This window comes from Xylocopa sonorina, chromosome 2 (assembly GCF_050948175.1).
Source record: "Xylocopa sonorina isolate GNS202 chromosome 2, iyXylSono1_principal, whole genome shotgun sequence".
Taxonomy (NCBI): domain Eukaryota; kingdom Metazoa; phylum Arthropoda; class Insecta; order Hymenoptera; family Apidae; genus Xylocopa; species Xylocopa sonorina.
This window is the reverse complement of record NC_135194.1, coordinates 6,279,187-6,416,001: the sequence shown is the minus strand read 5'-3', so window position 1 is coordinate 6,416,001 and position 136,815 is coordinate 6,279,187. Positions and strand designations below refer to the sequence as shown.

The 136,815-nt window shown below is 31.3% G+C and overlaps 4 protein-coding genes, 1 long non-coding RNA gene and 1 pseudogene across 6 annotated transcripts; 2 read left to right on the top strand and 4 right to left on the bottom strand.

Annotated features, from left to right (window-relative positions):
• Nucleotides 1-25,252: 25,252 nt before the first annotated feature.
• Nucleotides 25,253-26,962, bottom strand: Rfc4 (replication factor C subunit RfC4). The gene is made up of 6 exons (XM_076909700.1): nt 26,715-26,962; nt 26,296-26,563; nt 25,967-26,215; nt 25,655-25,864; nt 25,460-25,573; nt 25,253-25,354 (listed from the first exon to the last, which is right to left on the bottom strand). The coding sequence occupies exons 1-6, from the start codon at nt 26,825-26,827 to the stop codon at nt 25,253-25,255; spliced, it is 1,056 nt and encodes a 351-aa protein (XP_076765815.1). The 5' UTR covers nt 26,828-26,962.
• Nucleotides 26,963-27,314: 352 nt separating this feature from the next.
• Nucleotides 27,315-28,581, top strand: LOC143432804 (uncharacterized). Its single transcript, XR_013103062.1, has 3 exons — nt 27,315-27,329; nt 27,818-27,914; nt 28,439-28,581. It is a non-coding gene; the product is annotated as an uncharacterized LOC143432804 (long non-coding RNA).
• Nucleotides 28,582-42,446: 13,865 nt separating this feature from the next.
• LOC143433257 (uncharacterized) lies at nt 42,447-43,945 on the bottom strand (annotated as a pseudogene).
• A 957-nt stretch (nt 43,946-44,902) lies between these two features.
• On the top strand, nt 44,903-60,608 carry LOC143432735 (GPI alpha-1,4-mannosyltransferase I, stabilizing subunit). 2 transcript variants are annotated; one of them, XM_076909601.1, is made up of 4 exons: nt 44,903-45,080; nt 53,734-53,860; nt 59,912-60,208; nt 60,333-60,608. In XM_076909601.1, exons 1-4 carry the CDS (start codon nt 44,941-44,943, stop codon nt 60,483-60,485), a joined length of 717 nt encoding a protein of 238 aa, XP_076765716.1. In that variant the 5' UTR covers nt 44,903-44,940; the 3' UTR covers nt 60,486-60,608. The 2 variants fall into 2 exon arrangements, with proteins under 2 accessions (XP_076765716.1, XP_076765715.1); XM_076909600.1 differs by having other exon boundaries at nt 44,903-45,095.
• An 88-nt stretch (nt 60,609-60,696) lies between these two features.
• LOC143432726 (putative inorganic phosphate cotransporter) lies at nt 60,697-92,501 on the bottom strand. The gene is made up of 7 exons (XM_076909586.1): nt 92,138-92,501; nt 73,040-73,173; nt 68,312-68,612; nt 65,453-65,691; nt 63,243-63,392; nt 62,576-62,953; nt 60,697-60,943 (listed from the first exon to the last, which is right to left on the bottom strand). Exons 1-7 carry the CDS (start codon nt 92,217-92,219, stop codon nt 60,716-60,718), a joined length of 1,512 nt encoding a protein of 503 aa, XP_076765701.1. The 5' UTR covers nt 92,220-92,501; the 3' UTR covers nt 60,697-60,715.
• An 8,324-nt stretch (nt 92,502-100,825) lies between these two features.
• On the bottom strand, nt 100,826-134,652 carry LOC143432727 (putative inorganic phosphate cotransporter). Its single transcript, XM_076909587.1, has 6 exons — nt 134,425-134,652; nt 117,438-117,574; nt 108,466-108,763; nt 107,070-107,326; nt 103,994-104,143; nt 100,826-101,440 (listed from the first exon to the last, which is right to left on the bottom strand). Exons 1-6 carry the CDS (start codon nt 134,477-134,479, stop codon nt 100,883-100,885), a joined length of 1,455 nt encoding a protein of 484 aa, XP_076765702.1. The 5' UTR covers nt 134,480-134,652; the 3' UTR covers nt 100,826-100,882.
• Between the last annotated feature and the right edge of the window lie 2,163 nt (nt 134,653-136,815).

The following is a 136,815-nucleotide window of genomic DNA, read 5'->3' as shown; positions in this document are numbered from 1 at the left end:
AATGTTAATCATGTATCATTGTTAATTTAATCAAGTAAATACTTTCCCGACCGAATCTATACGTGTATATAAATCCAATTACAAATCAAAAACTTTATAAACTACGACCATCTTTTTTGTTTTTCATACAGAATATTCAATTTTATAATCAAATATTATTTTATCGTATCACTGTGTAAAATCTTATTCTATTCGCATTTCGTAATTTATAATTATCCTTGTGAATGACACGCATCAATCAAATGCGTCTAAAGTAGACGCAGCAGTAATAAAAACCCCTGTAGTCAGACCTAGAGAATAGCATAGCGAGAGGGAGAAAAAGAGGGAGGGAGTTAGTGTTTTTACTGTACCTTTTCTATGTTTAGATATATTTAGGTACAAAAATACCACTGCTAGGTTACAATTGTATTCAGCATTTAGCACAGTATCATGTTGTACAGGTTTATAGTCTAGAAAGAATAGGCTGCACTATCTGTTTTGTATAAGTACACTCTACTGCTTGCGTTACGTCAGCGCCTCCTGTAACAAACACCTTGTATCTTATGAAATATATCACGCTAAACTGGTATATGTCCATGCGCCGCCAAACGCTGCGTTCGGATGCGTCACAGTCCATTCCTTTTATTATTTGACGATAGTAAAAGCGCATCATTTATAATTGTGGTATAAAGTCTATGTATAAATCTAATAATTAACAAGTAAAGTCTGTAACGATAGGAATGATCGTAATGGCATGAGATGACGTTCGTAGTAAAATGTTTAATTATTACCGTGATGTTTCAACTGTACAAAAAGGGATAATATATAATTATTTAATTCGAGTGACCAGATTTTTTACTAATTCTTATATATAAATTTAACTTAATTTAAGTCCGTTATTTCTTATTTTAAATACAAATTTTTTATTTCGATCTTGTAATGTTTGTTTTGTAAATAAATCTCTATTTGCAATTTTATATTATTCCTCTATAAAATATTTGAATGCTGGTCATAGCTTTCTTTTACCTGTTAGAAAAGATACTCAATTAAAATATATGCCTTCTTTTTGAAACGGCCGGTGATTTTGAAAATTGCAAAAGAAACGATTTTTGTACAAATGTCACCTCTATACAATTTCTTGAAAAATATTTTAGATTGTGCTTGTACATTTTTCATATCATGACAAACATCATTTAAATCCAAAAGTGTTATAACATTAAAAAGTAGACATTTAAGTGGCCTCTTTCAGGCAAGTCATCGTGTGCGAATTTCAAAAATTGTGTCAATAGTTATTATTAATCATTGCCTTTGCTTATATTGTTATTATTATAAAGGTATAATAATAATTAGAAATCATGAATCAATTCTGTTCACAGTGTGTAACATTTCACAGGTATAATTTATAATATAAATGTAAAATTAATAAAAATAAACTTACCTTTTTATTATCATTGTTTGAAGAACTTAAAAAGACAACCATGCTTCTTTTATAATACGTGGAGGTACCTGCATATATATTTTTCCTGTGTCTACGCTTAAATATACGTATTCCACCACCTTTGTATGCCTGCTCTTTGATTACTTCCAATGCTTTTCATGTGTTGTGTTTTATTATTAAAAAAATCATCTGACGCTAATAAAGTGATTGTAACAGGTTAGCCCCAAATTGAACTCTGCTCAGCGACATTACAGAACTCATCTTTACATCTTTGGCCATTCAATACAAACTTTCACAACTTTCTTTTTCCTTCTCGCCACCCCTATTAGAGGGTGGTTCTTCTCCATTTTCGCCTCCACAGTAGGATGGGCGGGACTTCATTTCAAATCTATAGTACGAATGTGGTAATCCCCCGTACTACTATCCATTCCATATGGGGTGACATGATGTGGTGTGACACGCGTGCAACAAATTCTTTAGCCTTCAAGTACGATTCGGAACCCATGAAATAGGTGGTTTACCAAACAGAGAAAGTCCATCAAATACCGTAACTTTGAAACATAGTACAGGTGTCATCATTTGAAGATGGCCTAATCACATGAATGACGATAGTTAATCATTCATGCTTATGACTAGCCAAATTGTACCCTGACCAGTTATATATATAACGCGGTATGGGGTTCCTTGGATCCCACGGTCTCAAGAACACGCAAAATACAAAAGAAGCTTCACTGCTGGTTCAGATGTGCAGAAAAATGTCTTAGTTTTATATCCACGTGTTCACGAGCAGATCGTCGAGCGTTGCAAATAGGTAGAGCCCTGCTTAGCCATTGTATTCGACCCCCTATATTCCCTTAAATATTAATTATTTAATAGAATATTAATAATTTGTAGGCAAAAGAAAAGGAAATTGGAGATTTTAGAGGCCACAGGTTCGGCAGCCGCGTCGATTGGGACGGTGGCTAAGTTTATGATAAGGACGTGACCTGCCGTGAAGGAGCCTAAAAACGGAATCCAAGTAAAGCGGTTACCATAAACTTGGTCACCATAGAGAAAAAAGGGTATTTTTTCGTCGCAAGATGAAAACACCCTAATCGGGAACGGGGAGTAAGCGGCGAGTACTTTTTGAAAAGCGCCTAATTGGCGAAGAAAGAAAACGCCTATCTACTCGAAAAAGAACATAAATTGAAGGCGCAAAAAGATTTAAACAGAGATTTGAAAATATTCGAAAAGTAAGGAAGTGTATAACGATCGGAAGAACATTAGAATAGATTAATTTTTATTTAGAAAATGTGTCTTCTTTTAAACTGCCTTTTACGAATCTCGTAGAAGCCCAAATACCTGGACATTTCATACAAATATAATTATAATATACAATATTTTAATATACCTTATTAATATGCAGCGGGGTTAGAATTTTAGTTATTAGGAGGTTCTATAAGGAAAAGGATCTAAAACGTCCATGATGATCTCCTTCGCGTAAAAAAAGGCTAATCTCGGATCTACGCCATCATGTTGCGTGATTATCGGTGGTGAACATAACGTGTGCTTTCGGGAAATTGTGGATGTTTCTGGTCTCTCTAGTGGCGAGTGGAGGGCCGCCACATCTACAACAGTTCATATGGAAACATACATTATTTCATCAAATTAAATATTAATTTTCATTTTGTCATATTTCTCATTCACATATTGCAACATGTACGATACAAAATCGTTTAACTCGTCTTCTTACACTCGCTACATTTTACAAATAAAAATACAATGTAACATTGACAAATATGTAGATGCACATATGTGTACTATATAATTTTACGTTCCCTAAATTACAACATTGAAATTAAAATATCTTTGAAATAAATAGTTTTTCTGTATAATTATGTAAATCGATTAATGCATCAAAAATTATATAATATTATTTAAAAAGGTAATACGTTAAAAAATTTCAATATATCCTCTACACATCCAATTAGAAAAAGACTAATTATATTGAATTATTTCGGCTTAAAACAGAACAATATTTTTATTCGAAATACTTCTCAGCATATTTCTGAAACATTTTCTTCCCCGGCTTCTTTACACATTTCGCTTTCCTCTCTATTATCTCTTTATTTTCACGGTTCCTAACCATTCATCTCCAGCCAGTGTTTAAAGTGCACGAATGACGTCCAGATTCCTCCTACTACAAACAGCTGTTTTCGTTTCCACTCGCGTTACTATTACACCGTGTCGACTTTCATGAACACTGATTTTCCGCCCCCGCGTTTTCTCATGCTGCGTTCACTCCGGTGTTATCGTCTCAGTTCGAACAGATCTTACCACCGGTTCGCGTCATAGACGCTGACACTGTTGGTTCCGTGGTCTTGCGTTGATCTGCTTAAACGACACGGTATATAGATCTATAAACTAAGTACACGTACGAGTTATATAGAATTCAGCTGAATAACATGTGCTGGAGCATATAAGGTTATTAGAATAAAATATTTGTACAATATTTCTTCTGTTTATAAACAATATCTATGTGATATTTTGAAATTATTGGATACAAACGAAAGAACGAAAAGATATTTTATTCTTATCGATATTTCAGTTCCTCTTCGATAAATAAAAATTATAACGAAGATTGAATTCGATGATGTAGTAGGGATCATTTTAATATCTACAGATTTTGATGCAGGTTATAATACACTCGGTAATAAAATTAAGGAAACATTAAATCTTAGCTGTCCATCTTCCAACTAGATTAACTCCCTATGGGAATATCGCATAATTATCAATGAGGATTTATTTTAAAGGTCGATGTTTTTACTACTGTTTTTCTTAATTAATATGCCTTAAATATATTTTACACTAGAAAAACGGAACTGAAGATGCTTATTAATGTTGAAGATCTACCGGTGTCTCCTGAAAGTTCTTTAACGTTAGTTTAAAGTATTTAAAGTGTATTTAGTTCTCTTTTTTATGTTAATAGTCCTTTTATTTTCTTTTTATTTTCCAAGGTAGATCAGGCATATCTCAAAATCCAAGAAGAGCTCAATGAAAGAAGCACAAATGAGAAAATCGCGCTGGCTATTGAAACTTCAAAGTAGCAGAAATGTGCTCGAAGTTAGTATTTGTTCGTTTTCTCATGGTGATGTGAAAAACCGGTACCCAACAATCTTATTGAAAATAATGTGAGCGAACCCGAAATGGTGACCGAATTCTGCATATTTTTCCTACCAAGAAAAATTTTGTCTTTTTTTAATTGCGGCGAGATTAACTAAGCCCGTCAGAAAGCGGATGATCGAAATGATTGACCTTCTATCCTCCGACTAATCAATAGTATCGATATATACATCAAAGATGATCCTTTAAAAATTGAACTCATTAGTCTTCTTTCTCTGTTATCTCTGAAAAGTATTAACGCAACGTCACGGGTAAAACTTTGCAGAAACACATCACCTACATGATACTATAGTACCAATCATCTCTGTGCCAGTTGTTATGTCTGTCGTCTGATATCAAAACTATTCCTGCGTCACCACTGACTTAAGTAACGTTGAAAGCTGAAAACCTGACAATTATGACGTTAAATGGGATAAAAGAGACTCTCAGTCTTACTTTACTTGTTCCACCCTTGTTATAAAGACTTTAAAACGTTGGCCTACAGCGAAAAATATTAGAAGGATTTAACTACTGCTAGTGATCGATGGGTAGGGAATATAGCAAATATGTCTCCTTATAATCAGATTATTCCAGTTAAAATACTCTTCTGACTGTAAAAAATTTTCATCTTAGCCTCTTCTTTAACGAAATAGATTGTACAAACGTTTACTAAAAAGGACCCTATTCAAAAACCACATGTTTTCGCCCCCAACCGATTTTGTTTAAACTTTGTTTAAACTTGTTTTAATTTATGCTCTTTAAGTGGTATAAATCTTACCTTGGGGAAACTCTTCGTTTCAGAGTTATAACATAAAATATATTTCGACATGCAAGCTGTGGATGCAATTTTTGAACAAAATAAATACTATGGTTTACTATTAGATTACTGGAATGTACACCCAGATTTTTACTAGTCGACACATGAAAATTTACTAAGCAATCACCGATCTTGATACACGATGTACGAAGATTAAACTTTGTATACTTATCGACATACTACGGTTAAGTGATGATTCGTTGGATCATTTGTAATATTACTTACTGAGATGGTAGAGCTGTGTATCAACCGCGTACGCATTCCCGAGCAAGGACAAACGAGTGCAACCTTTTCAATATTCTGCGATGACCTGCGTTTTTTCATTAATTACTGGCTAACGAAGCTGAAATAGAAATTTTTGCAAAGGAAAAAAATTGTTTGAAGTAACTTCAATCTCAATCATTCCTTAAGCGTTGTTTGTTAACTTCTGAAACGTACAAAGTGTAAATCGTTCATTAATATTTCGTTTATTAATATACTATCTTTAAATGATTTTAAACATCAAGATCATGATCAAATTCTAAAACAGTGTTAAAATGGTATATACATTTACTGTTTCTGTTATAAATGATTGTAATGATGTCTATTGGCAATGATACATTCTTTCTCAACGAGCAATCGCAGATTATATTGTAAAATACATTTAATTGTATCTGATGAGATAACAAGCAAACGTGTCTTTTTTAAGAGAAAGAATCAAATAAATACGCTATTCAACAATTTTAAAATTCTATATACCTCATTATCTTAAAAATACTTAATGGCACATTCTTAATTCTTCAATTTATCTTTGCTATCTTTCCCTACATATCTGCCTTATCGATCGGGGTTTCCTTATGAATCAGCAACGGATATTTCTAACAATTATACTTTACATGATATACAATATTTATTTTACTTTATACACATATTTAATATTTATGGTATTTATAACATTATGTTTTAAAAGCTTTAGTAATAGAAAGCTCTTTTTTGAAAAACATATCACTTTCAAAATATTATAATGTTTAACGGTAAAACCTGGTACGGTTTTCAATATGGCTACAGAGAAGTTCTAATAAAGCGACAAGTGAAATGGCTGAAATTTTTATAGCCTCGCTCCAGTTATTTAATACTGTTGCGTATTTTTGTTAGCGTTGTTTCTACAACTGATCACGAACTAAATGCGAATTGCATAATTGAAATATGTAAAAAATTGTATACTAAAATTGATTTTATTTGCACGCAGTAAAAGTATTGTAGAGTATTTATTAATTAAAGGCAATTACAAAATGTTCAAAGAAATTAGATGATAAACGGATGTCGAACAACTAACTCGTCGTTTTAAAACATTTAACCGACAAAAAGATAATTTCATTATCCTTTAGTGCGATTTTGTATTTGTATTAAATTGTCTCGGGCTCAGATTTAGTAAGCATCCGAATATTCTGATATACCCTCATACTTGTTAAGATTGTAAGAAATTAATTTCTTATAGGAAGGAATTGTATTGCATGTCCTTCATTCAACTGCAAGGATGTTGCCAGGTTATGAATAAAATGATGAGAACTCACTTAATCATTGTATAGCGACAGCGCCAAGAGTTTCTGTAGCAGATGAAAAGTCTGCTTTTAATTCTTTTCTTTCCAGAGCGGAGGATTCTATTCACCTGGGAATGCGAAGAGGAGATGTCGTCTTTGTGCCTGCAAAAGTACGCTAATATGTTGGTTAAGAAAAGAAAATGGAGTCCAATGGGTGCACGTCTTGACCAGATAGGTAACGTACTTTGGTATAGTTATAACCGTACCGTGCACCGTCGCCGGTGCAATAGCCACGATCCCTGAGGATAATAATAGGTACAATCTGGAAACCATTTGTACTAGTAAGAAGTTTTCGTTAAAAGGCCCTGAGTAAACTATTGAAATCATTAACCATGGCAACATCAACATATTATGTAGCTAAGGTTCTAGGAAGCCATCGCTAGTGCTTAGACACTCGCTATCTATCTCATATGTGCAGCAATGAAAATTTATTGTTAAATATAGCTATAGAAAACAGGAAGCTGCTATTGGCCATTGATGTAAGCAACAAGATGACGAGCAGGTAAAACATGATGTACTCGACGATGCAAATGAACGATTTCAAGAATAAAACGACAAAAAAAACGCTGTGAATGTTAAATTTATTAACAGAGAAAGTTATTTGCTATAATTCTGATTAATCTAAAGAAGATATCACTGAAAGATGTCGTGGCTGTTGAAGATGCAGGAAAATAGTTGAAAATATCATAGAAAAGATCAGGGACATAGAATAATGTACAAGTAACCCTCCTATAGCATGGCACCTTGCAACACGGTAGCCAAATTGCAGAAACCCTCCTATAAACACTGCGACCCGTAATATAATAATACGGTCTCGTTTCTAACACGATAAGAGAATTACGAAAAGTTTGTATAACACTGTACTTCTACTAGATCTATCATGCTTGTTATGTCCTTAGCTTCGCCTTGCTTAATAGATGGTTGGAATACCAAGGACGACTTTTTTGTTTAGTTTTAATGTTAACCCTTTTGGGGGTTAGATTAGGATGTTAAATTGAGTGAATCACAAATGGAACGTTCGTCTTGTTTGGTTGCAACTTACTTTAATAATGATCCTATTTTACATTTTTTACAAACTTATACCAAACTGTGTTCTGGCGACCGGCCAATCAGCTTACTGCCCCTCCTTTGGTATGGAGGTGGTAGCTACCTGGTAGTAAGGGTAAGACCCCAGAAAGAACTGCTTGAACTATGCGGCCGGGTGGCATGTTGGTTAGGCTTTTAGGAGTTTGTGGTACATCATTAGCCATTGAGTTAAGGTTTAAAGGTGCGAATCGTTAAAGATTCCAAAACAACCTTTAATGTTCTAATCCTGGTACTTAGGAAGATTAAAGTAAAAAAGATTAAAGAAAAAAGGTAAGAATTATTTGGAAATCCTCAAAAATAGCTAGTTGTTTGCGTCCGTTTTAACTAAGAGGGCGACCATTTCCGCAACGCGACACCCGTCAGCCTTCCAATCGACGTGACTGCTGAGCATGTGGGCCCTAAAACATCTCATTTATCTTCTTTTTGCCTACATAAACAAATTATAATTTATTCATTTATAACGCTATTCCAATGGCATAGCGGAAAGAGTGATGCACAGTTTATCCGCCATCCGCGACGAGACTTGCTCTCTCAGAGATATAGTGTTGCGGAACGTTCCACCATATTTAAAAGAATAAAATGCGATGCGATATATAGTCGTATCGTATCGATCTGTTATGTACAATTCGATCGCAGTCGAGAGCCCGTGGACGGAAGGTCCTTTTTTGTTTCTTTTTATCTCCGTGGTCTGAAGAATGTCGAGATGCAAAGCATCAAGGAAAAAGCCCATCGGTGTCCTTTAATATCATAGCAGATAGACATCGACCGAGATCCAGCTGTCCATAGCAGCAATGACATCCAAGAAGCCATCACTTCAAGTCTGGGTTTAGTTTATTCTTCCTAATATGTGCCTACCTAGAGGTTTCGCATTTTAATTTCGTTCCTCCTGTTTCGTTGTTGCATTGTTCGAGTTGTGGTGCGTCACCCGACAGTGCACTTGGTACTTGCGGTTGACCGAGGGTTTAGGGGCGGACGTTTCCTATTTCCACACAATTTTCGTCGACCAATTAGCTTCGATGTCCACTTCCCTCACCAACTTTCGTAAAATTCCAATAGGCGAATCCGCTTGTTCTAACGAAAATAGAACACACCCAACAGAGACTTTTCGTTATATCGTCCAAGTTCATTCCAAATCAGTTCTTAGCTATCTCTACCATTAAACACACAGTTTCACAAATAGCCGTCGAGAAATGCATATAGTTCGACAAGAACTTAGATATATATATACACGCACAATAATCAATAAAATGTAGTCCACTAACAATTATACGTACATCGTATAATTTATTCGTCAGCAGCGAAACGATTGTCGCCACTGTGGTACAATGAGGCAAAAGTGTCTCAAGCGGTTGATCGGCAATCTACGTCGAGCTACAACGTGTTACAGAATGGCTTTTTCGTTTTTAAGACTAATTGTTGGAAAATTAAGTCTCAATCCCAAGTCATGCCTGATAAAAATAAAAAAGAACAACGTTTAAGAGGAAATTTATTTCTTTAGAAGTAAATATACAAATCTTGAATATTAAGAAAAATGAAAAAGAAATAAAAATTGCAATTGCTACAGGATAATACAAAATGCACTTTGCATTTGGATTGATGATAGTTGTCAAAAAAGAATTTCATTGAATGGTAATATCATTCAATGAAACGCATTTAAAACTTATAGACACCTTAAAGAGGACGTAGAGAATCCCCTGCCAATCCGGATTTTGTGGCAAGTAAAAAGGTTAGTTCAAAAAATTAAAAAAGTGTTTTACAATTCATAGCAGAAGAATTCCAGAAGAATCTGCATCGGTTGATCATACAGCTATTAAGATCTATCCAAAAAAATTAATAATATTATGGAAGAGTAAGAATACACAGCAAATCAACTTTTCAGTGCTGACGAAACTGATCCTTGGTGAAAAAATGCCCAGTAGAACCGTTATATCGAAATAAGTAAAAACTGCACCCAGATTTAAAGTGTTTGAAGATCGTATAATGCTATTTTTGTTTGGTAATGCGTCGAGGGACTTTATTATAAAACTTTTACTGATTTATAGATCTCTAAATTCTCGTGCACTTAAAGGCGTAAATAAAAACACCTCCCGGTATATTGGAAAGCAAATCCAAGAGCTTAGATAACTGGAAATTTATTTGAAGATTAGTTTTTAAATTGTTTTGTGTAAACCGTTGAAAACTATTTAAAGCAGAAAAATTTGAGCTTCAACGCACTATTACTATTAGGCAATGCTCCATGTCACCCACAAGATTTGAGTCATCCCAACGTTGTTAAAGTGGTCCTACCGCCTAACACCACTTCGTTGCTCCAACCATTAGATCTAGGTATTATCTATAAGGTAATGCCTTTAAAATTTATTACATAAAGAGAACATTCACAACGGATATTAGACATAATGTATTCGAAATCAACTAATGTAATGGAAACTTGAAAACAATTTTCAATTAAGCACTGCATCGACATCATATCTTTGTCGTTGAGAAAACTAAAAACATAAACGTGGAATACACGTTGGAAGAAGATATGGCCATCTTCAGTTGAAATAAAAAAATGTACATGAATTATCAGATAATGAAATTGGTCGCATATTAAAACTTGCGAAATTGATCGGAGGCGAAGGTTTTGTGGATATAACTATTGAGAACGTTCCAGACTTATTAATGGAAGAAGAAGTTGACGAAGCGGATTTGATGGAAATAGCATCGGAAGTTGTAAATTAAATCGATTTTGAGGATAAAAACACTGATGACGATTGTCAAGTTAATAATTTAACACTAAAAAAATTAGAAGAAAGCCTGAGCTTAGCTAAAAATCTTAAATCATTTTTCTTAATTGCAGACTTTTCTGCTGAAAGAAACTGAAAATTTAAAAGTGAGATGCAAAATTGTCTATCTCCATACCATGAAATTTTCAATGATCTTATAAAAACCAACAAACAAACAAAAATTGTAGATTTTTTAAAAAGAATAGAAGGTACAAAAAATTTAAATGAAAAAAGAGAATATCGTTTAACTGAGAAAATGTTCTCGTTTGATTGTACTGAACAATGATGAGGTAGAAATTTATTAAATTAAACTCGTGTTAAATGAAAATAATAGTTTTTAAACGTAACCCTCCTTTCTGTACTGGCTCTGAGTCTCATATAACATGGTTTTACACAACGTGGCTTGTATAGGAACCTATTTACTGTGTTACAAGGGGTTACGTGTATATATGTATATATTCTAGGCATTGCACAAAGCTTCCCTTTCTAATTAAACCAATGATGAAGAAAATTGTCTACCAGGAGTTAAAAGTTGAGCTCAACGATGAAGGTGCGAAAGATTGGAAAATTTCTGCGTAGCATACTAAAGCCAATCATAGTCGTGTTCATACCTGATTGGTGCAGGCTTGCTACCTGATTTCTAGCAATAATTTTATTGCGGATGCAATAAAAAGGACTTCTCCAATATCCATGCTAGGGGTAGGCTCAATAGGACTACAATTTAAACCAAATTAATTTGAGAGTGCCGAGCAAGCATAGAAGATTCCAGAGATACACCAATGTACAGTAAAGTCTCCGCATCACTTGGAAAAGGCAAAAATCTTCGAGTTAATATTATCATAGAAGTGGTAGGGTGATATTATATAATGAGAAATAATCGAACAACACTGCAGAAAATATTTCAGATTGCTGTAATTTTCAGCGATTGGATCATTTATGAAATCAATATTATATCACCTTACTAAATATCAACTACGAAACAGAACGACTGTTGTATCGATGTATCGTTCGATATCACCTTCACTTTCAACGCTGCCTCTAATTATTATCTATTAGGATCAATGAAAAGGCACTAACTTATATACTTACTGAAAGAACATTTTTTGTAACAATAATTATACATGTTAAGTCGCCAAGAACGTTTACAAAAGCATGTGTATGTGTCGCAGCACTGTAAAGACACCTATGGATCGTTTAAACGTTTAATATATTAGATGGAGAATAATCCTAAGTACATTGAAATATTAATAACATATTGATCGTCTAAACGCCCCAGTAAGTGTGCGCTAGCCAAAAACGAGCACCGCCCAATTTTCTGAAAATAAGAATGCGTATCGGTGGAAGCTTCTGTCAGTGTCAAGCGACACAATGCGATTTTTAGACAGAGTCGTTATCTAACCTTCATGAAGGCAAAATTGAGCGTCTTCTCAAGTTAGGTGGTACTGAGAATGAATATTCAAATATTTACATCATTATATTAAATTTTATATCGTATTAAATATAGTATTTCTGGTCGCTCTCATGATTTAAAACACAAAATATTTTAATCGTTGCCCTTCTGTTACTACATATATTATTTATAACGCATACAAACACACACTATTTTAAATTATAACTTTCAACTACGACCTGATATTTTGTACGTAAGATGTTTGGATATTGTCTTGTAAAGGTAAGTTATAACATCATGCATAAATCTTATGTTAAACATATTTAAGACGTACTCTATGAAAATGACGTACTTTTAAAAATGAAAAGAATTGTTAATACCATCATTTAAATTGTACTGAAAGAGACATGCAGCATAAAATACATTTTGTGGTAGTAATTTTGTAATTTAGTCAAATGTTCAATATGAAGTTACTTTAAATTTGAATCGTATGTTGAGGACTACTAAAGTAAAGGAAGATATCGAAATAAATAAATCCATTAGATGTCACAATTGCTAATTTGGAAATTTTAATGAAACAGGGCGTAGGTCAATACAAACAAACTTTGAATTTAAAAAATTCAAATATTCGTATTTTGTATAGTATATTATATATTAGAATTTTCAAAAAACGAGTATTTTATTTTATTATATTTAAATGAACCTGAATTTTAATATACACGCTTATTCCTTATGCTCTTTAGATAATTCTCTTTGTCTCGTTACTTATTAATTGATTAATATTTACAATTAGTTTTATTGAAAAACATCTTTAAATTTTACTAACATTGCGGGATCTAATAACAGTGCAAACTCTAATTATTATAAAATTGTAATATTTATTCAAACTAAGTAGGTTTTGTAATAGCAGAAATCAGGCTTAAGTCATGTTTTTATCTGTTGTTGCCCTAGTGGTAAGGGCTTTATGCCCGAAATTTACCTGTGCGGTACTGAAACCATAACGACACCCGAAGCCAACGGATGTCGCTTCAACCGAAAATATTCAAATAGTTCAGCAGATATCTATTTCTCCAGATAGTTGTTAGTTTGTAGATGTTACGCATCAATTCGACAATCGTTTCTTTATGACTTTACTCAAATTTTTCTCGTGTGCTATATGATTTTTTCGCTAAACATAAATTGCACACTTCAACCAATCGCAACAAATAAGGTACACAGACACAATTAATCGTAATAATGTAACCATATCATTTTGCATGCAAAGTATAAAATAGCATCACATTGTCACTTGCTACAGAAATTATTCAAATACCCAATTTCGTAGTGGCATACTCGTCAAAATACAATATCATGCAAAACTTCAATATTATTACTATTAAATTGTACTATTATTTTGTAAGTACAGTTATTATCGAACGTACATAACCTCATTCTAACCATCCGTTGTAGTAACTTCCTGTTAGTAGCACAATGTGTAAGTCATCGTTCAAATGAATAGCCCGCCGTCTGTTCACTTGTAAAAGAAGCATAATTTCTTATAGTATGATCGTTGTATAGAAAGCCAATATTACCAAAATAATATTTTTTGAAATGAATATCTATTGACATAAATCCAATTTGTTTCTGAAGCATTTTTACAATAATTACTGAAATACATTCGATGAATAACTTTTATAAATGAGATAGTATTTATTTAAAATGGTGGTTCACGTTTTATCCAATTAGAAAAATATAACAAAGAATACATACGTATAAATACGTCTTTTTGAATTATTTCAAGTTATTTAATGCTATTTAAATGATGATATGTGCATAGCAATTTAGTTAATCATACTTATTTTTATTAACTATTAAAATATACTTTATTTCAGCATGTTGTTTTTCATGAAAAGTCATTGAAATATGTTAAGACAATTATTTAAACGTCCCACTTGTTACAGAGGAAACTGAACCGTACTGTTCTTCGTAACAATTGATCTTAACGAAATGTATTAATTACCTGTCGTAACACACGTCGAGATTAGGCAAGTTGGTCTGAGACAATAATATTATAGTATAGAACTTTTTATATTTACATATATACATATGATATACATATATACATATATAAGATGTCCTAATACTTAACGTTTAACTAACGCTATTGTATTATTATACAAAAATACATATAGTATTCGATTAAGAAAACATTAGACGTCGAAATCGCCCGCGTTGTTATCTCTACAGAGAAATTGTTTATATCCTTTGTATATCTATCTATAGCAAACAACTTTTGTGAGAATATTTTTTTTTAACTTCAATCCCTTCGAAGATATTTCAACTCGATAAGGATTGATCTAAAACGTTGAGTTAAAAAAAAAGAATAAAATTTTTGTTTTGATAGAGAGTTAGTCGTCCAAAAGATCAAGTTTGAATATTCGACAAAAGCACTTAACTGGTAAATGAATATAAAACAAGTGACACAACTGATCAGCAATTATTACATATTAAGAAAGAAGTGGAACATACAGAGTAACATTTTTTGGTATGAACGTTATTCCTCCACAACAATGGAATAAATTGAATCTTCTATATATAAAGAAATATGTTTAAAATCAGTAAAGCTTTTATATATATAGTTGTATATTTAACGGATGTTATAAAATTTGTTATCACACACTATACCATTATATTTCTTATTGAAAAATAGATCTATAATGTTAATTTGTGTATCTGTGACACGTAATTATTGCAGTGTCATTGTTTTAAATCAATTAGAAAATACTAAGTATGTAGATGGTAGCGAAATTCAGAATGTATGGAAATAGAATGGTTGCGTAACATGCTTGGTAAATTAAGATTCTGACGCGGGCGAATGTCATACCGATGTTTATTGCGCGGCTGTTAAAACACTGTTTGCCCCTAATGTAAATCCAATATGAGTACGTATAAAAATTTAAGAATTATTAAGAATAAATATATAGAATTTCGCTCCTCCTTTCAAATTCTATCTGCATGGTGGGCTTAGGAAACGTGCAGTCAGTGTTCCAAGAATATCCGTGCATGTAACATTATCGAGGAATCGTTTTAGCACGTGTTCTACAAATAACTAAACATTCCAATACTAAATAAATAATTGAAACATTTTACGAATTTCTAAACAATTTCGTTTCCCATTATTGGTTTCATATGGCATTCTTTGATTAATACGTGAACATTTTAGTGCACTTTAAACGATCTGAACAGAAATGTTTAAGGATCAAGAAGTGTGTGCATTTTTTATTGATTAATACGTTCTGTATATTTGCAAATTTTCTTGTGTGCGGACATCAACGGTAGTGTATATGTGTCTTTTTTTACAATCACGTATATTAATTGTAGTGTATACGTGTCTTTTTTTACAATCACGTATGATATCTGCAGATTTTTTCACGTGATTAATTGATTCAATCGGGTACAACGTCTAAATGAAATGTCATTCATCTTACAACACCGAGTACTGAAGAAATTCGGATAATTTGTTCGTGGTAAACTTCTACCGCATAACAAATTGCATAGATGTTGCTTTCTTATAATAAACAGTATGAACTTTTATTCCTGTATGAACACACGTATAATTACGTACTCTATTATGTATAATCACAAAATTTCAACCAGAAAATAAGATGCTTTGACAATTTTTCACTGACAAGACAACATTCACCTTTCTAAATGAAAGATGCTACGACGCTTGAATATTTAAAAAGAACTATTTTAATAACGTTGTCAGCAGGTACACTGTTCGCATTACGATGTAATGAAATAGTATAGTCGTAAACATTGCAGTCATCGGAAGAACTGCGTTTAAAAGACCTAACCTAAATAGAAAATAGTACCATATGCGTCAATGCAAACGTCATTTCTGAACTAATATTTTACTCTGTGGCACGTGTAGATAAAATGGATATAATATTCTAGGAATAAAATTTTCCTCATTTCATTCTTAGAATAAAACTCAATATTATATAACCACTTGATACATTTAACGATATATTTACTGAATTCACTTTTACTTCGACTCTTTGGATACTTGAAATATTTCGTATATTGTGAAAAATTATATACTTTTAGAATTTTTTTATGTTATATTACTATAGAAAATTTATTAAATATATTGCGATATAGTATCGCATGCCTTTCAATGAGACTGCCTTTTAGCTTCCATAGTACAATTTCATTATTAAATATCACAAGCTCTTCAAAAAAAGTGACGTTGCATTGACAGAAAAACATTTTAATAGCATAAAATATTGTCAAATTCATTTAATTTATGTAATCAGATTCATTTGCTAAAAATATTAACGAGCTTTTGTATCGTATTTCAATTAAGACTTTTGATACGGAGCTGAAATCATAAAGGAAATCATTCCAACCTGATCCAAGTGGCACGGTTATACAACCACTTAACCTAGAAATCGTTAGAGTTGCAGTGTAGTTAAACATAATCGCATCACAGGATAAAAATTTGAAGGGTATCAGTCACAGATTCTGATCGTTTCGATCAGTCTTCAATCGAATTAATTGTTCGTATCGTATATAAATGGCAACGTATACGATAGCACAACTTCAATTATATATAATTTGCGGTACTTGGCTTTCAACTTACTAAAGCGCACGTGAACATCAGTGTGGACGAGCTTGTTATGTGTATCTGTATATCCAGAGTCAACTAATTAGGAAAAAAACTTTATTCCTTAAATTATCTACAAGTTATTGCAATAATAATTTCGAATATCTAGTTAATAAAATAATTCATCGTTTTGCATGCTTCAGATTTTCTTTTGAAGTTAATTTTAACCCTTTGAGAGGCTGAATTTAAAACGTATAGATCAACACTTATACACATAAACACTTAGAGTTATATGGTAATAATTTCAAAAATACATTATTGTTAAATTAATTCCAAATAACCACCGTCAGATGTTAATTATCAGTTTTAATCAAATTTTAGAGATTCATGGAAGAACTGAAAATATTTAAACAGTTTTTGTTTTTGTTTTTGATTTACTGACTTTTGTGTTGAAAAAATAAAAAGTAAGTCTAAAGTTAAAAATAGTAAATATATTGAACCAGATATTTCAAAAACTATTAAAAATTTCGTACCTTTTAATGAAAATTATGACTGATTCATTCAACTTGTATACTACGATTCGTGGTAGACTGCGATAATAGTCTTTTCTAATTGACCAAAGTTGATTACATTTTTTGCAACTTTTTTGTACATTTCTTCTAATTACATTATGACTATAAATAGTGTTAACATTTTTTATGTTTTTTTCATTCGTTATTCTCAATTTTGAATAAAAAAAGTAATAATATAAATATAAATTTATTTATACCTAAGAATATTAATTCTGAAAAAGAAAAGGTTTAAAAAGAGATAGTAAAATATTTAAATTATTAAAATAAAACAGTTATTGAAAATTGGATGCAAAGACCTAATTCATACAAAAACTTAAGCTTTTACTGGAACATTTCCAAGTATGTTATTTATTATAAAATTCACGAGTATCTTTTGAATGATTTCATGTAATATATGAACAATTATTACTCATACCGTTACTATAATTGCAAAATGAGTTGCAACACTAAATACAGAAATATAATAATCTTGAATTTTAATACAATTAATTAATTTAATGAGTACTTTTTATTTATATTTTATTAATATTCAGTGGCAGCTCGCGTATAGGCACTGAGGAATTGCAGCACCCCCTATTTCCACTTGATATTATCGATAACATTTAATATAACGTGACCTATTTTCTTTAATCCTTTCCTTATACCTGTACAATATATAATTCTTAAGCTTAATGTCAGTAGCCACCTCCCAGTTTATTTATACCCTTCTTTCAGTCTTTTTTGATATATTTTGAAAAATATATCATAGTTGTCATAATTGTTTTCTGTTTGCATGTAGCACACCAAAGTGCACTGTAGGAAGTAACAAACGAATTAGTCGTTACAACCATTTTATTGGTTTAAAAATTGTTTCAAAAGATAAAACATATCGATTTTATTAGCAAAATTAATAACTTCCCACTGTTGGATCTTATAATGTCTTTTGGAATGCACCAATTGCGATTACGATATGATGAGATGAACATTGTCAGATTCGCACCTTGCAATGCACGTAACTTCACTACTTCGGACCAGGAAAATCACTATATCATCTACTGACTAGATAATATTTTAAATGCCTATCTAAGATCAAAATACGACAGTTTTGCACAACACTTTACTTTAGATATGCTTAATAAACTGTTAAACTTAAAACAGTAAAACTTAAAACAGTTAAACTTAAAACTTAGCCATAAATAGATTGGAAGTATGACTCTACTGATAGGTAGATTGCAGTATTTATTTATTAGTTTTAATTTTCACTTTTCAAACTTTTTATTCTATTGCGTCTGCAGTTGACAATCAGGCTTTCAATCAGTTACATCTCCGTACTTTTCTGCATTTTCCGATCTTTCCTTTTCTTTTATTTTTTTCCTCACTATTTATCTCTATATGGTGCCTTTAGTCTTCTAAGGTTTCATCTAAACCAGATTGCTTTCGAGCCATAAATCGAATCACCTCTTGATCGCTTTCTTCCGTTGCCTTCGAGTCTTCTCCACGCATCCCCTTTGTTACCTTCCATCTTCTCCGTGTTTTCTTGATTCTTCTCGTTTCCTTCGCCCACCTTCCACCTCTTGTTATTTCGTCTCTAAAAATGAATTAGAGATGTATTAAGAGAGAGTCCATATGATTCATTCCATCGAAATTCCAGGATGTGCCTATTATTACGTTAAATTCGGTCGCACAGATACAGACAAACGACGCTAAAGAAGACGAAAAAGTGGTGGGGAGATTTTAGGAGGCAAACATCAAAGTAAGAGTGGGATAGACCGAATCTAAGATTATTTCGGGATTGGCCGGAGATAAACCGGGCCAACGTCGACCGAACGAAGTGAAACGAAGTCTGAACGGAGCCTTGAGGTTTGAGTCATCTTACTGAACTCGAATTTGGCTCGTTCGCAAAATTACGCATAACAACGTAATAATGAAATACATCTACATTTCCGTGTATTTCTTATCTTATTTCCTTATATTACGATAATTCATACTCTTCTACATTTGTCATCAAATTTCTTTTTTCTTATCGCGTTCAAAATCTATCAAATATTTAACAGATTGATTAACAGTTACCAATTTTTTTAATATTCTACTTTACATGTTTTAGTCTTCTTTTTTCACTACTATTTTACATAACAAAGTGCTTTCGCATACGTATCACTTTGAGTTAACGATCGAAAACGATAGTACCATTTCAGAATGAAAAGAATTTTTAAATATGATCGATTCCTGTGCAATCACTTTTATTAGAGTAAATTAATAAATTAAATTTTTTTACTTAGAATACTCAATTCAAATATTATACGTGTTTTGTAATAACTATATGATAATATAACAGATACAAATCAATAATGAAGGACGGATCCTTATTTTTGTGTAAAAAATCTTTAATGATTTTAAAAACAAAATGTCATATGGATATATATAGACGCGTACTAAAGTTATGCAGGTTGGTTATATATTTGTATCACCCATGTTGAAGTTTTCGTTAAATTTTGCACATTAAATTTAAATATATATATATTTATTTATTTATATTTATATATTTCCGAAATTCTTTTTAGCCAAATCAAAATTTACTTTGCAAAAACTGAAAGTAATAATTATTATTTTCCATATTTTTAGTTGTAAAAAGAAATGCATAACTTTCTGAGATTTTCTGTTACATATAATTATTTTATATGAGATTGAGGTCTAAAAATTGGTAAATCAATGTATTACTAGATTTCTTTACGATTATTAACCTCACAAATGATAATTCTATAGTTTTTCTTAAATATGAAATTAATATTTCTTGTCAAATAAAAAGTCTTCTTACGTAACATTGAAAGGAAGAATATGCCCTTAAAACTAGTACTTTTACAAACAGAAACTTATTTGAAGAACTAAACTGTGCAAGTTTCATCAACAATATCATCCTTACAATTCAATTACAAATCTCTACACTCGCGCTATATATTATATTTTCTATTTAATATTACATATATTCTTTCCTATGTAGCACAATACTTAGATATAGTAAATACAATTAATCGTTGCATTTCCAAATTAAATGAAAAAATTAATTTCTATTGAATATTTAACGAAAGTACGAGTAAATATTTATTATATAACTTGTTACCACAATCACGAACATTCACACGAACAATACAATCTCCAAGAAACTAATATATGTTTGACAAAATTACGAAGCAGTGAATGAGTATTGAAATACAACAAAATTTATAGTTTTATGCAAGGTCATCCAGAAATGAAGCATCATAGGAATGTATATTCATAATCGAACTTCTCCGAGCACTAAACGGAACACAATTTGGCTGCGATACAAGAGGAACACTGGTGTTGCATTACGTGTCGTTGAAAGGGAATGCGCGCCAACCAGTGCCAACCCACTTGTTTCCATACCTCGCAGCCAATGCTCCGTGAACCACTATTTCGAAATATTTTTTATAAATAAAAAACCATCCACCCTGCTCGGAAGCAAATAGTAGTACACTGTCCAGCTTCCTTAAATATCCGTTTTATTTTTAATAATTATTTCCAGTTCAAGTCTATTTCGAAAGTAGCTCTGTTTCAATGCCAGAATTTATTCATAAACAATTTGAATCATTTAGATATTTAAATTTATAGAAACATATTTTTAAAAATATCCGTATAATACGCAGTGAACAAAGAATTATCATAAATTGGACTAATTAGGTTTAAGTATAAATATTTAAATGTATCCTACAAGTAAAACAAACTAACACTATTTGCCAACTAATCGTAACACTTTCTTCGGACTATGGTCATTAATTTTTTGTAAACATAACGTAAATATAACGAAAAATATAAAATGTACTAGGATTTCCTATTTTCCTTCTCGAATAATAAAATATAATATTTTAAATATATAATATAAATCGTAGAACTAAATAGTACTTACATATATGGTATTATCCTTTACAACTAAAATGTCTGTACATTCAGAGCAAGTAAATTAATTCTTGATGTGAGCGAAAAAGTAGACTGAAACTATGCGTTCATTTTTTCCCTTATAACTGAGAAAGAAGTGAAATGCAAAATTTATTAAATATTCAAATTGATAATCATTATCACGTAATCATTTATTTAGAAACAATTATTTCTAAAAGAATAATTTGTACGTTTTAATTACTCATTCCATAGTCTTTCGCAAACAATTTTTTTATACAGACAATCTTGGATTCTGGCGCCTCATACGACGTTACTTAACACAAGACAGGCTAGCGACCGTCCAAAAGGAAGTAGCTCTATCTAGTGGCATCATTTTTCATCGGTCGTCTATGTTTGTATTAGTGTTACAGGCGGCGCCAGAATCCAAGAGACTGTCTGTACCTACCACAATGCGAAATAGTCATGCATTGTTATATCAAAACTGTTCATTTTAGCAATCAATTCTTAACTTACGTAAGAAAATTATGCTGGCATGTATTTGACAGAAATGTAAATGCTCCACGATGGGTATGCAAAAGTAACTTTTACATACCCGTTTTCTGATATGTATTGTAGTCCTAAATTCCACTTAACAAAAATGCAACCAAGGTCGTAATTCTGAGGTTATAAACATTATCCCTGAATTATTTAGTCTTATTATTTAACCTTGTGATATAGATAGAACGAAATTTCTCGAAAACAAATGTTTGCGCATTCTATTTATTGAATGCGATATTTTGTGATTGGTAGACGATAAATTAACTTTTATCTCCTCTTTTGTGATTGGCACCATATTTGTTTGCGTATTTCTTAAAATTAAAAAATTTATACCTACAAAATGAATAAAATAATTTTCCTATGGATATGCATATACTGTTTGTGTAATGGATGAACCGCATGCATTCCAAGTTTGTATTTTATCATTTAACTAGAGAATTTGTACAATTACATAAGAAAAGGAACAGAGGGGATGAAGGACGGATAATACGCATATATACTACTTCTACAGTATATAGAAAACGCAGACACAAAAGCAGCTAAATTACCAAGTGCCACTAAACATTTGTGACCCATTTTGTTATCTATAGCGCCGTTTCAATCGCGTAATCTTGACAAGGTAATTTCGAAAAATAAGCCACGATTTATCTGTCATTAATCGATTATTCCTTCATTTCTATTATTATTTATCCATTATTTAAATATAATAATTTGTTAATTCAGATGTATGTACTATATTATTATATTAAATACGTTATTTATTTTAGTTCTAAGAATCTTGAGTACTCATTTAATTGCCTATAATAGTGATAAATAACAATATTAGTAACTGTAATTTGAAATCTGAGTTAATCGTCGCTTCAGATAAACCACCACAAGGACCGTTCAACTCCTTGTTTCCATAACGATTGCAGGAACATGAATTCTTGTTATACTTACATGAATAAAAAGAAACTAACTTTTTATGTATATATTGATTAAGCATCAAATTTTTCTCCCAAACATTTTTACGTTTCTTCAATTACAGTCATGTTAAAGCAGTATTATTTTACACATTCTACTCGATATATATCCCGATATTAATATTTTTATTCTCATAGTTGATATGGGAATATTTTATGGACATCTTAATAGTTCGTTACTGCACAAAACATCTAAGGCATTAGGAGATATTTGATCAATTATTGAAAATACCGTGTATTATAGACTAAATAAACTAAAAAATTATTATTTGCGATCGATTTCTGATACCTGAAATTGTAATCTTAAATAAAAAAATATAAGCATAAGCTAAAACACGTAAACAGAAAAAAAATACTGTATAAACTAACTACGCTATCATCCGACTTTCATCTCTTGCGTCAATATTACAATTTTCTTCATTATTTTATTAACATATCATGGTGTTTAATCTTAACGAATTTCAGGTTCATTTTAACATTCAATAATTTTATAATAAAATATTAGACTTTTTCTAATATGAAATATTCAATTAATTTTATTAACACTATCTGTAGAATGTCTCATCCGGCGAAAAGTGTATTTGATATTATTTTATGGAAGATACACATATTTGTTCCTTTAACACTGTTTAGGTCAATCTGGCCGCTTTCTGTTTGGCAGATTCGATACTTGCTTTTAAACACAGACTTATTATTATTTTTTATTGACTTATTATTATATTTATTTGATTTATGCATACATCAGACGGAAATCACAACCACAGTGGTACGTCAATCACTTAACAAATAAAAGCGAAGCAAATAGAATCATTAATTATGTATGGAAATTGGAGTTATTTGAAGCAGAATGCGCTGTGGTGGTAACAGTCGTTTTTTGCAAACATTTCGAAAACTATGCGTTTGCTATAATCTGGATCACAATGTATCATAGTCTTTCTCTCTCCGGTACTCATTGCCTCAAATACTAAAGTGGAGTCCAAAGCAGGAATGGAGTAGTATTAAATTGATGGTCTTTAAAATAATCGAATGAACAACAAATTGTTAACAAAAGTCAAATGAAATATTTTTACACAAGTTTCTTGAAATCATTTTAACAATCATCCAATTAAGCATTGTCTGATGATAAGTATAGTCAATTAAATTATTTAATTAAATAATAAGGATAATTTTGTTTTAAATGTTACAAAATTCAATCTGTCTAGAAAGAATACGACGAATATAATTAATCTTTTCGTGAGTAAGTGAACATTTTTTCGAAAATGCTCGTGGTCTTAATAAGTTTTATTTGATAACAGTTTCCGCAGTTATGGACATAATTTCTTAATTTATTTATTAGCTAATTCCGAATTATGCATAAGTCCAATTTCCTACTGCACATCGTCATGCAAAATAGAAATTTACCGTTTTCAAAATACGTTCAATGAAGGAGATATTTGTCGAAAAAGTATGATAAGGAAAAATAAAAAAAAAAGAAACCAGATATTTTTAGATTAAAAAATTGTATGTATTTAGGATCGAATAAAAGAAATTGAAACGGAAACAAAACACTGATGAGAGAGTTAGAAGTTGAGAGGCATCTGATAACTTAAATCAATCTAAAAAAGAAGACCTAAGAATCTAAAAAAGTTTGGACTTAAATCATTGGAAGGAGAACTTCAACATTTATTATGAGTACTTTCGAATGGAAGTAAGCGAAAAATTTTATTTTATTATTTGATAAAAAAATAATAGAAGTAAGTGCTTTTTTGAATGGGACTGTTATCCACCAATATTTTGGGAGTGACAGAGAAACACAAAACATAAAACACAAACCCAAAATTTTAGTTTTTGGATTCTTAGCAGATTCCAAGATATTAACAAATTACTATCGATATTATAAGTAGCCAGTGCTATATAAACAATATACTTTCGCTGACACTAGAAATCAGGTTAGTGTCTATAGGACGGTAATCATACAAAGACATTTTGTTCTCACGGATGTATACTTATGCAGAATTTACTGTAGTAGTAACTGTCATTTTTTGCAAATATCTCGAAAATTAAAACTAAACAGTGGCGGTTACGCGTGAAGAAAAAAGTTGTTTAAAATGCTATTTTCATTCCATCTTTAATGCTTGTTTTAAGTGGCGGCCTCAATCACCTTCATTAGGCACTTAATTATAAATATATAACCAAAAAGTATCAGTACAATATCGGTATTTTACATTTTAATATAAATTTTTGGCAAAAAGTATGTGAACTTTTATATTATTCCTTGTAATGGTTATAGGAAAATGAATTTTTCTTATGTTTACAAGAATAAATCCAAACTAGTTTCGCTGTGTATACACTGCATAAACATCAAATTTTTCTGTCGAACATTATTGCATTTTTTCAATTAAGGTCATCTTAAAGCAATGTTACTTAATGAGCTTTAAAATAAAAAATTATATAATAAAATACACAAATAGTTTTATTTTTTTAAATTACAGCTTTTCTATTATTTCTTTCTTTATGAATTTTGTCTTTAATACTGTTGAGATCTCTGACAAAGTTGGGCAAGGAGACTGTTTAGTTGTAACAAACTGTTAATTCCACGTACAATTCCTATGTGAGTCATACCAATTTCCTTAAATAAAACATTTACATTCATGCTTTTACTTATATTGATATATACCAGAAAGCAATTTAACTAATTCAAAATGAAATAAACTTAACATGTATTTTGACTTACTTTCATAAAATTCAACTTTAATGGTTCCTCTATAGGTAGACTTTTACAAACTCTAAAAATATTACTGATTAAATCATCTGCGCAGTATCCCATTTTCCATAAATGTTCAATTACCTATAAACACGTATTATAGTTTATACCTTATCTGTTTATACTCTATAAAATAAGAATTTATAAAATAATAAAATATGTTACCCCATATGCTTTAGAAATATTACCCTGGATGCAAAATTCAAGCATTTCTTTAACGAGTAGCGGATGTGGTTCATCACAAACTTTAAAAACATTTTCACTATTTACATGACCAAAACCATTATGTGTTGATTGCAAATTATTTAAAGCTTGTCTCATATCACCCTGCGCAGTAAATACTATCGCTTCTAGACCATCGTCCGTATATGAAACCTGCTTAACCATAATTTAAATGTAGTATTTAATTCAGTAGTCTTAATATTATACATTTTTATGTCTATAAGGATGTGCAATTTTTTTAGAGATTTGTCATACATTTTCTTTCTTACAGACTTCAAGTACTTTAGCTAAAACTTGTGCATCTAATAGTTTTCCGTATCTCAACAGAACGCAACGTGATTGTATTGGTTCGAGAATGCTTTCGCTATCATTACAAGCTAATGCAAATCTTGTTGTATTACTGTATATTTCCATTGTTTTACGTAATGCCTGTTGTGCACCATCGGTCATGCTATCAGCTTCATCTAAGATTATTATTTTATGTTTTCCTGTTGGCAAATTCACCTAATTTATTTATTTAATAGAATTAGTTGTTATTAAAGTATAAACACAATATAACAGCAAAGCATATTAAAGATTTTTACCTTCTTTTGGGCAAACATTCTAATTTTGTTTCTGACAACATCTAATCCTCGATCGTTTGAAGCATTCAATTCTAATACTGCCTCCTTGAAAACTGGTCCTAACAGTACACGTGCTAAACACAGTATAGTTGTGGTTTTACCAACTCCTGGTGGGCCAGTAAGTATAAGATTAGGACAGTTTCCATGTTGAGAAAAAACGGTGAGTCTAGCCACTGTGTCTTCATTACCAACAATATCAGAAAATACTCGAGGTCGATATTTTTCAATCCTAAACAAAAAGTTACTTTCATTTTTATGCAATTTTGTCTACATTTTCTTTTTTATTCTAAAAATATATATAATTTGTTATGAAATAAATATATAACCTTAATAATTTTAACTTGTTTGGTAACATAAATATAATGTTTTTAGTTACGTACCATGGTAAATGTACAGGTCTCTTATTTTTCTCTTCTTTTATATTACTAGAACCACTCGTTGATGGCAAAATTTCAACATCCATAGATTCGTCGATAGCATCTTCAGCTCCCATCTTTTTAAACTACTTTAAACTTCATTATAAAACGCGGGAAATTTCATCACTTTATTTGAGCAAAGGTTAAACAGGAATATAGATACACAAACTTGACCATTTTTCTAACAATGTTAATACGAGAGTTGTATTTATTTTACTAAGTAATAGTAATTATTAATAATACGGGTACCATACTGTTATATAGAAATATTACGAGTTATAATTTTCGTAATATTCAGATCAAATATACAGAAGATTATTTTAGTTGTATATGTTTTTTTGTCTATTTGTATTAATTTTGCCAAATATTCATTGAGAATTAAAGATTGTATATTTAATAAGAAATTTTTAGTTTTAATTTTAATAATTAACGAATGATATTGGTATATAACAATTAAGTACTCTAACATTTCTTAAGAGGTCGCTTCTCGGTTTTCATAAGGTGACGAAATTACATTTCAATATGGCGACCGTCATGGTACGTGCGATGGACTAGTGTTACGAAAAGGTTTTAAATTTGGTGAGTAATTACGAGATTTACTTAACGTATAACATATCGATTAGCAAGCTGAAACGAGAACGAAACCTCTTTATGTATTAGTTTGTTTTAATGTATTTTATATTTGTTTCTATCAGGAATTCTGGTTCTCGTGAGAATCATTTTTTTCAATCGATTAAACCGTTAAAGTATTCATTTTGGTCGCCATATCGTTTCAATACAGGTATTATTTACGTCAGTTTTCATTATAGAATGAAATTTGTGTATATATTACGTTCAATTGAAATTTGGTAAGCTTTTCATTCAATCAATTGATCAATATGCAAGTAATATCATGTATGATATACGTTTTATAAGTCGTGTGTATGTGAAGTGTATGAATGTGTCATCGATATGTTATATCTGCGGAGCCCGTTAGAACTGCCACTTATTTTTTCTTGTCAAACAAACATTAATTGAATTTCATGCCATTCAAATAGCGAAGTCGTGAATATTTATTCGATGTTTAGATGCGAAGGCAAAAGAGTCATACGCTTTTCATACATCTGGTTGTGCGAGACATAGTACTCGCTATCTACTGAACAGTCTACCTGGGAGCGCCGATTGGTAAGTTTATATGTCTTTATTTAAACCATTTTCCTGTTTCATTTCCATATTATTGTTTATTTGTTAAAACGGTAACTCTGTATATAGGAGTAACACCACATCAATGATTTCGATAATTTTTTAATGACATAAAATTTAACGTTTTGAACAGTGTTTTCCTATACATATAACCACTCGGTCTTAGTTTGTGAGATACCCGTAAAAATGCTGCTGCTGTTACTATTATATGCAAATATAGATACAAAGGTATAATTCATAATAAATTTAGTCGAGGATAAAAAAGTAACATGTATCCAACAGTGAAGTACGAAGCTGGTTTCGTAATGGTAAAGGTTTCTGTCGAAGCAAATATTTTTATTATAATTATATTAAAACGATTAATTCAATATTTGGTAGTATATCTGGGATCTGATTATAGTTTCAAATCTTCCAGACATTAGTTTTATCAATTTTTTCTATAAAATCTAGGGATATTGCTCGCCGTTTTTCTTTAAATCGCTGTTTTAATGGATCTCAACTTTTAGGTGGCTTTTCTCTAATATCGTTTTTTAATTTCTGTCCATTAATTTTCTAATGGATTGATATTTGGCGACTGTGATGGCGTTCGAAGGTAATACCGAGATATTATACTGGATCCATTTTTTGACAACGCGAGCACTATGCTTTGTATCACTGTCTTATTAAAGTATGAAGTTATTTCTTATTTTTTGTCACTTAGCAATAAATGTGCGTTTATAATATTTAAATATAATTACTGATGTATAAAATGATACTCAAGCACCGACATGCTTTCCCACGTCATTAATGAATGATATTCCCTCCGTGCTTGATTGTAGGTAAGTATTAAGTTCTTTTTTCAATACATACTATTTGATTTCTCCGTAAATATTTTTTATGAAGGATATGAAAAGCGCAAATTTTTGTTTTTATATATTTTCGTTTATAATTCTATCTTTGAAATATAGTTGTTGGCGAATTGTAATCTTTTCTTTCTAATTACTGCACTGATTTATGGTATTCACCGACCCTCTCCGCTCTTAAGGTAATACGCGTTGAACTATATCAACACTGACAACTTTTGTTGACATTGGCTGTATGTTTTCTCGTAATTCAGTACTAGAAATGTGCTAATTCTTTTTAATAGTCTTTAAAATATTTGTTTCCTTCAAAGTTTCCTGAAATGTTAATTTTTTGGATTTGCCTTTTGGAAGAATAGCCAAGAAAAAATAGTGTTTAATGTTTGTGAATAATGAAACAGTTGATATGCTTATTTTGTTAATCAAATTGGTACTGAGATTGCAAGGATGTTTGTAAAATGTACCTCAAACGAAAACAAGCTTCATGTTCCTGTTTTTACAAACTGCAATATAATTTACATCGATACGGCTTTGTTAAATAGTGAGTAGAGGCTGGTTGAGTGGATGATGAGCCAACGATAGGATGGTTACGTGGGAGAGAAGAAAATATCCCTTTGATGAGCGGTTTAGTTTTATTTTTACCTACACAATGAACTTTCATGTTACGAGGTAGGCACAGCTTAAGAAATAACAAAAGCGAAAGAAATTATTTATTATGAAAGAGCACAAGAGAGTTTTGAATTTGTATTGTCCGATTATCTTTACAACAATTGGACCCAGTGAGAGGTTAATTCACGTGACGATAGCGCTACTAGTTTAAATCGTACACGAGTTTAAATCGTGTTAGCTAGGAATAAGAAAAAGGCGTTGATTGGTATATCCGTGCAGATAGTCGATAGCTCTTTTGAGAAAGATGTGAATTCGTGAATAAATAAATATCATCTATGCTTCTTGATTAACATCGAAGTTTATTTCTTAAAAATACAGTAAAAAATTAATATTGTATTGTATTGCAATTCAATGATGAGACCATACTGATTTTAATGTTAAGATTGATCTATCACGCTTCTTATTGTATGTTCGTTATAAATTTAAGACTTCGTTTCGATATTAATTTTTGAGTAAATTTGGAAATGCCACATTCTGTAACTAGAATTCGATGTTCGCCAACACTGGTGTCACATTATTTTCATCTTTAACATCTTATTTTGGCTTCTAGAAGAAGTTGTATTGGCATTAATTCCAATTTTTAAAAATAGTAATGCAAAATTGTCGTCAACTGAGATACATTTTATAATACAACATTGCAGTCTTAGTACTATTTTGATTGCATTTGATAAGCAGAATCAACATACGTAACAACTATTTCCTTATTTATAAATAATATGATTTTGATACACTGAGTTGCGAAATGATTATAGATGGGTAAGGAATACTTACTCATGTAATCTTGCACTAATTAATATTAGTAGCCAGTTCACGTTTACAGATGTTGTATTGGAGTATAACGTGAACACTTCAGAACATTTGCCGACAGACTAAAATAGTTCAGAAAACTTTAAGCTATGATAACCTCTTAACAAATAAGTTTAGGAAATAAGTGTCATTCAGGAATGAAAAGAAGTCTCCTGGAAAAAATACGGGTCTAGTTGGTCCGAGTGGAAGGTTCGTTCAAACTCCAGCTTCTATTGGTCGAATAATCACACGTGTTGAAATATCTGCTAAATTTTGTACTGATCCTCGAAAGAAGAGTCAGTAGACTTTTGAGGATGAACCTTCTTGTGTAGTAACAATAACAACAAAATTAACTAAACGCGAGCTTACTTTCTAGCGCCACCGCTACAAAATCTCCCTGCAGAGTTGAGAAAATTAGGAGTGGGGACGCTTTTGGGAGGCAAACTTGGTGTGCGTTCAAAGAATACCACGCGAAGTTATCACTCCAGGTTCTCTACACATAAAACCCACCTTGCGTCCTATTATACAAAAGTATAGTAGAACTCGCTTAGTTCGATGTAAAGGACCGAGACGAGTTAAAATTATTTTCAGTTGGCAGCTTCTTTGTCAGTTTGATTATTTTAGCCTAACGACTGTGTCTTTGGCATATTGTTAATTTTGAAATTCATGCACCAACCTTGCGGGCATTTTTTTTCTAAGCCCACCATCCACCGCTTAGCGGTGGCACGGAACCGGCATACGTCATTATTTCAGACCACCTCAACTTCAGGATAACTTGTACACTTCTAAGTAAGTATACGAAACATACATCAAGTTTCATTTTTCTACGACTAACGTAACTTGAGGGGGAAGAAAGACTTAAATTTTTGATCGCGGGAAATGCTCCGTACGTCCCCGATTCCGTATCGAAACGAGATGGAAGACGCCCAAGACGTTCCTATATTATGCCTGCAGGTACTAAAAGACTGAAAAAATTAATAAAATAAATCGACCTCTCTTCTTTTTGCAGAATTTTATAATAGGTCACTATTTAGTCTTTTTAGTTTTCTACTAGCTGACAAAACTTATTTCTATGTCTGAGTATGAAAACAGCAAGCGTTTAAATTTCGCGATTATCCGCCATTTCATGTGTGCCTCTGACAGGATCTATTCATGTCCTGACTGATTTCTGACCTCCAGACAATCAATCTAATCAAGTCTGTTCAGTTTATAAAATCATAGTCGTTATACAATCCGAAGGCAATCAATCGTCTTAGTACAACTTGATGAGATTTTCCCTTGGCAAAAGTAAATTAAGAATGTGATAAAGGTATAACAACAAAATTTAATTCAACAAATAACTGTATATTATGTATGTTGACTCTAACTTGTCGTTATCAGTATGATAAATGGAAGGACCAATTTTCTGTTTGGAAGAATAAAATTATTTTCTGATTTCCAACAACTACAATATTTAGTCTGCACTTGATGGCTGCTGAAGCTTCAAGACAGTTCTGATCTTAACTCTCTAAACTGAGTTCTCTAAACTGAAAAACATTACATATCCTAACTAATCCATCTACGACCAAATCAAACTACGACGTAATGGGGAGGGAAATAGCCGATTCCCGTTATTAGTTAAACGTGACAACCAGCTGGCCACCCCTAAACCAATGATCACTTTTAGATATCGAGTTTACCCTTGAGTGACGCACGTGAGAAATTTCACGCGTCTCTAACAACCACCTTTTATAAATAATAACCTTAAAGAGACACTTGAGCTCTGAAATTTGTGGCGACAAAAAGGTATAAATCAAATCGAAAAATCCACTAGCACCACAAAGGAGAGAAAGCTGAAATTTTAAGGACCGAAAGAACTACAAGCGCCATATTTTTTATACTATTTACTCTCAAGACCTCACCTTTGCGTACATTTAGACTTTCCGTGTCCTTAACACCCGCAATAATACACCCAGGTAAAAAATGGACCCTTGTTTAAGAAAAAGTCCAAAAATGACACTTCCTTAAAAATATCAGACATCTGAAAGATATGGAGTTTTGCTTTGAAAAGTTCAATTGCTTCATCAAAATTATTCAGCATGTTTTTCGTTCATTAAAATTGATCCACTGTTAATTTCGTCAGGCCTAAAATCCAATGAATAAATAAACAAATAAGTATAACAACTACCTTGTGTAGTCATAGTCAATAAATTCATTTGCCATTTCAATCGACGATTGGAAGGCTATTAGTGAGTCCGTTGATAGGTCCTTTTATTTGAGCACTAGGCGCTTCCAGTTTTCTTTAATATTCTTGGACATGCCGATAGTCTATTAACTTTAATTCTGAGTAATTCCGTTGTTTCTGTATACTGTATATCGGGATTTTTAATCTCTTCTATTACGTTCACCGTTGGGTCTTCAAATATTGCCCAGCACCCCTGCAAATTATCTATTATTAATTTTCAAATATTATCATGTCTTTTAACCTTTTGACTTTTGTTCCAAGTTGAAGCGCTTAGCGTGAGCGGTATATGGCACGCAGATGCGATCGCTGGGGACTAAATACTTTTTTCCGCAGTATAGATCTCGTCGACGATATTCTAATGCATTATATAGTATACAATCCAATTACTATTATTTTGTCAATTCCAAATCGAATGAAAACATTTTTATTTTCAATATGCACTGTTTATTTACCAGTATCAAAGGTTTAAAATGCCATAATTTGATAATTGTAATGTATTTGGATATACAAAATTGAAAAATAGAACAAATAATAGGAAGGATTATATAACTATTACTTAAGTATAATAGTAATTATAGATTTCGAATACATATATTATAAAAAAGAACAATAAGAAAATTAATAGTTAATTTGCGTATGGTAAATTTCAAAACAGGTATCTACACATAATTCAATGTCACATTTTTTATTTTCATATGGTGTATCCCTCCCTTTTTGGTGTTTCGTGCAGACAACACATTTTCTTGTCAAGTTTCCTGTTGCATTTAAAATTTTCATAGGGAAATGTCTACCCGTTTGACGAAATGGTAAGTTTTTTATGTTTCTTTTCCCATCACCCGCTGGTTTTTTATTTTGTGGATATTTTTGCAGAATTTGTTTTATTAATGACAAGTGGAAGTCGTTGTATTTTAGTTTACCATTAACACTTCGATATAGAACATAAGAGTTGTATAATGAGATGTCTAATAAATGGGGAAAAAACATTTTATATAGTCGTTTATTATATATTTCAGACATATTCTGAATACATTAAATGAGCTTGGAACCATATCAACGCGGTCCACAGAACCTATCTTGATGTAATCTGCAACACATTCTGGTTTTAACCCTTTGCACTCGAGACCTTTTTCGCTTGCGCTAATCAGCAACTCGAGACGGTTTCGACCAAATTCGGGGAACACTTTACAAATACTTTAAAAACATTTATAAATATACAAACGTATACAAATAATAAAATTTCACCAGTTTATACATTTATATGTTGAAAACAACAAACTTTATTACATATTACACTCTGTAATTAGTTTTGGTGTGATATTTTATAAAACAGTGTCCTAGGTGCATCCTAGGTTTCTCAGGACACGTATCGCAGTAATACGTGACTTCTCGCCTACCTCCAGGCGTGCTACGGTCAGAACAAACTTTGCAGTCTCTTTTTGGCCCTTTTAGCATTATGTGGAGCTTCCCGTTAAGTCGGATTTCATCCGAATGTGACGTAGATGCTTGCTGTCGTTGCTGGCGATGCGGTCCTCTCAATTGTTCCACGAGTGTTTTGACATACCGCAGATGGCTCAGCGGCTTTTCCCCTTTCTTGATCTTTTCTTGTTTGTACAAAATGTACGAATTGATGAGGGAAATTTCCATGCCCCAAAAAAAAAGCTTACGCCACCATTTGAGCGATTTTCGCAAAAAACAATATGTTGACGCATATTGGTCCGCCAGATCAACACCACCCATATATTTTATATAATTCAGTACCACATTGGGTTTCTTGACCATGATATCGACACCACCTCGAGTAATTCTTCTAACCGTCGTCATCCCTGTGTCACCCCTCGTAGTTAAACAGGTGACAACCCTCTTGTCTTTCCACCCTAAAACTAACGTCTTGCCCCGTCGATACGCGACCGTGAGTTTTTTCGAAAAATTAGGCTTTTTTATTTCTTTGGGCAATTCTTTCCTGTTTGTCAAAATTGTTCCGGTAAGATGGCAATTCAGTTTGGATAATTCTTGAGCTAAGATATAACTAGTGTAGTAGCGGTCTGTGTACATATGGTGCCCCTGAGCACCTGGAATTTTCTCCAACAACATTTGGTATAAGTGAAGCGGGATTCGTGTTGATACTGGTAAATCGGGTCTGACCAAGAGCTCTGTGGCGAGTGATCCATAATACGGCAAAATGCAACAAATGTAGCCAGTTTTTGAGTCAGCTAGAGTATAAACTCTGATACCCCATTTTGTCGGCTTTTTCGGATTATATGTTATGAATGAAATTCGACCCTTGAATGTTACCGTTGATTCGTCCACACATATGTGTTCGCCCGGGATGAAATAGTCCAAAAACTTAGAGTTGACATATTCCAGAAAACAACTTACGCGTTGTAGGCGCGTTCGTGGATTGGTGTTGCTTGTTGCGATGGATGTTAGATGAAGCATCCAGAAGATTTGGCTGAATCTATCTCTGGTGAATGTATCCGCATAAAAAGGAATATAACTAACGGCATTCTTCGACCAATATTCTTGCAAATTGGCCAACGGCATTGTCCCCATGTTGATGATGACAGCAAGAAATGCCCAGAACTCTTCGAGGGTCACATCCCGCCAGCTTCGCCAAATTGAATTTGCAGATAGTGTCTTTCCTTCCAGTCTTCTCTTTGCATATAAATTGGTTTCCTGAATAATTTCTTTCACAAGGTCATTGGTGAAAAACAGTTTAAAAAAATCTATTGGTTGTTGTGTGTTAGAAGCTTTCCGTGTTGCTGTGATGTTTTGACCAGGTATAAATGGTACGTTTGGCGGCACTTCGTTGTAGTCTTCGCAAAGTACCCATGTTGAATTACTTGCACCTTCCACAGCGTCACTTTCAATATCACTCTCAGCTTCACTGTCGCTCTCTATAATTCTTATTTTTCGTCGCCTCACACCTCTTACGACATCACTGTCTTCTCCACTGGATTCATTCGTTTCGCGGCGTAATGAGTCGGAAATCAATGTAATCTCATTGTCTAAAGCGCCAAAATCAAATTCGTCCGAACTCGAGCTGATGCGATCTTCCTCCATTTTTTAGGGCTCAAATGCTTTTAGATTGCTAGATTTGCTGTGAAGACTGTTTCAACCGAATGCTACACTCATGAACTAAGATGTAAGATTTGGTCACAATGACAGCGGACCCGAGTCCACGAAAATACTTCCGAGAAAGGCATCTTATCGCACATCGTAAATAATGAGATCGAATTACAACAGACCATAGCGTCGTAGCAGCGCCACTCGAGTTGCGACTTCAAATCCGCCAGGCGCCGAATCGGCGCTACTCGAGTTGCGACTTGAAACCGGCCGGGCGCCGAATCGGCGCCGCTCGAGTGCAAAGGATTAACTTCTGTTAACCTGTAAGATAATTTCTTCGATCAGCTTCAATCATTTTAAGTTTGTGAGCATCCGATAACATCCACGTATCCTTTTTATCTCGCCACTTGAATGCTAATAAATTATCTGTATATCGATAGTAAAATTTTCCTTTTCTCATATTTCCCTTGATGTGGAGCATATCTTTTCTATTTTTCCGCACTGTTCCAAATGCATTTGTTTTATATTTATGTAGTATATTATATAAATGTGGACTTGTGTACCAGTTATTTATTATTACTGTTTGACCTCTCCCAAGATGTAAACGTAAAAGCGTTTTGTAAACATTTGCCGATTGTCCAATGGTTGTAAAATTACGCATAATATCTGTATCTTTTCTGATATATATTATAAAATTTAGTACGTAGTTAATAGTGCAATCACAGTGTGTATATGATTTAATACCAAATCTACTTCTTTCAGATGGAATAAATTGTTTAAAATAACATCGGCTTTTGAACAACATAAGATTTTCATCAATGCATAAATGTTTGCATGGATAAAATGATTAGGAGAAAGAGTTCTTGAGTGCATTAATTATTGGTTGTATTTTTACTAATGGATCATTACTTCTTACGTTATTATTAAAATTTAACATTTGCAACAATACCATGTACCTGTCGTATCCAATCATTTTTCATTTGATCAGTGGACAAATATTATTTAGAGTAGAATTTCTTCATTCGTGACATTAACATCACGATGGCCAAAAATCTATACATCTCACATGTTGATGTATCTTTCCAAGAATTAATACGAGAATACATTTTAGATTTAGTATTTTCGTTCGCAAATTAAAAATAATTATTCGTCTCGTCTATAATATGAAAAATACTCACTCCAGAATATTGATTGTTAAATGCATGTATTCTGGGTTCGAAATTGTTCTTCGACCATGACAACGTTGAAAACATTTCATCCAACTGAAATTTGAATTTAAATTCTCCTTATCTATACATATATCAAGTATTCTTTGCCGTTTATTTTCCCTTCTATACCTAACTATCCTATCATTTATGCTATTTTCTATATCTTCCGAATCAGATAACGATGAAACATATTAATACAGTATTTTTTAACTAGTTTCTTTTTTTCCACTGTATGCATTTTAGACTGCTTTGTCATTGGAACTGTGCATTTTCGACGTGTTCATCAGCTTGGCTATTTTGACTATATTTGCCACTTTCTGAATACATATCTAGATCACCATGGTTCTTATCGGTTACATATTATTCCATCCATCGTTGACGGATGGAGATGTAGAATTTCTGTAATTACCTATTTGACATTGTGGTCTATTTGGTCTAGAATATCCAGAGGTGGCCGACTAGTCATTATATGTATATTATTTCCGGGTAGAAGGTGTGTACTTATTAAGTTTACTTGCTGATAAGGTTTCAATCTTATTATGCAACTTATAGCGTCCGTGATTTCTTTCACCGAAGCGTACTAGAAGCCTTTTCAAGGATCTAAGATTGCTCCAAGATATTATATTTCATAATATATTCTGGATCGGCATAAGGAACCATCCACCAACCCAGTTCGAACTCAAGATTCTTTAGGAACTATGTTTTATTTTTACTGATGGCCTGGAACGTTAAACATTTTTCTGCAGCTAGTTTCATGTTTAATTTTTCTAACTATCTAGATAGTTTTTCATTTTGACTCTTGATCTGGTTTTTATTTCCAGCGAAGAGTACCGGGTCGCCACTGAACACCAAAATGGAAGACATTCTCATCTCTCATTTTAATGCTCTCCGACGTTTCATCAAAGTGCCCTACAATAGAATCTAATATTAAATTAAATAGGAGCGGCGATAGTGAGTCTCCTTGTTGTATTCCTCTAAGCAGATCAATCTCCAGGGTTTCTCGGTTTGTACAGAAAAATCTCAATTTACACCATTTATACATGACATTACTTCTAGTGCATCCTTTCCTAATTCTGATGAAAACTTCGAAACATGACATTTTTGAAATACATTTTTCCGAAGTAATCTGTTATCCATTTTGCGATTGCAGTATCTTATCTTCCAGTTGATTTCTTTTCTTTCCAACTTTTCCTATGACTCTCCTCATCTTCTTTTGTATCAAAGACATCTCGATAATACATGGTCTGCATTTCTCTTTTCCTCTCCACATTCACATGTTGGAATTGTGTTTTTCCTCCATAGGGATTCCTTGAGATTGTAATGCTTCGATCTTATTCTACTAAGTGTGCTTATTTTCTGTCCATGTTTATTAACTTTGAAAACTGTTAGGATTTCTTTTAATATCTTAACAGAACTTTATTGTTTATAATAAACAAGATATTCTATTTAACAAATACTAGTGTAGAGTGTAATAATGAAAAGTGAGTTTTTCTTGATGTTTTTCTCTGTTCTCCTGGTGCTTTTCAACTGACTGACCTGTATCCCTTCTTCTTAGGCCGCTTGGAATAAAACTATTGTCTAATCCAGTGATCGGTAACATTTTATTCAAGTGGGTCATTTTTCAATGTTTTTCATAAAAATTTTTGCTGGTGGATCACATCATTTCTATTTTAGATTACGCATTATCTTAGAATACAGAAAATTAAAACATTATGCAGATAGGATAATCCTTAATATACTTTAAGTATAGAATTAAAAATTGGATATCATCCGATCTATATTTACAGCTTGAAAGAAATCATAAAATATTAGCAGAAAAGTAAGTATCATGTAAATAAAATAAACCCTTATTTAATTAAGAATATTTAATAATTTCTGATTCATTATCCCTAAGTAAAATTGAGATATTTGGGTGATAATTCGTTGGCAAGAATATCTACCAATCGTCATAATTAAGAATTGTTTATTGGGTCACTAAAATTTTCTCAATGGGTCACTAGGTTGCCAATCACTGATCTAATCCATGAAAGGTCCTTGAGCGAGATTTTTATTACCACTTTGTCGATGAATTTATTTCATGTTTTATTCAGGTATATACATACACACTCTTCATTCTTCTATACTCCTTTTTGGCTTGGTTATAAGCTATATTTTTGTATGCCATAAACTTCTTAATTCTTATCTACTTGTGAAAGACCGTGCATTCCCTTGTGATACTGATGTGTTGTCCTTAGTTGATATACTTCGGATTTTTTTATAATATATTTCGTGATTTTTTTTACTCGTTTTCTGCATATGCTCAACGAATTTACTTATTAACAATCGACTTGGTAACAAATCTTTTTGATATTTTATGAATATTGTCTTTCCTCCTTTCTAGCTTTTCTGTCTATCATTCTCCTCTTCTCAAGACTTTCTAGCGTGTATGTTTTCTGATTCTGTATTTTATGTTTCTCTCCCTCTTTGTTCACTCAGTGAATAGGAAAAGATGAGTTATTTTCCATCATATTATTCCCATCGTCTTAGGTGGAATCTGTTCTCTCCATTTCCTACTGTGTGTTTCCTTCCCTTGCTATTATTTTCCTTCTGTACTTATATATCCTTAAAATTAAACAAAACGACGATAACAAATTGCTTAAACCTAAGTTTACACCTAGAATTATACTTAAAAATGAGTCGTTCACTTACCAAATCGATTAACAATATAAAATAGAAAGTGCAGAAGTGTAATGAAATAATGTACATTGTTTTACAGAATTCTTTTTAAAATAAAAATTGAAATAAACACTCCATAACACATAAATACAGATGTAGTATTCATATAAAAACATATAGAATAAATAAGATAGAACAGTCTTGGTGTAATTGTTATTGATGTGAGATTGTAAAGTTTTAGCGAAAACAAGTGTAACTGTAATTGAATGGGATGAATTGTTAGATTATTTTTATTAAATATACTACTCCATTGCAATTTTGTTAAAATTGCTTGCGCGCTCAACATACACACCTTTATACACATTCATTTTTCGAATATTCTCGATTCTTCTTCCCGGATTTCCCATTCATTCTTTTGTTTTTCCAGACACACACATACCCTTATGCATAAATTTTGGAATATTCTCGAATATTGAATATTCGACAATATTTGCAATAAAATCATTCACATCCTACGTTAATATCACAACTTTTAGGTGACCAAGAGAGTTAATAGATTTGATAAATGAAAAAAAAGCAATAACATTGAAATCAGCCTTCAAATTATATTTTTTACATTGTCTAAAATATATTTCGCAAAAATTAAAAATAACTATTTTCTTACAATATATTATTATTTATTCTTGATTTATCAGCCCTATAAACGATGTCTTTTTAGTATAGTATTCAATAATAAAATTTAACAGATACATCAAATCTTTCCACTTTTCTCTGGTCACAATTCTACCTACAGGATATAGCAAAGATTGGTTTATATTTTTCAGACCTAATAGTCTAGCTGCTCCAGATTTTTTCATACTTATGGCACTAAGTTTTGAATCTTAATTAAAGTCATATCTGCATTGTATGACGGTAAGGTTTGGACCTTTTTTATTTTATCCAATGCATTTTAAGCCAATTTGCTGATAACTGATTAATTGTTTTTTTTTCTATTAATGATAGACTCCTTTAAAGGCTTTGCTGAGACAAAAGTCATTTGAATTATATTAAATGGTTCTCCTTTCCTTTTACTGTTTTGATAAGATAATTACTTCCACTTGTAATGTATAAAGTGTATTTATTAAATTAAAAATAATATTTATTAATTTTAATAAATGATATTTATTAAATAAAGGAAAGTACATTAATAGAAAAAAAGAACTATGTGCTTCCTCTAAGCTAGCCATGCAGCAACTAATGCCTTCGCTGCGATCGTCATGTCCCCTACGAAAAGTAAACAAATGCCCTTCGATTTCGTGACGACACAGTCACACCGTCAATCCACCAAACTCTTACACATTACTTCCTGCCAAGCAGTAGCACTGTTGTTTGAAAACGCGGATTTCGTTATTGCAACGATTTACATTAGAATACGACGGCGGTGGCGAACTTATTATATGCGCGTGGCAAATATTATAATTATTTTTTTGTCTAACCTCAACTTTTGTCCTCCCGCGTGCCGGTTAGTGTACAAGCCGCTTTCCGCTGGTACTAAAGACGCGTATACTATTAACAATGTTTCTTACAATACAATTTGGGAATCGATAACGTGCCAGAAAAATTTTCATGCGTGTCACTTGCGGCTTTTGAAATAAATTATTTATTATTCGGCGATCAAAAACAATGTGACGTTTAATGGTATTAACCATTATTGTTGTTAAATGGTATATTATTTGGAAAATTTATTATAAGTAAACAAAGTTACGACTGAGCCAAGCGTTTTGTAATTAAAAATATTATTAAAAATATTTTAAAAAGTGGAGTTAATTTGACCTGTAAACGGCACAAGTAATCTAAAGCTTATTTTAACGCTCCACATAATTATATCTTTTTACATTACTCGTCTCTTCCTTATTGGCATTTCCCCCGGAATCTTGCATTTGTAGTAGACTTATTAAAAATAGTTTATTTTAATTAATCATAAATGAAGCGTACGAAGTGACTCGTTTCATCGTTTTGTCACGATTGCTACGTTTTACAGCAAATCGGGTGGTGCCTTATTCTTCCAGATCTACTATACATTTCTCCGTCGCCCTCCAGCTGGACCTTTTCGTCTTTAACACTGTGTTATTCGTATTATTCTTTTCTCTTCGTATTTCTTTGATATTTTATCATTGAACATCACATTTAGCTATACTTATTGTCTATTTGTGATATTCACTTGTCGTTAACGTTACCTTCCGTTCTCTGCCATATTTTCTAATGCCTGAATCTTTCGCATTTTTGCAATATTTCATCTTGATAATTCATCATTATAGTGGTTTATGACAATTTCTCGAATTTCCAGTGATGTTTGTACAATATTGTTTTCGCATTTTCAGATATGAAAATGAAACTTTGCAAAAAAAGAAAAACAAATTCTAACATCTATTCTAATATTACTAGCATCAACATAGATTAGGGATTCCTTTGTTTTATAAACGAACACTAACAGTATTACCAATTATTCGAATTTCAGCATGAAGTTAATCTCCAATGTTTTTAACACTTCCATTTTTTAAAACTTAATGTAAGAATTTTAGCTGCCTTTTCATTAAATTTATATGAATTTGAATCATTCTTTACGAAAAAATACTGTATTTCTCTATATCTTTCTCATAAATTATGAATCACTGCATGGAATGCAAAAATATAAATATTCGCGTTTTACTTTGAGCTACTATATTTATTAATAAACATTCCTTTCTGACATCCAAGAATTGACATCAAGAATTGTTTCGGATTTAAATTAAACGTATTTCTAAAACACATGTTAGCGCCGTCGGGACCCACTGGTGAGTCATAGTTGTCTGCCTTATGGGGCGACGTGACCCTGGATCACGCTCGGTGGGTCATGCTCGATTGTTTCGTGGGGCAGCATACATCATCGATGGATTACGCTCGATTCTTCCCTGGGGCGGCATGCATCACCGATGGGTCACGTTTGTATATCAAAAAATACGTAGTACAAAATGTTATTTTATTGATTTAACATTATACATTAACATTTCAACATTATAATCAAACATTCGATACAAAACACATAACTTATTTAACCGATTCTATGCAATCTTTTAAAACAGGCTAAACAAAATGCCGACTTGTCCTCACAATTATTGCAATACGTCCTTACTTTTTTTGTTCTATTCGTAGCGTACTGAGTACCTTTTAAGTTTGCTAAACGTTTATGGCATTCTTTGCATCGCTTTATTGTCTTCCTCGCGGATCCTTTGTATAAACTTAGAAAATGTTATTTCTGTTTAGTTATTATCACTTCGCTAGGAGGATTCCCAGCATTCATCAACAGATCATCAATAATTTTTTCTCCGAATTTTAAAATTTTGAAACGCTTATTTCCCCATATTTTGTGAACGTACCACGCATTTACGAGACAAGTTCCGCATGTCAGCTGTATAACAATTTTTCTGTACCATTTCACTGTTTCCCGTAAATAATTATAATAGGAAGACACTTTTTCAGATAGATCAACTCCCTTTTTAGCTTTTTAGCTCTTTTATGGTAAGAAGAAACGATGTCTGGCTTTAATTTATCATTTTTGCCACAAATAATAACGCATTCGTGATTTCTTGAAGTGGCTAACGTGCACAGTGGCCTTTTGTATTGGTCCACTTTAAAGATTTCACTTCGCTACGATTTTCAAACGACATAATGTCGCCCCGTTTTTGTTTCTGCTTTGCCTGCGACGGTAGAAATTGTTTATTCATTTTTACGGTACCACAAGTATATGGTTTCTTTCTGAGAAGTTCTTCGGACAAGGGAACACTTGTATAAAAACTATCCGTAAATAATATCCGGCCCTCGATATCCCCCTATCAATTTCATAGGTATATGATGAGAATATGCTTTTACAATCCTCGCTTCATTCTTCCCGGAATAAATATGTATATTGTACGTATAACCTTCTGGAAGGCAGTTTATATATTTTTATCCCGTAGTTGTGTGAGTATTATTGGAAAAGGGTAAATACTGCAATATCAATAGAAATCGATCACGTTTCATCGCTTTTTTTTATATGTCTATTCGCATACATCTCCTTTTCGGACCAGTATAATCTAATTTTGGATAGCCGCACTACACCCATAATTAGCAAGATTCCATTAAAAGTATTCAAATTACATTTCATAACATGCTTCCAGGCTCGTTGATGCTTTCTCCTGCCAGATGCCGCATTGATTATGCACTGTACTGCGTATCTATTTGTCTCTTCAACGATGATCTCCAATATCTCATCGGTGAAGGACAGTTTATATAATGCAACAGGATCATCGTAGTCCGTCTCTTCGATTAGCAATTCTTCTTCCTCCGAATATTCTTCATCTACTGCACTTTTTCCTGCTATTTTTTGCCATTCTGCATCATGATGTTGTTCCTCTACATCAGACTCCCAATCTTCTTCCTCCGAGGTATTTTCATGATTTTGCGTATCTAATGATCTTAATGAGAGTATTCTTGTTCTTCGTATGTTTCTTTTGATTACGGATATATAGGTTCATCAGACGAATCATTGATTTGCATATCCATAGTATCCATTGTTTAGATGGGCAAAAATTAAAAATTAAAAAATGCTAACCGCCTGTTTAGAAGGAAAGAAAATTTTGACCTCGCACCTCAAAGGAACTTCACACAAGTCACTGTACTCGCAATGCACACTAACTATACTCTTTTTCTCTCAGTAAATCTCACGTCGTCCTCTAAATGCTTAATAATGATTCCTAGTTACTAGGTCGTACACTATATATTCAAAAAGTGTCGGCTGGGGCGTATTCGTTTCCCCGAAAGTCACCGATTTGCTTTACTATGTGTGAGCGGGCCTACACCTCTAATTGGGCCGCTGAAGGTCCAGAGGCAGATCAAAGTTCGTCCACCCCGTTTTCCCTGTGATCGGCCAAGGGAAAAGAAAGTGATTCTCAACCACTTAGCTCGGTAGTACATCTTTTGTCAGCCCCCCAAGAAACCAAATACTAGTGCCGATACCTTCATCATCTTGCGCTTTAGAGGTTTTCGGGCCTCGCACTTAACATAGTTTACGACAAATGTTTATACTTTGTCCTAACACTATTTTTGTTATGCATGTTCCTTAGACTATTTCTTTTTCTTGTACGAAGTTGAAAAATTTTTAATTTCGCGCTATAATTGTCTTTTACAGAAAAATGTTCGCAGTACTACTTTTGGAGAAAAATCGAATAAAATACCCCAAAGTTAGGGCTAAAGATCTTTACAAATTACCTAGTGGGTATCACCGCGCAAAAGTCATTTGACGCTGCGCCGACCTATAAATCGGACCGCGCATTCAAGAGCCGCTGTACGAAAAAAACCATAAAAAACTGCGCCGGCGTCAACGTGTTAAAGCTTTCATTAAATTACAACAGATGGCGTTTTACCAGAAATCATTACGAGCAAATACGTAACAGCAGTGTTAATATGTTTCAGCAGAGGGTGTTCGTGTTGTGCTAAGAAAATAACGCGTTAACAGAACCTAGTCTGGGATTTATTTGAATTAACCCGACTCTAACTCATTTAGAAGAATGATATTGGGTTGTGTGAGACAACGTTTTATAGATACATTAATTTATTTATTTTTTATACTAATCTTCCAAACCGCAGTGAAGTGTAACACATTTAATGCGCGCATCAGAGTGAAAGTACAAGGAACGGGATTTCATAGGTTAGATATCATAAGGTACAGTACGAAAAATTTCTATTGTCCAACGAAATAATATTAGTATGATTAATTATTAATCGTATTTTAGCTCATTAATAAATTCATCAATTATTTAATAAAATTGTTATATATTATTTATTAAATGCAGCATGTATGGTTTATATTTACTTAATTGAATTATAATATTTTGGTATTGTATTTAAATATATGTATATACAACTGTGGATGTAGGAATTGATATAATATGTAGTGAATCCATGTACAAACATTTATAACGATTGAAAAGTCTGTTCATACCGGTTGCTTTTTGAATCAATCTTTATTTAGACTATCTTATGACATATTCAGGGTTGTAGTAAAACACAAGACCAATTGAATGTAACAGAAAGTGTTTGTTCCTTGTCGAATTTTATTTCTTGTAGGCTTTGATCTTTACCCTTTGACTTTCAATATATGAATGCTTTTCCATTTTGCTAATGGGAGGGAGTATTGCTTGGTAATCTTTGATAAGACTTTCTTCTGTTTATGGATCATGTTATATGGATCCCATTAGGTCCTTCCAGTGCTCATGCTGAAACCAAACAGACATATCAAATTCAGATAAATAAAACGTTAACTTGAGAAACTTATATGAGTGTGGAACTAAGGTTTCAGTTGGAAAACTGCTGAAAAATATGTAAGTTTTGTAGGGGTCAAATGATCCCTCGTGATACTTAAGGTAGGTAAAGAATTTTTCCTGGTAAGATAGAAACAAACTACAAGAAAAACAGGAGGGGAGAAATTGAATAATTAGATGTAATAAGAATTTAAAAAATCAAATGAGTTGAAGAAATAACAATGAAGGTATAATTCTAAAGTAAACTTTAAAAAGGATCATTTGACCCTTGCTTGGTACGTTTAGTGTAAAATATTTTATTTTAAAGAACATCACATATAAACTAAGCAGTAAGAAATAAAAAATTTAATTCAAAAAGGTACAGATATTTCTTTCAAAGTGATTACCAATTCATTAGCATGTTCCATGCTACATATACCATTTGTGGTACATGTTGAATTTGACATTCAGGTCATATTTCTTAAACAAGCTAAATACTTGTTGACTCATGATGTAATGAAATATTGTATGATAAATTAGGCAAAAACAGCTTGACACAGAACGTGTTAGAGTTACAAGCAACTGCTACAGCAGAACCATTTTGTATGTACATATAAATAGGATATATAAATTATATCTACACACAATTTCCATACATTTATGCCATTAATTATATGTTTATGAATTACGAAATATGTACTGACTTTAATAAATTGATAATTACTTTTAAATAAATGTTTGTACCTCTTTGAATTAAATTTTTGATTTCTTAGTACTTTGTTTACATTTGGCGTTTTGTTCTTAAATAAAATATTTAACTCAAAGTACTTGGTTTACAAAAGGATGAATTTGTTTTGCAAAAAAGCAAATTTCACTTGTAAAAGGGTGAATTTAAAGTGCCAATATTGTTTTTGAATATCTTTTTCCAATTATTGCCAAATATTTTCAATTGGATATAAATCCAGGCTTTGGAAGTATATTTTTGAACTGTATATTGTACACAATCCATTAGCAAACTACATAATACCATGTACGCAGGTACATCATCTTTTTGGAAATACAAATTGAGTGGTAATTTTTATTTTTCTGCATTTTTCTTCAAATATTCTGTTAAAATATTGAAGTATATTTTGTATGTACTAATTCATTAATGAACATTAGTAACCCATGCCTCGATGAATACATGCCATTCCAAACTCTAGTCCTGTCTTTTTTATTAATGTTACTTATGTATGGTTCACTTTGTGTGACATATGTAGAGTATTCAGCATTTCTTTAGGACTCTGTAATACTTTTAAACTAGTTTCTTTATTGTAATTTTTTGCAATGCAATTTTTGCAATCTGTGAACAATTTATCTGAATTTTATGGATTTTATTTAATTATTTTTTTCTCTCTCTCTTTCAATAACTTAGATGGCCAACCACTTTGTATATAATTATGGGTATTCAATATGTTTGCAAATCTTTTAATAATGCTCTAAATTATGAATCAGTTTTTTTTGTTTTGTTTATACAAATTTAATATAATTTTTCTTTCTTTCAGTGTAGTTTCTTTCCCTTTTGTGATATTTTTGAAATTATTTTTCATATTCATTGATAAAGTAACTGCCGAACTGATGCAATAATGATTGTATTAACTCTATTGGGATACCATTCATTTGTTTGAGCAAGAGCACAACGTTATATTAAAATAAAATGTTATGTATGAATGTTATGTTTTGGGTGGGTTTGGGTTGAGTTCTAATTTTACAGACATAAATTTTCACACTTTCCTCTTAGCTCTGATTACACACACACACACACACACACACGCACGCACGCACGCACGCACACACACTGTAGATGGCATCATGTTCCCTACATGCCCAACAAAAGTGCAGGGGAAAAAAGCATTACATGCAACAATGTGATGCAACAATTACGTGAAACAAAATTTTATTAGTCATATGTTGTCTATTTTATTAGTTTTGCTTTAATTTTGTATATAAGCTAGTAACCCAGACAACCAGCGATTGGCACACGAGTGACCGGATGGAACGAAGCACTATGCTCGGACAGTGCTGCCACTCAGCTCTCGTAGCGGCACAGGCTTAGCACTGGGGAGACACGCGTGTCACGGCATTATCAAGCACAGCGATATAACACAGCGGCTACACCACCATGACATTGACACTATCAGCTCACCATAGTGACACGCGTGGTAGTGGTGTAGGCTGACATTTACTAATGGGGAAGCTGTTTCTACAAACATTATAAACGAATATTAAAAATGACTAAACTAAGCAGTTTATTTATTTTGATTCTAAAATAGATACACTGACACGAAAGAAAGGTACAAAAATTTGTTTTTACTGTTTTCTATAAATTATAAGTCAATACAGCGATTTGTTCCACAAAGTCGTTAATTACTTTATCATAAAAATATATACACTTATTTTATAAATATTTTTTTCAACTCATCATTAAAAATTCATGCAATAGAGAGTTATATTATTTTTAATAATTCCTACAAACGATAAAACCATGTACCTCAAGAATACATATGTACCAAAGGAAAAGAAATAATAACGTTCAATATTTTCACCTGAAAATTGTGATACACTAGTAAAATAAACGTAACTTAATTAGTTCAACATTTTATAAGTAAATGTATCATTTATTACATATTAGTATGCTGCCATCATATTTAATATTCTCTATTGACATGAATTTTTCTGACAAATTGAAAAAATATATAGGGCTTTCTCAGTAACTATAAGTGTTGGCAAAGAACTACCAAAACGTCTGTCAGTACTCGTATGTGGATATCTAAACTCTGACGGATTTAATTTGTATGGAAAAACGGCTGATAGTGTCATTGCCATGGTGATGTAGCCCCTGTACTATATCACAGTGCTTTGATAGTGCCGTGACACGCGTGTTGCCCCAGTGCTAAGCCTGTGTCGTTACAAGAGCTGAGTAGCAGCACTGTCCTAGTGCTTTGTTTCACCTGGTGTCACTGGTATGCCAATCGCTGCTTGTCTTGTCAAACACTGTTACTTTTTTTTCTGAATTAATGAGACAGTCTAAATATTTATAAGTTGGCAACATATTGAAACAGGTAATATCTTGTTACGAAACATCTGAATTAAGCATAATTGATCATAATCCTGTGTAATACAACTAAAAGATAATAATGAATCAGAGATTGTGTTACCAAAGTAAAAAAAGTACTGGTGTGTGTGATCTGCTAACTAGTATAATGTAGGAGCTGGAGTTTCATATTCACATTTGAGTTTTCATTTTGACATTGGCATTTAATGTTAATGCGAAGATCTGATTATCGGTTAAAGTTTAGATGATATGTTATATATCGATTCGGAAAATAAAAAATAAAAATAAATTTGTTTGTTTTTGTGACTCCTTGGATATAAAAGATCCTCTCATTGGTAAACAGTCAGCTTTCAAAGAAATCATTATGAATCTTAAAAGTGTTATCAAATTACTCAATGCTTACTTAGTTCATATTCGAAATAATTAGGTTACCAAAGAAAAATAAGACTTTCACACATCTTGATTAACTGCTTTTTGCAGAACAAGATTTCAAATGTGAAAATCACTAGACCATTAATAACAACACTTTCATGGAAGACATGATTAATATCAATCGCTTCAAAAAGGAATTTTATGATCCAGTAGATAGTGAAGATGTAATATTGAAAGTGACAGTTCTTCATCTTAATAACCCAGAGAATCAATAAATTAAAAAAAAAACATCACTGAAAGTAATGTAAAGAGTCATTGACTCTTGTAAAGTTATAAATGGAATCTGAAGAGTTACTAGATTTCAATCAAAATTTGAAGCCAGCTTCGAAGAAAAACAACTATTAATGAAAATAGCTATTCTGAACAAATGAAGCATATTTAGAAGTACATAAATATCCCTGGATCTTATTTAAAGAAACTCAAGAGGCAGAGCACAACTATGTTTTGACTAACTTCAGGAAGCAAAACACAATTACAAAATTGGGTTAATATAATCAACAGAACCCTTAAATTGAATAATTTTAAAGTTTCCAACTTTTGGCTCCACTAATTCAACACAGACAATGAAATTGTTAGTCAAAATTAACTGAATTGTCACAAATCAATTTGTCGTGATTATTAACAATAAAGAAGACAAATTCCATGCTTTTCTGGAATTTATTTTCTGGAACAATCTGGTTCTGGTACCAAATTCACATTGAGAGAACATTGGGATACAAAGGAATCCTAAAGGTTTACAACTGTTGTACAGTCTGAGGGTGCAGGAACTCATTTGTACATAATACAGTTACTTGTTCAGATCAACAGAATCTTCTATCCTAGTTTTTTTATTTGTCTGCAAAAACACTGTGGAATTTTCTCTAACAACATAAAAGAAGAAAGTTTGAAGTGTTCATGTTTGAAGTACTTATTATTTGAAAAACTGAGTAAAAAAACTCATTAATGGTGCTTGGCCTGGGTATAACTTCTTAGAAATGCAAAAAAGATTGACTATTGCTGTGAAAGAAATTCCATTAAGGGTAATGGGCATTGTTCAATATCTGTTAAAGCTTTTGTCAGATAAATCTTTAATGACACTATTCTGGTCGTTGAAAATAGGTGTTGCTATTTTATTAGAATAATGCTATAATATTGTAAAATTCTAATTCCTGATGTGGAGTATGCTTGACTTAATATTAACTGTGTGGTTGGAAAAGACAATGCTGGCTTTGAAATATCAGCTGTATTCTGCTTTAAGATATTGTCAATTTATAAATGCTTTTAGATAGTCTCACTAGTCTAGGTATGAAGAAAACAGTGTTCCTTCATTGCAGTCATTGTGAAAATGATCATTGTTTCGATTACTTTTTAAAACTTGATTGATAAAATTATTATAAATGTAAGTAATTTATTGTCATTATCTTATTATCATTTATTTTCATATGTAATAAAAACAATTAATTGTTAGCAGACGATTCTGTTGTCATTTTTTTTCCTTCATGTTTTTCTTTTTTTCTGAAGTAATGCCATTGATTTTTGTAATTCCTTGTAAGTTCGTGGGCTTGAAAAAAATAATGACAAGGCAAATTTTGTAGACTGTAAATCATATCTTCTGCCACGTTTGCTTTTACATTGTGCGCCTATTTGTCTAGCTATTAAAATCTTCTCGTAATAACTTATAACATAGTTCCTTCAAATTTTTATATTCATCTTGACTACTCGTGGTGACTAGTTTTTCCTTCTTTTCCTTCACATGCAGTTGCAGAATTTGTTCATGCAATGCTCTATTTTGCGCTGTTAATTTTTTAACTTATTCGCATAAGTTTTTTATTCTGAGACTATCATGTAACAATTTCTTTGTACGAGTCGTTACCAGGCTCATTTCAGGCTCCTCAGCCTTTGTAATATTCAAATCTGTCAGATTCATAAGAAGGATTTTTAAATATATGATATACAATTATATAATTATAAATTAGCTGACACAAAATGAACAACAAAATAATATGAAATAAAATAAAATAAAATACAGTAAAAGTATAAACTTAGAGTTTCATTGCTTCTATCTCAAAATTACTGGAAGCAGAATGACAAGTTAGCAGAATTATTTTAGAGGTTTCTGCATTGCTGAAAACAATTTAGGTATAATTTATAAATTTAATAATTAAAAATACAAAAATTCATTCTATTAATATATATTACCTACTCCCTTTTGCAACTTGTACAGCCTCTTCCACACATATGTTACTACAACAAAAAATATATATATTACAGAAAACTACAAAAAAATATAATTTTAATTGAGGCATTAAAGTGAGGCAGAAGTTCAGATGGCAGTGCGATTCGGAATTTATTGACGCGCATGCGCATTAAATTTTGTGCCATACAAAATCGTGCTACCTTGCGCTACTGTATACTGTGGTTAAATTGTGACGAAGCTATACCACTTCCTTATTGTTAGATGTCAAGGAAATGATTTAAAATCCTCGACTGCTTGAAGCTCATGTTTCTTGTTACTAATTTTTAATATTGGCAGCTGATGCTGATTTATGTATGCATTAATTCTTTCAGAAGTCTGTTTATTAACTTTCTCCACCATGTAGAAAGTGGACGTTGATTGGTATTTGCCGAAAGGATGCAAGTTACTAATCAGCGTGTCTTAAATTTCTTATGCATTCTAAGTGTTCCTTCGCTTGAAGAGAAAGAGAACGTACTTGTATATTCTCGAAGCTCTTTCGGTTCTAGTTTCATTATGTGTATATGTTGGACTGATTCTTAAGAAATGTCGCGTTTATAGCATATCATGGTTATCCAAATAAACTATATTTATTTTAACAGAAATGAAATGAAATTTCTGAAGTGTATTGACCGGAAAATTCTCGATTTTTTAAATGAAATTACTGAAAACGCCTTATTCTCAAAAATAACCGTTTTGTCATAAACGTGGCTTTCGAAAATCTACTCTACGTGTATACTTCGTATGCAATGAAACTATGTGTTATCTTCGTTTGTTTTGTTTTATTATTACTGATTAGCAGTTTGGATAACAGACTTTTGCATACTATGTAAATGTGGATATTCCTTCACATGACAGCATAAAATTTTAGTTAGACAGCATAAGTTCTCGTAACAGCACAGGGCTAGCACTGGGGCGACACTGCATGTCACGGCACTAACAAAACATCGCGAATAGTACAGGGGCGACACGGCGTGCCAACGACACTATCAGCTCACCATAGTGATACGCGTGCCAGTGGCGTGGGCTAATATATACCAATGAAGAAGCTGTTTGCATAAAAATTATAAACGAATATTAAAAATGACCAAACTAAGCAATTTATTTATTTCGATTCGAAAATAGATACACTGACACGAAAGAAAGATAGAAAAACTTCTTTTTATTATTTTCTATAAACTATAACTCAATACAGCGATTTTTTCAGAAAAGTCGTTAATTACTTTATCGTAAAAATACATACACTTATTTTATAAATATTTTTTTCAACTCATCGTCAAAAATTCATGTAACAAAGGTATATTTTATATTTAATAATCCTTACAAACGATAAAACCATTTACCACAAGAATATATGTACCAAAGGAAAACAAATAATTACGTTCAATATTTTCACCTGAAAATTGTGATACGCTAGTAAAGTAAACGTAACTTAATTAGTTCAACATTTTATAAGTAAATGTATCATTTATTACATTTCCTTAAACAATATGCTGCCATCGTATTTAATACTCTCTTGGCATGAATTTTCCTGACGAATTGAAAAAATATATATGGCTCTCTCAGTAACTATAAATGTTGGCAAAGAACTACCAAAACGTCTGCCAGTACTCGTATGCGGATATCTAAACTCTGACGTATTTAATTTGTACGGAATAACAGGTGGTTCCCCATTAACAAATGTGACGCCTACGCCAATGCAGAAAAAATTTTGAATGGAACGATGACACGCGTGTCACGCTGGTGCTGGCGCAGTGTCATTCGCACGCGTGCTACGCTGGTGACTAGAACGTGCTGCCAATGCGTGCCGGCCGTTTTGCTAACAAGTGCGGACGTAGATGACTACGGATCTGCTGACACTCCTCGGAAGTGTCGCTACAGTGCCGGTATGGTGTCGCCACCATCTTATCTTGTGTTGTCTGGGAGCAACTTCAAAGTTGTCTTTAGTTGCACCTATCTGATCTACATTTAAAAAATTTCTGTGACCATTTGCAATAAATAGTTACACTTTTAGGGTACCTTGTAGCTTCTAGAGCGATTGCTGACTAAAATTGTAGGTGTGTGAAAATATACAAATTTGACTCTTTTTGATCATCCTTGTTTGTATTCTTTTTTGCAGTAAATAAGTACTTGTTTGATAATTTCTATTTTACATACTAGAGGGTATAAATATAATAAGAAATAATATTACAAATAATTTTCAATAGATTAATATAATATTGTTATTAACAAGATAGTTGGATAATGGAGATTTTTAAATATTGATGATTTGTTGAGAGGTTTCTCATATTTTCTGTTATTTTAAATAGAAAATTATTTGCAGAGACTTAATGTATCAAATTAAGTTTGATCATTCAATGGAGAAATGTTATGTTGCCATTTATTTGCAACTTCCAGCTGCTTTATATGCAAATGTTAATGAATTGATGCATTTAAGAAGATTGGGACTTGTAAGTAAATAAATTAAAATGTAATTATAGGATATAATGTTGTAAGTAGTTAATGTTCTTCATTAATAATTTATTAAGAAGATTTAAAGGAACATTTCCACAATGAAAGAGGTTATTTGAAATTGCCTCAGGAGTAATTACCTCTAAACGTTATCTATAAAATATTCATGTATTTATATCCTAGAGCTAGAAAGTATTAAGTCATACTTTTTAAATTTCAGAGGATAGTAAATCGAATATGCAAGAACATTTTAATTTTGAAACTGTTAAAGAAAATATACATATAATGATTTTTTTAATATGTATAAATCATGTATGATTTTGTTACTTAAAAATGAGTTAATATACTAAGTATTGTTGCGTTGTTTTATCAATATGATACTGTCTGGCTCTAGCAATGAATTTCACACTTAATATTAATGTGTTTTGATTTAATCTTGACTGGTTCTAATTTTATATGTTTTGTGTAACTCAATATTATAAATTTGCATATATTGTTCTATATGGCTTTAACATATTATTTAAGGTACCATATCTTCTGTGTTGAACCTAATGTCACATTCTGTGCACAATAATAATACTATAATTTAATAAGCAAGTTAAAACAAATTTCAATTTGGCAGAATGTATATATTTTGTCTTCATGGAAAACAAAGATTTAGTAGTAGGTTAATTTTATGTAGGTTGATTCTATGTTCATGAAGCTCTAGTGTGTGATACATTCAGTTTTGCACAATTTCTTTATATTAGGATGGCGATGGTTTCCTCATTTTCAGAAGGCTCTGGCTAATTACATTGCAGCGATTGAATTTAATTATATCTTAGGATTTGAACCACGTGTCTATTGTGACAAATCCTCTAGAAATCCTGTTTCCACAAAAACCATCATTCTTTCTAAGTGTGAATTACAGAAAGACAATCCCTCGACTAGGGTTAAAGTAGTGGGGAGCGACTCAATCTGTCTTGTTTGTCTAGCAAAAGGAATTCTACTTCTTACCTAGTCTTTAAACATATTTTGCAGACTGCATCCACAAGATCACAGTTTTCTATGTTTATATTTGTATCTATAATTAATTTCTTGTGCTGTGTTAATCTTTTTAAATACTTAATGTTTACATGTCCAAACTTTGCATGTTAATCCTGTACATCCTTTGCTTTGTGAAAATGGACATATTTACCAATCCTTTTCAGTATAGGTGCTTTTTTCACATATCCTACATACTTCTTTATTCCTTTCTCCTCTAATGTAATTTCTATTAATATGATGAACAGTATTGCATTTAAAACACAATTCCTCTATACTAATACTATATATTTATACTATGACTGTTTTTAGAACACAGATTTGATTAATAAACATTTCCATGGAACATTTGTAACTGCTGTTGCTGTGCACATGATAGCATAAAAGTTATTTTTCTTTAATTGACTTTTCGTTGTGTGCATCATCTTATGAAATTTCTATTACTCTTGAATTCCTTCTATGTACATCAGTATTTGCATGCTGAGGTTTGAGCTGAGATTTCCAGTTACTTTAAATCTCTACATTTGTATTATATACTTCTTCGTTGAATGCTTTATAACTTACCATGTCAACATTAATGATGAAATTTATATCTTCTATTGCAATTATCTAACAGTGGCGTGCAGTGACATTTGCTGGTAGGGCAGCTATGTTTCCATGAAAATTATAAACAAATACTAAAAATGACAGAAATAAACGGTTCATTTACTTTAATTCTAATTCTCTGTATTTATTATTTATATTTTAGAAAGTACAGGGGATGCTGTGCCTATCTAACTAATAACGGGATACTCTGATATAACTAATAACTAGATATCCACATATTAATAATTAAAAGTAACTAACAACTGGATACTGTCAAAAACAGCTAGTTAACTAGTTATAGCAGTTCCATTGTATATTTAATTTTAAAAACAAGATTATTCAATATATATAATTGGAATGAAACAGTGATTAATCATTTCTTAGCAAGATAAATTATATAAAATTATAATCCAATTACCCAGACAACCAGCGATTGGCACGCCAGTGACACAGGATGGAACGAAGCACTGTGCTAGCACAGTCCTGCCACTCAGTTCTCGTAACAGCACAGGGCTAGCACTGGGGTGACACTGCATGTCACGGCACTATCAAAACATCGCGAATAGTACAGGGGCGACACGGCAGTGTCAATGACACTATCAGCTCACCATAGTGACACGCGTGGCAGTGGCGTAGGCTGATATATGCTAATGGAGAAGCTGTTACACGAACATTAAACGAATACAACGAATATTAAAAATGACTAAACTAAGCAATTTATTTATTTCGATTTGAAAGTAGATACACTGACACGAAAGAAAGATAGAAAAACTTCTTTTTATTATTTTCTATAAACTATAACTCAATACAGCGATTTTTTCAGAAAAGTCGTTAATTACTTTATCGTAAAAATACATACACTTATTTTATAAATATTTTGTTCAACTCATCGTCAAAAATTCATGTAACAAAGGTATATTTTATATTTAATAATCCTTACAAACGATAAAACCATTTACCACAAGAATATATGTACCAAAGGAAAACAAATAATTGCGTTCAATATTTTCACCTGAAAATTGTGATACGCTAGTAAAGTAAACGTAACTTAATTAGTTCAACATTTTATAAGTAAATGTATCATTTATTACATTTCCTTAAATAATATGCTGCCATCGTATTTAATACTCTCTATTGGCATGAATTTTCCTGACGAATTGAAAAAATATATATGGCTCTCTCAGTAACTATAAATGTTGGCAAAGAACTACCAAAACGTATGCCAGTACTCGTATGCGGATATCTAAACTCTGACGTATTTAATTTGTACGGAATAACAGGTGGTTCCCCATTAACAAATGTGACGCCTACGCCAATGCAGAAAAAATTTTGAATGGAACGATGACACGCGTGTCACGCTGGTGCTGGCGCAGTGTCATTCGCACGCGTGTTACGCTAATCACTAGAACGTGCCGGGATTTTAGCTAACGAATGCGGTCACAGATGGCTACGGATCTGCTGACACCTCTCGAAAGTGTCGCCACAGTGCCGGTATGGTGTCGCCACCATCTTATCTTGTGTTGTCTGAGTACTAATACGTGTGAAATATACAAAATAAAAAATTTATTTTTAAAATCATTTAATGACAAAATCATTTTGAAAATATGCATTTGTATAAATACATATTTTACATATAGTTATATGCATATTCCACATTTTTATAGATATTCATATAGCATCTGAATGTCTAATAATCACTATGTGATCTTGATTCATAAAATATTGTCCTATGTTTCATCCTCTCAATTTCCACTGTAATGGCGGTAACTTGTACAAGAACTTGCACTATTCCTATTAATGTCTTTGTGATTGAGTCCTTATCTATTCAAAATTCAGAAAATCCACGTAACCATACGCAAGATCCTGTTGTTATATTAACCTCTAGTCGAATCGTTGTTGCCTTCCAGAGAATATTCGAACTACCCCTGTCTAGGAGGCCATTACTACCCTTTCGCCCATTAATTTTCGCAATCAACAAACAAGTATTAACATTGTATACAAAATCCATTTAGGACACTCGCAGAACCTGTCCATATGCGCTGCCTTTTTGCAGGGTGCGTAGGTGGCCCATGGCTTTGTATTATACACAGCGACTGTGTGTCATGGGGACAGAGGTGATAAGGAGTTTCCGTAAAAATAAACAAAAGCGAGGTTTACTCCAAGTTTTTCCAAGTATTATCTAAATCGAAATAATGCGCAACAACTATTGTACCATGGCTGGATGTATGTGCGCGATAGACAGAAATTCCAAGCACATTTTTAATAATTGTCAAATGACAAGAATGATACAATTCAATGGTTCCGTGATATTGACTGTTCGTAGAATTTAGGCTTTCCACGGTTTTATCCACGGAATACAGACTGGCAAAATAATGAAGCAGAGTTTTGTGGTAATGGCATCAGATTGACTTTATTCGGGGTGTTTTTGGGTCTTTATGCACAAAGTTGTAGGAGGTATTTTGAGTCTTGTGCAATTTGGACGTCCAATAGATTTTCAGTCTTACACGTAAAATTGTGTCCATTGCACCTACAATTAAAGCAGGTGATAGCTGGTCGTGACATTTTACTATTACATTTTGGAATTTTACGAATTCCTCGGCAATACATCTGTGAAACCGTATTCGAGTCGAACGATCGCGGGTGCACCTTGAGCCGCTGAAAATCGAGATCCGTTAATGCGGACAATTTGTCAACGTTTACTACTAACTATATTTAATAGATCAGATGACGAGATTTTTGAAACAATAGAATCACCCAATTTTTACTCTGGTTGAGCAGTGTAATTTGCTGCCTCTTTGAGTAACCTCGCGAGCGGGAGAGACTTTTTCAAACGTTTACGATTAATGTCTTCTGAACGAGATTCAAGTGTGCTTGTTATTGTAAAATTGGTAAGCAGCTGCCGGGTAATATTACATATTGTGTCATCGTCGTTCCATCAGTAGCGATTAGTAATGCGATCCGCGTTGTGTGCGTACCCATCTTTCCACACCTATTTATTCTTCGCTGGATCGAACCGTGGAATAAGATGTTCATCGCCTCTCTATTGAAATTGAACACCGTTTCACAGCAAACTGTTCAGTATGAAACCACCACTAAATACATAACTATCGTGATCATTTTCGATTACGCGTCCAATTTTGTGAAACATACTAACGTTTGCTTATACAATTTTGTGACGATGTATATGAATGCAGTCCGGAAAATATCTTCGAAGAAACCTGTAAACGTTTACGTGAGCGATCTCGTGAATCATTTCACGAGTGACTACTTAGAGGATTCCATGATCGTTTACGGCAATCGGTAATCGATATTTTATACAAATTGTTTAAAATTATTATCTTATAACAATAATTTATTATCTTATAACAATTGCTAAGAAGGTGTTCAAAAGTTGTATAGTGTGTACTGCACGTGGCATATCCCGCTTATGAATTTGTAGAGATGAAAATATCAGAAAATAAGGTTTAATACATTTTTTTGATATACGTAATATACATATTATTGGATATTCAGTCGAGCAAAGTTTAAAATCGATTGTTTAGCCTGTATCCTCTATTGGTCCTTCCTAGATGGTTCTTAAGTCTATTGTCACTTAGTTTTGCTTCTGTTCTCGATGTTCGATCAAGCAAAGTCTCCTGCATCTTTATAGGCATCCTGTTAGTTCTTGCTAAGTGGACTTTAGGTTCATGAATTGTCGGCTAAGGACGAGGAGGTGTGGTGTTGAAATACAAATGTAACAACATGGTAGCATCGTCCTGTCTGTTCGTATATATACAGGATGTCACAAGTAAAGGAGGCTGCCTAAATATCTTTTTCGTTTTTTATATTATGAAAATCAAACATTTGTTGACAAACACTACTTCTTTGCATCAGAAAGTGTATCGAAATTGAAATCATAGTAAGTTTACCATTGCAACAATTTCATTACATTATTGGTTTTCGAGGTCAGCTGAAGGTTACTATTGAAGTATATTCAAATATGTATTTTTTCATCTGTTGTAGAATGTAGTAGATAAAGTATGTTCTCAAAAAAGACCTGAAAGAATGAATGAGCAAAAAAATTGTTATTTCAGGGTAATCTTCTTTCGAAATTAATCATTTAAATCTGAAAGAAAACAGATTTGAAGTTAACAAAGCTTTTTCATAACAGAAAAAGGAAAAAATCATATATAGATGGTTTCCTTTAATCCAGACACCTCGTATAGGTGTTCTTGTGATATAGGTGTCAATATTATATATTGTTTTCTAAAAAAATAGAATAGACTGATTCCTTTTTTTATTGAAAAATTAAAATTTTTCAAGCAAGAAAGTAGGTTAAAATAGTAAGAATTAGAAATAACAACTAAAAGAAACATTCCACCGTAAACATATTTTGTTTTTATGCCATCGTTTATATTTAATAAATATAACATTCTTCATAGAAACATGATTAATGATTTTAGAACACAGCATGTTTTAGTGGAGAAACCGATGTTGAACTATTCACAGAAAAAGCACAAGGTCAGAATGTAACTATTTGCAAACTTTTAACTGATACAGGATGTAACGTAAGCCTGCCAGTACATCAGCGTTACCAATACGCCACCGAGAATAACAAATATGCTAACATTACTTTGCCAAAACCTAAACTGTTATTAGGTTGCAAAGAAAGAATTAAGGAATACAGAATATCTAAGCTTGATTTATGCTCTCCATGCGCCGAAATTGTATCTAAATGGAGAGAGATTCCATACATTATGGTAAACAATAAATTATCTATTATTAAAAGATTAAGAAGAGATCTTTTATTTTACATAAAATACGTTTTTTAACATAGAAAATTTTATACATAGAAATCTTTGAATATTTGTATTCGTTTCACAGGATATGGAAGATTTATGGACAACACCGGTTGGTGAGACAAACATGTTGCCTGTAGTAAATTATGTCACGTTATTCTTAACTGTTTCATGCACAATGTTCCTTATGCGAACAATTTGGAAATCTGTGGCAAAACAGCATCTAAAGAAAGAGTAATACATTTGAAACTGCATTTAATATGATTGTATCAAAATATTTTTATAATAAAAAATTGTTATTAGTCTTTGCTTGAAATCCGTGTATTATTTTATAATAAATATTAAATATAATAAACATAAATATTTATATACATTTTAAAAATCTTTTCATATGCATCTGAAACTATAGTGATCATTACACTCTCTTTAATTGCAGCACTTATAGATTTTTTTAACATCATTCTAGCGTCACATATTCTTCCCTGGGTTCATGTTATCAAGATCTTTCTCTTTCTGTTTATGTCCATTTTCAAGGGATGTTTGAGTTTTGAAATTTTTGCTGCCACCCTCTTCTGTCTTCACTGGATCGTTCCATGTTTGTATTTTAGACGTCCCAAATATAACAAACGTGAGATTTCCAAAAAAGTATATTATGGATGATAAAATGAATATGTTTCTCCATTGTTCTACACGGTCCTAAAAAATTAGAAATAATAAAAATTGTTAATTTTTAGTACAATTTCGATCGAGAATATTCATAATTAATTCTCCATAAATTGAAGTATTATAATTAAAGCGATATTAAAATATAATAGAGTGTCCTAACTATATAAAGAGTGACTTATTAAATAGGTATTAAATATGTAATATTGTCTCTAAATGACACAGTTTTTTTTCAGGCAGCTTGAAGCCATTAGTACTTTAACTTTTCAAACTATGTATCACAATAGTATATTTAAAAACTAGAAACATACGATGGTTAATATCAGTTTTCTTCCTCGTTCTCGGCGATTTGACTCGTTAGGATAAAGGATATAAAAACAAATCTAACAGACTCTGCATGCTTGAAATATACATGCTGTCAGTCCCAAAAACAATTGTATATTTTATGACACTATTATACATTATAATAAGCGATAAACATTTAAATGATTTAAACTTATAGAAAAATAAAAAAAAAATATCAGAGTAAAAAAATGTGTGTATTTACCTAATACTTGTATTTGGTTAATACATAGAAAGCGAAGAAGAAATTGATTATTGACTGCATCAACAAGTCTACAAGAAACTACTTTAAAAGCAAATGACAACTGTTAAAAGTACTAAAAAATTGTACATTTGTAAAAATTGTACACTGCAGTATAAACCTCATCGTTAACGTTGGATAGAAACTATAAACTGTTAAGATGAAACTAGTTGTACGTTTTCAGAATTGTATACGTCCCTTTTTCAGATCTTAGATTTCACATTGATTTTCTGACCCCGCATAATAAATTATAACAGAGTAAATTGGTATTTTTCTACTCGTTAATCATAGGGATCGTTGTTTCGTATTTTACGATACTTGTGGGGGGTATAAAATGTCAGGAAAGAACGATAAGTCGCAAATGAGCTATTGTCTCGTGAACTAGCGTTAAAAGCCATATAAAATTTCTACAATATCAATGAACCTTTTCGACTGATTTGAACTTTTGAAGCCTCACATAAATGGATTTCAGAAGTGAAATTAACTTGAGCGAAGACGAATTTAATTTTGAACTGTTGAGAAACGAGATTGATGGTATCCATGAAGAAATTAGCAACAGAGAAAATGAAAGCACCGATGTAGATAGCGACATTACAGTATTAGGTGGAAAAAATCGAAACATTAGAGCAAGGCTAATAATTCAAAATGGACACTTTGCGATCAATCTAGTGAAACACCATCCAGAATAAAATTCACATCCGACAAAATGAAAATAAATTAAAATATATAAAACATTCAAATATTTTTGTAAGCTTACGTTTTAATTTCTTCTTACGTTTTTGTAACTTAATCTGTACGTAAAACCATTTTATCTCGAGTTGCTGGTTTACCCGACCGAATAATTTGTTAAGCGCAAAGGGTTAACATTATCCAAAATCAACGTATCGCGAAAGGGAAACTTTTAGTGATTCTAGGAAGATTGCCATTTACTTTTTCGAAATTGTTCTAATATTAAAGATTGAAGCCAGTTTTTCGCAGTTTATTAATTTTTTCATTTTGACACGGAGTTTTCTACATGTATTCAGAAATACGTATACAACGACACGTATTCCCGAATACCAAGAATGTTGTTTGATACATACCGGATCGTCGATAATGATGCTTGCAGCAAGTGGAGCTAAAATACTACAGAAATTCGCTACGGTATTCGTAATACCCATTAAGGGACCAGCGAAGTTTGGGCTGAGATCCATGTGATTCACGTTGTGTCCACAATAAATAGCGATATTGCTGGAAACAGCGATTACCAATAGTGCTATTGCTATTTCAGGCTGTTCTTTGCTAACATATCCAAGACCAATTAACGCAGCAGCTGGAATCCATTGACCAATCGTGTTACACATCTTTCTTGATGTTTGTACGGATAAAATCTTCCGTTTGATTAGAAGATCCGAGACATAGCTGACCGGGAAACTAAGAATCCAAGCCGTAAGATACGGTAATGCGGTCAACATACCATTCTAAAAAAATGTATTCGATTATTAAACAGAATTTAAAAAGGATTTAACAAGATTGTTGAATACTATGTAATAATAATTATATTTAAACTTTTACCAAATTAGTTATGCGACATTGTTTAATCTTTCATTTTTTAATTTTACGTCGCGTTTAGAGTATTCAAAGCGGAAAACTGTTAATTATTTAAAAGACATTACAGATATAATTCTTTTTAGACCTAACAATGCAAAAAAGAAACAGATATATAAATGTAAATTTAAAAAATAAAATCAATTGTCATTTATTACTTACTTTTGTAATAGGGTAATGGAAAATTGCTGCGATGTATGCAGGGGTTTTTGTTAAAAGCATCCAAAAGCCCCAATTTTGGGCAGATTGGGTTACCAGTAGTGCCCACATTGGAAGACTAGTTAATATTTTAATCCAGGGTGTTCGTAATTTCTAGAAAAATATATTATTTCACTTTTATTACGGTTATATATATGTGTAATTGTGTTATCATATTCCCTTCAACGCATCAGTAATTTTGTGATTCTAATAACGATGATTGTCTTGCTTTCATTTTACGTTAAATTAAGTACTGTAAATGTTCTGTATTTAATTGTTCTTATTACGCTATAATGATAGTGTTAGTACAAAGTTTAAATCCCATAGAGTTTTAGACTTTAAACTATATAAATAAAAAGAAATATAAATAGTACAATGAATTCGAGAGAAATTTATAATTAAATCCATTATGTATATTAATAATAATGAAACTATGTATTTTAGCGGCAATCGCATAAATTATTGAAATTTAATTTAAGACATCTATTTTGTAAACTATTAGGTAAATTAACGTACTTTTTACTATTAACTGTACAAATAGGTTTGGAAAAAATCGATGCAGTTGAACAATATTGAATATTACAAGCTCTCGATTTTCCAATAAACTCATGTCTGTAACTATTGAAACTGCTTTTGGACTTTAATAATAATAATTGTTCTTAAATGATTTCGTTCAGAATGATAAAAGTGGGATACATTCGTAAATATAATAGAGTTGATTGAAAAAGATTAAAATAGCAGGTTTCTAATACTAATTGGATTGTTATGAATTAGGCGTTACCAAATTACAGTATGCAGGCATTTCGTTACAATAATATTCTGTCTTAATATTTTCATTAAATAATCTAATTTTTAGTTTTATTTTGAACTATTTAGCTTTATTTACTTATGCATGAGTTACATATAGAATGTTTGGTCAGTCCTGAGAGAAATTGCAAAAGATGCTGTTTGAAGATAGAATAAAATAAATATCATGAAATAGAAAAAAATTGTACTTGTGTGATTGAATCTTTTAGGAAAGGGGACTGTAGAGTGCATTATTAATATTCGAAGTCCATAGGAGATACCTATGTAGATAGATACCTTAGTAGTCATAACGTACAATCACATATCGATTTTAGTATCGTACTGGCAATGTACATTTACGATTAATTTACATGTACGGACAGCATATTGAATTCTGGCGCTTGCATTTTGAATTTGACACTACGGTCGATTTAGTGGGAGATGCGCAAGACGTATGCGTGTAAATACTTTGGCATCAGACAGCCAACATTTTCATATCGAAGCGATTGCATCGTGTTGGTAAATAGTTAACGAATATATTGTAATTCATAACAGCTATATTAATGACGTCATACAAATTATAAAGTCCTATAAGAACTAATATTGTGCATGAAAAGTTTAATGTTGGTCTTCAGACACTGACATAATATTTCATATTTTAAATAATGTATTATATGATTTATAATTGGGTTTAGGTATTTGTGCGAAGAATAGCGAACATAATTGTTTATAATATTTCTATATCGTGTATCATCGTGAATTAAATTAATAATGTATGTATCATTTATCGATGTGAACTGCAATGCCGACGTATTAACCACTCATTTATCAATAGCTGCTTCGATGTAAAATGTTCCAAGTATGACGTCAAAATGATTTGTGCGTATGTAACACGTTTCATACATTTTCCACTCGCTCAGCAGGACCTTTAGGCTCTAGTTTAAAAAGATATACGATGTGTCGAAATACCAAAACTGATGGTACTCGGCGGAATTCAATAACTATTTTATTTCTTAAACGAAACCTCACCAGTGGATTTTTTATTTTATTTTATTATTTCTATATTATTTTGACTCGTAGAATCATTTTAGATATTCTCTCACGCCTGACGATAGTCCTATACAGTTATTGTATAGCTAGACTAAATGAAGTACAACGCAAGTTGTAAATTTCGAAAACGATATAATTGATCCCGCTTTGCGAGCTCCTTCAATTATTCTTATTATAAAGATTGCAAATAAAATACTTAATAAATATTCTGATCTTGAAACATTACTAATATACGAATTTAAATGAGTCCCCGCTTCAAGAAATTGTCATACTTACTAATTTCATTTATTTAGAATCTGTTTTTCTGTACATTTAATAAAATATATCAGTATTCTTACCTCTTCTGTTTCCATTATTCCAAGACTAGTCTCAATGTATTCTTTTTCATCTTGCGGTATATTTGGATGTTCACTTGGTGACTCTTTACCAACAAAGAAGAACACAATACTGGAGGTTATAGTTATACCGCCCCAAATGTAAAAACAACTGGGCCAACCCAAACTAGAAGCTGACAGTAGTCCCGTACTCAGCAAACAAATTACATTTCCGATCCAGCCACCAGCGTAAACGAACGTCGCTAAATTTTTCATAAAATACATATATTAAATAAGTTATTACATTTAAATAGTTGATTCCTCAAATTACTTCGAATTTTATTAAAAAATTTGCTTTTCATTCAATTGTGATATTGTTATAGCAATTAATGAGAAACCAAATTCTTCTACGGTTATTGAGCGTGCTGACGTGAAAAATTAAATTCAAATTTTTGTTACAACTTTTATCAGCTTGTCCGACTATTCATAATTTTGCACTTTTTTTAAATATATTATATATGCTTGTAAATGCGTTTAATGTAAATGTGTATAATACAGAATATTATTTCGAGAAAGGGAGTCCCAATCGTTTGCAACTATTTAGTATTCGTTAAACCAAATAAAAATAATTTAGTCAAAGGTGCAAGTTAGAAAAGATTAAATAATTTTATAAAATTACGATCGATAAACAATTTTACAAAATTAATTTCCACTTTTAATTTCCAATTAATGATTAGGAAAGACAGATGCCATATTGGTATGAATGATAATACTTTAATTGGCATGTGAAAGACAAAGTCATACATTCGTAACATGTGTAGAGCTTTTTGAATACACTTTAAACTGTAATTTGAAGAGTATTAAATTCATTTTTATTGATTTTTATGAAGCAATCAAAGCTTTAACTTGATTAAAAACTGCGGGTATTTTTTTCATATTTCCATACATGTATACTATTTATAAAAACATACAAGTCGGAAATACTTTTGAACTCAATTAATACAAAAAATATAATTTTTATCAAAAGTAAAACCCTATCGAAGAATTCGAAACAATCACGTGTTTACACAAGAATGACTATAATAATTTATCAGAAGCGTTCTTCAAAATAATAAATTTACAAACAAAAGCAAAAGTCTTTTAAAAGTTACTCTAAATTTGTCTTCTATTAGATCTTAAGCATCGTTTCTACACTCGTCACCGGAAAAAAATACACGGAATCAATTTTCTCGCGTGTTTTTATATAACAATCTAATTCCTAAATAATAACTTCCTGTGCTGACGCCATTTTCCTCGAGTTAATCTTTCTAGCGATTGTTCGCTTAATGTTTAACGATTCTGGTCTTGAATCGTTAAGTTTCGGTATATAGTGAAGATTGCGACATACTCATGTGACATCAGTACTAACATCATGCTCTAACGAGCTTTTATTTTACTTTTCTTTACAACATTCAATTCAGCTAAACAAACATGTTCCTCGAAATGTTATTTCCTGGAACTAAAACAATTATTCTTGCAAAAAATAAACTTTGTATAAGTAACAATAGATTTTCTGCGAACAATACGAAGAAGCAGTGTAGTTTTATAATATCCCATACTATCTAACGACCAATGAACTACTACTTTTCGTCAACTTCATTTTCCGCCGAATTTTTTCACCTATTTGAATGCTACACAAAGCTATGTAATGTTACAACGTTATCATTGTAAAATTAATGTCTAAAGATCTTATAAATCGCAATTATGTGACATGTCTCATCATTTCTCTCCTACCTGATTTTAACCTTGAAATTTGTGCTCGCGTAACAAACTTTGTCTCGGATAATGTTCTTCGAAAACTCAAAATATACGTAGATACGATCATCCAACATGGTTTTCTTCTTAATACTCGCTCGTACTTTCTAGCTATCAGAATAAAGGCCTGGGAATACCCAATGAGTCCGTTATGTACCAATCCAATGACGAAATGCGTCTTATATCATTCAGATATATGATAAAAAAATAAAAATGAAAATTTTTACTTCTGGTCGATAGATACAAAAAGTATTTAATAATGTCCGAGTCCAATCCTTCAGGCGATAGTAATTGGATTTTTTTAACGATGAAACTTTCTATAAATTCACTTGGTAAGTGAACTTATTCATTCGATAGGTATTTGTTTATGAAATATTACACTCTTATTTCATATTCGATCGATATGTCTACCGTTTACTATCACCAATCAAAGATACTGTCGATTTAGATGTAGATCTATGAAAACCATCAACCTAAAGCTACTTAACCATAGAATTCTATGTTCGCAAATTAACGCTTTAGGCGTAAAACTTTATTCTCTCCTGACTTTTGGAGACTTTCCCTAGAGGGCAGTTCTTTATAGCATACATTCAATTGTAAGCGACAGTTGGAATATTCAGTAATTTTTATTTCCATAGAGAAGAAAAATGCCGGGAAAATTCTAAATGGATGATAATGTACAAATTTAAAACCTGCAGCATATGTTGTTTAAGCATTTTTAAATAACTATAACAATATAATGAAATGGCAGGCACGTAGTCTTCGGTTTACTTTTTATTTTAATTTAAGAAAAGTGTTTTGGATAGATGTGGTTGAATATACTGCCTAAAATAACATTTATTGGAAATAAAAGGAAAGAACCTGTGAAAATACAAATATTTTCATGCAAGCTGTATATAAATGCGATTGTAATATAAATTCTGTAAAATCAAAATAACTGCGATACCAACAATTAAATAATATACGCGAGTCAAATGTCATCTTACGATGACAAGTCGATACTGATCATCTTAATTATGTAATAAATACAACAATTGCCTATTAAACGAATTATTTTGTTATCTAAAATATTATTTGATTAACACTTACATATACTCCCTCTTTCTTCTACGGGTGCCCATTTTGAGAGTAACGTGTGGATGCACGGAAGAACGACGCCTTGGAATAAACCTGCAATTACTCTCAAAACACAGACAGCTTCCCATCCATAGTACTTGGCAAGTAGAGGAATTAAAAGTGTTGCGAAGCCGCAAACGAATTGTGCCAGTGCGTAAAGTTTGTGAGCGCCCCATCGTTGTGCTACTATGCTCCCAATAATTTGCGTGCACACGTATCCCCAAAAGAAGGAACTTTGAATGAGATTTTTTACCGCATTATCCCACGGGAATTCCTTTAACGAAAACAAATTGACTTTAGAATAATACAATGAGGTTTTACTTTTGATTGTTATCTGGTATTTTGACAAATTACAAAACAATTTCACTGATCAATTCGCGAATTGATTTACTTCAGAAAGCTTTGTAACCTTTAAAGTAACAGCGAAATGATCAGCACAATTTTCGTTCTTTTACATGTTTGTAATATTGGCAATTTTTAAAAATAATTAATGCAATAACTGTACCGTTTTATTTGATATATTTTTGCAACAATATTTATCGATACAAATATATAATATAAGCTGTTATGCATGTAAGTGGCATAGGTCTCTTTTTAAAAAAGTCTAGTTAATAATAACAAAAAGAACAAAAAATACAGACTGAAACTAAATTAATTAGCTAAAAATTCCTTGGATAAGTCTTTATCATAAAATTCCTTATAAACTAATTTTAGATGAAAGAGAGGAATTTCTAACGTTAGATTTGTCACCAAAAAGAGGAAGACGAAATATGGTTTTCGGGGACCTAATCACTTCTATTAATGACGACAACGACGATTAAATTGAACTGATCTACTTTTGTACGAAATATCTTATAATTATGAATTTCTTATACTTATGTTTCAAAATGTACTAGTTGATTTGGTATTATTTTTGTATTTTATGAATATTAAATTAAAAAATTCTTGAATAAACCTTTAAATAAAATACAGGATATAAATTATTATTATTATGTATGTAATTTATTCATGAATTTTGTTAGATCACCTCCTCCTCCTAGTCCTTTCAAACATCACTTCAGTAAAATACATACATCGTACATAATTAGTACAAGTCAGTAATTTTTCTAAACCATTTATTTTAAAAGTGGCACGAGTTACAATAGTGAAAAGTGTTCTTTAATGATTATATGAAATTATTTATACTGAGAAGAATTATAAGTATCCTGAGATACTGAATACAAGTAAATCTTGTAAATAGTTGGCATATCTTTAAACATGTTAAAAAGCAAAATAGTTTGCATAATATGCGCAGTAGTTATTTTAAGTACTCAAACTGACAAATAGTACATTTACGAACAAAGAAAAGTGATTTGAATAATAAATTGTTAAGGAACAACAAAGTAAATTCGCTTATCCTTTGTGATATTAGGTTAATTAGGTTGTGTTATAAAGTTTTGTGATATAGGTTGGATTAAACGTTTGGTTAAATTAGATTAGGTTAGGCTGCTATTCCTGGACGCATTTGCTATCCGCAATCTGCTCGGTCTCTTTTACACCAGATTCTTAGTGCTGGCAAGAAACTCCTTTTCTGGAGTGGGAGGTGCCTCTTTCAAGGACACTTCTGAGTGTCCATGAAAATTAATTCATGTTTAACAAGAGTAAAATATTTCCTTGAAAAGTGTCTTATCTTTAATAATTTGTAACATTTTTAAAAATAACAATTGTTTGACTGTCTTGGTGATTATTTAGAATAGTATCCTTGGCAACATATGTCAATGTCAAGGTTATCGTAGCTACCTTCCTCAAATGTTAGTTTTATCATTTATACGTAAATACAATATAATAACACCTCGGTCGCACCTCGAAGACTGACAATTTTTTCTCAATTCTAATTTCATCCTTCAGTCCTCTCCTGCCATGTTTTCAAACTCATTTTATGTCATACATCTATGATCATTTGATTTTGTTAAAGGTAAGTGAATAAATGTACGCTTATATCTAGAATGCTTACCATAAACAAAATAGAATTATTTTTGATGCTACGATATAGTTTTATGTTGTAATTTTGTGCACTATCGAATGTTTATGGTATTATAAAACTGTAGGCAGAAGGATTGAAAAATGACAAAATTAACCAGTTAATCAAGTAAAATTCTTATTCCTTTAACAGAAAAATTTAATGTATAATTTCTGTTGTAACTCATGCGTTTTTCTCAAAAGTAAAAGATTTTAAAACTCGTGCACTTGTTTAAAAAGACGTTGAAGATTAAAATGAAATTAAAGTGAAGATTGAATTAAAATAAAAAAGGATACGAGATTTGAGAAAAAGTAAAACCAAAATGCTCTAAAATTTATTATATTTTAAGTTAAAGTACTTACAAAATATTTTCATAATGTTTTTATATTGTCCGTACACGTGTATGCGTGTGTACAATGACGTATTATATTCTGTTTCAAAATAATGTCCTTAATGGCTTCTACAGCTGCAAATAACATTGCACGCTGTGTATTTGATGCAATGTTTATCCATTATGAGACGCAACTCCACGGGCTAGGGGTTCATAATTCAAGGTCAAGTAGCCAACAATTTTAACGTCAAGGGTACCGGGCCTAAAGGAAATTTCACTACGTAACCAAATATTTGACTAAACGGCCAAATTTGCCCGTCACTTTTTTGAAAAGCGAGTTAAAATGGCAGAATGAAAGGCGATAATTTGATCAAAAAAGATAAATCGGTCAACAAACAACGATTTTCCGGAGTTATAACATAAAAGTAAACGCTACTAAGTAAACAATACTTGGAATTCTCGTGAGTTTCCTTTAAACTCGCAATCAGTCATCAGTATCATGTGGTTTTGTTGTCAAGTAGTGGGTTAAGTGGTAATACTCCTTTTAAAACAGTGTACACTTTTTATATTTCATCTATTCTTGAGGAGACATTAACCTCCTTTCAAGGAATCACTGTTTCATAGAAATCTGTGTGTTTTTATAAAAATGAAGAAGTCACATAATTTCTGAACCATTTGCTTCGGATACTGTAAGACGATACCCTTCTATAAGTTATGATTGGTGCGCATATTATTCATGACGCGTGACGCTACTCATATTATTCATGAAGTTAAAATCACTCGTTATACCTTGCAAAGTAACGTTAAAGTTAATCAGCTTTTAACTGAAATCTAAATATATGTAAATGTTATTGAGTTTGTAATCTTCCAGTACAAATAGGTTAAGTTATAAATCGACCGAAACGCTATCATACAATGAAAACGTTTAAAAAAGTGAACTATACTTTTCGATATATTCATACAGGAGTTACTATTATTTTTCTAGTGAACACGTTTCCAGGCAGTAAAAAGTTCACTGAGTTGTAAAAATAGACAGGCATTGTATTAAAATGTATAATAATTACATAAAATTATGGTTATATAGAATTAAATGAATAATAATTGGCTTTAAAATTTGTATGTTATAGCATTTGTGTTATTCTGCATCACAATGAATATGAATGTTATAACAGTCACGTCCGCGAACGTGTTAAGGATGTTTTGGAAGGAGTGCTAGGAGGGATTTAAAAATTGCGAGGGTGGGAAGGACCCGGAATTGTAGGATTTGGTATCTGACCGCGTTTTTTAAATCCGGCTTTTTTTCGTTGAGCTCTAATTGAGGATGCGTATCTGCACCCGCATAAAGAACTGAACCTTCATTCGTAAACCTGCTTTCTTTTGACCGTTAAATTCTCCATATTAAGGAAGTTCGCGACGCGAAAGGCAACCAACGAAGAACATATAGCTCTAAGTAGAACCACTTCGTATTTTATACCCACTACCTTGAATCCTTGCTAATAAACTAAATATAAGATTTCTGATCAACTTTTATAACTTTAAAATGATTTTTTTTCTAAATTATTATATCGCCTAATTGAAACACAATAAAGATGTACGATATCTACTATTTAACCCAATTTAACACCATATTGTTCAAGGAAATTCAACTGACTTATGAGAGCATTTAATTTGTAGTAAATAATTTAATGTATAGTAAACATATTTGCGTTACTATATATATAATTATTTATTAGAAGTTCATTGTTCTGGTAACTCAGTTCATTGTATTTAAGATGAGTTTTAATGAAATTCATAAATGGAACGTTCGACACACCGTGTTACGATAGTCGCGCCATAGTGTCATTGACATGGTATGCTAGCACGGTGCTGCCACGGGTTTATGACACACCGTTCGCCGTGGCAATACATTGTGCTGGCTGGGTATGTTCTTCATATTATCTAAGTGGTGAGTATATATCGACTATTTTTTGAAACCGTGTATGGAATAATATTTTACATAATATGCCAATGTTATAGATAGTACTGAAATAATGTTTTTGCACTTGGTTTTTTATGTCTCACTTTCTATATAAAAATGATTCGATTATATCTATATATGTTGTCTCTAATCTAAAATTATGTGCATAATAATTCCCAAACATTATATAATTCATAATCAATACGAACTTTGTATAAAGTTTAAACTTATACGTAAAACAAACGTGCAAATAATGACAACTAGAAATGTTTTAGAGTCACTTCTCTGTCACTGTATACATTACAAAATTCATTAGTAAGTTTATAAAATGTTGTAAAAATCGCGGAAACTTTTTAGGATACTTAGTAAATAGATGAATAATGAGCAAAAGCAAAGATAAAGGTGTAATCATACATCGAAGTCAGGATTTGCACTGGAAGCGTTGGTCATTGCTTCTAATGTCACTGATGTGGTCACCCTAATGGCATAGCAACAAAGGAACCCCATAGCCATCAAACAGGCCTGCGTATGTCTGCATCCAAACCATGCTAGAAATTATAAATTAAACATTTGTTAACAACTAAAATTATAATATCGGTTACGGCTATGATAATATATATTATACTAACACAAGTTGAAGTCAATTTACGTTAAAACGAACGATATATAGGGTGTCAGGTAAGTGGAAGTACTGAGTATTTTTTCATTTTAAATAATTTTTTTAGTGAAACTTATTGAAAAAAAAAAATTATTTTTGAAAATTTAAACGAATTGGCATTTGACTAATCTAGAAATTACTATAATATGGGTGATGATAATAATTGACATGAGCTAATTTCACGTGAAAAATTCATATTTGCAAATTTTCTACGAAAGAATGCCATTTTACGTTTTGCTACTACATTTATTTTTAATTGCTTGACCAGTTTTAGCCTTCGTATTATCAGTGCAGTAACACCAAGCAACGCTTTGATAAATAGAAATTTTTGTAAATTTTTGTTTCGTAACGCTAATAGTTAAGTGCAATTAATGACTAATTTCATTAGATCTTGATTCATCAAATAGAGTCAAATTCAATTTAGAATTTGTCATTAGAAGTTTTCTAATTTTACACTTAGACTCGCAATCATAACCACTATTTGGCTTAATGAACTGATAAACTATACTCCTTTGTAAATTTGACGCCTTACTCGCGCGACTAAGGCTCGTAACAACACATTGATAAAATATTTCTAATTATAATAAGATCAAGCGCGATGGTATTTATATAATTGATCAAAAAGTGATCGTTACTCAAGACAAATTGCATAAATTTCTACAATGTTTGAAAAGAATCGCACGACTTAATACGGTAAAGTATCGTTATCGCATCGCCAAATAGAAAAGATTCCGAAAGCATACTGTTTCAAAAAGAACGTTTATCAATACGTGTAGCATATTTAATTATGGAAACTAACGTATCCCACCAAATCCGTTGAACGAAGTACTATTTTGTAATCATGACGATATTTACTTTGAAATAAGGACTCGTGAATTAAATAAATCACTGTACTAATTGTAAGTCCGCAAAGATCAAATTAGAACGCAAAGTTCACAAGTCTACAGGTACATAAAAATTAAAATCCAACATTTCGTTCATACTTGACGAGTACGAAAAGCGTCTTTTATTTCTGTTTCAACTAATTAAATTTCAAGAATAAAAGATCTGGTGTAAGTTTGTCAGTCTAATGTTTCAGATTATCACAGATTGTCTGTATATCCAAGTTCAGGTTCTTTTTGTTGGTGTACGTGTGCCAATCAAGAGTGAAGTTAAAATCTGCAAATCTACTTCTCAAAGCAATTTAATTACAGTAGTCTCGCTTTATAGGAAATAGTACGTACAGGAATTCTCATCGCATAACGCGTATACTTCTATCGTTATACTGAGAGTGATCGCATGGAAAAACAAACTATGAAACAGAACAAGTCGATAACGATGAAGAAAACAATCTAGTGTTCAATCAGATAGTAGATTTAATTCTTAAACAATCGCGCTATATAAAAATAGTGACAATATCTTTAGCGTGCGATAAGAATTCATATTATAGAGCAGTGTACTGTATTCGAATGATCAAATCAAAAACTATGAGCAGATCATATGCTATTTGCTATATTATAAATATGTATCATTTATTTACATATCTGAAAACTGGTGAAAGAACAAATGAGAATGATAATACTATTCAAAAATGAGACAGGTTTCTCAGATGTCGCTCGTTATCGTTTTATAATTAGTATTACAGTTCTTATCTTTATCTACACTTAATAATAGACAAGATTACGAGAAATATTAGAATCTGTCGCAATTCTTTAAGGATTTAAAAATTCTGTCATGATTGATGTTATTGTTTCCTTTCAATGGAAATCTTCTGTACAGTCTAACACTGTATTCTTGGTTATCTTACGAAGAATTTTTATAAGAAATATAAGTATGCTCTTGTTGTTGCAAAAAAAAAGAATTGTAACACAATTATTTTTAATCACTCGATCCAGTAAGCTGTATAATTTTTATAACTTCGCTTGTAAAAACTAAGTTCCTGATGTTTAATTCAATATTTTTGTATACAAAATACACTTTAAATACCTTGTGGAAAGCAATTGACTAGTTGAAAAGTGAAATCCCAACGCTGAACTATTTGAACGAAAGAGATGTTTCAGATGGTAACAGAAATGTTGCTGATATTAAATAACAGTAATATCGTTGAGTTTAGAAAAACAAACTGGAGAACGTACAAAAGTTATAAATAAAAGAGGTGAACAGGTTATTTTATGGATGACTTCAAATTCGCAGTTTAAAATAGTATAAATGAAGGAAACTGGAATTAAACTTTGACAAAAAGTGAAACGTTTAAAAATATGAAAACTTCAAGAAAGAAATCACCACTAACACCTAATGTGTCGTTTACAGCTAATCGTTAATCAGCTGGTAAGGCATTGGAGTCGATCACTCCAGAATCAGAAAAACTGAACGAGCAATGAAATTGTTACAATTATTACAAATACAAAAGGAAAACACTCCTACTGCCAAATCTATTATCAATTAAACAATCGAGATATCACTGACCCATTCCAGTAACGAAAAAAATGTTGTGAACTGTGTGAATCTCGAATAAAACGAATAAATATTTTACCATACATGAACAAACACGCAAAAAACCCAAATAACATCACCGTAGCATAAATTTGTACGATATCATAATCGATAATTGAGGCACCGCTTCTATTTAGTCAGTTTCAGTGGGTTATTTTTTTGTCTTCAATTTTAGAAATTACTTTCCACTAAGGAACATCATCGAACGGTTTAATTAGTCGATTGCAATTAGTAGAGCGTTACAGTAATTGGAAATAAAATATCATTCTGCATTTCAATAAGCTTATTGGTGTTACAGTACATGTTTCGTACAAAATTCCTTCGATAGATATTCCTAAATACAAAATACTTTTGTACTCCGCATATGATTATCTGTTACTTTAATTTCTACATTTAATATCAATGTAAATTTAAATTTAAAGTGCGTTAAGGAAATATAGATAGTATGGGACTGGAAATATGCTAACTAAGAAAGCACCTGAAGTTATGAAACTAATTTTAAAATTAAGCAAACCAAAGTACCGGTAGATCGTTTAAGTCTAAATACGTTATATATATCTGACACGTACAAAAATCGATTTTGAAAAATTAGTGAGAAGTATTAAAGAAGAATTTTCAGAAGTATATCACGTTTATATAGCACTATACATATGATTCATAGTTAAACAAAGTTATTTGAGTATATACGAGTGCATTGAACAAATTCACAGAACTTTAACTGACAAAATAATGCTATCGCTTACATTCGATTCATAGGCAGCAATAATTATATGTCTATTACCTGAAAGTTGCCTGCCACGCATAAAATAAGCTACTTACGCTACTTACATGTAACTAAATAATTTTCACAGTTACTGATAATGGTAAAAAGTGAGGAAAATAATGAATTGGCGCAGTAGAATCACGAGAACATCATTGCTCAATTGAATAACATTTTTAATTCGAATAAAATCAGGCTAGAAGACAGATGAACATTTTTATAATGTTTTAAATGTCTTATCTATGTTTTTTCATAAGATTAACTTAATCCGCGCTACTGACGTAAACGAGATTAAATTGAACACATCTTACGGAAAAATGTCTTGCTGGTGCTATGACGAAACGTTTTAATCTGCAAAATGAAACGAATTGATCAGCAAATAAAATCTCACATTAAGAATATACAAATATCATTAGTCGGGCACCGTGTACGCCATTTATTACGTAATGGAATTCTTATCACAATAGCGTTACAGGATTATTATTAAGAATTCAATAATTATTATCATATATTTGTCGAACAGCTAAAGCGTAATATTTTAGTGAGCAAAATGTATAATTTTCTTGAAAAAATAAAAAAAAACATACGATTGTTAACAAACTAAAATACTAAAGTATTATGAACCATTAAGAAATTATGTCGCAAAATGTTTGCATGATTGCATTTACAATATATCTGAATGCAATGATGATGCCGAGGATTGTATCACTGCTACAATATACCATCTATAATAGAAACTTTATTGGTTATCTCAAAACTGGGAAAATAATAAATTTAAAAATTGGCTAATAAAATTGATTAAAACTAGAAACAATGGAAATCAATTTTTTCTAGCTTCCATCTATTTCATCTTTTTAATAAAAAAATAATTGTGCTCGACTCATTTAAATGAACTATTTTTTCAACGTCCTATAAAACGGCAATAAATGGAAAATTTATCTGTAAAATATATTTAATACCGGAACATCATTTTCTATATCCATGGAATGTTTATGTATTTTTTCTTAATTAGTATCAATACACCTGTAATTGTATTAAAAGTTAAAATACGTTTACAAAAAAGTTATGACATTCTCAACGTATTTTACTGTATGGTGCTTGAGAAAATTTGTCATTGTAAAAAGATGTTAAAAGTACAATACTTTTTTTTTATTATTTAGCGATTGTTCGTGTCTTTAAAATAATTCATTGTTAACAGAGAGTTATAAAGTTGTTAAATAAAAAGGAAATCCAGAGAATTTCAGATGAAACGAGTACTATAACGTTTTAACCGGAAAGATCACTATCGTCACTTGTGACGTGTAATATACGAGTATGATAAGGTACTGTGTAGCATTTCTATCGATAATTTATTGGAAAGATACTTTATATCTATATTGTATCTACTTATTGTTAGTATTTTCGAGAAAAACTGATTTAGATGAATACTTTTTTTTATCGTATTTATTATACTATATACGTGATACAGCTATGACGTAAAGTAGCGTTTCCCAAATTGTGTACCACGAAAGACAGCTGTTCGCAAACAACCAGTTTAGTATTACGCGAAAAATGATGAAATTGAGCTTGGAGAATAGTGAAACGTTGTCTACTTTTATATGTGTTTCATACAATTTAAAAGAAATGCCCTTAAAGTAAATTTTGTTTATCCTTAAAGTAAATCCAAATTTATTCCAATGTTCCTTAAAAATTGCAGAACTTAAAAAGCGTTCTGCGATGAAAAGAGTTTGTAAAACACTAACTTAAAGTACAATATTTAATAAGTACTGCGAGTTATAGAATGTGTGACATTATAATAATAATAATTTGATAATGATATCTGTTCTCTATGGTGTTATGCAAAAAAGAATAAATTAATAATAACTGAAGATAATATATATTATGACTAAACGATTAATACGAGCACTATTTATTATGTTCAGTCGTTGTGAATAATGGCAATAAAAATCGAACATTATAGTAAATACGTTGTTTGTCATAATTTATCAGACTGGCGACTTAATGTAAATCCTGCTATCACCTGGTTCAACAAAGTAACAGTATGGATATCTTTGGCAGTGTTAAAACCGGAAATAACTAAGGTTAGGCATGTTTAAAATTTTATTTAAAACAAAAAGATTTACGTATGCGTATATCTAATATAACCCAAATTATCCAAAAAAATGTACCTTTATTCGTAATATCTGGTTAATAAATAACTAAAATTTATTAGACTCTTTCTCTTTTTGAACAACTGCTTCAATCATAATTCGTAATGGCCGAACTATTAATCACTTAGTAAAAAACATATAAGTACGTATGTGCACATAAATATACATACAAATATTTTCTGTAAAAGTAATATTTTTTTCATTTTTAAAAAGTGGTACGAATAAATGAGTAACGATTATTTAATCTGGAAACAGTTTTGTTACAATGGGTTTTAATAAAATGACACCGGGATCATTTTAAATCAAACATGAAGATATGCATTAACGTGCAATTAGCTTATTCTTTGAGTTAAATAAAAGGTGAACATTATCCCCAATGAATGCAAAAAGACCTTCTTCGCTTTTTTAACAAGAGAAGGACTAGTTCTTTGCTTTTATGCAGGTGCGTTTTCACGACTGCGGCGTTGAGAACCATGCATGAATTAATATTAATTAAACACTTCCAACATTTTTAAATCGAATGAATGAAAAATAATAAAGTTAAGCATCTTTAACATGTTTACCATTGCGATTATCAATTTTATTTGTACGGTTATTATAATTATTATCAGAACTCACTGCATCATTACAATCACTGTTATTTACTGTGTGCGTTTCATTATTATCCAAAGTGCAGTTACTATTAATAGCTGTGTTATTGTCCTTGTTAATCAAAATTATTTCATTGCTATGAATTGTACACATTTCGAAGTTATAAGTTGTCTCCTCACTATTATCCATGTTAGTAATTACTATTGATTTATTTTCACTCTCGTTTACACGGATATAAAAAATATGCTCGCTTAATTGTCACTGGATATGCTTTAAACGTCTGATATTTAAAATATTTCACTAAGCCGATGCACACGACCGATGCAACGTCGCTGCAACGATCTGAGAACAGTGACGTTAATATAAAACTGTGTCTTCGACGAAACATCAACGAGCAACTTTTCGTTGCTGTTACAATTTTCGCGAAAAGGTCGCCATTCGTTGCTGAATATTTCTGCTGTAGTTTTCGTCTATCAATAATCAATGTTGCCGCTTGCTACTGCTACGTTTCCATTCGAGTTGGTAAAAAAAAAATAAAAAACAAATGTTACTTCGGCTATACGATTTGCCGACCGGATTATTTCTTGCTACGAATTTCTGCTACACTTTTTTAATAAGTTGAATGTACTTAAATTGATAAGGAGACTTATACAATTTGCACTTTCCTTTTTTTAAATAGAACAGTATATTTGTATCATTCTAAATCCAGTGGTAATGGTAAAGTACTTGCTCGTCATAGTGGACGCCTAATCATTCTCATTATTTACAGCTACTAAATGAGAATCATTTGGCACGTGTAGATACAGAAGTTTATTCCTATTACGATTTGATCACATGACATTTGGGTATGCTTAAACAGTTGCAAGTGCTGCAACTAGGAAGGTCATCTTGCATAACGGAGTGATCAGTCTAGGCTACGGATGTTTGTGCAGACATAATATGTTGAAATGCGATATATATGCAATGCATATCCATAAAATATTCATTTTGTCTACAATAATCATTTTCTTGTTATTTATTACAATTTAAATTGCAATACACTACAATATTTTTTTATACATTGTATTTCCGGTTGCTAATCGATGCCTCTGGTCTTATAAAATAAATTAATACGTTGAAAACAAGTATTTTACAGCGTATAATGTTATAAAACCAATGATGTGCTGGAATCTCTTGCAGTACTTCAGATTTCAGTACTTCCTCTGCGTCACCATATATGTACGTACTGTTTTTTAGTTACGGTGTTGTATGATCGACAATACACGATTTCCTTTTCTGTAACGTTACAATTACCTTCCAAAGAAGCAAGCCACTTTGCCACCAATATATATATATATATATATATATATATATATATATCCTACTTTCTGATTTAGGTTTTTTTTAATTCTTGACAGAAAATTTCATTGCTTCCAATAAATACCGCGTACTCTTATTTGAAAGATATGGTTCTTACGAAATTGCATTATGTATAGAAAGTATAGTAAGAGCTGTGAATATGTACTAAACTCTGATACTGCCTATCTGCATGTTACACTATACTATCACGCCTTTGTTTTGTCCCTCATTATATACATACAGTCTTAATGATAGATCATCATTTAGTCTTCGTTCTTCGAAATTTGCAATATGTTGTCGTTTGTATATGTATTTCTATCATGCCACATTTATGCAAAATGTATGCTTTTGTGCAAAACACATGCGATATGCAAAGTAAAAATTATTCTGTAAAATTCCTCTAATAGTTCCTCTACTCCCCTGCGAAGCACGTTTCTGTTTAGGTCCCATAACTTAAATTTTTTATAAAAATTCGCATTTATATAGACATCCACAGTTTATCTAGTAATCGTTTAGAAATTCAAACCAAACACACAAACACAGCTACTTGTTACGTAGCGTAACTATCGCTCATGTTCTTTCTGCTTGTAGCCTAATTCAGTCGATAGATTAAAATATTTGACGAAAAGTATCAACATAGTATTAAACGTTATCAATAATTATAGTCATAATAAGTCGTACAATAAATCATAAATCAACCATAATACTCGGCTTATCGATTTACTATCAATCTTTAAGTGTAATCATCTGTCCGCATGAACAACATTAGGTCATTCGTAAATAGGAGAAATTTAACGTTTATGCAATATGTAGATCAAGTAAATTATGCTTAAACCAGTATAAGGCAATGAGCCTAGATAAAAGAGAAATGCCATTGCACTACTGTGTCTCAACAAAAACAATAGGATTTCATACTTAAAGCAGGACGAGGACAAATACATGAACAGTTTGCTGAGTTTAGTACGAAGACCTCTCACTTTCAGTTAGCAGGCTCCCACGTAAATTTGGCGTTTTTTGTTCGGAAAACAGTGGTTCTCCGCACCAGCTTAGACATTCCATTCCATTACTAAATATGTAGCGAAAGATCGACACCAATTAAAAATAGTTTTCTTCTGTTAACGGAATGCAAACATGGATCCATCTGGCTTTATTAGCTTTTCTATTTAAATATCTTTTAATACGAGTATTTTCATAGCTGTTTGGCGTAATATCACTTAACATATTAATGACAACTGACCAATCCTTGGAATTGCATAGAATCAGTGTTGGTCATTTTTTTCTCGATAACGAAAATTCTAGTTGCAAATCAGGATACGATACTATTAACTTTTATAATATCAGCTTCAAAAGTGGCATGGATGACATTAAGATCATTGTGCATTTTATTTTTTCCTAGCATTACAATCATGAATTTTACTCGTTGATAAGGAAAATTATTAGACACAATTAGCAAAAGTTAGAAAATGTTTGCTTCAAAATAGCATCTAAATAACCGGTCCTAAGCTAATGTCAAGATATACCCACAGAGTTCACAAGAAGCAGACTTAGTGACTACTTTATTGCAATCTGTGCAAATTCTCAACGATAAATTGTTTTTTAATTAGTAAAGTAGGGACAAGAGGTGGAAAGTAATATTCGACTATTGATTATAATGTTCGAAGAATAAGTCGTATAAGATGAATGCAAGGATCTATGTCTCAAACCAGCAACTTGACTTGTTATGTTGCTAATAGATCGACTTATTTATGTATTCATTTTGATGTGCAAAGATTGATCCATTTGGTAAATCCTCTAATTTAAATCCCACGTAGGAATTTACTTTATTTGTAGTAACTTTGAATTCAATCTTGAGTATGTTCAGAAGTGCTGCGATCTTTTTTTCACTCAACTGCCATGATTTCATCATTATGTATATTGTTAGTGTAAACATGTCTTCTTCTTTCGTATTATTCATGAAAATACAGGAATCGGAGACAATTGTTTGTAAATTATATTTTTTCAGACAATTATTGCAGCACTTTGCTGCCCGTTCTAATCTATTGTATATGTTTCTTTTTTCACATGGGATTTTTTAATTCACTACTTAGAAAAGCTGTATTAATATCAAATTGCTTATTCTTTAGACCTTTCAAGTATGCAACCGCTAGTACTGTTCTTAGTGACCCAACTTTCACGACTGGGCTGAAAGTCTAATGATAATCAATGCCTTTCCTTTGTATTGTATATATCCTTTCGCTAAAGATATTACTTTATAGTGACTGGAACTTCCATCAGATTTCTCCTTTACCTTGAATATCCAGTGATTCCCAATGACTATTTGACTGTCCGTTAGTATCCAAATGTTGTTTTACAATAAAAACTCTGTTTCTTTTGTTATGGCCTGTCTCCATTCTTCTCTTTCGCGACATTCAATTGCTTATTTTTCGAAATTTTATGATCAGGAATTCTTCAGATTCGAGTTCATTATATCTATCTAGCGAGTTCCCTATTGTTTCGGTTATCGGCTAAGGTATACGTAGAACTTTTTAAAGGAATTTTCCCTTCGTTTCGATTCTTAGAGGTTTCAGTATCTTGTTCCAAATTGACTGACTAGTTTTGTGTAAGGTTTGATTTCATTGGTCTATTTATATTGTTCCGTTCAAATTTCTGTTTAATATCCTGACCACGGATATCCAGATCTAACTTAGTGCGTATTTCTGGGAATCAGTTTGTTTTTCAGTATCAGGTTTCCCAATGTCGCTATTCTGTTCGAATTTAGGAAACAGATACTGTAATCTTTGATGTTTTCACCATAACCTACAAGATAATCTGCTTGAGTCTTTATATCCTACTTTTTTCTTTTTCTTTTTTTCTTTGATATTTAAGTAAACTTTTTTCTGTTAAAGCCTATCACAATTCGTATGGCGATTCATTATTAATTTTTCTTGTGTCTGTCTGTACGTAGTACATATACCGTTACTTTAACAACTCCTATTCACAAGCTGATGTTAAAATTCCAGTGTTAAATATATAATATATCAAGCTGTTTCCATGACAGTCTTATTCTTCCTCTCTGCGTACTCTCCCTCTGTCTTAAATTATGTGGCATATTTTACGCTGGTGTCGAATTCCTCGTTCCTCGATCAGCTGTCAAATTTTTTGATTAACAAACATGTACAGCTTGAAGTCATAGCTTTGTTTGAAAAAAAGAAAGACTGTTTTAAAAGGAGAAAAATTGTTCTTGAAAAGCAAAAAAATATCTGGAGCCCCTTAATTGACCCCTGGACTTTCAATTTGCATTGCTCCGTTTGGATCTGTATGCACAAGTTTTTCTGGTCTACATGCCTTTCGAAAAGGACGTTTTATGCATTTCTCCGTATGAACACATGGCAATAAAAATGATCATTTTATGATTGTATTCTTGCTAAAGTTGCGATGTTTCCTGTTCTTAATTAAACTTATTTATCAATTAATTAGCATGTGTTTTGGTCTGCTTTTCAATGGGAATCGCCTTAAATGACTGTCAATTATTGTTGCGAACTTCCACTACAGTAGTACTATTGCTACGGTGATGAAGTTTACACTCATATCTATTTACAACTTGTTTATAGAGTTTGTCTATTGCTGCTCTAAATGAGAGGAAATGGTAATGAGCTTCTAGCATGTATAGTTCATCCAAAAGTTGCTTTTGTATCCTGTTTGTTTTTTTCTGACAAAGTTCGTAATATTTATTGTCTTTTCACTGTGAGTATATTGCATATTGTATATTTATATCATCTCCCATTGGGATGGACATTACTTCCCTGAAGTTTTCATAACTCACAACCCTCATTGATAACTATATGCAAAGTCCATGTGCCATTTATTCTCAGCTGACCTTGTACTGGATAACAGTGATACCGATTTATTTAGTAGTGTTTTCCCCTGGATTGATGTCCACTTTATTGCGCTGATTCCAGATAATAACACTCGTTCTTGTATATAGTGACCTGGATTCTTACAGAAAGAACAAACTCCTGAATATTCGTCATGGAAAGCTTTCTCTTTACTAGTATACGCTTAATTTTTGTCGATTTCCACCTTTTTCTCTTTTACTCAGTCTTGTCTCTTTCATCATCAATCTAACAGTTAAACTTTCAATCCAAGGTGATTGATAAAACGACTACAACGTCGTCAGAATTTTCATTATCACTAAGTTATTGAAAATGTTTATCTGAACTCTTCCAACTTTTAAATACGATTTGTTTTATCATTTTCTGACTTTTTATTTACGTTATACCTCTGGCCTTGCGAGAGATGCGCACATCTTACGGTTCTAATTTTTTCTGCATTTCACGTTTCGTAATTCAACAATTCATCCAATATGTTTGCGACAATGATTCTCAGTGAACCTTTCTATTTCTTTAATTCGCTCAGCATTTGTTATGCTACGTCCCGATTAATGCTGTTGTTGACTGTAGAAGCCACGAAAAACACCATTTTCTTTCAATAGCATTTTTATTTGTAACTTCTCAGCAGCTTTGTGCTTTGCTATCTGTAAGTTGTCATGATGTATTTCGGCAAGATCTTTTTTTCACTATTGCACACCTGGTTCAATACTTTCAAAATTGTTTGAATTTTCCACAGTCTCAGCGATATTTTTGACATGAATTATGGAAATAATTTTTCAAACGAGCCTAGACTCGTTATGATAATTTATAAGCAATATGAAATATTCGATAAACTCTGATCGTTTTTAGTAAGTTGAACATTACTTTTACTATATAATATCTTTCTAAAACTCAATAAAATTAAAGCAACAAACATACAGAGGAATTAAAAAGGGACTAGAGGAAAACCTAATTGAACCTATACTATTAATATATATATAATAAAATTGTCATTTTAACGTTTATACTGGAGTTGGATCTGGCAAATATTCAGCAGAACAGCACATTGGATGCACAAGTGTCCAACGAATCGCTTAAGAAACTTACTTTTACTAAAATATTTGCATTTTATTTCATGTACTTAGAAACAAAATGATATATAAGCTATAACGACAATTTAACGTATATAAAGTAACAACACAAGTATTATGCTGTATTAGTCGCAAAAATAATTTAATACTAAAAAAATTAGTTTTAAAATTTTGTAACGGAACTATTTTTGCTGATTGTCTTCCGTTTTTCTTATCTGTCTATGCTTTATATGTAATGGTTAAAATTTACGCGGTCCGAGGATCCCCTTTTGAACAATATTTTTTTTTGCGACCCCCATCCCAATCCTAAGTCGAATAACTAGTTAAGTAACAACAAGTGTAACAAATCTTGACCATGTAAAATGAATAAAAGCAAAAAATTGGAGATGTAAAGTTAATGTTAAAATCCTCAGAGGTCCGTTTACCCCAGTTTAAGAATCGTTGGTGTAGAGTACTATTTGACTAATAAGCACCTTAAAAGCAACAAGTTGATGATCATGGATGGCCATCAGGAACAAAAATGCAATATTTAACATAATTACAACTTTATTACATTATTAAATATTTCTAACAATACAAACTTTATTATGACTGCCAAGACAAAGTATACCAATATTCAAATGTGATCAACTTTCATTAGATATATACGCTTAATTTTGTGTCTTTGTATTAATTATTCATATACGCATATAGCTGTTATTTTGTAACTCATATACATATATACACATATTTTATTAGAATAACGAAACCGGTCACATAATTGTAGAAATAATGTAGATGACGGATATATTACATGTGATATATGTATGGAATAAAATAAACAGATACGTAACGTACAAATACATCAGCTGCTGTAAAACAACTTCACGTTTCAACTGATTACATATGTGCTTTACATATATATTACATTTAGTTCTTGAACGTTATTGAAATTCGTGTTCTTCTAGTGCGCTATTAAGTAATTTCATTTTTAAATTAAGTTAATTAAAGATATACAAAATATAGTAGTTCCATTTTTATAAAAAAGCTTATTCTCATTACGTCCACTTTCAATCCTCGTAAAGCTATTCGATATTATCCTCAAAGTTAATGTCAGTTAAATTTCAATATATTTATTTATTTATTTATTTTCAGTACCGACAATATTCACTACTCTTTCAATATCAGTATACATGCTTTAATTCAAGTTAGCATGGTATCGATACATTTATTATTGTTCTAACAGCAATAATATATCAAACAGTTCGTATTGATACTATTATAATTTGACCCACCATCGCTTAACATATTGATATGATACATATGTATGTATGTATGTATGTATGTGATACAAATGATCGATCCAAATATCGATTCCAATTTACTAATTTAAGACTCAGAAGAAGGAATGCTATCAGACTCGTCTCCAATGAAGAGACTAAAATACAAATACAGTGCTGTTAGCGTCATTTGTAGATTTATATGTGAATCTTTGAAATTATACGTTTCCAGCGATTCTCGACATTCCATGACATAACTACATATAAGATATGTCAAATATGCGAAGCAGAAATGTATCGTACAACATATTCTTTTCTCCCTTCACTTAAAATGCTATTCTTTACGTCATACAGAAATGCTCTATACGATTTTATGTATTATTCAATATAGATTTCTCGAGAACGTTTATCGAAAATTTGATCACAGCTTTTTAACTGCGACAAAATTATTGAAATTCACGTTATGTTATTTGAAATATTGTTTGATCGAGATGGTTAATTTAACAGTAGTTTGATCACATTACAGTACACAAATAAAATGCTATATCGGAAGAAATTATGTGACAGTGAAATAAATGAGGAACATCTATTAAATAGAACTCGTTTACATTTTTGTGATTATTAAAAATATAAAGTTAGAACAAATTTAAAGAGCATTCAACCATTTATGAGAAAAACTAGTAGTAGCAAATCAAAACACATAAGTCAAAATTTTATTCGAAGTAGGGAGTGCAATGGCATAAAAAATAGAAAATTAATATTTTCCGACAAAAAACGTTTTGATTTAGATGGTCCTGATAAGTTGCGCTACTATTTTTATCACACGTGAACACAAAATCTTGTAAGCAGAAAAGACAAATGGATGAAATCAGTGTAATGGCATGGAAAATAGAAGCTTATCGTGGAAGTGATATTAAATTTATACATCATGTAACGTGAGCGAGGATTATGTGCAAACAATCGAGGAATAATTGATCAAACATGCCCATCGTATGGTTTAAAAAGATTTCATATACTAAGACGATAATATAAGTGTACATACTGCAAAGTGTGTTAAAAACTTTGAGGCAGCAAATAATATCGAAATATTTCCATGGCTGCCTGATCACGTAACCTCAATATTAACGAAAACTGTTAAGGGGTACTTTGCCCGTGATATTTATGCAAGTAGCAAATTATATTTATTATTATATTTTTGAAATATAAATAGTTATCGCTAAGTCGCACATACAAATACAATGATCGAAATCATTAAGGCGGAAATCCAATAATTGTGTTCTATTATTTTATACAAAACATTATCTATATATTAGTTATAATTTGTCATTTTTCCTTATGAAATCTTTATTTCCAACTGATTTCAATTTGTACAGTGTATGTCGCAATTATAACACGTGGGTTATAGGAATTTACAATTGTTTCTAAACAGAAAAAATATTATTCCATTTTCAATTCTACGACATAATATAAATAAATCATATTGCTCATGTATCTATAGAATCATGAGTGTTCTATATAGCACAACATAGCAAAATAGTGAGGCCGTAAGATTCAGTATTTGGGGAAGTACCTATTGACAAAACTATTCTTACGAAAATTAAGCTGTACGAATCTCAGTCAGAATCGTACGTAGCCAATTTGAAATAAATTATTCAATTCCAGTTTATTTAACGAAGTTTGTATAGGAGTGCACAATGTTTGAAGAACAGAATTAAGGCATACAACATTTTTGACACTGTACACGCATTGAACTACATCAACTATCGAACAAAAGGTAAACTTATTCATACACGTGATGAAGATGTTAACCTTGTGGTTTTTCGTCAGGAGGTGAGATATCTCGTCTAAAGAATCGAAGAAAAAATCAATTTGTAAGATATCTCGTTCGAAACGTCAAATGAACGACATCGAGTCGCGTGGTATCTAATTCAAAGAGTGGAATGAATAAACATTTATCCATCGGATATCTTGTCTATACATGTGATAGCCTCAAATACCAATCGACGAAATCACGTTTACTGGCTCAGAGTTAACATGTTACATTAGAACAGCCTAAAGGCAAATTTACACTTTTTTATTTTGGATGATCGTGGTATATAATTGATCTACAGTAAATGTAAAAGATAAAAGTCAGAGTATTTATACAGTAAATTATAAGTTTATACTTGAAGTGATATTTGACTATAAATGAATCATTTATCAAGTTGTAAAAAGAAAAGGTCAACTCTACTTCGTTCACTAGTCACTCTGAATGAATACATTGGATGAAACGCGGATGGAAACAATATTTTTTGGATAAATCGTTTCTTATGACCACCCAAAGTAAAAAGGTATAAATCGCAAACTTTAAATCAATCAAAAACTAGTTTGCTATTATAGCTTCCCAGCCTTTCGATGTAACAACTAAAGTACGATAATTCTCTTAGTTCTGACAAAGTTCATGATATCACGAAAACAGAAATTTCTAAGCTTTGCAGATATTTAGTTAGGGTATAATTGATGAAAGCGATAAAATACGCCTGAAAGGCGAAGTCAGAGGTATGAACGAGATCCCCGCCGGAAGGGGGCGGGGGTTGGGGGGAGGGTAGGCTTTACATTAATCCGAGAACGATATAGTAGTATCGCAAATCAGTAAAGAAGGGAAGAGAGGAGAACGGAAAAATGCGTAACAGAAACTCTGAAAGATACGAGTCTTGGAAACTTGTCAAACTCATTTACGGTATATTAAAAATATATAGGAATACATACTGCTAAGATAAAATCTTAAATAGCAAGCTACGATAAATGTTTATAATAAAGGGGACTTTCAGTGCAATCCGTATCTATGCACACTGTTACCATTTAACCCTTTAATTTGCAATCATACATTATCACTTACATTGATTATACTTCAGATATCTTAAGTAATCTATCTAAGTAGCTTATCTGGGAAATTCCTACCTTTCCAGATACTCCTGAATCTTGACTATCAATAGATGTTATTTAAGATATGTGACGTAAGCATTTTCAGAGTGGACCAACGGTTCTCAAGTCTCACAGCACAGTTACCCTTAAAGCGGTTTGAATACGGTTAGATCTGTTGTCATGTTCTAAAAACGTATTCTACTACTAAATCGTTAAATCTTAGTAAAAATTAAATATTATTGCCGCGACACACTCCTGGCGTGCGCTCGCAGCACCTAGTTGAGACTCCCTGGAGTAGACAATCTAAGCCAATAATTTCCCAAACATTTCTCATCGCGAAACATTTGTCAAGTTCCAAAATTGTTTCGTGCAATGGCGCAAATTTAATAAATCGTCCGTGACATTTCTCCCGATTTGCACTTCATTTGCAGCAATTGACAGAAGAATTGAAATTCACTTTTACTACTTTTAATAAAGAGTTTGCAACTTTTAATATATACATAGAACTGATATATTTGAAATAATATTGAATCTACAAGTTGTAAAATAGTTTAAGTTTATATTAGAGTACTATTACCCAGATCTACGATTGTTAGTAAATCATACAAAATTTAACTGGGTCCTGTTTTTGGTTTTAATAATATGTCAACATCAATGTATCATGCTATAAAGAACATTTTGCTAATATTTATATCCACTTTGTAAGTTAAGGCTTTACTAAAAATCTGTTTATACGTATCTTGTAGAATTATTTACTATTTTTACGTGTTTAATCTTCTTACACTTTATATACACATCGTATGGTTTTAAATATTTTTAGTTTATAATGTAATAACTTCATTTGTCAAAAATTAAAGATAAATATAATCGTCCGAATACTTTAATAATCTACTGCATATAATTTAACAGGTATGCGCTTTCTTAGTCGTAATTAATGAAAAAATAAATTATTAAATTTAAATTGTAATATATTATATATGTTAGTTTAATTTATAGTTCAATTCTCTTTAATATGTTCCTTGTACTTATTATGTAAGAGTGTGAAACACTCCTGCGTAGAATTATAATTGAAAGGATCGTGATCTTATGTAACTTCGAATTAAAATGCCTTATGTACATATTAATGAATTGTATTTATAAGTGGCATATACAGTTTCTCTACTTTTATTATATAAATTTTATATCAATAACTTTTTTATTTACATTGAAACGTCGGTTAGATTGGGTTAGATTACCGTCTAATTTTTTCAATTTAATTAAAAGCGAGATCTAATGAAATTCTGTTCAATTTCCGTGCAATATCTAAAACATTGTTAAAACAAACGTGGAAACATCTCAAAAACATCAAAAATGAACTAAGATATTTGTATCGCGGCAAGATGTATGTATAATGTGCGATGCATGTGAATGCCCGCTCGCACGTGCTTTCCATACGATCCGCTTATCGTACGCGCGATTGCAATTCGAAAAATAAGATTTTACATCGCAATTCCATTCTGTGTATATTTTATTTTTTTTTTTTGCATATCCGTGTACAACCGAGCAGAGAATGCGGACGAGCAATTCGTTTATTCCATATTTCTAGGACATCGTGTGAAACCTGACATTGACGAGCCGCTGGCGTCATCTCTTGGAATTCAAAACGGATCGTCACGTATTTATGCTACACACATTGCAGAAAGTACGTGCGTTATGTTTCTAAGCGACCTCGAAGTTTAATGAACACTTAATTCTGTCAAATTGACGCCACTAAATAGAGTATAAAATATAACATCGATATATCGAAATTTTTAGATTATTTCATTTCTCAAACTGAAAGGTATGATGTATGAAAAAAGATATTTTTATAATTTCGGTAAAGTTGTTTGTGTTTAAAGTAAACGTATTTATTAAACGCAAAGAAGAATCTTAAGGAAATCGAGAAGATTAGCAAAATATTAAAGAGTTGCAGGTGAATAACACGGTTGATATGAAAAGTGATCGCACGAGTGGTCATGTGCGGAGCACGATTTTAATTGAGGCCAAGCGTTACTAATCTTCGTCGAGTCTCGACAAACAAAAATTATCTTTGATTAATATCACTAAAACGGAATCGGATTGATTTTCATGTACTATCTTCTCGAAAGATTAACTTGATCGTTGAAAGTACGCGCACTACCATACTTTTGCCGGTTAGCATTATCGGATTGACAAGTGTAAAGGGAAATCGAGGTATCACGTGTGTGCAGGCTTTAAAAGGTATCACTAAGAACAAATTCAATTTATAGGAATTGGATGCTCATTTTGAACAAATTCATTTTATGGTTATTTAAATGTTATCTTTGAAGGAAACTTTTGAATTATTTTGGTATCTTTAAATTGTGATGTTTAAAGCTGAATTGATCGAAATCAAAGTTAATCGGGACGATTTGAAATATACGGAGGACAATAGTTAAATTTACCTTTAGGTTTGGATACCGGTATCTGCATTCGCTCTGAGATGGAGATGATGGAAACTCTTTTCGTTGCATGGGAATGCGACATGTTGTCGATACAGGTATTGAAACTCGCACACAACTGTTCAAGTAGGGTCAAGTTCCGAAGTAAATCGCAAAAAAGACACTACGATCCATCAATCAGTTGATCGTGGTTTTATAGTCCATCACCAAAAAGGATTTCTCCCACTCTTATTCTTCAACTTGCACGCCCTGCATGCGTACACACAACAGTACATTATCACTTTTCTCACTTATTTCATTGAAAAACACATTTCTGTTATTATAGACTACAATAGGGATACAACGAGATACTATTACGAAAGATAAAAACTGACTTAATAATTGTGTATCTATATATTTTAAATCAATGGATGCATTATAATTATTGTAAACCGTGAATTAAAAAGCATTAAATGGAATTAATGCCGCATAAAGCGTGTTAGTCAGTGATGAAGAGAATTCGCTGGCCTGCATCGTGCTCGTGGTTGAATCGTAGATAGAAATCGGTACAATTTGACATCCTGAAGTGATAATCGTTATTGGTGGATGGCACTTGTTATGATATGATAATTGACATTTCTGTTGATAAGGATTCAACTTCATAATCCTAATAAACAGACACAAATATATATTGTGTTACCTAATTAAGAGTAATATTAATGTTAGCCACTTTCACGCGGTTTATCTATGATTATTTATATTCTAGATATTCATTCGTAATTGAACTTTAAATACTAACGTGGCTTTTATATTTGAAAGAGAGGTTCTACGTGAATAAGTCAATTAAAAAATATAATGCAATTTATTTGTTTTACTTTTTTTTTTATTATACAAATGATTTGCAAAGAATTGGTCCATATCAAAGAGGAAGTCGCAAATGGTAACGTTTTTTTATACGATACCTAATTTTCAAATCTATTTTCTTTAAAATCAAGTTACAAGCGAAGAAAGTTATATTACACTTTTTCATTAATTTTTTTACACAGAAATAGTCCCTACCCAGTTGCACCGCCAAATCAGTAATGCATGTTACCCAATGTCCTAAAAGCGTGCGTTCCCAAATAAATATCTCAAAACTCTACAATGTTTAAGAAATGATTCTTGAAGTGATATAAAGTAACTTTTCTCTTTACAAAAAAAAAAAAGAAAATGGTTTCGGTTAACGAATTTCTAACGAAAGACGGTGAAAAATTAGGAGCGCTTGCAGCACTCAAGCTACGACGATAAAGTTGTATACGCGCCACGTGCATCTTTCGAAGCGAGAATGCTGAATCAGAGTTAAACAAAGGTTGTATTTGACGACAGATAAAAATGTAGCGAATTGTTTCTTATTCACAGAAAATGAAAAGTAAAATAATAAAACTAATAATTAAACAAAAGAATTTATTCATCATTTAAAGTAAACATTGGGTTTAGAGGCTAGACAAATGCAAAGCTCTCCTTGAAAATGGACACAATAAATAATCGATAAATGAAATTAAACTTGTCTTTCCGCGTGGAAATAGCGATAGCACAAGAAAGTGAATGTCAGATACGTTGACTCGACGCACATTGTCGTTAGATTGTTTATCTTTCAGTAGCGTGGTATTAAACTTAATCGGGTATGCGCTACGCGTTATCCCGCCATAAATTTCTTCGTCCGTCAATGCCAAGGATAAGTGCAGCGACCTAATGACACATTTTAAAAAAGTAGGTGAATTTTCAAAATTAATTAACGAGTTTAATTAATTCGGGATCTTTGTAGATTATAACTTATTCGTTATTCTTTAAATAATCTTTTTTTTTTTAAAGAACCTTGTAATCATTTTCTTGATATTCTAAATAACGAGAACATTTAATAATCTATCGGATTAATTGTTATTTACTATTTATTTTTTATAACAAATGAACTCGATTTATTTGTCGTGTTCTGTCGTTCGTGAATAACTAATAATTCGATATAATTGTTGGCAAACACTGATACAGCACACATGCTTCGACACATTACTTATTACTTATTTAATTAAATTCCGGCAACGCGTATCCAACACTCTACTTTGTGTTTCGAAAGAATATGTCCCTGAGGTGTTCCGACTAGGCGGCGCAGAGGGGATTCACTACCTGCTGCGTCTTTCGTGCAATGTTGGCTTGTTGCGAGCCGTGGTGTGTGTTTCTGTCTATTCTTAAGATCAACTGGTGACTCTCTCACTGAATCGATAAAGCAGATTCCTTTACTTTGTACTTTTAAATGCAACCTTGGACAGCATTGGAACCGTTCGAGGAAATCACTTTTGACGCCAAAGAAAATTTTATCTGTTTTCAGAGTAAAACAAAATAATGAACCTTTATACCTTGAATAGATTTTATTGAATAATATAATTTGAAAATTGAATAATATAAGTGCATGGTCCGGGGAGTATGGTGGATGCGACAGAATTTCCTAGCTCTGCTAGTTTCTGACGAGTCGCCAAAGCAGCATGTGGCCTGGCGTTTTCATGAAACAGTATGATGTCCTTCCTATTGAACGTCGCCGGCCTCTTTTCTTGAAGTGCTGTTTTTTAAATCATCCAATTGCTAACAGAGTACCTTGTCGAATGTAGGTTTTTGTTCGGTTTCAACAGCTCAAAATGTATTGGTCCTCGAATGTCCCACCATATGCACGACATACGCTTGCTCAGGCTCAACTTCGGTTTAGAGACGGAGGGGGCCTTACGATACTTTCATAGTTAATTCACCTTTCAAACTCTTCTCACTTAACTAGTTTCCGAATATGGTTTGAAATGGTTTGTTAAGCTAATTCAAGTTTTTTTGCAATTAATACTTAAAATGATATTATCGGACAGAATTTCCTTAGGTAGAAATGGTTCTAATATAACAGAGTATGTAAGAATAAAAGAAATGTTCCACAATTTCATTCGTATCAAATTCATCTTAGCTTCATGACAATGACAGACAATGCTAGGGGCAACTTTTAACTACCAAGAACTACATAACATAGAAAGCATTAAACCGTGTCCGATTTATTCTTGAGTTTTTTTTAATCCAAAGGAACCAATCATTTTGAAACCATTTTTCGTTTAAGCGCAGAAATGTTACTTTTTTAACTTAAATATTGTATACGAAACTAATTTCTGCAAAATGCAAAATTTAAAAGCGAAACTAATGTTAAAATAACTTATACGATCAGTTGTTAATAATCGCAACACGACTATAGGCTATATTAGGTAAGAAAATCAAGTCTTTTGTAGCTGTTACGATCATTAAAAATATTATATCATTCTTTTACAGGTATTCGCGATATTACTCTATTTTTCGATAAGTAATTTTATAAGAAAAAGTACGAAGACTGCATATAGGTCGTTCCAAACAGAATCGAACGCATCTTGATGTTCATGTTAAAAATATGATTTAAAATCTGATAGGATACAGTGCATGGTAAAACAGTAACGAATTTAACTCTTAATTGTAATCAACTTTTAATGTAAATATACGTGTAAAGTTGTACTTATAAATATTTATCCAAAAAGTGCTTGTCAAATTTAATCCATCTCTTTTTATTCTAATTTAATAAGTTAGTCCTATTGTAATAATATTTATTTCTATTGAAAAAATTTTAGACTTGAAAATTTTTATTTCCTGACGTATAGTTTAACGGCGGTGTAGTTGAGGAATTAACTTTTATATTCTAACTTATGTTTCGGTAACGATTGGATAGATGAAGTAAGTTACGATATTTTCGACAAGTTTTTGTAGACGTATCTTGTGATGTTTCGTGTTTTTAACTGGCTTCACTATTGTTGACGAGATTTTATAAAGGTTCGTTGGTGTGAGTGTTTTTTAGCTAGGACAAGCGGATTCATCATTGAACATTTTACAAAATTTGGTGAGGGAAGCGGTTGTTAAAGTTCATTGGTTGATGCAAATTCTTATAAAGTAACCGTCCCAAACCATTGGTAACGCATACAGGAATTCCGTGTGTCCTAATGTTGACCGTAGCAAGCAATAAACCCAAAAAGCGTCTCGACTTGATCAATACGACAACAACAGGAAAGATTCAAAGTATACGACTAAGACCTTTAGTTGGTATGTATAATAAATAATAATTAACTCGACTTCGAAAGTAATGGCTCTTTCGATATTATTCCTGCTATGGACAACTGCTTGCCAAATGTGGCTATATTCGACAATCTCCAAAGGATAGGTCGACCGTTGTCGTTTTACGAAATTAGTGGACCTGGCTAAATCTCCTTTTGTTTAAGTTATATTTCAAAACAAAATTTAGTGGGTCTTAACAGAAATTATAAACAAATTCTTATATTGAACATTTTTCTTCTTGTAGCGTAGATATATTTCTTTCCTTGTTCTTGAAATTAAAATCAGTTATAAAAAAATCGATCTTTAGCATATCTGATCGACGTCGTGATCCGTCATTCAATTCGCAGTATGCCTGATTTCGACCGTAGTGTTTTTTCTTTTCTTTTCTTTTCTGTATTGATATCGCAATATTATAATACGTACTACGCTAATATATCCTATAAATTTGATAAGAACCAAATCTGCTAGAATATGACGTTTATCTACGTATTCACAAGTTCTCTTCCCCTCACTTTTACGGTTCCCTATCTCGATGAAAATAAATTTCATACTTTAATCATACTTTTGCGAGTCGAAGTTCACGTTGAGTTATTTCTAAACGCGTATCTAATGTTACTTGGAATATGCAAAGGACAACAAATTTATTTATATGCGAAAGGAACATCTGTGACCTTCAAAGTTCTAGAAAGTGACCTTATCCAGAAGTAACTTCTTAATAATTTCGAGCAAGTTTTTTTACGTATGACGATAAAAAATAATAAGAGGATTCGAATTTATCGAAAAGTTTCACTTGATGATTTTGAAGATTTGTTTCAATTACCCTTATAATATGACGCACGGCATAGATAACGATATGGCAAGTAATCGATAAACGTTTTTATAAAAATTAATTCGTAATAGCTTAATCGGAAAACTGATCAAATTCTAATCCAATGCTGAAGTTGAATCAATCTACCAATAAAATCACCAAAATTGAACTTAGATTAATTCGGCGAAAAATTGCTTAAAAAAAGTGAACAAATATTACTAACATTAAAAGCAATAGCTATTGTTGGTATTGCTAGAACATTGCTAAGATTTATGCGCACCTTCAATTGAATTAAACTTCAATATTTAAACAAACTAATTCATGAATATATTACACTAATTCGATTTACAAGTATTTATTTAAAATTGAACATTAGTACAAACTAGTTCTTGAAGATCAATTAAATTCGATATACTTGCTCATTTGTTCTTCTTGTTATTATTTTTGTAAGTGATAACAGAGTAATTAAAAAGAAACCACGAATTTTAAATAAAAGTACAGGACTTTTATCAATAACAAGATTTTTTAATTTCTTTCGAAGACCATCGAAAGGATTCAACGCTATTTTCTATTACTTTTGAGGACGAGGTGGTTTTCGACACGTTCACACCAAAGTATTGCTTGCAGTATATTCGTTTTTTCATATCTACTATTTAAATGACGTATAAAATATTTTTTTACTATAACTAGAGGAAATATTGAAATAGCTATTTTCAAGTAGATGATCCTGTACATAGTGTACTTAAACAATTAGTATTTATGTTACACCATGTAATATAGACTAGATTTTAGACATTGATATTATTAAACAGCCAAGATTAAAAATTTCATATATATTATAATACATCCGTATATATTTGCTTTTGTATAGAGAAAACATTTTATAATTAACTGAAAAATATATGAATGATTTTTTAACATAATTCATTAAATTCTTTTTATAACTATTTCATCTGTTTTAGTTGAATGGAACTCTACCACGAATAAATATTATATATTTGTATACGCATGTTTTACATATACAGATCGCATTTTTGTATCAACTGAAACAATTAATATTATGCTATCAAAAAGTATTAGGTTGTTCAAAAAGTACGTTCCGATTTGGAAGGAAAATTGAAATGCAGCACATCTAAATTTTGATATACATTTATTAAATTATACAGGTGCCACTCTGTTTCACAACTTTCCTCCATCTTCCGGTAACTTGAAAATCCCGTTTTTTTTTCAGAACCCCTCAGGCTTTTCGGCGAAAAACTTGTCTATGTGATATTTTTGTCTCGACCAAAGAGTTGAAGTATTTTCCATTAAGATAATTTTGTAATGATCGAAATAGATGGAAATCCAAGGGCGCGGGGTCTGGTGAATATGTTGGATGAGGGTAGAACATCCCAACCGAGCTTTAACAGCTTTTGTCGAGTTGACGAAGACACATACACGACGCCCTCACGATTCGCTATTTCTGGACGTTTTTATTCAATCGCTGTTTTTAATTCGTCTAATTGGGAGCAATAATTTTCTGAATTTATCGTCTCGTTGTTCGATTAAAGCTCATAATGCAGGGCGAAGATCGGGCTTTTGGATGCCTAAAGGTGATTCATTCCGTTTTCCTTAAGACCTTTTTCGCTCAACATTATTATAAATAATCTATTTTTATCTCCCGTCACTACTTGCTTAAAAAGAGAGTCCCTTAGCTTCGCCTTTTTTCTTTGGTTTTAATATTTTAAATTAGGATGATAAGTTGGAATGTTCGTAATGCTTGGTTGTGACTTGGTTATAACTTAGTTTAATAATGATCTATTTTACACTTTTTACAAACTTATATACATACAAATTGTGGTTTAGCGACCGGCCAATCAGCTTGTTACTTCTTCTTTGGTGTGGAGGTGATAGCTACCCGGTAGTAGCTATCGTAGTATATTAAGATTAATTTCAAACAAATTGTTTCATAATAATTCTAACGTCACGTTAAAACGTTGACTTACTATCGTAATCTCTTTTGAGTCCTAATGTTTATTGAAATTGACACTGCAATAAATAGTTTAATTATTTTTTCCTTTCCCATTTCTACATATTTAAATTATTATTCTTATATTGTTTGTATAGAAAATTTTTATTTTTAAAATTACAATGGATTAAAAAAAGTTTGAAAGTATATCATGCCACTAGTTATAATCGTAATGTAACACAAATTTATGTTTCATTCACGTTGAAAAATTCATTGAACTGAATATTGATATTTACAATTAATCATCGCATTAATCATCACAAAGCATCTTACAGATGTCTGCGTTAAATCTATTTTATATCTTATTACCTAATCTAAAATTACTTGACTTAAAGATACTTGATGCAGGTTGTTCCTAGTCTATTTGTTAATTACATTTTAAAACATTTGACATAATACCTAGATGTAGTACAAACATAAGGTGTTTGATAGGACAATCAAAGGACGTTATGACGTTGCGTCTAATACGTATCACTCCACAGCGAATTAAACACTTTTGTACTTAATGTCCAATTTAATTCAAATTAACGAGTTTACATAATCGTTTTACTGCGTATTTTTGAAATTGTACAGTTTCTGTTTTGCCAATTTTTATCGATGTTTGTAAAAACTAACTCCGAAAGTTAAAGACTGTGAAGTATTAGGAATCCTTATTAGAAGATCACTACTTTTACGTACTTGCTCGTGTTTTAATTTAAAAATTGATAAAAATAACATATAGGAACCGTTAAAATAAATATTAAGATACCGTTAAGGTATCTTATTAACCATTGTTTTCCAAATATATGTTCTTAACCTGAACATGGTATACATTTTATATAGATCTTCATGTTTGAAATAGAATCTCCTCAATAACTATGATGCATTGTAAAATATATCACATTATTATTAATCGATACACAGTACCTCTTTTCAGTTAAATATGAAAGTTATTAAAAAATGTATCAATTGTATTGCTAAGCTTTTTTTAATGTGGAACCAGCATTGTACTATATCATGCATGTTGAAATAAGCAGCCTGAAATTGGATCGTCAAAACGGTAAAAGTTATTGCTATTATTATTATTTTATACTTAATTATCTTTTCTGTAATAAAATTTTTCTAATGAATGGAATATCCAAATTGTATATACTGTGTATATGTACAACCTAATTGTTTAGTTATTGTATGATAGATCAATATTGTAGATTAATAGTTATGTGTTTACCTTCATTTTTTAATAGTTTATTTAAATAATAAATATATATGGTTCATATTATAAAAATACTAAAGAATACTTTTTCAAAGGCATGCCAAAGAATTTCTACATATGTCTATGTTTGATGGTGAAAGTATTTGTTTATTTAGTTCATAACATAAAAAGAATTTTTATAAGAGATATTGAAAGAAAGATTTGTGTATTATCAATTTCTACTCTAATTCAACCTAAAAAATATAAATTTTTGTGCAAAACCAATATAAAATATTTTTCATCTTCATGCCCTCCCTGAAATTCTAAAATCCACGTTCCATGCTTTTAATCTCAGGCCTAAAAATAGGTTTTCGAAAATATTTGATACAAATTTCAATTTTAGACTAGAACAGTTAAAAACAGCCTTATACGTAATAAACTCGAATCTGAATTTTATTATAAAAATTATTAGCCATTTCTATCGAATAATCGAACATTTCTAAATGTGAAAATTTATGTGTATATATATATATATATATACACACAAGGGACGATAAATTTTCACATGTAGAAATATATATATTTCTTCTTCGAACTTTAACAAAGGGTAACAAATTTCTTCGTTTTTTATTTACCGTTTTTTAATGTTCATACCATTGGAATCTCTTTCCCATGTTGTTCCTGTTTTTCCACGGTTTTGGGATTGTTCCATGGTTGAACTTCAGCCTTACCGAAGATAATAAAAATTAAATTCCCTACGACGTAAATTCCTGCGGACAAATAAAACACCCTGTTCCACAACATGACGCGTGTTTCCGTGCTGGCATTCTCTTCACTGTCGACGATTTTGCTGCAGACCAATGGTGCAATTATTGCAATCACAGATGCAATACAATTTGTAATTGACATCATGGTACCAGCAAAATTCGGACTTAAATCAATGTGATTTATTTGAAAACCGCATAGAGATCCAGCATTTAATCCTACAGCCACTGCAAGAATAGCGACCGCCTCAGTAGAGTTATGCACTGGCATCGCAGCAAGGCAGATTAACGCTATCGCTGGTCCCCAGTGTGCGACGGTATTGCAAACCTTCCTGATTACACCTCTCGAAATTCCCTTTGTTAAAGCATAGTCAGCAAACCAGCATACAGGGAAGCTTAAAATCCACATTACCAAATAAGGGATAGCTGCGTTCATGCCGTTCTGGAACATAAAATTTTTTATTTTAAGTAATCTGCATGTACACAATAGTTATATTATAATGCTCTTATATCATGCATTGCCTTTTCTTCTATTGCTACCATTTATATGTAAACATTAAATAGTGAAATGAATTCTGAGCACTGACTGTTACAAAATATTTTTATATTATATATTTTATATGATGTAGATTATATGTCACATCTATGAAACAATAACATATTAGAAGAATGTGCTGGGTTTCTTTAAATCTGCCAATAGGTAATACTAATTGGAATTTCATTCATGAAGCGGACGCAGCTGAGGAAAATGCACTCTTTGCCCTCTGTTAAAGAAATATAATTGAGACTGTCGAAATCACGTGTTTCAATTGCACTTGACATATTTATCCTGTGAGTGTTGTCGCTACAGAAGTGTTCTTCCATCGAATGTCAATCCATCAAACGACGACACCGATTGATACCGTTTAGCCTTGATACACGTATACGAGCGATTTTTTTACGCGTGTTCGTACGCGTGCACCGAGGCTGCTCAAATTGCAATATCCAGGATGGAGCAGTAACTATTAGCACCTCATATATTTTCGAAACTATAAGTTTCACAGAAATTTTTGGTCATATAAAAGTGCACAGTATAAAGGGGCCCATCCGTTGGTGAAATAAGATTTTTGTTGTTACTCTATTGTAATACGATAGAGCATCTTAAAACGAGTTCAACGATCTGTAACATGACGTCACTGAAGGTCATAGAAAGTAAAGAAAGGCGATAATACTTACGGTTTTGGTAGTAAATCAAACATATGTATTGTAAACAGTAGAGAAATGCGTAATGTTTACCGTTTACTTCACTGCGAATAAATACTGCCCGAAGGGCATTTTAATAGTTTGCAGGATAAGTTAAACATGATAAAATTAGTATCGATAAATCGGTCAGTCTGTTCCGACCAACGCAGAGCAGCAATAAACGAAGGATCTTCGAAAGCTGTATTTATGACGCGTTCATGACATCAATGCCAATTTTACATTGGGTTTTTTGCTAGAAGAATTACCTTTACTTAGACGACAATGCACATTATTCATTGATTGCACGAAGGGAAGTGGATAAAAAATTTGAGATTAGATTTCTTTCTGTGGGGGACACTGAACGAGAAACTGTACAAAAAGTACCAACTACACCTTACGACATGTAACAGCGAACTATTACAACCTGGGTGTCAATAAGTCATAATGGTCAGCAATGGTCATAATTTCGAACACCTACTATAAATGTATGTGTCATTTACTACCAAACTGTAAGTATTATCGCCTTTTTCTACTTTCTATGACCTTCAATGGCTTCATGTTACAGGTCGTTGAACTCGTTTTAACATTCTCTATCATATTACGGAAGAAAGAACATACCGATCCATTTAAAAAAATGAAGGTGACCTTCAAATGTTCGACATACCTCCACTTACAAAGAACTATTTTCACCAACGGATGGGCTCCTTTGTACTGTGCAATTTTATATCAGCAAAAGTTTCTGTGAAACTTATAGTTTCGAAGATATCTGAGGTGCTAACAGTTACTACACCACCCTGTATACGCTAAAGAAGAATGAGACATCTTATCTTCTCTTAGGTCTCTCAAATACCTAGGCAATAAGTATTTTAATTCTTTCCATCAGAAACTTATTTAAAACACCATTCGAAATGAATAAGTTAAGAACAGAAAAAATATGACATTTTTTCATAACGTGTCGAACTCGGATAAAATACACGGAGTACTTTTGATGCTTACTAAGCTTTAAATCAACCGACTCGCATATTTCAGAAACATTATTTTGAAATATCAAGGACAAAAATGTTTTCACAACACATTGTATATGTTTTGAATTATTATCAAATCTATTCTATTAACAAATCTATTCTCCTGGCGATATACTTTTTGAGATCCAAAGGCATAAATTTGTTTGATAATTATTTGCAATCAATGATTAGAGTTTGTACTTTTCTACTGATCATAAAACTTCCACATAAATACTGCCTTACAACATGTTACATCCATGTTATAAATTAAAGCGTCTAAATCGATGTGATCACCTATAATGAGAGAATAGACTAAAAATTGTATTAATAAAGTGAAAAAGCAAATTAACGATATGTAGAATAAATATGTAGGAAATTTTGTGACACAGATAACAGATTTAAATGACACGCAACAATAATTCTAGAAAATAATTGATTCCTGCATTATCGATATGGTACACAATATGTGTATAGAGAGAAAATAAGTAGAAGAATAACTTGATATCAAGTTTGAACACAAAAGTATATAACATCACATTGCAACAAAAGTTCAACGACTGTTGACTTTTCGCGTACGATTGTTTAAAATATTGAAATAAAAACAGTAATCAGCATTAATTAAGATTACTTACGAAAAGGTAATTTTTAACATGCAGAATTGTTTAAAACATACTGCTAGGAGAAAATAGGAGTATAAACTTGTACATCTGGCTCGTACGTAGTTATAATATTTGGTAATCAGAAATATATATAATGAAATTTTTACTTACTTCTTCCAAATCGAAATTTAAAACGCTATTCATATATGTTGGTAATTCAGTAACAAGCGTCCAGTAACCCCAGTTTTGTCCACAATGGACTATTATAAGGGCCCACATTGGTCCGGAAGTGAAAATTGCTTTCCATGGTATTTTCTTCACCTGTGATAAACACATCGACAACATATTACTCGCATGTCCTAACAATTTAATACGTAACAAAAATATACGCTAGATATTATACATATCAATTAAATGTACGTTAAAACCATGCACAAGAATATTGATTAATGTAACAGTTCACAACAACAATTTAAATATTTAATACCAGACAAAAAAATTAATGAAATTCTATATTTTTGGATCTATGGAAATTTGTTAAAGAAAGTTTCTATAAAATTGATCTTAACTTCAACTTTTTACGTCGTATTCTACTTGTTACGTCCCGACGTTTGGTTTAACGCGGGTGTGAGTTAAGGGACTAGACTTCGTTGAATAATGATCCTTAACCACTTATGTTTTTTATACTTTATATTTCGGTACTGATGGGGAGTGTAGTCGACAAGGTTTGTGTTCTCGTGTAGTTGTTATTCTTCCAGTTGTTATTCTTCTGACTTTCTAACTATTCCGGCGTATTTAAAGGCTCGCCGGTGGGTGTTTTTTAGCTAGGACATGCGGATTCGTCCTTACACATTTTTCGAAGTTTGGTGAGGGAAGCGGCTGTCGACTATTATTGGTTACTGCAAATTCTGATAAAATAACCGCCCCAAACCGTCGGTCACCCGCAAGTACCCAGTCTTACCCTCGGGTGACGCACACGTGAGTTCCGCATGTTCTAATCTTGACCGTAGCAAGCAATAAACCCAAAAAGCGCCTCGACTTGATTTATAGGAAAACGGCACAAAGATTTAAAGAAACGACGACGATCTTTAGTAGGTATGTGGAGTGAACAGTAATTACCTCGACTTCGAAAGTAGTGGCTTTTTGGAGATTATTCCTGCTACGGACATCTGTTTGCCAAATGTGGCTATATTTCGAACAATAAAGTCCACTGGGACTTAACACTACTCATCACAGAAAGAAAGGTTTTCAATGGCATTCATGGATGACAATTCAACCGTTCCCTTGAAAAGTCTCACTAAATTATGATATATTTTTCAAACTAAACAATAATTATACTGATTAATACGTTGAATGACGTGGAGGTTACCGGTAACCTGCACCCCAATATTAGTAAAAGTGCATAATTAAAATAAATGTCCATACTGGTGATAATGAAACTGTTGCATGATTTTTCAAGAGAATATTATGGTTACCATCCATGGTTCCTTTAACTTCTTGCATGATCTTCAATTTCTAGGCCAAGGATAATCTGACACGTAATTCTGTTTACAAATATCTACCTTTTGCTCTGGTGGTCTTTGTACATATTTGTGCACCCTGTATATACATTTGGCGTACTTCACAAATTTAATAAATGTTTTAAGAATGCATGAAATAATTTTGAAAAATCCTAATATATCATTCTGCTTACGTAGAATATATTAAACCATACAAAGAACAATATTTTAATAAAGATTCATCATTCAAACATGAAATTAACCGTCAAACTTTATATTCTTTTTTGTTTGTTAAATATAATAATATGTTCATTTCGTTAAAAGTTATATTGTTTATTGGGTATGAAAATGATTACATTACTTGTACGCTCGTAGACAATGTCGTCAAACCTGTTTAACACCAGTATGAACAACGCATCTAATATAACAGTATATGTACACATATGTATACATAATAATGATAACTCACACGTAGAAAATACACATATGAACATTTTTTCGGAACAATGTTTTATGTATGTCAAATATGCTAGTGACGTCCTTCGAAGAAATACATGTAACAGTAAGTATCGTATTATGCATAGCGGATAGTGGCAGATGCTCTGCATATCAAGCATGTATATGGACATATAATTAGGTTGTAGTGACCCTCCGACACTCGCCACTAGAGGAACCACTAGGGGAACACAGTTTCCCGAAGGCACACGGTTTCCTATCCGTTTCAATATACAATAACCACTTCTTGACCTATCTCAAACATCCTTGCGTCTAAGGCTGGGTTTACTAAGTAGCCGCACTATAGTAGGCCCATGACGAAACGTTCTTCCTTCTCCCTTTTCCTTCCATCTTTTCTCTTTCATTTCTACAGCAAACGGAAGCACCGCGCTTCAAGGTATTTTACTGATTTTTAAATAGGAAGTCAACCTGACATTCGAAATTAGATGAGCCACCAACGAAAACAAGCTGATCCACATTTTTTGCCAAATTGTATATTATATTAGATATTACTTATATTAAACAGAAACATTTAATTCTTTTCAAATTAAAATCTAATGAATGATTATAAAATCCCATTATTTTCTTTAAATTTACAAGTATTAAGAATAAAAATTTATTTATAAATTGACTTTATTATATTAGACCTGTTCACTCTTAACAAAATAGTATCAACACAAATGCCCATTTTCCTTTTTTCTTTCTCTGATGAATTTCAATAATAATAATTGATGTGATGAAGATAATGAAGATTACCATTTCCGTTATTGTAAATTTTTATGTTACTTTTGTATCTTATAATTAATAATTATTTTGCAATTAAATTTTAAAATATAATAAATTAAATAACTCGTAATTTTGGGGTTTTCTTTATATTATAATCTTGAGAGTTAATATACCACTTCCAAAAGCCAATTTCTGAAAATTGCAGGATTAAGTGACTTTTTTCCAGTCAGTTCAATAAGTGCAATATTTTATATATGCAGTAATGTTGGACAATATATTTTGTATCATTCAAATGGTATGTCAAAAAATATGAAAGTAAAACCTCGCGTAAAAGAAACAGAAACAAGAGGTCGTTTTGACATTAAATTTATCATTTTTCTAAGAGAAACACTGAAAGTTCTTTGCATAATAAAATAAATTCCATTGAAGAAATTTATAACGCATAAATTGAAAACCTAAACGCAGAAAAACAATAAAATGCTACAATATAGTTATAAAAAAATATGAAATAAAAAAATAACTCTTACGGCTCCTTTTTCTTCTTGATCCTTCTCTTCGTCGCTCTTCAAACTATTTTCTATGAATCGTTTTTCTTGTTCTGATATCCTTGGATCTTTAGAAGGACAGTCTGAACCCAAAACGAAGAACAAAATGCTCCAGATTACAGATAATGCACCAAATACATAAAAAATAGATGGCCATCCAATAGCTGATGCTCCTAATACCCCAGAAATTGGAAAAGAAATCACGGTACCAAATTGTGCGCCGGCATAAGCAAATGTACCTGAAATAAATAATATAAAACTTTATTTTAATTATTTACTTAAATATATGTAAATAGGCGTTGTTTTAAGTTAATTTAGTAAATATAAATATTTTTTTTACTGTTCATAGTGCAAATCAATGTTTTACGAAGTTGTATAACTATAGTAATTGCAAATACTTAAAATGTAATACATAATATTATCGCTGGTAGAAAATTATAATAATTGTTATAAAGGATATACGAAAATTCGTTTTTGATGTCAAGCATATGTAAAATTGAGAAAATAATAGTTGATAAACAAATTTAATTACATCGTAATTATCAATGATGAAGTGAATAATTTCATGCTGGAATACCAAATAAGTGTAATGAGGTTATGTAGATACATGAAACAATCGACATAGTAATTATAAATAGTTGCAACATACTATTATATATTGTAGATAACTGTCACGTTTCATATAGGTAAGGACATTACTAAAGGTAGAATATTTTGCCTCTCAAGATTTTAGATTTTTATATCTTTTCCACTGTGACTTATGAATAATACCCATGAACTTTCTGATCAGAACACTATATAAGTTATAATATTACATTTCGTAATTTATACGAATTGTATTTATTTATTTTTATTTTGCCAATAATATTAGTGTGCAGTGCAACTTATTATTGCTAGTAATTAAATGAAAACATCGTATTACTTAAGTGCAAAACGAAGTAACCGGTAATAAGTTTGACAAATTGACAGCACACGATTTTTAAATTGTTTGGCCTACATACAGAATTATATTATAAATGTATACAAAAATCATTTTTAATATCTTGTGGATTCTTCTTTTTCTTTTAAAACATTCTTGGTTTACTTTTAAATAAATTAACATATGTCTCTAGTTTTTCAAGAAATTTTAAACTAATGACTTCTTCATGATTTGTTCGCACTTTTGTTCAATATCAATTTATAAACTTTTAATGCGCTCATATTAGATTCCTTTCTCAGAGACACTTCTTGTTTGTAATTGTACGTAATAATTCTCTCTAATGTGGATCAAAGTAAATAATACTCCGTACTATTACATAATGCTAATTTTGATATAGATTTACGTACTTATTCATTCGTTAAAGTGGAACAATCGAAGAATATCGATAGCAATTCTCACCAAGTCGTGCTCGTTCAGACGGTGGCGCCCACTTTGACAGGAGGGTATGTGTGCACGGTAAAAGACAACTCTGACAGAGACCCATGCCTGCCCTACAAACACAGACAGCTATGTAGTCCCCGTAACGAGCAGCAGTTGGCGTCAAGATGTTCAAGATTCCGCAAAGTAGTATCCCACAACTGAGTAATTTCTGAGCACTCCAAATTCCTGCTATGTAACCGCTTGGTATTTGCATAACTGTGTATCCGATAAAAAACGAACTCAGGATCGTTGATGTTTCTGACGTCCAATTGTACACCTAATTGCAACAGTAAGATAACTCGTATAACTGTTCATTGCGGGGAGTAAAATAAACGCAAATCTATATGGTAAAGAAAGATTAATCTACCACCTGATTTTGAAGATAGTTATTTTTATGTTTATAGTACAAGTGAATGTTTTACAAAGTTGTATAAATCTACTAATTGTAAACACTTCAAATGTAATGTATAGTATTACATTTAATGCTATATATTAATTTCTCTCTGAAAATAATGTGTTATGGTAACTAAGAAACGTGTATATAGTTGTCCTAAAAAATTTTGTCTATTTTCGAAGGATAAAATTAATCCAGTTACGTTCGATAGATACATATATATATATGTTTAGTGATGTTTAGTGATAGATACATATATATATATGAATATAGTTAGATTATATCATATATCGAATGCATAATCGATGCAAATGTATAGTTGCATAATCTTCTGTTAAGTATAAAACTTTCTACTCGCATATTATATATTATTCTATAAATTCCAAACACATCATAGGTGTTTAATTTAAGACTTATGTTGAGTACGTATCTTTTACTCCTTTCGATTACACCGCTCTCAAAGATATAAAAGGATATTAAATTATTTGTATAATAAAATAGATCGATAAAAACTGTTTAATAATAATAATTTACATCGTGTAATAAACGTTAGTTGGACATAATCTACATCAGTTCTTTGGATAGGAGCGATACTAATGTTCCTTAAATCATCAAGGATATGTACTATATGTGATATAACGAAACTCATAACGTCATTTAATTAACATTATTAACAGGCTGTTAGCACAATATAATAATATTGTTTTCATATGAAATAAACTCTTTTTCCTCAAGTATTTTTTAACTATTAATATCATGAATATAAAATAGTTAAAAACAGAAAGGAACTCGTTTTATGTAAAAAGAAAAATTGTATTTTGCTAACAGTGTGTGCAACGATTACTTTCAATTAGATGAAATACTCATATTAATAGTATAAATGGAAACTTGAAACTATTTTCCCGTCTTTCATAAATGGGCATTGGAGTGATTCTTTTTAATCTTATTCGTTGAGCAACAATGGTTTAATAATTGTCACGTAATAACACAAGGACATAGTGCACAATAGAGAATATTATTCGATATATATAACGAAATTCATACGAAGACCATTGTATGTAAATACTTAGGTTTCTTCCTTACTTTTTACAATTATACAATATTGTTAGGTGATACGAGAAAATGTCTAAATATTAACAAAAAAGACTTTTAAGAATTGATTAATAAACACCTTTTACAGTATCGAACTCAAGAGAAAGTCCATTGAATAGCAAAGATTTCCAATTTCAATTAAGCAAAAATTACAAAGCTCATGTATCAAAATTAAAATAAGACATTCGATCCTAATTTCCTGTTGTTTACTCAATAGGAAAGAATTCCCAATTCATATTTAATGTAACAAGCCAGCTATCATTTAACCAAATTAAGTGTCGAGGTGTATAAACTATGAGTCTGCGAGAAAGCAATCAATTTATTAAATTCAGAGGAGAGCATAACGAAACTTTTATAATTTCTTAAACATTATAAACTGCAAATAGAACATAAGAGAACAGTTGTTTTGCCTCACTAATGACCTTTGATATCGATAAAACGCTAAAATAAAATAAAACATTCCATTGAAACTGCAATAATTTTTGTGGCGTCATCGAGCCGAGCGTTATCATAATGGAAAATAACTTCTTTTCCGTACAGAAGTGATGATTGTGCTTTTTTGCAATTGCTGTTCGTAATCGATCCAGTTTCGTCCAAATTAGCATGCCATACAACTTTAATTATGTATAACTACATTATATGAGAAGGCGCGATTAAAAAATAAATGAAATTAAATAGAACATTATCGTTATTTCAAATAAATAACAGAGAGAAATGTTACGTACAAAAGTTGTTGAGTATCAAGGAATACGTAATACTACACATCGATAGTTTCTGCACAAGTAAAAACTTAGAGGCGTAGATATTTTTAGATGGAATATCCAACTTTTTATATTACATTTCGTACTATAACAACTAATTTTACGTATAAACATGCTATTTAAAATTCACGTAACTCTTTCAAACGATTATCTCAACTGTAGTGATTATAGATTATTTTATCTAACTAACCTAACCTAATCTTTGTCATACTTTTAAACCGTGTCCATTTATTGTTCTCATTCTTCGATCGCAAATGGTGGAATAACACAATAGAAATTATTACAGATTAATGGGATATAAGTGATACCGTAATTGAAAGACATTAGAAATTTTCCAAAAAAGTATCTAGTTTAATTGGATTTTTATGATTCCATTAGTATCACGACCCAAGAAAAATTAATAAATTGATAAATGGACTTCGAAGTGGGTTTCATAGCGATTGGTAATTGCTATTTTAAATAATAGTAATACCTATAAATTTCAATTGTGTCATTAGGTAAATATTATCCTCGTATGCAATACGTAAAATCTATTTTGGTAATAATTCCGACAAATTTCTGAAGAATAGTTCAGTAAAAAATTCTGTAACACCTCCAAATGATCAAGTTTTTCCATATTTTTTGTTGGTAATTTCAGTACTCTTTAATTAAATGTTTTATTATGTAGTTGTCAAGTCATTTCTCATTACTTGTACTAAAGCACGGAATATTGTACAATTTGAAAAGTATTATAATTTTTACAAATATTATCTGTCCTAAAGCGATGAACTACAAATTAAACTATTAGAAAAAGTTTGCTTATGAGAAAGCAGATCAATTCTTTCTTCTTGAAGAAAGTTTAAAAACTACTAAGCCAAAAATTAAAACCAGCTTAATATTTTATTTGAAATTTTGTTTTCAAGGACATGAAATAATGCTAATAGTGTATTAGACTATAGAATCTATGACGAAACCTTATGTAGCTAAATCTCTGAAGTGCATTCAGCTATGTATACTCGGAGATTTTATATATGAAAAATTATAATTAAATGTTGTATTTATTAAACTTTCACTGTGCGAACAGGAAGCATGTAAAAAAGAGCAAAAATATCTAATAATAATATAAATGTTTGCATACGACTAATATAATTGTTAGTTGGTACGTACATACCTATAGTTCTTTTGCTGCGTTTTCGTTTTTTGTAAAATCAGTAACGCCAACAGGAGCGAACTTATTTATCCACTATCTATGTTAATTTATAAGTAACAAACAAACTGTGACTTTTCGTTTCTTAGAATTTTTTCAAATATATATATAATGTGTATATGTATAATCATTCTTAAAGTACTGCATATATGTAGAAGTATTTTTTTTACTAGGGCACAATAAAATAATAAAGATCTTAATATTGTTAATGCATTAAAACTTTGGTTACTAGAACTTTGATTACTAAAACATTGATTGGTGGTGAACACATACATTTAATTCATATTATCAATATTTGAAATAGCAACAAACTATCGTCATATACTTTGAAGTTTATTTCTTTTGAATCCTAATAACGAATGTTATCGTTTAGGAAATGAAGAAAGAAAGTATATATTTATGTTTAATATGCTTCCATTTCCTTTTCTCTACCTCTCTCGATCATAATTCTTCATCTACACAATATCATTGAATTATTATTAGCATTTATAAACTACATTCTATTACCGTTCTTCTTACTACATATATCGAAATGTTAATGTAAAGTCGTGAAACCATTTTATCATTATAAACGAAACAGGAAGTAGATTAATGCATAATGAAAATATGACTTAAATTAGTTAATGAATATTGTATTGGTAAGTTAATTTAGATAATGTATGTTTTTAAATGTGATTTGATTTCGTATAACATTTCGTCATTGACAAAATCCATGGATTAGTTTATGTAATTAAATCTTTTAAAAGAAATATGTGTGAAAACATGAATTTTTTGCAAAAATTTTTGTTAATGCCTAATAATACTAAAGTACGCTTATCCTTCTACTCGATAAGAGGAGGAAAAAATTCGAAGAAAGTGCATGTCGTAAACAAACAGTTTTCAAGATAACAACTATACGTGTATCACTTTATAATGCAGTAGGATCTATAAAGCCCAACGACAAATGCCCGGTAGTCGGTGAGACTAATCAATAAGGCTTAAAAAAGAACGTCTTAAGGTATTAACACAGACTCGTACTTCTATCAATCTTTTAATCATAATTACTGTACAGCAAATTGTGTTATAACGCGGTACTCTACGTAAAATAACAGGGTGTTTACAGTCTTCCTAAAACCCGGTTTCTATGCAATACAACTTAAGGGAGTCTCTCTGTAGCTAGAATATTTTTATTATACTTTACGATTGAAATTATTGAGGTCTGTTTTCGTAGTTTTGTTGATAATATGCTGGTTTTCTGAGAATGAGATGGTTTTCAGTTTTAACATAACTCAAGAAGAATCGACCTGACATATGTACTTAAAATACTTTTGAGTTAGATTCAACGCAGTGCGAATTAATTTGGTCTTGTACTAATTCGCAATTTCTTTTAACACTATAACGACGAAACTATTATTATTCTTTGTAATTATTCAAATAACGACTACTATTAACGTTTTTGCGTTATTTATAGTAACACAACAACTGTAAATACTGTAAGACTTTAAAAAATGCAACAATAAATCTGCGATAAGTTGATATGATGATTGGTAGTCTATTAAGCGGTCGTTAAAGAGTAATCGAATGAGTTAGAGGAATATAATTAATTTTAAATGAGAAGTAATACGTAAAGTTGAACAAGATAACTGATGGCAAAACAAAAGAAAGTTTTGATTATTTTCGATGTTACAAATTTTAAATTGATTATACTATTCCAGTAACTCATATGGTTATTATTTGAATGAATTCGCTTGACTGTGTATTTCTTCAATGTATGCTTATCTTTTTTTGGTTTTTATTCATAATTTATATAGACACTTGTGGCGGTGAGTAACAAAAAGAACCAAAGGAGATCCAACTTTGTTAATTATTAGATTTCTTATTTTCTATATTTAGATAATCCTTTTTGCCTTTACACAAGATTTAATATAAATAACAATCCTTGCATGTTGATAGCACTATAAATAACAAAACTGAAGAAGGGTTAAAAAATATTTCTAAACGTTGTTCCTTTGTAAAAGAATTTTACCTCGAAAATTTTATCTGAATCAGAACATACTCGTATTCAGAAGTTTTGCTAATTATGCATTTTCTAACATCAATGCACCTCCTGAACAAGTGCAACTAAACCTTTGTTTGAATCAAACCATATAGCTTTGAATGGATTAGTCCATGCAATTTTTTTAATTACTATAATAAATTATTATAGTATTTACATCGTAAACCTATTAGTTTAGGAGTTAGAAGAAGATATGGGAACATCATGCTGGAAACGTGTTTAATTATTAGCTTGCTAATAACTTTAACTGTAATTACTTTTGTACTAATAAACTTAAGTATAGTTACCTTAGTGCCTTTTGTAAAGATGAAGAAACTACAACAACTATAGTCTATGTAGTTAAAACTCTAGAATTTCGTTTAAGATAAAAAGCGTAATTGCATTTTTCAAGTGCATCAACGCATAATAATTCATAAAACTTTTAGTACTATACATGGAACATTGGCTATACAGACATTACAAGTCCAGTGTCTGTGGAATTTCTCACATAAAATTGATTATATTTCATTTATTAAGGCACAGTTTATATTTTCAAAAATATACATTTTACTTTATTACCAATATGTAAATGAATTTTTCAAATAATATTTAATTTATAATTAATTTCAATACAACTTGTAGGTGTATTTAATTAGGACATCCTATAGACACCGAAACCGATATTGCTGTTACGTAGTCAGTCATTCGATACTCTAGACAGCGATAACTATTATACTGCAGCGAAGACAATTGTATTAATAATAACATTTAATGTATTAATTATGTTTGTATAATTATAATGCTCTTTTTTGCCGCCTCCTAAATTTCATATACTTTAACGGACAATTTCACTTGGAAGAACATTCGGCCACAATCTAATTAGGTATACGATTTATTATAATGTATAAACGTAGTTTTAAAAAGCTAAGTTCTACATTATATACTACTTAATTTTCATTTTGACAATAAGCTATTCGTGTATTATTTTTAGGACATTAGGTTTTCTTCAAGTTCCACTATACACACGTATATTGTATGTTACACTATTATATACGTAATAAAGAATTCATATCTCTCTCTCTTCGCCTTCCATTCTATTCTCTCAACAGCTTTCATAACTTATAAAGGTCATATAACTGACGTCATCACAGGGAATGATTACATTATATAATACGAATATCGTGTGATCGTGTTTCTATTGTTCTGCAATATAACGATAAAGCACATTTTGAAGAAATGTAAAAAGAAGGGTTTCAATTGATTCTGTTATGTGCATTAATAAGCTGACTAGACGTTACAAAATTTTTAGGAAAGTCTCGAATTTTCACTCTTCATCCTGAAATCTTTCAAAGACGATTCACAGCATACGATACACGTTTAGTTTGAATTCTGACTTGTCTCAAATCTAAATCACAAACATCCCCTCTGGAGATAAAAAGAACACGAGAATCTAAGTAAATATAAAAATATAAGTGAGGTTAAAATTAGGTAAGATAGATCGATAATCAGGACAAGTGCCATAAGAATGAGCTGTCTATGATGTGAAGACACAAAAATCTATAGGTTGCACTCTTTTAATGAAAACAGTATGAATACTTTAATATCAACCTCATTAAAATACAAAACAGGAGTTTATAGGTGTTACTATTAGAGAAAGAGTTAGTAAGTCTTTGAGAATTAGGTTCAATGATCTTCAATGATCAAAGAAAAAAAAAAAAATGTTTAGGTTTCATACTGGTTTCATTTGGTCATTTAATAAATTCTATTTCTAACAAAACTATTAAGAGAGTAATATGGGTATCATAAATTCTCAAAAATGTTAAAGACCTATGTCATTTTAATCTTGATAGTATTCCTAAAAATTAACTTCAACAAAATGCTTTTCAGTAATACCATGTCATCGATTAATTATATATTTTTCCAAAAAAATGTAACCAATGAATAACCAATCCCTTGTAGCCAACATTTTTGACGTAATCCAAGACATTTTGAACGCAATCCAAAATTATTAACAAAAGTCAAAATACCACTATATAATATCAACGAAATTACCATTTTTAATGATATAAAGGCTTAATAATATATTATTTCCAGACCTTAAAATGATAAGGATTCGTTGAAGATAATCCAAACAATGTTGGTCACAATGAATGTGTAACATGACATAAAAAGGGGTAAATTATTTTTTGACATTAAATGTAATTTAGACATAAATTATACTTTACACAATCATAATGGTTTGTTTACATTTACATAATCTATATAAAAAAAATTGAATTCTACGAATTTTACTTTCTTGAAAAATTCAATCATGCGTATTGAAAATATCGATTCTAATATTTTAGCAAAGTCATTACTTTTTGTAAAAATTAAAATGTCTCTTTCGATTATAGACTTGAAAATTCCTAAGAAGAAAATCAACATTTCTTATAAAAATGTAGCTATACATTTATGGCTACTGGTTATAATAATTTGTTTGTTCTCTTAAATGTAATACAAGAAATTAGTACTTTAAATATATTCGCATGTTTTGAAAGTCGAACATCTAAAATGATCGATTGAATTCTTTTATCAGGACTTTCCCACATACGATAGCGATATCGAAACTGGAGAACACAAGATGATATTTGTTTTTATGTTATGATGATTGAAAATATGAAATCATACTCTGTAAAGTTAGATTTTTGTTTTTAATTTTTGTTGTTTCTTGATAAAAGGGGGATATATTTATGTTTGTTTCCGTTTAATGTATGTATGCACAAATCGAACAATTTTAATGTTACTTTCGGCTCTGTTTGTATTAGGATGTCCCTAAAAATTACTTTTATTTATATTAAATAAAAAATTAAATTATATGAATTAAATTATATATTATAATTAAATTATATATTAAATAAAATATCTACGTACATATTTGTTTCTTTTTTATAAAGTTCAATAATTGCGATTATCCTAAAGTAACATTTTTTTATGATAAAAAAGACTTTGTTATACCTACATGTTACAAACATATCACCACTTTAAATTATTTAAAATAAAATTTGTTCTATGTTACTTCTTATTAAAACGCTATACGTATATGTAATTCTATTTGAAAATATATAAATTGTATTGATTACAAAAGTCGACAATTAATTTGTAACATAATATTTATGATTATTTTAGTCTTTTTAATTTTTAATTCAATTTTAATTCAATTAATTAATAGTTTAATCACAAGGCAGGAAGGCGCAATAAAATCTATTAATATTTTAAATAGAAGAACTAATTTTACCTTTCAAATCCAATTATAAAATAGTTTGTGTCGATACTCATTCTCTAATTATTCTTTTTACACTATTTGTACTAGTATAAATACGCTAATAACAAACTCGTTAGTAATATATTGGTACAGAACAAAGGAATTTACGTTAACGGTAGGAGATTTTCAAGTTGAAAATTTGCACTCTTCTTATTACTGTATTATTATATTCATGTATATTGATATTTATGTTTAATTTATACCTCAACTTGGGAATTAGCTGTTTGATTACTTTTCGACATTGCGACAACAGCTTCCGACATGCTCACTCGAAGACAATATCCAATCACCATTCCGAAGAAAAGTAGAAGAGTCTGCAAGTGTCTGATTCCAAGTCCCCCTAAAATACAAATATTTGTTGTGAGAAAAAGCATAATTAAATTCATACAGCAAAAAGTAAAATATATAGCGACGTATAATACAATCTAACGCATACGTTCGTGAAATAAAACCTCGATGTGTTATTCTATTGAAACAAGAAGTCTTTATTACTTAAGTTTAGAAGGATGTCTAAACGCTACGAGAATAATACTCTCTCTTAAAAAAAATGATGATGCAAGTCTACATGTCCTTCTGAATACGTTGAAATAATCCAACAATTATACATATTCCTTATATATAATAATAATAATAGTATATATTATTAAATTAAATTGTTATAATTATAATAACAAAAATTAAATATTATCTCTACTTTAAATGAACAGCTGCTTTAAATCTGCAAAAAATTCAATATTATCTCAGCTAATAAATATTAATGAAATATTTAATATATGGTACGCCTCCGTCGTTCTAGAATGACACGCAGTGCTGAATCGCTGTAACAACATTGCTACCAACAAGGAAACGATATCAATTGTCCGATCCTGATTTTAACAAGCTTTTGTAAGATGATAACACACCTACGCAGGTTTCCGATGATACACATGAAATATTAAACGTAATTATTTAATATTTTGATACCTTTACTGATATACCTTGAATATAGTCATATATTAAATACAAACTGTAATTACGAACTAAGATGTTGCATGGTTTGTAAATCAGAAGTTTAACTTAATTAAATTTCTCTTTGGAGTATCATCGTATGCGGTGCATAGTTTATACAGGCAATGTTCCATACATGATAGTAAAAGCTTTTTTTATCTACTTTGGAAACTATTAAATGCACTATTAAAAGGTAAAAAATTGGGTTTTAGTTCTATAATAATTCTCCTCCTACTTTTCTTCTACTTCTCTTCCTAATTTTGTTAGTGCAGTTTGTATAACGTCCGATAATACTGATAACAGATGTAGAAAAGAGTACTGAAGTTAAATTACTCATACCTTTAAAACTGACAAATAACTAAAGCTAAATAATATTTCATATGTGCCATTAGAGACCTGTATTCTGTATACTATAATGTTACAAAACTTCATTAGAATCGATGTCAGACAGTTGAATTCCTTCCTTTATAGACGCGAATGGTATCAAATTACATCATTCATGATAAACTTTAATCTACATTAAAAGCAATTGTTCAATAACGTGCGAGCTCGGTCAGGTGTAAGAAACGAACACAATTAGGTAAGCTTAAACATCTTCTCCCGTAGAAGCTTACTTAAGTACAATATTTGTACCAAAAACCAAAAACATTTGTAATACTGTAAGGGAAATTCAATGTTATTCCTTGTGAAGTTTCATTGTAACGTAATGACAGACAGCTAGCTGACTGAATAACAATTTTTATCTTATTGCTACGTCTAGAAACTTTCATGAAGGATTTAGATTCATTCATAGGGCATCGTAGTTATTCACTGCTTACAAAATTTTGGATCGCATGCTATTTACAAATAATATGTATTTCTTATGCCCAACTATAGCGATTACATTACATTATTCCAGCTAGAAACATTTTAGGATCAATAATTTTTTTCATTTGTACATTTATTATACTGGGTGGGGCAGTAACTATTAGCACCTCGAATATCTTCGAAACTATAAGTTGCATAGAAATTTTTGCTGATATAAAATTGCACAGTACGAAGGGGGCCATCCATTGGCGAAAATAGTTTTTTTGTAAATGGAAGTATGTCGGACATTTGAAGGTCACCTTCATTTTTTTTTAAATGGATCAGTAAGTTTTTGCTTCCGTATTACGATAGAACATCTTAAAACGAGTTCAACGACCTGTAACATAAAGCCATTGAAGGTCATAGAAAGCAGAGAAAGGCGATAATACTTACGGTTTTGGTAGTAAATAGTTACTGTCCCACCCTGTATATAGTAGTACTCTTAATAATGTTCTTAATCAATCTCTAAAATACCATTTGTATCGTAAAAATTTTTGCATCGTAGAATCTCTTTAGATAAGTATGTAAAATATGTGCTGCACTTTCAATCAGGTTTTACTTTTTCAACTTTTCCGTATGTTACTTTATTTGTTAAAAATTTGTGATTGTAACGTAAAACAATTTTTTGACAATTGACGATGCAATCACTGATTGTCGAAGTAGCCCGTTCAATTTTACTGATGCACATACATCACACACTTGTTTCTTTTAATGTAAATAATAGAATGAAAACATTTCGTATTTCGTTGTTCTCTTCTCAGTAATATTTATTGAACAAAACTTAATATATTTATAAACTTTTAGCATACATATATAATAATATAAATGTATTTTATAAAGCAGCGAATTACAAATGAAAATTATTTTTAGTCTTACGAACAAACAATTTAAATGAAAGTAAAACTTATAATTTATAATATCGGTGTATATCAAAATATCCAATATGTTTGGATGAACTCCTTTTTTACATTGCACACAAATTAAATGAGATCTTTTTACGTTATTTTTGGTGCCGGAGATTACGCATTGTCGCAAGTTACGTTGAGGCAACTTTACTAAACTGAACGTTCCTCCATCCGCTCACATTCAATTTCAAAAATAATATTCGAAATAAAATCTAATCGATTCAGTGCTTTACTGTTAACTTTTTCCTTGTAAATTATATATGCGTTTTAAAACCATACGGCTGATTATGTTAAAGGTCACCTTTTTCCAATATTTAACTGTTCTTCGTTCATCGAGATAGGTGTACAGCATTTTAGCCAATTCATCGACACCACCCATCAAGGCATTGTAACATGTTATTGTCACATTTTGATCTTCTACTTCCGTTGAAATTAGTAGTAAAGGATATTTTTATACTCGTCTTTTCGCGATACGCGCAGACCAATACTTCATTGTTTTCAACTAATCGGGAATACAGTTCTTCTTTCTTCGAATAGTTTTAGTTAAATAGGTACCGTAGAATATAAGTATTCAGCTAAATCAAAATGTGATGTCCCCTATTCAAACAATTACTTTCCTTTAATAAAACCACACATCATATCCGAGGCCAAACTATTTTCTGTTACTAATGTAGGATATTTATTAATTAAAGGCAATTGCAAGATTTAATAAATCGTTAGATAGTTCTTTTTAACTGAGATATTAAAATAAGAATATTCTACGCATAACATTTTAAAACCTAATTATTGATTAACTCATATAGATAATTTCATTATCTTTCACTAGAAGCTGTTAGCTTTGCTAATAACTTTTGTAGCAATAGAACGTCAAACAATATTTTAAAACTGAATCGCACAGTTCAGTCGCACAGTATTGGGTTATGGCTAGAATGACACAGCGTTCCAAGTAATAATTCGTTAATTGATAATTCTTTATGTGATGTATAGTGTAATTTGGAGATTCTGTTAGTGTGTATAATAGGGATCGTATTTCTCGCGACCAGGCGAAAACACAGAGTTATCATTGAAGTGAAAATATCTTAAAATTTGTTCAAATCTATTTCTCAGGAACATTTTTCGGAACCACGGTATGTTACGTAAACTTTTGATCCAATAATAAATTATTTCTTCATCTCTAACGCAGTAACTGGTGTCCAATTATCTGTTCTAGATGAATCTACTTCTCTAGATAAAAGCCTTGAGTATTCAACGCATTTATTAGTTTCTTCAACTATTAGTGATTATAGTGCCCAATCAAAGAACAGTTCAAAGTATTCGGTGGGTTTACTCTCGCCAGATAAGTTACATGGCAATCCACATTCTTCGCTATGCTCGAGGGAATCATATTGTTCTTCGACAATTCGTAAATGGTTCACTGAAAACTGATGCGATGAATCACTATCACTGCTTGAAGTACTCAAAATATGTAGTCGTCACCTTCGTCACTAACAAGATTACTTGAATTTGTGATTATGTTCATAATTTTTCTTTCTCGATTAATTGTATCTTTTGGGGTATATGTATTAAATTAATTACAAAAATTAACCAACTTACTTGTTCCGCTGTATCGTTTAATTATTATATTTCAAAGCACACGATTATTAGCGATGATAAGCATTTATGGAAAGATGTAAAAAGAAACACAATCGTTACCTAGCACTGGGAAACATAAATTAAGACAAATTCTATCGCACCGCCTAGGTATCTCCACAATCAATTAAAAACAGCACTACCGCGCTGTTCACCGTTCTTCAACCATGTTTTTCCGATGACTCTCGGGACTGAAACGGTTAAGAAACTAATATAGCAGTCTTTGTACTGCAGAACCATTTTTTAAACATCACATACTGACTAATGGTATGAAAAATGAGGATGAACGTTGACAAATGCATACACATCACGTTCGCCTTAATAGATATTGTTCCGTCAGTAGCGATTATTTGTTATCATTTTTTTAAGCAAGTAACAAAATACCTAGATATGCATGTGAACTGACAATTGAAAATACATAAAAATAACCTATACGAGCCAAGAAAGGGCAAATTTTCATTAAATAGAAAGAAATGCTTTGGCTTACCGGTAGAGCTTAAAGTTAAACAAAAAGTAAACTTCTATCATACTAGACTGTTAATAGACTGAACTGAACTTATAAGATCGATTATGTAATGGGGGATGACCATGAAAAATTATATATTGTGTTGGCAAGAAAGTATTGTAGTGTGACATAGAACTAATTTTTTATATACAAAGAATAAACTTCAATTAATCATATATTTTCATATATTTTATTCAATGATCTTTTGCCATCTTTCTGGTGTGATTTCTAATGGCCATGATTCCGCGCTCATAGGACTTCTGGTCCCTAAAAACTAAACCCAACGCCATTTCAGATCATCATCATTAGTGAAAGTATTATTACGATTCAAAGAGTTTTACAAACTTCGAAATAAATAACGAGAGCAAAATTAAATGGCGCCAGGTGAGGGTTGTACGGAGAAATACGACATTACTTCTTAACGAAGCTCCAATAATTTCTCACAAATTGCAAAAGATTTATCTGAATTGATCGTTTGATACCTTGGAAGCATCTCAAAATACATAGCAGCTTTGTAGTTGTAGCCAACTGACAGTACGATCTTTTTTTGATGCAATTCAATTTTCGATGTGGTTTGTGCTGGTTCATGACGCTTGAACCATAATCGTTTTCGAATGATATCACTGTAGATGACCCAATTTTCATCATTAGTGATAATTCGGTTCAAAAAAGGATCGAGTTTATTGCACTTAAAATGCATATCGCAAATATTTATTCGTTATGTTAAATAGCTCTCTTTCAATCCATGCACAACCGAAATATCTCCCTTTCTATTAAAAAAGAAATTGGTAGTTTATATATAAATATATATTGTTACGTATTTTTTATATCTTTTTGTTTCATTCTGTAACCCGTTAACTGTATGTGAAAGAAAAAAGATGGTTTGGTAATAAAAGTTGTCTTTTTCCAATAAAATATTTATCAAACGATAAAATGTTTATTTATTGTTTAGACGATTAAAGAAAAAATATTAAAAAATAAGTATTTGGTTTCAAGATATTTTTATTCTAGCTCCAATACAATTCTAGTATCTATACGATTTTATATTTCTAAACAATTCTAACTATTCTGTGTTTCCAGTGATGCTAAGTTTCTGGTGTTCTATAGTGCTAACGCTTCTATGTTTCAAATGATTCTGTCTACGGTTCGAAAAATCCGGAAAAGCTACACCTCTTAACTAAGTCGTTGTGAGAGTTGAAACACGCGGATGGAACAGCTGAATTACGCTATTGGACAAACACGAAAACTAAGATGCCGCCCTCAAGCCAAAGATCACTCTCAGATACCGAGTTTACCCTTGAATAACAACCGTAGTCGACAATAACCTAAGAGAACTTCAGTTCCGAACTTCACTTTACCAGTGAAAAGTATAAATCAACTAAAGAGTATGATAGCATGACAAAACTCAATTCTAAGAATCGGAAAACTATTAGTTGGCATAACCATTTTGCCCCGAATAAAAATAATCCATTTTTTAAGTATAAATATAATCTATATTGTATAAAATATATGATCAGCAATGTTCTTCCACAATATTTATTAAAAAATATTTTTTAGTAAATAAACCATGTAGTAAAAATAGAATAATTGATATAAGGTAATCAATAATTCGCGGTGTAAAACGACAGAAAAATTCTTTGACTCAATAGAAATGAAAATTAAGAATATCAAAGTTGCACTGATGGCATCGCCTTCGAGAAAAATAATTATTTTTTTCAAAATTATCAAAAACTAAACTTCAATCACTACTCTAGCATTCCTTACTTTGAATACGAATAATTTCTCCCTCCTTTATTCTCATTTGGTTTATCTACAAAAGTATATGTATAAACTGTTCCACTTTCTTTACACTATATGCTGTAAACTATTTTAGGTTAATCTAAATATTGAAGTATGTATATTGCAGAAATTAACATTTTGAACAAGTTTTTCCTATATTCTTTTAGTTTTTGATACACTCGCAAGAAGAGCTCGTTATCGTCACATTGAATTACGCCTACATGTGCTTTCATAGCAACGCATAATCTCGAAAAGTCCATCGAATGGTGCCTTATGCATATTTGCATGTGCAATATATAATATAATTACATAATTAATGTTATGTAATGTTTGATAAGTACTATATTAGGGTTAGCTGTTCATGGGAATTTTAGTCGAAAAACCCATGAGCGCATGCGCTGCAGCAAATACTTAAATTTTAAAATGAATTCATTGCAACGGTACCGACAGTTTTACCAAATATCTGAAAAACTAAAAGAGAGTTTCAACGGTTGCTTATGTAAGAAAAAGTTGTTCAGGACAATGCCAATGAAAACGTGTTCAAAAATCATCGAAATGGTTCAGAAAAATATCGTTCTAAACAATTACTGCGAACTTTTTTGTTAAATAATTAGAATTATATTACTTTAACGATTTCCATCGACTAATTTCTTTTTCTGCTAGTAAAATAAAGTTTTACCACAATAAGTATAATTATCATTATCCAGAGTGTCCCAGGTTTTCACCTGGAATGCAGTGCAGCATTTTATTCTTCATATAGAAGTTAGAAAAAGAATTAAACTTTTGCAATAAATATTATATTAAAAAATTATACATAAATAAATATCACATACACGAAGTAAATAGGAAAAAATTGTCCATCAAAGAATACAGAATGTCGACTATGTTAACTTCCTACTATAATAAATTCCATATTGCATCCATGCCAAGTTCATATACGCCTACAATGACGACGTTTTGACATGAGGAGTTAGGAATACTAAGTCATTACTGTTAATGATATTGATTATCAGTAAGACCGACTCGTTACACGATAATAAAAGCTATGTAAATACGCAGATAAAATAAACAAAGTTGACTTTCTACATGTTATACTACCTATTTTATGCATACAATATTTAATTGTTTCTATCTTTGTAGTAAAATACTTATTACAGTATATAGTGTTTATTTTACTTTTTTGTAGACAATTCACTTTTTCTCTTGGAACACTCTGTATATGGAAGTATGGTACATATATACTAGCTAAAAATCCATAAATTTTCATAGAAAAAATCAGATTTTTATTGAAAATTTGTTACAAAATAATGTTAGATGTATATGTATTATTAATTCCATTTAGCAAAATCGTAGCTTAACTATGACCAATAATTGTATAATACTATCGTACAGTGGACGTAAACAAGAACAGTATTGCATGCATGTTTTGCGAAATTGTCAACAATTGTTAAGGAAATAAAGTCCATACTTTAGAACCATCTGCACTATTTTAACATTTTTTTACAAAAATGGTGCATAATTTTGCATTAAAAGCAATATTTTCGGTACATTTAGGGTTATAATGACCATACGTATACTTCTGACGGTTGCAAAGTAGACACCAGCGCTTTCTTTCCTTAGAGAAAAATTTCTACTTGTAGTAGATATTTGAAACCGACATTAGGTGATTTCAGAATGCGATAGGTTCTACTTTCAAGCACGTCGAAAAGATGTCTCAGGTTTAAGTCATCAATCTAGATCATTTTCTGTCGAAGTGCGGCCTAAAGTTAAAATAGTAGTATAGTATAGAAAAGAGTTGAAAAAGTCACTCTATTTAGTTTACATGTCAAAAATTCTCACTCGTGTGTTTTCCGTTCTACGGTTCTGAGATAAGTACTAAGGGGTTATACGTGCCTCCTAGCACCATAGCGTCAGATGATCGGTCACGGGGCAGCGTTTCTCTACACATAATGTCCGCGACTCTTAGAACTCACGTTATCCTATGTCCGTTACAACCAATTGGTTTCCCAAGGTATAATGACCCTGATACGTGTTCTATCCTTTTATAAGGATCGACACTAATATACATATGTATTAATATAATCTTATATATTTTAAAATCCATATTAACCTCTTCCCGTATTTTAACGAGTCTGACTAGTGATGAAAATTTGACTAAATTGTTGAAACAAACATGAATATCACGAGCCAGGCTCGCCAACAGATAGTCGAACCAAACGTAGACATCACGAGCCAGCATATATCTATAAAAGGAAATAGGATTAGGATTTACTTCCACAATAGCAGTATCCCGTAAAATTGAATGTATCACAGGTATTTATATTTCGGCTTCTATTGCGACTATGCTCGAGCATCAGTCTGGTCTGTTTATCGCGCTTTGACGCCGACCGCTCGGGCATAAAATCCGGCGGTTTCTTGAAGAATCCAATATTTCTGTTACCCGATATTTCTTACAATATATTTGTAAAAATTTGTCAACTGTAGTCTTAAAATGGAGTAAAAGTACTTACATATCTTCTACAAAGTAATAAGGAGAAGTAAGTTGTGCTTATATGGGGATTATACATGTATACAATTTTCTAAAAAGATATGGAAAATAAAATAAAAGGGTTAATTAATGTATACATATTTTGATATTAAAATAATATTTTATGAAAATATTTATTCTTCTGATAATCAATTATCATACTTACACCCAAAAGGAAACCCTCTATGCTTACACAAGAATTACATTATATTTGAAATTATATGGAAGGTTTTTCTAGATTTTCTAATTTTGAATTCTGGTAATCTTATTATCACAAGAAAAAGCGTAATTATTATTTAATCTAATATATTATATTATACGTGCGATCACATATTCATGTGCACGTTTGCTTTTTAGTTTACTGGATAATTTATTCAGTAAAATATTCTGACCCAGTACCTAATATTTTTTCATACCTAAAATATTAACTATGATTTACAAGAAATTTATTATGATATTTAAACAATATATTGTTTTTACACGCATCTAAAAATTTTTATTAAATAAACACACAAATTAATATGATACGCATATACCATATTCCCTTTACTATTTATTACAATTTTATACATGTAATCCTCCTGTATTACACACATTATCCTCGTAGTATCATACTTATTGTTTTTTTCTTCTCTTTTTAGAAAAAGTAAAATAAAACCATTTAAATACGTAGTATTAGTATTAACATCTACTTTATGTATAACATTAAATCATTTATATGTGAAAATAAATTTTTTGCTTATTATATTGTACGTGTGCAGCAAATCTATGTTCAAATTATACATGTAGCATAGCTTTTATAACTCAAATCATTGTTTAATCTCCTCTAGAATTAATTATTTCATAATCTAGTTCGATATGCGATCAGAATTAGTGTAATTAATACAGATACAAATTATGATTTATAATAATTATGCCATTTTCAAATTTATTACAACTTGCAATCATTTAATTTAAAAATTGGATACCAATATTATTAAAAACTTTTAACATCAATAGTTCAGTAAACATTCCATCCGCTGCTAATTGTATAAAATTTATATCTAGTAATGCTATTTATAATAGAAATTAAATTGTTTAACGGGAGGTCAAATTACCCTTTTCTAACTTTCTATCAGATTTTTCTGAAAATAACAGCAATGAAATTAACATCATAATTATGCTTTACTACTTTTGTTGAGAAATACATTGAATGTATTTAGTAAAAACAAAAAACTCTACACTAACGAGACCATGCAGATGCAATGATGAAACCTTTTATTTGTGGTATGTCGTTTATAAAAATTTCATCAACACATAGGTAAGAGACGTAAAGTGTTACAAGTTTTTTTCTTCCGAACTATTGTAAATATCGACTTAAATTTTATTTAAATTACACAGTTTTGTGGTACCAATTATTTATTAAAGTGCAAAGAAATTCGAAGAGGTAGATTCCCTTCATTTTCTCTAAATCAAATATCCTATTCATGTTTCTTCCAGGTAACCATCCATTCAGATGAATGCCTAGATAATTTACATTATCTTATTTATTTTTTAAATAAATGTTGTTTACTAATTTGATAACAACTATCTGAATAATAAAATTTGTTATTCGTACTGTGTGAAGTAAAAGAGAATGATGAGTTCTAAACAGGCTAAGTTTTAAAAAGTATTTTCAACAAATATTAAGAGTAATATCACACATTCGTAACGTACATAAGTAGTCGTAATTTTTTAAATATTAAAATCAAGGTTTATAAATAAAAAATGTTTTCCTTGAATTTAGTTATTTTTATTATGTAAGCGGATTTATATTTATGCATTGTAGACTTATCTCTTAATTGCAGACATTTATTCCATTTTAAACAATAGCGACGTGGGTAATTTTCATAAATTGGACTGGAACAACACCATGTTTTTCTAACCTTGCTACTAAAACAAAGCATCGTTTCCTTTTTTTCGAATTTATCAATTCTCTTATTTCTTCGTTGTTATTTTTGTCTAGAATAAATAGGATATTGCATACGATAGATCTGTACACAGTAAACACATTTTTGAAAGTAATATAATTAGGCTGTCAATGTACTAAACCTACATAAAAGGAAAAAGGGTTTTTTCAATCAGGTTTTTCAATCGTCCAGAGACGATATCGAACTTTATGCACAATTTTTTTTAATTAAAATATCACATACGCATTTAGGTTTCCTCGATGCGTACAGCATTTGTGCTCAAGTCCTACCCCTTTGAATCTTACCAGATGCAAATCTTCGTTTCCACAAAACGCACGGAATATTCGAATCTCAAATATTTCCTAAATAGATGAAGACACGTTACTATCATCCTACTCGGAATCAGGTCGAGTTCCTTTCAAGCGTTCGTACCTTAAGTTACGATCCTGCTTCGGTATTTGCCCATCGGCATCAAGTAATTGATACTGCCGAACGATTTTAGCCCTCGGCTTTGCAACTATTTGTGACATGTTCCCATTGCGTCGACACGACACATAGTGTGCCGGATGTCAAATCTAAGTAGCAACAAATAATAACTTTTACGCTAGGGGCACTATTCCTTTCAAGATTCGCATTAAACCGTTTTCAGGCTCGTTGAATACAAATCTGAAATCGCCTGCGCTATGCGGACTAAGGGAAAAGAATTAGAAAAGAGTAGGAAGACGTAAAATAATCAAGAGCAAGAAAAACCTCGTGAAACAAGCGAAATTTCGATCTCTCAATGTTCGTTAAATACTAACTCCAGTCTGGAGTCGTTAACCATGGGTGTACAATGAGCAACTATTTAACAGAAGTAATCTCTTGTTTTTGTTTGCTTGTCTTCCGAAATTTTTGAAAAAAAATGGAAAATCCTTTATTCAATTAGCATCCGAATCGTATGTAGAGTTTACAACATTGTAATTATTAGCGTTTTGATTTCCTTCATTTCAGGAAACAGTATCTCATGAGACATTTAGCAGCTCTAATTATTTATAAATAGATCTGGTGTAATTAACAATATGATAAATAAATTTCTATTCGTAGAACTCCGACTACATTTCTGAAAAGGAAGGAGGTGGTGATCGCTGCATTCACATTTATAATAATTGCCAAAAAAAGAGAAGGTAATCGAAGGATGAAAGATTTTCGGTGCATCTTAATGTACATAGCAAATATATCTGTAGTGCAGGTGATTTTATAAATTACTTATTATGGACAATAACAATGTATTTAATGTCGAGTTAGATACAACGACAGATTGAAATATTTTTTAGAATGTTAAGCACTGAATTCAAGCATTTATTAAATTTTTTTATGTTTTGCATCAACACTGAGATTTTCAACAATGAAAGGTTCATACCACACTACTATGTTTATTATGTTTATTAACATTGATAAGGTTATAGAAGATATATACATAAGGTTATACAAGATGTATACATAGACGTATATGTATGTACCTTCTCTATGTTTTCGTTGATTTTTAAATAATGTGTAAGGATCAACATTTTGAACAACTTTATTGTCTATGAGCAAATTTCGATATTTCTTAATTTGAAAATTATTCACAAAATTCAGTTGTTACCATTACGTTGAATTTTGCTTACAAGTATGCATTCATGATACATATATTAGTTGTTGACCGCATTTTATGGCTCATTTTTCGTTTATAGTATACATAAAGAAAATTTGTGTATGGGCAGGTTTAGGTTCCGCATATATAAGATTGTAAAAAATATCTATTGCTTAAATATGCGAGGTAACCGGTTGCCTAATGGCAATCGAAACGTAAGAAATAACTCAACCTTAATCTGATACTCGCAAATCGGATTAAATAATGTATTAATACGATTCATGTTAGATTAGAGTTGATATATCTTGTAAGTTCCAACTTTCGTAAAACAACCGGTCTCATTATGTATAGGATGTTTATTACAGCCTTGCACGTTAAGTTGTGCACAGAGTTTTAAGCTTGACTAGACCTCATTATGAATAAGAGATAAGCCGTAAAATGGTCAGCAGTCGATATTGACGCATAGATTGTCATACATGTAAACAAAATTCACTGTTGTGGTACCGATCTTTTGTAGCGAATATTTTAGAAAATAAGAAAGACTGACAGTTATACGTGCAGGGTAAAGTTGTTCAAAATATTGATTTTCGAGGTAGTTCTACAATTTCACTTTAGCTTTATTAAGAGCTAATTCTGAAAGTCACATACCATTGATTGACTTGAAATTTTAGAGCGTGAGAATGATGTGTGGACTTTAAATCGAAAATTTTATTGTCGAGCATTTAATGGTTTCCAAGATACTAATAGAAAACTTTCAACACTATACATAGAACGCAGCCTATATAGACATTTCAAGGTACGTGCAGAGACAAGCAGCACATGCTCTCAATCGGTAATGTCAACGCAGTAGGAATGCACCTTTATAGCCTATGATATAGCGAGGTCACAAATTGAATTCTTCAGAATGTACATACAAGGTCGTATGTACGTTGCATTATGCCTTAAGCTGCGTTTCTACGGCGTCGTTTTATGTCTGGCTTAAAAAAACTGGCGTATCAACTCGCGTTCGATCTGGTACTAAATATAAAAATAAACCATGTCAAAACCAACACTAAGGACGCGCATTTAACAACAAAGTCAGATTTTAGTTGTCGTTAAATCATCGAATGCAATGAACGCATGTAAAAATTTCATAAAATCTTTTGCATCATAGATATTTTTGCTATGCAAATTGAAACATATCTAAAATTGATTTTTTTCTTTTTGCAATTACCACAAATACAGCAATAGTAATCATATTTTTATCGTCACCAAACATTTTATCATACTGACGAGATAAATATTTATTACGGATACAGTAAAGTTATGCCACAAACAGTAAAGACCACTGAAAAAAATTTCATGAGAGTACCAATAAGTGGCGATCGGCAAATGCCGATGCAATTTTCGCTTAGGATTACACGAACGTTGAAATGACACACGTCATGATAAAACTATAGTATAGTAACATGCGTCATCGAGTTACATTATTTTGTATAGCATTCTTTACACGAGATAATGTCTAATTTAACTAGCAAGCAACGTGTGACAACGACAAAGAATGCGTGTCTCGATAGACGTCGTTACTTTTTTGTTGTTGTCATGTGAAAGCAGTCGCATGAACAGCAAATTAACATCCGTTATAGCTGTACACGACTGCTATCACCTTTCTCTTCCAACATTTCCTGGGGTGGAATTTTATACCTCATATTGACTAATAATTTGTCGAACTGTGAGCGCGATTTGCGAAAATAATTTAGAAATTTTTATTTATTGGTTCATCGTAATGCGAATTACAATGACGTCGTGTTTTTAAAATCAATACTGACACATTTGTATCACTTTTACGTAGAAATCGTTAATTATTTATAATAAAGAAACGGCTTGCTTGAAGAGTTACTTGGAAACGGCAACGATACAGTACAAATTATGGTTAAGGTGGCGCGAGAAAATAAAAATTGATTCACGAGCAACGAATTCTTGACGTACGATTCTTCTTTTCAATTTTGAATAAAATGTAAACGCGCGACAATCCACCTTGTTTATATGGATACCTACCGCGTACTGATGTAGGAGACATCTATGAGCAACAAAATCAGCGTTCCTGTGACTGCATCTGTGACATCCATTAGAATTGACGCTGGTCATGACGTTTGTAATTTCAACGCTCGTATGATTGTAGCCAAGGTGTGTCCCCACTGCGTGGGTATTTGCCGATCAACAGTACTTGTTGATAATGCCGACGTAGTAGAGAAGCATACACGATAACTTGTGCTTCTTGACTTGAAATGTTGATTTGCCCTAATTTAATGTCGTTAATCATCAAATTATAATTGTTATTGCTGCAAGAATTTTTATCGATACAAGAATTTCGCCGCTTTTGTATTATTATTATATTATAGATTTATAGCTTTTTAAAAATTATATGTTATAAACCTAAAGATAATAAACATAACGTAACGATACAGATTCTGTATTACTAAAAATCTTCGTTTTAAACCAAGATGTTCCTTTATAGAGATTGCTTTTTCAAAATTTATATTACTTTTAGCAAATTTATTAAATATTTAATAAGAGTTTCAGATTCTAAAAGAATTTCTACATTTACCGTCACATTTATATATACTCAGCATCAAGCTTTCATAATCTGGAAAGCGCTCAAAATATGCTCTTTAATTTCTTCCTTTACAAAAATGCTCACCTAATTATTACCGAACATTTTGTCGTACTGACAAGGTAGATCGACACTGCTATATTGATTTAATCAGGACATGCCACAAATAGTTCGAAAAGTCGCTCGACTAAAATCATTCGATTGTACCAATTCGTATCAATTGACAAAGACCGAAGCAATAGGAATATACTTTTGAATTCTAATAATAAATGAGTAGTAGTATATAATGTAGTAAATAGTTGAATTAGTAAATAGTATTTCGTTTACAAATAAAATTGTACAAATATTTCTATGTCCACAACTTTTAGCACTTTCTACATTGACGCTAGATGAAAGATTTCTTTGTACGGCCCTGGCTGTGGGTTAAGATTCTTATGTGATAACGTTTCTGACAATGGGCTTATCTTGATCAGCGAAACATAAAACTGTAGTACCTGTTCGATTTTACGACTCGCTCTAACCTGTCTCAGAACAAAGAAAAACTATGTGACCGACAAAGCGTGTACCAAACCATGACAGGAGTACCAAGAAAACAAGGAAAAAGTTTTCCAGGTCTTTGCAATAGCGATCATTGTCAAGTCGTTTAGTATGCTTTCCTTTAGTCACTTGAATTCTAATCACCTGTTGCCCTGGTCACTATTGACTGCATAACTGACAATCCTCAATGGCCCTCATTAAATATCTTTTTATTGTATATTTAATATATAATATATTTTATTTACGGATAGTATCCACAATAATAAAATATATTTTTCAGTAGGTAATAAACGCACACACATGCATGTAATTATAAGGTAATAATATTGTAATTATTTACATGTACATATATGTATACATTTAGTCTTATAAAGTTTGCGATTTATACGATAAAAAAAGAGGTCCACTAAATTGTAAGTCTTCTTTTAAAATAACGTAGCAAAATGTGTATGGTATAGATAGTAGGTGAGAAAAGATAATATACGAAGATTATACGCACTTTTTAATTCGATTAGTATTGGAAAACACATCTTTCATACAATAAACGATCAAATTGTAGGTATCGTGTGCATCAATTTGATCTTTCTCCATTATCAAGAAGTTGTGCGATAACATCAATTAATCAAAATAAAATGGTCAAAAATATCGATAAGTGATTACAATTGCATAAAAGTCGCTTCAGATAAATTGTATTTAATTTTGAGTGGACCGATTACATGCTTTCTAATTGAAATTTAGTCGATAAATGTCATGATATACTTTCAATTAATTGTAATTACATTTTATTGGATTAATTGTAGTTCCTTTCAAATGTATAAAAATAAACTTATACGTATTCCATAGCTTATTCTGTCAAAGAATGATTAGACCATATTTTTCCTTAGCTTAATAATTGTATCGACAGTAATATAAAATTACAAGCAAACTTCAGAAAATACAAATAAAAATAATGTCCTAGTATTTAATTGAATTAGAAGAATATATAGAGTAAATATATTTAAAAGTATTTTATTTTGTTAAAAAAAAGAAGAAAAAGGAAAAAAACAACAGAAACTTCATATGAACATCATAAATACATGGAAACGTTTATGTAATTATGACATAACAATATTATTCATTTAACTGACAATTAGTTTTAAAAAATATGTCACATTTTAATTTTATTATATGTAAGAATGACTAAGTATTGATAAGAATTGACATGTCTTAATAATGTTCTTTAAATTATTTTGAATTAAATTAATAAAGTTGTTCGACTTAAACATATATTTACAAACAATGGTAATTTATAATTATTAACTAATATATATATACACACATCATTCAAAAATAAATAATTTACCTGAAATATTATTGGAACTTTTTTCTGCATTCTGCGTAATTTCCACGTTCTTCATGGCTGTAATTTCCAATACTGTCAAACACAGACTGCTTAAATTCTGATCTCCTACTCGATGATACTTCAAGTAGCTACTTTTACATATATCGTATATGCCTACTCCCCGCCAACCGTCATGCAATCACTCCTTTTCCTTACAAATCTATCCCACTTCGCCGCAGTTTCCAACGCTTGTTTCAATTCCAAACTGAAGTAACGTATTTCAGCGACAAGCAAAACGAAAATTATCGCTACATTACACTTAACAGTTGATAACGATTACAGAATATGTATATCCAATATCATATAATGGAACTTTTAGTTAAGAATAGCAATCTACATATTCCTTTCAATAAAGATAAGCAAAATAAATAATAAAAGTGTACAAGTTAAACAGATATTTTCTCAATCATACAACGTAAGTCAATTAGATAATATTTATTATATTATATTACACACGAAGATAAAGTTACATCGAAATTATATTGTTATTTATAAAATTGAGAAAAATTTTAAAAATATTCAATTTTTACACTTTTGAAATATTTTTATAGTTAATAGTATGAAATAATGTTTTTATAATTTTTCCCAGATATCAATCAGTAAACATGTAGTTTTTTATAAAACGTGTTTCCGGATGAATTTATATTTTATCTATATAAAAACTTTTCGAGTGAATATATTGAGTAAATAAGTTCACTTAAACAAATTTTATTTCGTTGTGCTTTGTGCATATCTATATACCTAGTAATTTACACCAATATTATATTAATAAAGACGATAAATCCTGTTGCAAATTATAACATTAAAAGTACAATTTTTAATATACGCACGCGTCAGTATCACACTAAAGCCACTTAAGAATAAAAGCACTTTGTTGTAAACACCATTTAAGAATTGATATTTGAATCTTCTGTTTGCAATCTGTAAAGTACAATTAAATTTATAAAGTACAAGCAGTTCCCAGACAACACAAGATAAGATGGTGGCGACACCATACCGGCACTGTAGCGACACTTCCGAGGAGTTTCAGCAGATCCGTAGTCATCTGCGTCCGCACTTGTTAGCCAAAATGCCGGCACGCAGTGGCAGCATGTTCTAGTTACCAGCGTAGCACGCGTGCGAGTGACACTGCGCCAGCACCAGCGTGACACGCGTGTCATCGTTCCATTCAAACATTTTTTCTGCATTGGCGTAGGCGTCACATTTGTTAATGGGGAACCACCTGTTATTCCGTACAAATTAAATACGTCAGAGTTTAGATATCCGCATACGAGTACTGACAGACGTTTTGGTAGTTGTTTGCCAACATTTATAGTTACTGAGAGAGCCATATATATTTTTTCAATCAGGAAAATTCATGCCAATAGAGAGTATTAAATACGATGGCAGCATATTGTTTAAGGAAATGTAATAAATGATACATTTACTTATAAAATGTTGAACCAATTAAGTTACGTTTACTTTATTAGCCTATCACAATTTTCAGGTGAAAATATTGAACGTAATTATTTGTTTTCTTTTGGTACATATATTCTTGTGGTAAATGGTTTTATCGTTTGTAAGGATTATTAAATATAAAATATACCTTTGTTACATGAATTTGTAACGATGAGTTGAAAAAAATATTTATAAAATAAGTGTATGTATTTTTACGATAAAGTAATTAACGACTTTTCTGAAAAAATCGCTGTATTAAGTTATAGTTTATAGAAAATAATAAAAAGAAGTTTTTCTATCTTTCTTTCGTGTCAGTGTATCTATTTTCGAATCGAAATAAATAAATTGCTTAGTTTAGTCATTTTTAATATTCGTTTATAATTTTTATGCAAACAGCTTCTTCATTGGTATATATTAGCCCACGCCACTGGCACGCGTGTCACTATGGTGAGCTGATAGTGTCATTGGCACGCCGTGTCGGCCTTCTGCTATATCGCCGTGCTTTGATAGTGCCGTGACACGCAGTGTCGCTCCAGTGCTAGCCCTGTGCTGTTACGAGAACTGAGAGGCAGCACCGTACTAGTACAGTGCTTAGAGTTCCACCCGGTGCCATTGGTGCTACAATCGCTGGTTGTCTGGGATACTAATTAATTAAAATTATTTTCATTACTGCCTTCAGACATTTGAAAATCCGCAGTGTTAGACATTATCTACTATGGTTTAGACTTAGGCCACTTTCAAAGTAATAACATTGATTATTGAACTAACTGCAAAAACTTACCCAGACAACCAGCGATTGTAGCGCCAATGGCACCGGGTGGAACTCTAAGCACTGTGCTAGCACGGTGCTGCCTCTCAGTTCTCGTAACAGCACAGGGCTAGCACTGGAGCGACACTGCGCGTCACGGCACTATC

Coding starts and splice junctions, on each gene's coding strand:
- LOC143432735 (XM_076909600.1), top strand. CDS start 44,941: ATGATATTGGGTTGTGTGAGACAACGTTTTATAGATACATTAATTTAT. Junction 53,861..59,911: donor ATTTAAGAAGATTGGGACTT/GTAAGTAAATAA, acceptor TAATGATTTTAG/AACACAGCATGTTTTAGTGG. Junction 60,209..60,332: donor GAGAGATTCCATACATTATG/GTAAACAATAAA, acceptor TTCGTTTCACAG/GATATGGAAGATTTATGGAC.
- LOC143432726 (XM_076909586.1), bottom strand. CDS start 92,219: ATGTCGCATTCCCATGCAACGAAAAGAGTTTCCATCATCTCCATCTCA. Junction 68,613..73,039: donor GTGCAAATCCTGACTTCGAT/GTATGATTACAC, acceptor TTTTCGTTAAAG/GAATTCCCGTGGGATAATGC. Junction 63,393..65,452: donor GAATAATGGAAACAGAAGAG/GTAAGAATACTG, acceptor ATATTTTTCTAG/AAATTACGAACACCCTGGAT.
- Rfc4 (XM_076909700.1), bottom strand. CDS start 26,827: ATGGGAGCTGAAGATGCTATCGACGAATCTATGGATGTTGAAATTTTG. Junction 26,564..26,714: donor AGACCTGTACATTTACCATG/GTACGTAACTAA, acceptor CTTTTTGTTTAG/GATTGAAAAATATCGACCTC. Junction 26,216..26,295: donor GAATGTTTGCCCAAAAGAAG/GTAAAAATCTTT, acceptor TAAATAAATTAG/GTGAATTTGCCAACAGGAAA.
- LOC143432727 (XM_076909587.1), bottom strand. CDS start 134,479: ATGAAGAACGTGGAAATTACGCAGAATGCAGAAAAAAGTTCCAATAAT. Junction 117,575..134,424: donor AAGTTCCAATAATATTTCAG/GTAAATTATTTA, acceptor TTTGTATTTTAG/GGGGACTTGGAATCAGACAC. Junction 107,327..108,465: donor GTCTGAACGAGCACGACTTG/GTGAGAATTGCT, acceptor TATTTATTTCAG/GTACATTTGCTTATGCCGGC.